The sequence below is a fragment of the Pithys albifrons genome, chromosome 10 (genome assembly GCF_047495875.1).
Source record: "Pithys albifrons albifrons isolate INPA30051 chromosome 10, PitAlb_v1, whole genome shotgun sequence".
Lineage (NCBI taxonomy): Eukaryota > Metazoa > Chordata > Aves > Passeriformes > Thamnophilidae > Pithys > Pithys albifrons.
In genome coordinates, this window is record NC_092467.1 from 9,658,911 (window position 1) to 9,799,315 (window position 140,405).

The 140,405-nt window shown below is 47.3% G+C and overlaps 7 protein-coding genes across 16 annotated transcripts in view; 3 read left to right on the forward strand and 4 right to left on the reverse strand.

Annotated features, from left to right (window-relative positions):
* The first annotated feature begins 3,714 nt into the window (after positions 1-3,714).
* On the forward strand, positions 3,715-17,877 carry OLFML2B (olfactomedin like 2B). 2 transcript variants are annotated; one of them, XM_071565282.1, is made up of 8 exons: positions 3,715-4,159; positions 5,248-5,511; positions 8,944-9,051; positions 12,159-12,335; positions 14,007-14,244; positions 14,916-15,407; positions 15,891-16,067; positions 16,305-17,877. In XM_071565282.1, exons 1-8 carry the CDS (start codon positions 4,016-4,018, stop codon positions 16,904-16,906), a joined length of 2,202 nt encoding a protein of 733 aa, XP_071421383.1. In that variant the 5' UTR covers positions 3,715-4,015; the 3' UTR covers positions 16,907-17,877. The 2 variants fall into 2 exon arrangements, with proteins under 2 accessions (XP_071421383.1, XP_071421384.1); XM_071565283.1 differs by having other exon boundaries at positions 3,717-4,159; positions 14,007-14,235.
* A 395-nt stretch (positions 17,878-18,272) lies between these two features.
* On the reverse strand, positions 18,273-95,559 carry ATF6 (activating transcription factor 6). Of its 3 annotated transcripts, none has more exons than XM_071565449.1 (16): positions 95,444-95,558; positions 95,283-95,347; positions 93,549-93,636; positions 93,114-93,208; positions 92,507-92,636; positions 92,038-92,244; positions 88,946-89,166; positions 83,114-83,299; positions 82,602-82,693; positions 71,265-71,408; positions 69,372-69,491; positions 68,358-68,460; positions 67,119-67,183; positions 63,451-63,562; positions 36,518-36,602; positions 18,273-20,489 (listed from the first exon to the last, which is right to left on the reverse strand). In XM_071565449.1, the coding sequence occupies exons 1-16, from the start codon at positions 95,511-95,513 to the stop codon at positions 20,281-20,283; spliced, it is 1,992 nt and encodes a 663-aa protein (XP_071421550.1). In that variant the 5' UTR covers positions 95,514-95,558; the 3' UTR covers positions 18,273-20,280. The 3 variants fall into 3 exon arrangements, with proteins under 3 accessions (XP_071421550.1, XP_071421549.1, XP_071421551.1); XM_071565448.1 differs by having other exon boundaries at positions 63,451-63,565; XM_071565450.1 differs by lacking the exons at positions 18,273-20,489; positions 36,518-36,602 and adding an exon at positions 59,272-60,478 and having other exon boundaries at positions 63,451-63,565; positions 95,444-95,559.
* Positions 95,560-97,022: 1,463 nt separating this feature from the next.
* On the reverse strand, positions 97,023-107,308 carry LOC139676240 (P-selectin-like). Of its 4 annotated transcripts, none has more exons than XM_071564995.1 (19): positions 107,230-107,308; positions 106,641-106,728; positions 104,085-104,474; positions 103,875-103,982; positions 103,582-103,764; positions 101,344-101,529; positions 101,024-101,209; positions 100,703-100,888; positions 100,388-100,573; positions 100,066-100,251; positions 99,744-99,929; positions 99,417-99,602; positions 99,150-99,284; positions 98,791-98,976; positions 98,438-98,623; positions 98,175-98,294; positions 97,752-97,782; positions 97,505-97,560; positions 97,023-97,361 (listed from the first exon to the last, which is right to left on the reverse strand). In XM_071564995.1, exons 1-18 carry the CDS (start codon positions 107,230-107,232, stop codon positions 97,506-97,508), a joined length of 2,787 nt encoding a protein of 928 aa, XP_071421096.1. In that variant the 5' UTR covers positions 107,233-107,308; the 3' UTR covers positions 97,023-97,361; position 97,505. The 4 variants fall into 4 exon arrangements, with proteins under 4 accessions (XP_071421096.1, XP_071421095.1, XP_071421097.1 ...); XM_071564994.1 differs by having other exon boundaries at positions 99,099-99,284; XM_071564996.1 differs by lacking the exon at positions 103,582-103,764 and having other exon boundaries at positions 99,099-99,284.
* Positions 107,309-110,763: 3,455 nt separating this feature from the next.
* Positions 110,764-113,720, reverse strand: LOC139676344 (1-phosphatidylinositol phosphodiesterase-like). The gene is given in 4 exon segments (XM_071565208.1): positions 110,764-111,514; positions 111,935-112,191; positions 112,194-113,142; positions 113,387-113,720. Coding segments are annotated over 2 exon segments (990 nt in total). The 5' UTR covers positions 113,095-113,142; positions 113,387-113,720; the 3' UTR covers positions 110,764-111,514; positions 111,935-112,102.
* Positions 113,721-114,430: 710 nt separating this feature from the next.
* HTATIP2 (HIV-1 Tat interactive protein 2) lies at positions 114,431-116,934 on the forward strand. The gene is made up of 5 exons (XM_071564968.1): positions 114,431-114,637; positions 114,722-114,829; positions 114,935-115,072; positions 115,816-115,877; positions 116,441-116,934. Exons 1-5 carry the CDS (start codon positions 114,470-114,472, stop codon positions 116,664-116,666), a joined length of 702 nt encoding a protein of 233 aa, XP_071421069.1. The 5' UTR covers positions 114,431-114,469; the 3' UTR covers positions 116,667-116,934.
* A 4,562-nt stretch (positions 116,935-121,496) lies between these two features.
* On the forward strand, positions 121,497-133,453 carry LOC139676391 (regulator of G-protein signaling 5-like). The gene is made up of 5 exons (XM_071565321.1): positions 121,497-121,625; positions 126,626-126,736; positions 128,718-128,779; positions 128,895-129,061; positions 129,575-133,453. Exons 1-5 carry the CDS (start codon positions 121,582-121,584, stop codon positions 129,734-129,736), a joined length of 546 nt encoding a protein of 181 aa, XP_071421422.1. The 5' UTR covers positions 121,497-121,581; the 3' UTR covers positions 129,737-133,453.
* A 741-nt stretch (positions 133,454-134,194) lies between these two features.
* Positions 134,195-140,405, reverse strand: part of RGS4 (regulator of G protein signaling 4) — a 7,860-nt gene continuing 1,649 nt past the window's right edge. For 3 of the 4 annotated variants that reach the window (XM_071565319.1, XM_071565318.1, XM_071565317.1), the window contains 4 exons: positions 138,469-138,573; positions 137,451-137,512; positions 136,534-136,700; positions 134,195-136,019 (listed from right to left, as the gene is read on the reverse strand). In XM_071565319.1, the coding sequence (XP_071421420.1) occupies positions 135,768-136,019; positions 136,534-136,700; positions 137,451-137,512; positions 138,469-138,563 (576 nt within the window). In that variant the 5' untranslated portion in view covers positions 138,564-138,573 and the 3' untranslated portion in view covers positions 134,195-135,767. The remainder of the gene's footprint in view (positions 136,020-136,533; positions 136,701-137,450; positions 137,513-138,468; positions 138,574-140,405) is intronic. The other variant, XM_071565320.1, reaches the window with a different exon arrangement.

Genomic DNA, 140,405 nt, shown 5'->3' on the forward strand with positions numbered 1-140,405 from the left:
TAATGCATTCCATGAGGTGCATTTCCTCCTTCAGTGAATGGAGGTGGGAGGAAGCTTCCCTCACCCTGGGCACGTGCAGCAAAGCCATGTGGTGAAGCTGGTGCACGAGGGACTCTCACCACTTGCTGTGGCCCCTGCGAAGCTGTGCAGCCTCCTGCCATCCAACTCTCCCTTGTGTCCAGGTGAGTGGTGGCTATTGTCCACCTCTCCCTTCAAATGCTCACCCACCTCTCTGCTGGCCCTTGGTGGCTACAGAAGACCCGCCTTCAGGAGACCCTGGTACTGAGCTGCAGAGCCCAGGACCATGGTGACATGCTTCATCGGCCTCTTTCTATATGTGACCTCTGGAAGACACAGCTGGACTAGTTTATAGTGCCCTGCAGAATCCGCGTGGGAATACAAGCAAGGAGACATGCGTCCTGCAGCTTTCATCTCTCTTAAGGATGTGGTGCTGAGACTCAAGGCCATGGGACCAAAAGACACATGAACTGAAGCCACAAGGAGGTGCTGGGAAGAGCTCCAGTACATACCAGGACTGTGCAAGGATCAACCACAACTTCTGGCTTACCTTGCTCATCTCTGGGCCAGATAACAAGGAAGATGATGTGCCCGATCCATGTGGATGCTAGGCATCTCTCAGCCTTGGGCCCTAGGTTAGCTGACACATGTCCCATGGAAATGTGTGTCCTTCTGGACTGGCAGAAGCTCCTGACAAGTCAGAGGGTCAGCCTGCCATCCAGAGACAAGCTGGAGAAATGAGGTGGTGACAAGGACCTCATGCAGTTCAGCACAGGGAAGTGCAGAGTCCTGCACTTGGGGAGGAACAGCCCACCACACCACTGTGCTGGGCCACTCACCTGGAAAGCAACTCGACAGAAAAGGCCCCGAGGTTGCTGGCAGATAACTTGAATGTGAGCCAGTAACATGCCTTTGCAGTAAAGAAGGCAAGTGGTGTTCTGGGTGCATTAGCTGCAGGCAGAGGAGGGGGTCCTTTTCGGCAGTGCTGAGGCCACACCTGCGCGCTGGGCTGTCCAGTACAAAAGAGGGATGTGCACATTGAAATGCTTCCAGGGGAGGGCTACTGGGATGGAAAAAGAACTGGAGCATCTCTCCTTCGAGGAAGGACTGGGCATGCTGGGGCTTGTGTCACCTGGAGGAGTCTCGGGGAGCTGGCGAGCACGGATCGTTGTCCCAAACCGGAAGCGTTTTAATTGCGGAGAACTGTAAGGAGCGGCAGCCCCGGGCGCCCGGGCTCTCCCGGCCGGGCGGTGCGCAGGGCTGCGGTGCCACGGGGGGGAGCTGCGCCCCCGCCAGCGGGACACGGCGGGCACCGACGGCGGCGGCTGCCGGCGGTCCTGCGGGAGGTCTGCCTCGAGTCACTCGCCCTCGGCGCCGAGCATCCCTTGGGGAGCAGTGAGCGCTCGGTTGCCGTAAGCTGGGGACAGCGGTGGTTGTCTCTGAAGGTCAGGATGTGCTGCCGCCTGTTCTGTCTCCCTCGGTCCTGCCAAACCCAGCAGGCCCTGACATCAAAATGAATGGCTCCCTGCATCAAGTGCTGGAGGTATCCCGGATCTTGAGCCTCCCACTGCCATCCTCGTGGCCTGGTTTGACTCACAATGTCATGGTCTCCCCACTGCAGGGGCCCCTCACAAGCCCAAGGAAGTGAGAGGTACCCAGGACATGTTTTGGGGTGCAGGTTTTTGCACCCACAGCTCCTGGCACAGAGATGCTTCATTGCCTGTCTTGAAGCTGTCATGTTCCCTTTTTCCCAGACCTGGTGATGGCACTTGATGGCACTCTTGTGGCACTAGAAAAGAGCATTGTCTGCCTGCATCCTTCGGGTGCTCTGGCTTTGCACAAGTCCTGTCACACAGAATAAGGTCAGGTGTGGGGACACTGGGGCCTCCTGCTTAGGCCAAGGTTTGGGCAGACTCCTTCAACAAGACAGAAAAGGCATAGCCACACTTGCTTTCTCTGCTGTACTCCTTAGTCAGTGGGTTTGTCTTGTTTTTTTCTTGAAGGGGGAATGTTCAGGCCTTAGAGACGACTGCAGTGAACCCCAAGTGCCAGTCACTTTCTCTTCTTGCCCCCAAAAGATAGGTTTAAGCCTGTTTTTAACCCAAACTAAATACTACTGGAAATGCTTTCTTCCCCTTAGAAAAGAAATTAACAAAGGATGTCAGTTAACTCCTTCTTTTTTGTTTTGAAATACAGTGGTTCATTTGTTTTCCTTCTTTTTTTCCAACCTTTAAAGTGATCGTTAGGAAAACGCTTACAAAGTTTCAGGTGGTGTTTGCTGTGAGAGCTCTGTGCACTGCTCTCACTGCCAGACCTGGCAGTACCGTGACTGCAGGGGCTCTGGCACTCTGGACCAGCTGGAGGCCTCACTGGACACAGGCTGAGGGCTCCAGAAGCCTGAGTCCTGCAGCCTCAGCGCAGTCTGTGCAGACAGATGGAGTAGCTGCCCCCAGGGAAGCTCAGCAGTGGAAACAAAAGTGAAGGAGCTGGTGCCCAAGGGATCTATTATCCTTGAGACGGCTGGTGTGGCAAGGCTTTTAGAAATGTTTTTTACCTCCTACTGCTCTCTGGTTGCCCAAAGGTTGGCCGTCGTTGTCCTCCCATCCTCCCTGGCTGTTTCCCCTCCTGCTCTGTTCTGCTCAGCCTTGCTGCAGCAACCTGTACGTTTCTGCCCCTTTTCCACAGGCTTTACTTCTCAAGGAGGCCAGAGGAGAGGGAGGCACAGAGCCATCCCACATGAATCTTGTGGTCCTGGAGTCAGCATCTTCTACCATCCCCTGTGCCACAGCTGCTTCCTCTCTCACACAAAATGTTTTCTTTGTGTCTGTTGGCTCCATCCCCAGACAGTGAAGACTGGAGAGAGTGACCGAGATGAGAGAGCTGGAGCCCCTCTAGTCCCAGGGCTGCAGGCACCAGGTTTGGGGTGATTTTGGGACATGTGTGTGTCAGGGACTGGCAGCACTAGGCTTGTGCACAGTCTTGCTTCATCAAGAGCTCACATGGCCTCTTGTGCTGCCTGCTGTTCTCCCTGTCACCTGTGGGCAGGTTTTGAGGCAAATGTGAGCTTGTGCCATACCTGGGACATGGTGCTAGCCTGTGTTTGATTGTCATTGGTACATTTATGAGGGCATCTCAGGTTTCCTTATGTGTCAGTGAGGCACATACATCCTCGTGGCAGTGCAGACACCTCCGCAGAAGATGCTGTGCCTGTGCTTTCCCTGGGAACAGCATGTCCAGAACATTTCCGTTTGGCAGGAAGTGCAGAGGGATACAGGACTGCCAGAGTGCAGCCGCTTCCTGACGGCATCAGCCTGTATTTCAGTGATCACACAGGACTGCACTCATGGCTATGAGCCTGTCTTGGAAACACGCACTGCTTGTGTGACCCCAGTGCGTGCGGTGTTACTGGAGAGCCACGGTGTGCCGTGCCACGCCATCAGCACCACTTCTCTGTGACTCAAAGGATGGAAAGTGAGAGCCAGGCTGTTCCTGGAGATGGAAAAGGAGCCAGGCAGATCATAAGAATGGCTTTGCGTCCCCCACCAGCTCCCTGGCACACCACAGGGGTGGGACGCTCAGGTTTGGTGGGCGCAGACCGGCAGCGCGGGCACTTTGGGAGGGCATGTCTCAGCCTCCCACAGCAGCCGCCCATCCGGGGGCACCCCGCGGACTCCCTCCGGCAGGAGATGGCCGAGTGCCCCGGAGCAGCGCTCTGGGGCTGCGGGGACCCCCGCCGCAGGTGGGAAGCACCGCCCGGGGCGTCGCCGGTCCCGCCCCTCTGTCCGCTCGGCCCCACGCGGGGCCCGTCCTGTCGCCGAAGGAGGGAGGACCGGGAGAGGACCGCGGAGGAGGAACGAGGGAGGGAAGACCGGGAGAGAGGGAGGAGCGGGGCGGGAGCCCGGTCCGGCCCCGCCCGCCCTGCCGCGCCGCACCTGAGCGAGCAGCGGCGGCTCCGCGCCGGCCCCGGCCCCGGCCCCGGCCCCTCCGCCGCCCGCCCATGGCTCGGCCGCTCCCGCTGCTGCTCTGCCTGGCCGCGCTGGGCGCCGGCTGCCGGGCAGGGACCACCCCCGCCGGCACGGCCGGGCCCTCCGCCGAGCCGCTGCAGGACGAGGCGGACAACCAGGAGAACATTCTCTCCCAGGTACCCGCAGCGGGGTGCAGGCGCTGCCGGGGGGATGCTGTGCGCACCCTGCGGGGTGCTGGGTGATGCTGGATGTACGTGCTCGGCGGTGCTGCGTGATGCAGTCTGCTTGTTGGGTGATGCTGTGTGCACCCTGAGCGATGCTGGGTGTACCCTGGGCGCTGCTGGGTGCTGCTGTACGCACCCTGGGTGCTGCTGGGTATACATGCTCAGCGATGCTGGGTGATGCTGCGCACTCAGCCAGCAGTGCCGCTGAGCACGGAAGAGACTTTCATCACCCGCGGTGCAGTAACTCACTGAAGCCCATCTGGGAGCAGTTCACAGCCTCCATCCTATCATTTCTCCGAGGGAGACTCAGAAAACAGGGAGCTTCTTGGGAGGGGAATTGGTGGAGCCTCTTTGTGTGCAGAGGGGAGGGAATCCAGGCTCTTTCCCTGCCAGTGGGATGCGGTGGAGGTTTCTGTTAGATTTGGCTGATCAGACTGTGTGTGATTATATGCCCTCGGAAATGGCTAATGCAGAGACTATTGGAAACGTACTGCCAAAGTTATTTTTGTGCTTGGTCTTTCAGAAGAGCTGTCTGCAAATCTCTGTAAAGGAAATTCCTGGCATTGTATAGGGCTAATCAGAAATACTGCTTCACCACCAGGTTATGCTGCTTATAGGGTGGCTTTCAGTTGCTCTTCCAGTGTACCCTTACCCTGTTTGCCTGTGTAAAAAAATTTTGCTCTGGGTAGCAGGTGACTTATTTAGTCTTCTGGACATGGAGCATTAAAAGACAGCAGGATGGAGTTTGTATTTAAAATTCTTGTATTTAAGATTCAAATCAGCATTCTGCACGGAGTAGAATAAAAAATACTGTGTTATAAGAAGCCAGTTTTTATTCCTTCTTGTAGACGGAGATCAGAAAGCTTTGTGCTCTCTAGAAAGCTTCTTGGTTGGCAGATTTTGGAAGAGCTGGCCAGTTTCCTCGAGATTCAGTGTATCCTAAGTGTCCTTGTTTGGACCTCAAGGTCTAAGCTGTCCTTGTCCCTTGCTGTGCCACCAGAGGACTGGTCATTTGCTAACTGCTGGTGACTTGTGCTCAGCTGTTAGGTGACTATGACAAGGTGAAGGCGGTGTCCGAAGGCTCCGACTGCCGATGCAAATGCCTGGTCAGACCCTTGGGCCGCGGTGCCTGCCAAAGGATTAACGAAGGCGCTTTCAGAGCCGAGGATTTTTACACAGTGGAAACCATCACGTCAGGACCCAGCTGCAAGTGTGCGTGTGTGGCCCCCCCCTCGGCCCTCAACCCCTGCGAGGGGGACTTCAGGCTGAAGAAGCTGCGGGAGGCAGAGAGCAGTGATCTGAAGGTAGGAGAGCATCTTGAGCTCGGGACTCTTTGGGGAGTGGGAGATCTTCTGAAGCCTTTCTTTTTGAAGCCTTTTCTAAAAAAACTATTCCCAAACTTTTTCCTAAACCATCTCCTACTTATGTGTATGTCTGCATGTTTGATATAAAAATCAAGCTCAGCTTAAGGGATTGATTCGAGCAGCTGCAGTCGATGATTCACTCAGTTCATCCCATGCTGCCTGGGGTCCACCGTGACTGTCTGTGCTGGAAGGCCAGAAGGGACTGGGCTGCTCCCTGCCTTTTGTCCAGCTCCAAATGTCCCTGGGGGACAGCTCTGCTCTGCTCAGCAGCTGCCAGGTCATTTTCCTGTTGCAAAAAGGGACTCCCAAGGACCCATGCAAAAAAGATGTTTTGGCTGCCATGGGCCAAAAGCTGCTGATGCATCAGCATGAGGGTGTGTTGCACAGCTGGCTGATGGCAGGATGGGCTTGTTGTTTTCTCTACTACTTAGTATTTTATCTCTCTAGTAATATATAACTCTTTTCCAAATGTGACAGTGTTTGTTCTAAATACTCCTAACTGTTACTGGATTCCTGGATTTGCTGGTGTAGCAGCTGGCAGCAAACCCTTCTGAGGTTTCCAGTTTGCTACCAGTGTAGGGCAGTGGAAAGCACCACTGGCTTGGTCCAGCCCTGGGGAGTCCCTGGAGCAGAAGGCTGAGTTCTGGTGACACTGGTGTGGGCGATGATGGGATGTACCCTGGGGCAGCCCTGGTTGTCCCAGCCATGGGGAGAAGGCAGGAGGTGTGCAAGGTGCTGTGGGGTGGCCTGCAACCGAGGCCACCACGATGGGCTTGTTCTAATTGATTTGGGGTCTGAGGATGTGTTTCATCTTGTCCAACTGCAGACAGTTAGCAGCTTCTTGTCCAAGTGCCCCCGCAGCTATGGAAGATAAACAGGCACAGGCAGACAATCCATCATTTCAGGGAAAGAGGAGTTCCAGTCTAGAGTTGTTTGGTGGTCCTTCATCTGGGGGAGAAGCCAGGATGTCCCCCATGGCCTTAGATGAGGAGTTGTAAGCTCTCTGCGTTAGGGGAGGGGACACCCTCCAAGGTGACAGAGCCACCCCTGTGGTCCCTTACTGGGAGGCAGGCAGAGCTCCTCCACTAGCAGCTCACACCTCTCTCCCAATCCTCTCTGGGGCCGGTCAGCCTCTAGGAGGAGCAGAGTGGTGTGGCTAGCTGTGCCGTTGGCTCTGGATGCTCTTCCCACCAGGGAGCTGCTCACAGCCAGCTGTGGTGTGAAAGCCTGTCCTCTAGGAACTGGCCCTGGCTCCCCTGCTCTTTTCGCAAGGATTTGCGGCCAAGCGATTTCACAAGGTTTATCCAAACATACACACGCGGGGTTTTTCTTTGCTGTGGGAGTCCATCCCCAGGAGCTGTGAAGCAGGCTTGCTTTTTCAGAGCCCCTCCTGGGGTCAGGCTCACTGGAAACAGCCTCTTCTTTTAGGAGAGGACACAGCTCTCGTTCTTATGCAACTCATGAGGAGCAGCTCCTGTGCTCCTCAGCAAGGGGCCGGGTCAGGTCACCTCACTGCTTCAAGCAGCCCCAGGGGTATTACTGTCTTTGTTGATCTGATGAGCATCACGCTTGCCCAGTCCAGCAGTGGGAGATGCACAGGGTCATATGTTATGTTTTACTAGGCTTTCTTATATTCTGACGCAAAAGCCCTGGGTATTGCATGTGTGGGAGAGCCGTGGGAAGTTCCCTCCCTTATGATGAGTGGGATGGGGGATGCTTCCCTGAGGGAATGGTGAGAAAGAGATAAACTGAGAGAGAGAAATCCAGGCAGCAGGAACATATGTCTGGGCACCACAACTTGGTTGAATGGCTGTGCTGGGCATCCCAGCTGAAGGTTTCAGTCCCATCTGTGTCTTTAATGAGGTCCCACAGGAATTCACTGACCATCAGAGCAGTGAGAGCCAAAGGCCATGGTGGGTGAAGGGAAGGAAGCAGTGAGTTGGTAGGAACATCACTGTGTTCTTTTGGAGAGGGCCAGCATGAAGTTGGCAAGGAGTAGCTTAATCTAAAATCTGTTTTTGTGAAATAGCAACAGCCTGCTCCTTTGCTTACAGGCACGGTGTGTGTTGTGGGGGTCTCAGATACAGAGTCAGTGCAAGGAGTCTGTGTTCAGGATGATTTGGAAGGAGGTTAATAAAGTCTGCAACCTTTGTGCGTTGATGGAAGTTATCCAGCCTGGAGGGAAAGCGCATGTCTCCAGTGGCTGTCTGGCAGGCTGTGTGCATTGTATTGGTCATCTCCATCCAACCCTCAGTGGAAAGTGGATGCATAGCCATAAAACAGCTCTTGTCTCTTAGTGCTGCCATTTTATCTGGCCCAAAAAATCTTTCCTTTGCTGTCAGCTCCACAGGGAGACTGCAGAGGCTGGGGTGGAAACTCCAAGAGCTGCCAGCAGTGCTGCCTGTGATTCTCCCATGTTTACGAAGCTCTGTTGACCAGTTTATGGCTGCTGGGAGAAAATGTCACTGCCCTGTAGTAATTCCCATGCACTGAAAATCCTTCTCAGCCCTTGGGGCTGTGAGGTCTGCAGCACCATGTGGACATGTGGGGACATGTGGAACTGAAGGGAGGAGACGTGTGTGGGAGCTGAGGCAGGGAATGGTCCAGAAGCCCTTCTCACCAGCCTTGCCATGCTCAGCACTGTCCTCTGTGGAGGAGTACCAGGAACTGGACAAAAGGCAAAATGAGGGTATTGCTGTCCAGATCCCCAGGACTGGTGAGCAAGGGCTGATGCTGGGCAGGACTTAAGGACACAACCTTTCCTGCTGTGGGACAGGGGAGAGTTAAATACAGGCTGTCTCCTAAATGGATGGTTGCAGGAGAGGGCACCATCCCTCTGATAAAGTTGTTCTCCAGGAAGCAAACTGTTACCAGGCTGGCACTGAATTTCTGTTTCTTCGTACTTGCATTTGGGAGTATTTTAACATTTTTTTAACAAGTTTCTTCTTGTTCCAGGAAAAAAAGCACAGGATGGCACTAACTCAGAGTCTGATCTCAAACTCACTTTTATTTGAGCTGCCTTGTTGCCTTTTTTACTGGCAGTCATATCACTGGTGGAATAACTAATCCTTTGGGCTTGCAGGAGAGCCTGCCTAGAGCTGGCAAAGAGAGCAATGATTCTCCTTGTTCTGCTACTAATCCCCAGCACCCAAAAAGTGTTCCTGAAGCTCTGCAGAGGTATAGTGTGTTGCTCCTGCATGCTGTGCTCTGACCAGGGCAGCAATGCAGCAGGGCTTTGTAAGAGAAGACTTGCTTTTTAATACACTTGCACTCAGATGGGTGCATCACCTTTGGCTTTTCAGCTGAGGAAACCACGCAGGGCACATTATGGCGAGTGCTGCTGACTGACAGTGTACTCCCTTTGCCTTGCAGCTGTCCTCCATCGTCGAGATGCTGGAAAGTGCCTTTTATGGCTTAGACCTTCTGAAGCTGCACTCAGTCACAACCAAGCTGGTGGGTCGGGTAGAAAAGCTTGAGGAGGTAAGATGAGTCCTGCTCTTCTTTGAGGTCATTGCCTTCAGTGGCAATTGCCTCTACTCAAGTTCCTGGTACCTTTGGTGGATTCAGAGCCTTGCTGCATTTGGAAGAAATGTTAATTAATTATTTGGCTGAAGCTAAACCAGACCAGACTAGGCTGTCTGAACTAGACCGGACTAGATTCCCCACGTCTCCTCTCAGGAAGTTCCCAGCACATCACCACCCCATCAGCCTTGCCTGACCCTTTCCTGCTCCTCCATCCCTCAGGGCCCAAACTGGGTGCGGGATCCCAGCTGTGGTCTCACCAGAAGCAGTACCTCCTTAGGTCTGGAAGGACCTGCTGTCAAGTTTTTCCTCTTCTCAGTTTTACATCTGTGTTAGTTGCTCTCAAAGGCTGCTTTTGTACTGTTTGATGTGGGGGCGAGAGGTTCAAGACTGGTGCTGGGGTACACTCACCAGGACTGCAGGGAGCCAAGGAGCTGAGATTCCTGAAGGACCAAGTTACGTCTTGGCCTGCATTAAAAAAGAGCAGAACCCTCAACCTTCCATTCTTTTCAGAGCAGACTTCCAGTGAAATAATTTGCACTTCCATATAGTTTAATATTTCTTTGGCTAGCACCACGTAGGGTTTGCAGTTTGTTAAGCTGTGCTCAGCTATGTAGCAACAGGTTGCCAGATTAAATACTGGAGTTTTCTCCCGTGGTCTGTATCTGGGACAGTAATTCCACATTTTTGTCAGAGTGGAGCAGTCCCGTTCATCTCCAGCCAGAAGCTGAGAGGTGATGATTTATAAAGCCAAAATTCCACTCCAAAGTGTTTGGGAAGGCACAACGTGCTTCATCCCGGGGTCAGGAAGAAGACAGCTGGGAGGTGCATGCTTGCCTGGGGTACTCTGGGTTTCCAAGCACAGTAATTGACCCAAAAGGGGGAAAAGGGGTTTTGAGGTCTAAAAATAACAAAGCACCAATGTTCCTGTTTGCAATCCCACCCTCTTCCTGTGGTTTAGGGTGTTCTCCAGTGATTACTTGGGTTTGCCAAGGGATTACTTCATGTGGGGTTGTCACTCCTCTCTGCTTCAGTACCAAAGAAGCCCTGCCTACCAGCCAAGTCCTGCAAGGGGGCTTCAGAGCCAGCAGTGCTGGTGGCACTTTGGGCACACAGAGTGACTTTGCAGCCTGGTCAGTCTGCTCACAGCCTGTCACAGGGAGGCAGACAGGCAGAAAGCTCCGTCTGGCTGAAGTAGTTTGGCCAGAAGTGGAGCAGTAAAGGTGTAAAAGCAGAGAATTCACAGGTTGGGGTCTTTAATTTCCCAGAAACAAGGCTGCAGGGTCATGTAAAAGCAGCTGAAGCTGCCTACAGGCACTTATCTGGGATGGAGAAAGACTGGAGAGGTCTGGGTTAGGTGGAGATAGCCCAGTGCTCTGGGGCAGGCTGAGCTGATGCAGGCAGTGCAGGCAGCAGGTGTGAAACGCCTCCTGCTGCTGGCTTAGCGTGGAAATTCCTGTTGAGAGGAGGTGGAGGAGGATCACAGCCTGTATCAGCCATGGGGTCTGACACAACGGGCAGCTGAGACGCTGAACAAGAGCCTGGCAGGGCTTCAAAGCATCATCCTCCCAGGCGGGTGTGCTTTTGGCAGCTGCTCCTCAGCAAAGCAGCTGAGTGGCCTCCAGCAGCATCACAGGCCAGGCTTTGGTGGTGCCTCCCCACTCCCACTCAAGGGGAGGCAGATTTTGTCCCTAAGTAGGTCATAAGCCAAGTATTACACAGAATAAGTGATAAGGGCACAGGGCTGTTGGAATTAGTCATCTTCTCCAAAGGCAAATGGTGTCGAAAGCTCCTCCTGCACTCATCCTAGAAGAGCATCATGAGAACCCCTGCTTACTACAGCAAAACACTTGCTGAAAAGTCCCTGTGTCATTGGACTCAGCCTCAAAATCTGAAACTCACAATTCCTGATTAAAGGCTGGGAATTCAGTTACCTATGGAGGGGATTGGGGGTTAACTGAGCTCAGGACGGTGTTTTTGCAGAGATTAGAAGGTTTTCCAAGTTGTTTCCCGTATAACAAGGTGTTTTAGTCAAGTGGTGCCCATGAAGGGAAGGAACCCCCAAATTCCTGGTCCACAGAACTAGCAAGGCACTAGAGAAGGCCTCTAGCAAGGCCGATCCTTTGCTCACAGCTGTCACATCAGCTGGTGATGTTGAGGTCACAGATGGAGGTCATGGTGGTTTTTAAGAGAAATTAATGACAGAACAGATTGAAAATGAAGGATCATGGTAACCACCCCCAGCCTCTGTGCAAAAGTGCTCTGATTGATGTGCCACCTATTCAAAGCAGTTGCTGTTTGAGATGTAGAAGCCCAAGGACTGATGAGCAGAGACAGCAACAACCCCTTGGGTACAGAGTGTGCCTGTTGTTGAGGAACTGAGAAAGGCAAAGGGGTGTGCCTGCCCCATGAGCTGCAGCCAGCCCCAGCTTCCTTGTGGTCACAGGACAACTCTCTGAAGGTCACTGGCTCTTGTCCTGTCCCCAGATTCTCCCTCTCTTCTGTGGAAGTAGAGTGTGATGAGGAGGAGCAGTCCCTGAGTGCTGGTACTGTGTGGCCAGGCAGCAGGGTAGGACAGGGAGAGCTAAAACCAGATCAGTGGGATGCTGACCTCCAGAACATCCCTTAAAGGTCATGCAGAGAGCAGGCCAGCAAGGATAGCATCCTGGTAGGAGTGTGGGATTAATAAATGGAAGATGAGCTTGCTGCCACAGGCCAAGGACACCAGGCTGAGACTGGGTGGTTTTGCTTATCTTTTCCTCTTCCTTCTATGAACCTGTGAGTGTAGCCGAAGATGAGTGTTGAACCTCATGGCCACACTCCTGTTCTATGGGGACCTGTGTCAAAGAGTGGGTCTGGGATGTGCACACCAGGGATGGGGTTTCTAGTTCCCACTGGGCTCTAAGGCATCTTCTTAGCAGCTAAAGTGCCCTGCTCCACATAGAATCCCAGCTGTGAGCCCAGGATGGTGGCACAGAGCTTCCTGGCTCCTGGGCTGTGGTTTGGGGACCATGGGGCATCCCTGGACTTTAAGCGGAGTAAAGTCTGCTGTCTTGCTTTTCTAGGGCATGTCCAGGAACTTCACGCAGGAGGGCCACCGGGCAGGAGCCAGTGGGGAGGAGAGTCTGCAGGATACCCCTGGCAGGGACAAGGAGAACTGCTCCAGGCTCCTCACCAACAGCCTCGCGGACATTGAGAGCTCACTACAGCGGGACGCGGAGGCTGCCTACACACATGCAGAGGTATGGCTGCCCAAGCACGGCTCAGCGTTGCTGCTGCTGCACCAGCCAGCCCTGGGGGTGTCTCCTGGATGTGGCCCCGGGCCAGTGATTTTCTTCTCAGCTCGGGTGACCCTGTTACCATGCCTCCGACTCCAGCCTGCTTCTCTCGGCATGGCACAGCCCAGCTGCGGCCAGGGTGGGATGTAGGTGGGAGCAGAGGGAGGTTGCTCCCTAGGCCTCCCCTGTTCCCACGGGGTTGTTGGTTTTCGAGGTCAGCAGCGGCTGAACTGCTCGGAAAGTGTGATGTCATTGTGGGGCCGGCTGGGAAGCAGTGGGAAACTCGGAGCCTTTGATTAGCAGGGCTTGGGGCTCAGTGGAGGGACAGCTTGTCGCCTTCCCTCCTTCCTTCCCAGGCAATTACCCCTTCACAGACGGCCCCTGGGCCTGGCAGGCTCCAGGCAGAGGCTTTGGGCATCCCTGGCTCTGGCATCCAACCCCAGACTGTGGGGGTCCCTGTGGGGTCTGCCCAGTGTGGTGACATCCTCTGCATGGGGCAGCACTTTCTGTGCAGTCTCAGGGAGGGACGAGAAGGGTGTTTTGAGAAAAGATCTGCCCAGTGTGTTCTGATGCTCTGGCTGCTTCTGTGGTGCAATCCAGCATGGCTTTGTGCTCCTCTGATGCCTGCTGGGCAGCTCCTGGAGCATCCTGCCCTCACTCCTGCAGGGCAAAAAGTATCTGAGGGGGCAAACATAATTTCCAGCTTAAACAGGGGTGCTCAGTTCCTGAGGATGGCAACAATCTGCACTTGTCCCTCCTGGGTGCTGTGAGTCCTGTGTGGGGGTGGGCTCCCCAAGGCCTGTTGGGAAGAAGGGTGGGCTCCCACACATGCACTGTGTGTTGACAGGTGGGAAAAAGGCACCAACCATACTGTGCCAGCACACTGTGCCCCAGGGAGAGCCGTGCCCCAGACAGGGGGTGTCCAGCTGTGCTCCCAGCCCCGCTCCCCCTGGTCCCCACACCATAAGCTGAGCAGCTGCTGCCCACTGGAGGTGAGCCAGCCCCAGCCAGGCAGGGGAGTTGAGCATGGGGCTTTTATTACCCTGAGTGACCTCATTTCCCAATATTCCCCTTTTCTCGCTGTTAATTGCAGCAGGGCCCATCTTCTCAGCCAAGTGGGCACTGCTTCAACCTTCAGGCTGGCTTTCCGATTTCCTTTAATGAGATGAAGTCCTTAAGACATGAGCTGCAGCAGCTGGTCCCTGCCCCAGGGGTGTTGCTGGTCCCTGCCTTGAGGGGTTCCTGGTCCTACTGGGAAGGTGGCCTCAGTCTTTCTGACTTGTGAAAGCTGGGTGCACATTGCACTCTCTACAGATGAGCTGCCGCACCGCTCCCTGGCATGCAAGGGAGAGTATCCCACTCTGCCCACCTGTCCTGCATCCCACAGCATGTGCCTTACTGAGTGATGAGTCCTGGAATTGCAGGGTGGCACCAGTGATGTGCAGGAGCAGTACTGGTTGGCCACCTCACTGTCTCCTACAGGGCTGCCCTTGTCAGAAGGGACTGAAAGTGACCCTGAAGAAGGAGGGAGCACAGAACCTCCTACCCAGTGCAGGGCTGGCCCACCTGACCTGCCCTGTCCCCAAAACACTGCATTCTGGCCCATCCAGTAACAACATTCTGTGTCTCTTGCAGGGTAAATATGAAGAAAGATTCCTGAAAGAAGAAACCATATCCCAGCAGATCAACTCTGTTGAGTCCCTCCCCGAGCTGCACCTCTCTCTGGAGGACAAGAAGCCTGAGCAGCTCTTGCAGAGGAAGCTGCGGGTGAGGACCCGGCCTCCTTCCAAGCCCACCATTGTCCGAGGGGTCACCTATTACAAAGCCCAGTCCACCGAGTCGGAGAATGACATCGAGGAACAACGTGAGTTGGGTATGCAGCCATGTTTGTGGGATGGATGGCTGCACCCTGTGAAAAAATGGTGTCCACCCCTGAGTCCTGCCTCATCTGCTGGGAATGTGTGGGCAAAGCGTGTGGGAGCAGCAGGGGCAGGAGGACTCAGAGGCAGGAGGAGGTGGGATGACTGTCACTTTACTGCTGTGGAGCCTTTGGGCCCTGTATGCGGAGCAATGCAGCATTGTTATGCCATGGAAAATCCCTGGTAGCTAAAGAAATAGGTCACTGCTTCAGTTTAAAACACTCAACATCAACACCTTTCCTAAAGGACGTCTGGTGACTGGGGAGCCCCAGTGGTCCCTCTGTGCCTTGGGTGATGCATCCACTTTGGCATCATGGGTTAGGTGAATGGGATCTGGCTTGACATGCAGCTGGGTCTCCATCCTGCCCCATTTCTGGAGCTGGCAGGACAGAATTGCTCTCTGTCACCTCCTGCTATGCCCTGCCTGAAGTGGTGGATGTGGCTGTGATGGGGTCTCGTTGACCTAATGTGAGCACTGTCAGCCTCTGTAGTTCATGCAGCCTTTCTCCAACTGGAAATGGGGAGGGAATGCAGTTCGGATTAGTACAAGACAGCTTGCAGAAGGGGGCAGGGGGGCCTGGCTGTGGGGGACTGTGGGGCTGACACCTGTGTCTGTATTTGGCAGCGGATGAGCTGTTCAGTGGGGACAATACGGTGGACCTGCTGATCGAGGACCAGCTCCTGAGGCCCAACAGCAGGGTGGGCGAGGGTGTGAGGAAGCCCTCCCCGGTGGGATGGCCACCCACCCCTGGCAGTGCTCCCATCACCCTTCCAACTGCTGACACTGCTGCGACGGCCACAGTGCCACTGTCACCTGCCACATCCACAGACCCCACGCCAGACCCCAACGTTGTGAGCTGGCTGACCCCCACCCCAGAGACTGTGACTGCTCCGACAGGGCTGACAGAGGAGGGGATCCCACAGCTACCAACAGCCTTGGCCAGCACAATGGTAGCCACAGCCACGGAGAACCTGCCCACAGCCACCACTGTGGGGACCTGGAGCGACATGGAGAGCAGCCCAGGAGCTTGGGGACAGGCAAGCACCCCTGCAATGCCAATCAGCCCTGCCACCCCAAAGGAGGGCCTGGAGGAGGAGGACATCAGGAACATCATTGGTGAGAGCCTGCAGGTCCTGCATTGATCCAGCTGTGCACGTGGGTGCTGGCTTGTGCCCACATGTCCAGCTAAGCACAGCACACCTGGATTTAGTCACAGGTGGGAAGAGTCATGGAGATGGTGGCTGGACAGAATTTCATTAGGGTGACAGTTTTACTTGCTTATTAATTCTGAAACCTACTGTAGTCTCCTCCCAGTTTGGGGGCTGGGCTGGGCAGAGCAGAAAGAGGCTTCCCTGGACATGGACCCAAGACAGGCAGCAGCCTCAGTTTGGGGCAGGGACATGGCTGAGGCTGTGGGGAGATGTTTCCAAGATCTAACCAGTGCTACTGGGCCTTGTGGGGCTGCAACTGGGCAGATGTAGCAGGGGGTAGCTGCTGAGTGAGCAAGAGACTGGAGGAGGGTGATGCCTGCCCCAACAGGAGCAGGGAGAGTGCAGCCTCCCTGCCTCAGGCCTCACAAGCCCTTCTCTGCCCATGCAGGGCGCTGCAAGGACACACTCTCCACCATCTCAGGGCCCACCACCCAGAACACCTATGGGCGCAATGAGGGAGCCTGGATGAAGGACCCTCTGGCCCCGGAAGAGCGGATCTACGTCACCAACTACTACTATGGGAACACACTGGTGGAGTTCAGGAACCTCGACAATTTCAAGCAAGGTGGGTTTTGTTCCATCTCCAATGCCATGCTGGCTGCTGCTTGGCTGATCCAAGTAGTATCCTTGGGTTGCTGGATCATGGGGGATGATCTGCCTGTTAACCCTCCCCTACCTGGGTTCAGAGCAGGTCAGGCTGGGGCTGATGGCTGGGGAGAGAGCACAGGCAGAGCTGGGGGCAGAGGCCACCCACCCCAAAGCAGAGGGAGGATCTCACCAGCAAGGTGTCTCTGCCCCGCAGGTCGCTGGAGCAACTCCTACAAGCTCCCGTACAGCTGGATTGGGACAGGACATGTTGTCTACAATGGCTCCTTCTATTACAACCGAGCCTTCACACGCAACATCATCAAGTACGACCTGAAGCAGCGGTACGTGGCCGCCTGGGCCATGCTGCATGATGTAGCCTACGAGGAGTCCACCCCCTGGCGGTGGCGAGGCCACTCAGATGTGGACTTTGCTGTGGATGAGAATGGCCTGTGGGTCATCTACCCGGCCATCAGCTACGAGGGCTTCAACCAGGAGGTGATTGTGCTGAGCAAGCTGAATGCAGCTGACCTCAGCACCCAGAAGGAGACCACGTGGCGGACGGGGCTGCGGAAGAACTTCTATGGAAACTGCTTTGTCATCTGTGGGGTCCTGTATGCGGTTGACAGCTACAACAAGAGGAATGCCAACATCTCCTATGCCTTTGACACACACACCAACACACAGATTATCCCCAGGCTGCTCTTCGAGAACGAGTATGCCTACACCACGCAGATAGACTATAACCCCAAGGACCGCCTGCTCTACGCCTGGGACAATGGCCACCAAGTCACCTACCATGTCATCTTTGCCTACTGAGACCCCCCACCACAGTGGGGCACTGCAAGCCAGGGGCCACCAGCACCTTTTATTGTTATTTTTATTATTATTGTTATTTTGTACAAATCGAAGAGTAAATGATGGTTTTTGTTTCAAGCTGGTTTTTTATGGCGGATTGTAGATCGATCCCCAGGCCAGAGCCACCCCATTTGTTTTTGCTGTATCCCTGCTTCTGATTTTCCTTCCTAGGGGAAGGTTCTCCTTCAGAAGGGCAGCCTGGGCTCTCCTGCCCAGGGAAGAGGAGGTGACCCAGACATACTCATAATGATGTTTTTAGCTAAAGATGAATCAGCAAGACACCTCAAACCAGTACAAAGCTGGCCTCTCTGCTGTGGGCACCAGGTCCCAGCGGGATGCTGATGTCTGCCTGCCCTGGTGGAGGACCTGTGTGTCCTATGGGAATGTCCCATCTCTCAGGACCATCTTCCCAGCTGACGGCCAGCAGACCCTTTGGAGATCCTGCTGTACAATGGGGCTCTGAGTGCAGCTCCAGCAGCCCCTGGTGCTGGCACTTACACTGAGGACTGTCCCCTCCAGCTGGGGCTCTGCCTTTTGCAACGTGCTCAAGGAGTCCAAGCACATCCTGAGCCCTGATTTGCACCTGGAGTGAGCTTGTAGCAGGAGGGGGATGCTGTAAATACGTGTAGATGGCTTTTGTTTGTTCATTTTGTAACCCAAAGTAGTCCCCCTTGGCACTTGCTGGGTGAAGGCTCTGCTCAGCTGGGCTCTGGGATGCCTGGGTAGGGGGCTGTGGGGCTGGGGGAGCCCTGGAGCATGGGGAGCCCTTGTTCTGGTGCTCCATCTCCTACATTCCTTCCTGCTGCTGTGCTCGCCCTGGTCCTGGCTGTTGACCATTGGGATCCCCTCACAGAGGCACAGCCCTTACCCTCCTGCCCACCAGCATCTTGTATTTACCTGCTGTCAGTAATAAAGGATCCAGTACCTTTGCAGCTGTTTGAGGCTTTCTTTGGCTCTGGCTCACCCTCTGGGTGCGTGGAAATGCACAGAGGTATTTTGGTGGGGGTTTGGTTGGTTTAGGGAGACCCAACTTACACACCAAATGGGGAGAGACTCCAGGAGGCTCTAGGCCACTTGGGACTGGCACACTGGGGCAAGGTGACATGGTCACGTCCAGCCCTGAGAAGAGCTTGTCTCTGCAATGCCAGTTGCTGCAGGGAGACCCTCATGGCTTCCCCTTTGCCATGCTCTGGGTGCATGTGCCATGGGCAGTGCTAACGCTGTGCTGAGCAGTCACACTGCAGTCCAGGAGACAGCAGACACAGCACTGGCCTCCTAGTCTTTTACCTAAGGAAAACAGTATTAACAAACACAGTAACAATGAATATTAACAATAAATAAAAGAAGGATTTTATTGCCTTCAGTGCTACAGAGAACAGAACTACACAGGATGAGAGATGCTCTCCACCACTGGAGCCCATGGGTGCTGGCTAAGAACACAGTGCCACCCCAGCTCCTCAGCAGCAAATGCCCACCCCCCCCCCCCCCCCGCCACCCCCAGCAGCTGGCCACCCTTTCCTGGGGCTGTGGAAGAGCTCTGTACCCCTGGCTGGGGCACTGTCAGGGGTTTTATTTTTGACTATTGTGTGAGCTGGCCCACAGTCAGGTGGGGCCGAGGCCAGGAAAATGAACTGGTGCAAGGAGTGCAGCCAAACCCCTGGCCGAGCCCGGCTGCTTCCCAGCAGTGGAGTACTGAGAGGACGGGGGGCCTGCGCAGCTTGCACCGAGTACGTGGCAAAGGGCAAAGCTTTTCCATAGTGTTGCAAGGCACATACTTCACAGGGGTGTATTGCTCCTCATCATCCTCCTCACTGCCCCTGGAGCTGTTTGCCTTGCTGCTGGATGGATCAGTCTTTATTTCCTAACAGCCACACACACAGGCAAATACTAATAGTCAGAATTAAAAACGCCTCACAAGCCAGTCAGCACTCAGACCACGAAGGAAAGGCAGCTGGCTGGCAAACTGAAGCCCATCATCTTCTGTGCGAACTGCAAAGGGGAAAAAAAATACTGTAACATGCTGAAGTCATTACACAAGGCCAATGCTCTGCTGGCGTCTCATCTCAGATGAGCACCACGGTACACTGGAGCTCCTCATCCCAGCTCCAGCCTGGGGCTGACAAACATGGGACCAGGGAACAGAGCTCCACAGTGGCTTTGGAACGGCAGCAGTTGGCTGCAGCTCAGTGTTTGGGGCAAATGGCACAATCCCCCACTGCCTGGTGGGTGGCTGTCAGTGCTGGCAAGGCAGGGGTGTGTGGGGCTGAGCACACGTGTACATGTGTGTGGCTTCAGGAGGAAGGTGCTGTGGCTGTGTCCCTCTGAACTGCCCCAGCAGGGCCAGTGCTGGTCCATGGGCTGTTGTTAGCAGTGAAAAGTATTAAATAGCACACACAAAAACCAACCCAAACAAAAAACAGGAAAAGGGAACCAAATCCAAGAAACCAAAAACTTTACAAATGCATCTGCTGCATTAAATCACCTCCCTTGGGCCAAGCCCCAGCCTTTTGCCAAGAAGCCACGTGGGCTAGGGAAGACAGCAGCAGTGTGCAGGGGAGAGTATGTAGGTGGGGTGTGGGGGTTATGAACTGTTCTATCAGTGCAGGCTGTTCCGCCTGTAGTTCTTTAGTTGTACATGCAGGGTCCCACCACCCTCCTGGGTGGTTGGGGCTGGGCTGCCTCAGCCCCCGTGGCACTGCTGAAACCCTGGGAAGCATCCCAGGGCTCCCTGGCAAGGCAGGCTGCACAGGCAGGGAGATGGGCAGGTGTGTGGGTTTGACAGGCACGGGGCTGTCTGGTCAGGCCCACAACAGCCATTCTGGCAGAAGAGGTATATTCCTGCTCTTGGGGTGCAGGGCCAGGGCTGGGTGGCAGCATGGGGTGTAGGGCTGCAGCAATCCCTGCACTTGCAGCTGGGAGCTGGACACTGCTGCTTCCTGCTGCCCTGCACTCACCACAGCCTGATCTCAAGAATGGGTGTCCACTGCAATGTCTCTGGGGCAGGACACCAGGGTCCTCAGACTCCCATCTCAGGAGGCAGCCTAATAGGAACAAAAAGAAAAAACAGCCCACAATTTTGGACAGTGCACAAGTAGCAAAGATGGGCTGTGTCCCCTCTGCACCAGTCCTGGGTGGCACAGCTGCTCATGCCGACATCAGAACTGAGCTGTGTAATCTCTGGACAGGATGAGGCCATTGGGTAGGGCACAGGAATGGGCTAAGGGGGACTGTGCCGATGTGCCAGGAGCCCCAGGGACCTGCCAGGGAAGGGGCTCAGCCTGGAGGCAGGACTGGCTGCATGCTGGGTGCACTGGCTGTGTGCTAAACCCCAGGAGCTACTGCAAGGATTTGACAATGGCCCTCAGGGCATGGGGCATCTCTGGGACGGAGGGGGACGAGCTGTAGAAGGTGTCGGTGTGATTTCTGCGTTGCTCTCGAAGGTATGGAGGGACAGATGAACTTTTGATGTGGAGGATCCTTGTGTCCATCACTTCACAGTCAATCTGCATCATCACCTCATAGTCCTGCCCATTGATCACATTCTCTGCAAAAGAATAAAAAAAAGGTTAGAATTAGCCCTGCAAGCTAGTGACCCAACGGTACCAAAGGCAGAGCTTTCTGGACCATTTTTTCTGTCTGGAGCAGGCGCTGGAAGAGGGGAACTCCCTTTTTTACAGCTCCACACACAGAGCTCCATTTCGCACAGCATGGCCCCAGCCTGTTTGTGACACCTCAAAGGGCCCAGGCCACACTTAGCATGTGCAGCCACACTTAGAAACTAATATAGGTCTTTTATTTTCCCCTCCTTCATCTGCACATAATTACCGATGGAATTTGCACTGTATAACATTTATTACAGAACTGTTGCTCTTGAGCCACTAAAGTGTGGGGTGATTGAAGATAAGGTTTATTTAAGAAAGCTGAATGTTTCACTTTCTGTAACCCTCTTGACACTGAGGATCTAGAGGAATTTCTTCACCAGATTATTAATAAAAAAAGCTAAAATGTGATCTCTCAAAAGAATTAACTGTGCCTCATTACTGTCCTGACCTGCCTGTTGTACTTGCATGATGTGGTGACACTGGGCAAGGCCATTACTCTGAGAGACCTCCGGACACAGGGAGACCCAGACCAGCACATGGGACCCTGGCTGCATCACCCCATTGCAGCCCCAGGCCCAGCACATCTGCTGCCACAGAAGCTCCTGGGCTTACAGGCTGAGGCTGTGCACATGGCTAGCATCTGCTGCCTGGATTTAAAGGTGGGAGACTACTCCCTGCATAGACAGTGTGTCCAGGAATGCAAGAGCTGAGATCGGATTTCCAGGCACGACCAATCCTTGCCTTTCAGAGTCAGAAGACTGCCACTGGCAGGGTTTTCCTTCTGTGCTAAGGATGGAAGATCACCTAATGGAAAGCATATGGATTGGAGGAATGCAATATACATTACTAATTTTTACTGTTTTCCTGGATTAACTCTGACTCTGGATGACAGCTGACAACCATGGTCGGACCCTCTTGTACCCCACGCCACCTGTAGAAGCCATCAAATCAAGTATGTCTGGTACAGTAATGAAAAGCAGGAGCAAACCCTTGCTAAGGGGGCTGAGAGCCTGCAAGGAAAATCAAAGCTCCCACCTGCAAGAAATGAAATGGAAAAAGCTCTGTATGTGCCACTGAGATACTGAAGCAAGGAGCAGATGTGCATGTCTGTGCCACTGACCCAACCTGACAAGCTCCTCATCCCTCCCAGATGCTGTGCTGCTGATAAAAGTCTTGCTATGGCTTCAGGTGCTGTGTCCCCACCTGGTCCTCTCATGGGATCATTTTAGAGGCCATTCCTCCAGGTCACTCTTTCTCTTAGCCTTTGGATATGCTCTTGGTTCTCACCCAGCAAGCTCAGGACCAGATAGCAGAGAGGGCTGGGCTGGTGGTGCTGCTCAGGACATGGATCTGCACAGGGGAGCAGAGGGCATGAGGGGAAGCAAAGAGCCTGGAGACAGCAAATGGGAACAGTTGGGCTCTCTGTGACACAGCAAGCTGGAGACACAGTTCTTCAGCTCTCATGCTGCAGTCAGTAGGATCTCAGCTATGTGGGAAACAGTGCTTCAAAGCCACAAGTGGGTGAGGTGGGATGGGACAGCAGCCAGGGCCAGGAAAACCTGTCAGTAAAGCCGGAAGAGTTTCCCGTGTCTGCCCACACCAGCCAGCATAGCAGGCTATCATTAGGATCCCCAGCATTGAAGCAGGCAGAGGAGAACAGCAATGCCAGGAGCAGTCCTTGCAAGGGAGGAAGCTGTGCTGTGTGGGTGGCAGTGGGGAGGATGGGAACCCCATCAGCCCATTCTGGACAGCTGGGATCCCACTTCTCTCGGCACTGACACAGGCTCCCTTGTGACTACGTGTCCCATGATTAAGTAAGTCACAGTCCTGCTACCCTGTGGCAGGAGGTGCTGTGTCTTCTTAGGCCACTACAGTTGGGAGGAATCACACTCATGACAAGCCCCTCAGGCCAGCAGGCATGGAGGGGACACACTCCCCCACCCAAGACATGCACAAAGTGCCTAAATCCTGCCCTGGGCCTGCAAATTAGCCCAGGAGCTACAAGCAGGTTTAAAGAAGGCATCTGATTCTTTCGTTTTTTGGGGTCAAGGTATTGTTGATGACAGACTGCTGCAGGGAGCCTCTGCAAAGGGTTTAATATCATAGGGATGAGGGCAGTAGTGTGAATGGCTCAATTCCCACTTCAGGCATTTCCAGCAGCATTTCTCATTACCATTAGCTTCAAACTGACTTGGAAGAAGAGGTGGGATGTTCTTCAAAGACAGCAGTTATTGCTTGGTGCGGCTGCTGAGCACCTGCACCAGCTGTATTGCAAGGAGTGGTCTGGAAGTCGAGCCAGCCTGGGGATGCCTGGCGTCCATCGGAGAGCCCTGTCTGACCCACCCCAGCCCAGAGGGTGGAGAGGCTGATGCTCTGTGAACACCCATGTGATGGTCTCGGCAAAACAACAGGCAAACGTAACCTAAATGCAGCACAAGCCCATGTTTGGGAAGACTAGCTCACTGTCATCACAAAAAATGATTCCACATGGCTCCATCCTGAGCTCAATGCCATCAAATTGTTTCATGATCTGGATGAGGAATAGAGAGCATACTTGTAAGATTTCTGGAAGATGCTAAATTGGAGAGATTTCAACCACCTTGGAGTGGCTGGATTGGATGAGACTGCAGTTTTGATAAAAGAGAGAAGCTGTCCAAAATCTTCAGAATGCATTTAAACCATGGCCAGACCAAAGTACAATGCTCTGGAGAACTGAAAAACATGAGTAAAAATGGGGCAGAGCAGAAGCACTGCAGAAAAAGCTTGAGGACTGCAGAGGATCACTGACATAAGCCAACAGCATGACAGGACTAGAACTGATCAGCTCTGCTTCAAGAGAAACAGATTTAACTTTGACCTAGTTTCTAATGATAATAAAATACAAGCCCTGGATGAAAGCCCCTTGGGAGACCAGAGGATCCCTGTGACAGGTAGTTTTTAAGGAAAGACTGGATGACTGCCTGCCCATCAAGACCTGGAGTACCTGACCCTTGCTCTGCACAGACACTTGCAGTTGCTCCTGGTCTCTCTGACCCTGCCTTTCTATGAGCTGCATGTGCCTGCTCATGACTGGAGCCGTGCTGTTCCTAATCCCTTGTCAGCAAGAGGGCAATATCTGGAGTTGTGACCTCTCCACTAAATCCCAAAGTCTGACCTGATCCACAGAACAGGCCAACAATTTTGCCTGGTGATCCTTTGTCAGATCTTTTAAAAACAGCCTGGTCAGGTTTTCTTTCCTTCCTCCCCCCCCCCCCCCCTCCATGGGGCAGTACCAACATTTGGGAGACACCACAGGAGCAGAATGTGGGTTTTCCAGAGTGGTCACATGGGTGCTGAGCTCTCTAGCTGTGTGTGGCTGATCTCAGGAGGGGTCAGCGTACGTAACCAGTGCTCAGGTCAGTGGGTACTGCCCTGCCTGAGCATGCACCCATCACACCTCCTGGGGAGGCTCAGGCACAGGGGTGTCTGTGCAGCAGGACTGACAGCCCCAGGCTGCAGCCTGCTGCTCTTTGCTGGCTGGAAGGTCAGCACTGCCAATGTGCATTACACAGGGCTGCCTAATAGCCCAGAGCAATGCTGACACTGAGTGATTTCTAAAGTTTATTGTCTTGAATTACCTATGACTGATGTTTTGTGGGATTACGTAAGTGAAAACACAGGAACGGATCTCCTGTAGAGGTGTCTGGATTTATAAATAGATTTATTGCTCCTCTTTGAAGTCCAGAACATACAGTTTCTCACACGGTACAGCCTCAGGCTTAAGAAGCTATCCTTGCTGGGCCAAGAGACCACATTGCAGTTAAGTATTTGTTAACAGGTTTAAAAGCCATGCTTCAGATGATTGACTATTTCAAATTAACAGCAAAGGTAACTGTGCCAAGCATTGCTGTTCTGGCTGCACCTTCCCAAAGAGCCTCACTGGCTCTCACAGGCTGTACCAAACTCCCAGCATGCGCTTGGTCTAGGGAACAGAAACCTAATTCCCAGTGCTGCTTTCCAGGGTCTAGGGCAAGTCCCCTTATAAAATTCCATGTTGTAAGATCCCACAGATGAAAGCTGAAGTTTGTGGTCCAAACCAAAACCAAAAAATAAGGCTGACAGTATTAATTACTGTTACAAATTACTGAAGATGAAGGAAGATTGCCTTCGTATTTGAAGCAATACATTTTTAAAACTATCTTATTAGAAAGGCCACAGAACTGAAGTCCTCCTCCCCTCGGTAAGCACTGACATGTATCAATCAGTTGACTGTTCAAATGTCCATCTGTGAGATCAGGCATCTATTTCTACAACAGATACTGTCTTAGAGAAAGGCAGAAGACAGGCACAGAGCTTGAAAGGCAGGTAATGCAGGAAGTCAGAAAAAATGGTGATGTCAACTGTCTCTCTAGACTTCAACTTTACACATACTATTGGGCTGTTTGGCCCTAGGGATACAGTCATAGGACAGAAGATGTAATTCTGGTTATCTACCCTTTCCCACTTAAACACATCTTCCTGAAAAAAAGCTTTGCTGCAGGAAAACATTTGGTTTGAAAACTGCAGTTTGCAGAGAGGCTGGAACAGAGCTCCCTTAATAGGCCACCTAAGCTTGCTGGAGTGTTTCAAGGCTGTAATCAAACACCATGAAAAGCTTTACAGCTTTTTGAAGGTGCACTCAAGCCTTAGGTACATTTATAGAGCCTTATTCTACCACAACAACTACGAATTTTACATTATTCTGGGCAGTGCCACAGTGGATTACAAAAAATATTCCATGGGACCAATATTCAGGGCCTGACACCCCCAATCCTCAGACTTTTCTAAGGCCTACTGGCTGGTTTCTTAGTTGGCAACTTGTAAAGGTGGTCAGAACCTGCCTAGCACTGTACCTACTGTGCTTACCAAATACACACTTAAGGGTATTGTCAACCACACGGATCTGGGCTACACGTCCTCCGTCTTCTGGTAAGGTACAGGAAGGGAAATCACTTGCCTCATCTTTAACTACCTGTCTTTGTCAGTCAGGCTAAAGAATCATCCCCTCCTTGTGGACAATAGCATACAGTGAATTTGCTACCCATGGAATCAGGTTAGTTGATATCAAAATAGGTGCCATGGAATCACGTCTGCTTAAAACAACCATCAACTCTCTTAAAATCTTTGCTGAACAGCTACTCACACCCTTTACACTTTCCATGTTTACTGCTAATGAGAAAGTTTGCTTTGCCACATCAGGTTCCACAGACAGTTTGTGTCAGTGTTAATTTACACTTGGACCCCCTTCTGCAGCCCCATCTATCACACCAGCAGGAAACAAGGCAGCTTTCAAAGAGCCACCAGACGTGTTCCAGTACCTTGGAGCTTTGTGCTATCTGTGCTAAGCCGATGATGGTGGTTTTAAGAATGATTCAGCACCAAATTACCCAAATAATTTATACTGTAACCTGCCCTAGCCCAAACAACAGCTTATGACTAGGGCAGCACAGAGTTCAGAAGATGAGGGCACTGGCAGCTCTGGTGCTGGCCTGTTGAAGGGCTGCAGCTGTTCCCAGACATAATTCAGGGGGCTTTCTCCACACTGTCACTTCTGCAATCTTCCATCTCATCTCTGCTGAGCAGCCCTGAATGTCCTACCCAGCACATCTGGACAACGTTTCCATCTGAAGGGTTGGTATACACTACCAAATAAGTATATAAATGAAGCAGTGTTATGGACTAAAAATACGCTCACTGCAACAAGGCAGCAGGATTCCTAAAACATTTACAGATTTGCTTGTTAGACAGGATTGTTTGAGGCAAGGGAGAAAGTTCTATTGTGACTCAAATAACTTCTCTTTTTAAAAGCAAATTCCCAGTTGGAACTATTTCTAAACAAAGCAGTTGCAATGATCTCACCTCTGTGGACTCGGTTGTCTTCAGTCCCTGACACAGGTTAAGGGAGATCCTGGGCATTTCAGGGTGTCCTACCTCTCAGACTGAGAGCCAGGCTGCAGTGTCTATAGGTGTATAGTAACAGGGGCCATGGTCTGAAACACTGGATCCACATGATCAGTCACCTTGAGAAGCCATGAGCTGACAGTAAGGAGACAGGGTCTCTCTCCATGTCTAAGCTGTTGGAGCATTGGTGCCAGGGGATATCCAGGGGAGATACATGTAAGCGAGAAAACTGGAAGAAACAACCTCTGTGTAGCCTCCTAAATAAATAATGGAGCCAGAGGAGAGTTTGCCTCTGGCTGTGGCTGAGGGCCATCACATGGCCTTAGCTTACACCACTATGTGATTTTGGAAAATTGCCTCTGGGCAGTGCGGTCAGTGGCCAGACTGTGCCAGACAGTGTTTTGCAGTACCTGGTCCAGAATGGGAGGTCTCAAGGAGAAGGAAGGAAAGTTGGCTCTTCCCAGGGACCATTTCCCATCTGATAACCCACCATCCCTTCCAATCTTCTTTCATGCTGCACTCACTTCCCTCTAAGAGAAAGAACATGAGCTACAGAGGAGAAGACCCAGTGTGGATATAGTGTGATTGCTCTTGTTTTGGAGAGGAAACCGATGGTCATGTGAGGAAGAGAATATCACAATCTCCAGTGCTGACCCTTGCAAGTAGTTTATTTAAAGCTCCCTCAGACAGAGTATTTCTCAGAAGAACTGAGACATTTTAGACAGCTTTGGCTGTGCAATATGTGTGTTATTTGCAGGGTATCATTGCTGCAGGATGACCATATTTGAAATCTAACCAGCTGTGGCAATGCTAATGACAAGAGGTAAAAAAAAGAAGAGAAAACAAAGACAAGGGTCAAAGGAGTCTTTCTGCACAGAAAACTCTTGGGATTGAAGGAGAGAGGCTGCACAAAAAGCAATGCTTACCCAGAACCAACCCATGCCCACTTGGGAGGCACAAAAAGAATAAGCAAACTTCCCACATTGCCTTGATATCCCAACATACCCACCAACAAGACAAAAGATTGCACACAGGAGAGTAGCCTAGAAAGGCATTCCAGTAAAGGCTTCTTTCAAGAACTAGGGCTGGAGGGCTTGTCCCATGACAAGCAGACTGCTCCCACTGAGTGCAGCAGGGAGGGATTGGGAGCCATGGCATCTCCCCAGCACAGCCCTGTGTGTCAATCTACTGCGAACAACCCCTTCATTGCAAAATGTGACCATCTGTTTCCACCTTTTCTTTCCAACTTTTTGAAACATACTCATCCACAAGTGAGCCTTCCCTCTTGCCACACAGAAGTATCTTTTACCAGGTTTTTTGAACAGTCAGTGTATGTTATAGTGCTGAAGAGACCATCCTTATCCTCACTCATTGTCCCTCTGAGGCCTCCAATGGAGCACTAAGGAGGACTTCCCTCTGCAGGAGCTGTGTTCTCTTCCCAATCTCTTGCATGTACCAGGACACACTCGGCTCACAGATTTTGACAGCTTCAGTTCTTGAAGACATTTTTTAAAATGTCACCTGCCATACTCCTGATATTTATATAGCCTCAGTGGTTAACACCAGCACAAGAACTTTTTGCTCCTCCCTTCAGCAGTGCTGACTTCCACTTTAAGTGCTGTTTTACACCTTGGTCCTTCACAGGCCGTAGTGATTCCTGGGCAGACTTCCTCTGAAAAATGTTTTTACTATTTTTTTATGCCTCAGGCATGCTGTTCCTCAGTATCTTTTCCTGGCTTGACTTCTTATGGTTTGACATTTAGTATGCCAGAAATTATTCTTTTTTTTCCCTATTCCCTCATTTGGCTACAATGTCTATTGTTTAAAAGATATCTTCTTACTTCTATGAATCAACTTTTAACATGTTACCTAAGCCTTTTGGATATTTTAGGGTTCTTTTAAAGATTTTTGCAGTGAGCTTTTAATATGTTTTCCTATTAATATGTTTTCCTATTCTTATTTAGCCCTTACCTTTGAACTGTAGCCTGTACTTCACCATTTCAATTTGTAGGCACTTACTGATGAAATTAATTTAACTGTGGGACATAATATTTTTTTCAAGAGCCAGTATCACATTTTCATTGACATGCACCTTCTCTATCACCCAATATCACAGTGTTAAAACCTCTCACTGATTTAAGAGTGAAGGCTGGTAAGAGCCTGTATTCACTTACAGTTAAAATGTCTTTATAGTTTGGACCATATCCAAAGAGTGAGCTGAATTTTCCACCTGTCTCACTTGGATACATAAAGTTACCTCATTTATTTAGATACTGCCATCAGCTCTTGCTCATAGAAGAGCATTTTTAACATCATCTCTGTGAAGCTTCTGTCTGTGTGGGGCTCCATGTGAGCTTCTCTGATTCAATGCATTTGGCAGTTAATTATAAAGCTGTGGCAGTGCCTGTCTGAACATAGCATGCTAATCAAGTGAGACGTCCCTTTCAAAGATTTCTGACTCCCAGCTACAGCAACAGGAGATTTACAGCTTTAATGTACAAGTCCTGCTCTGAAACTGAGGTGCCTCCTTTATAACAGTGAGGGACAGCTTGCTTAGCAGTCAGTTCTTCATCCACGTTCACCCAGATGGCACTTTTGCCAGGGTCTCTTCCTCTGGAGCTACTAAAGAATAAGACAGGATGGAGGCAGATGATTTACAATGAAGTGGTCAATGACAAAAAACATTCTTTAGATGCTCAGGATGCATTTTTCAAGTACTTTCCGAGCCCTGAGGGTGACCAGGACGCACCAGAGGTAAGGCTGCAGTGTGGAGGACAGACCCAGGATATGAGGAGCAGGCAGAAGGCTCCCAGCCCTGCCGGCAGCAACCTCCTTAGAGACTGTAACCCAAACACTAAAACAGACAGTCCAGGACTGCTGTGTTTTCACTAATCTCTAGGTTTTCTCCAGTGATGTTCTCAAGACAGAACTCATAAATGTGAACCCCCTCTACCAGCTCCGTTGCAGCTTTTCATGTTTTTACAGGGTGAGCTCATTATGGATAATTATGTTTCAGATCACTGCAGAAATAAAGAGCTACCAGAGTTGGCTTGCATATCACAAACATAAAACTGTTTACCACCTGTATTTTCATATTAAGAGGAATTATATAACCTTGAATTTACAACATTTGAAAATATATTAAGGCAGACTGGCTGGACTCAAGGCTAGAATTAGGATATCACAAACACAGTATGATGTAGCCGAGACGGTGACGGTAACCTCACGGATTGGGAGGAAAATTTCCTCTTTGCTCTGCAGCACAGCTCTTAGCACAGTGCCCTCTGTGAAGCCTGGTGAGAGCGTATCTCTGTGGCACCATCAGCATTCTGGAATAATGAACACCTAGGACACAGGGTGTCTGCAGAGAGGAACATACACTCTCAGTTCAAATCAACTTAGTTCCATCTGCAACTCCGTACTGGCACCTGTGCTGTCAGCCTGTGTCATGAGTTTCTTTTTAAGGATACTTTTAATGATACTTTGTAAATTTTATAGAAGTATGTCATTTATATGGAAAAACCAATCTGGCGTAAGAACTCAACACTAGCATTGGAAATACTAAGTATGAAGCCCAATTAATTTATGACTAACTCTCTACCCCCTATATAAACAGTGCATTCCCAAGAAAATGCCATCCGTAGCAGTTTTATCCTGTCTATACAGGGTGGACCAGTTGCACGGGGGATTGGCCTGCTCTATGAAAACCATGAGATACTCTTTTTCATATTAATGAAGGGGCAAAAAGGCAGTGAAAATCCTCTGAAATAACCTTCCTGTTATTTTGAATGCATAAAAATAGATTACTCATTTAGCAATTTAGGTAAACAGCTCGTTATGAAAAGTCTTTAGGGAATAAGCTTTTATGATTTCATTTCTTGATCGTTTCCTGTCTAACTAAATAAACATGAACTCAAGTGACACAGATTCCATTACTTTTGTGCACAGATTCTTGAATGATTTCTTTCATACTTTTTTGAATAATTTAATCTTCTCCTTCCTGTCAAAGACAACATATATAAACAGACAATGGCTGGGGAGAGCAAAGTTTCTCAGAGACAACAAATGCTGTTCAAAACTTCTATTTAAGGTTCAGTCTAGTCAATGATCAACTCTGATGTTCAAAGAATTGTAGGCAAGTTTGAGGGAGTATTATGTTTTCACAAACTGCACTGTTACATCACTTTGAAAAGAGAACAGAAGTGAGAATAGCAGCGTCTTACAAGATGACTAAAATACGTTGTTAAAATTCCTGATTAAATATGTTCTGCCATCATTTAAATCCTGACCTCTGCAGCACAGCTTAACAAAAGCATCAGAGCAGAAGTACATCTGTGACATCAGCAAATCATCCTCATTACAGGAGAACAACAGCAACCTGACAGGCTGTCTGTTCATGGCTGCACACAGGATGCAGCAGACTCGCTCTCTTTCTCAGTCCAGGCTCAGTAACTGGCTCTTGCAGTGAGGTCTAACCAAGAGCTAACTATGGCTCTGATTCTTCCATGGTCAGGCTTCACCAAATTATGTTTATTTCTCAACTGGCAGCTCAAGAATTAGAAGAGTGGCAGTTTCAAAACATTTCAAAACTACTTAAGCATTGGAGACATTCCCTGATGTATTTTCCTACATCCTGGTTTAGAAAGTTGATCCTTTGAAGGACTCTCAGTGACTTTCCTACAAAACCTTAACAGTCACCCTTCTTTCATCTCACAGATAGGTTGTAATCCCACATACACAACTTCCAGAGATTTCTGCTCATACAGTGCTCATACACTATAGTTTGTCAGTCTGTGCTGAGTTCTAAGCACTCTGCTAAATCCAGACATAAAAGTAGAAACAATGAGGGCAGTATCTCTGTAGATCATGCTTTTATAGCCAAGAGATGTGTCCTCTGTGCCTGCTAGAGTGGCATGTGCTTCTCAGTCTGGGGCCAAGGACAGCAGCTGTGAAAGGGAGCCACAGGCAACTAAGCCTTGGATTTCAAGCACAAGAAGAATGAACCAACAACAGCTAGAGATAGGTGGGGCCATTACCCGCCTGGAAACTATTCTGAAGCTATTCAAAGTGAGAGAGAGGGCTACTCAAAATGTCAAACAGTAACCTTCAGGGAAGTCAGCTGCTGTTCAGTTGGTTGATATATATTGTTTTAGACCTTCCTCAATGACTGACTGGCAATTCTGCTCCATGCTCTGAAAACCGGAAATGGCATCTTTTGTTTGCTTGACCCTGAAAGGCAGAGGAAGTTAAAGGCTTTATTTATTCAACCCCAAGACATGGGAACTGACAGAACATTGTCACTTCCCAAAGTGCTTTTGTTTTTGTTTTCCTTCTCAGTCTGTGTGGGTTCTGTTTGCCTTATGGATTTTTCACAGACAGTTCTCTACCAGCCTTGGACATCTGTGATCTGTGAGTTGCTTGCACATGGCTGTCAGTTGAAAGAACGTTCTTTGTAGCTGCATGCAAATAATCATGCTGCTTGATGTCAGAAATTGCTGCAGTTTTGATCAAAAAGCCTTACCACTAGACCTGTTTTTCACCTTTTTAATTAGAATGTATTTTATTTTAGAGCATTTTTTAAGTCTATTACATCAGTATGATGATGGACACTAAGAAGGGAAGCTGAGGGAAGTGGCCATGATCAGAAGTTGGCCAACATAACAGAGTACATGGACTTTGCAAAACTTGCCATCCCATTCCATTTCTTCCTTTAGGAGATTATTTTGCTATTGTGTTTCATGACAAAAAGTAACCCTTAAGAGAGCAGGGCTCCTTAAGAACCCAGAAACATACAGGTGATAGAAGAAGGTCAGGCACACAGACAACAAAGGCAGATTGAAGACAAGCCCTGGTGTGTTACATTAGACCAAGGACCTACCCAGAATATTTGCAAAAAATTCAAAACTCTCTCTGTCATGGTTGCCAATTCAAAAAAAAAAATGAGCCTCATTTTCACCAGGGGCTTTCTGATAAGGTCTCTCACTTGGTCTCTCACTTTTGTTTGGCTGAGAGTATAGACACTCAATTTAGAGAGAGCAAGTGATCAAAAGCCTTTCATGCTCCGGGAACACTTCTGCACAGGGATCCTAAGAAGAAAAAAGGCCTTTTTGATCTTTCTGCTGATGCTAAGGCCACCAGTACTCCTGGTGAGTACACACCTGCACAGACAATTATGGCTGCTCCTACCAAGAGGAAGAGCAAGCTGAGAGAGCACCTCACCTAATGCTAGGGGTAGGTGAGCTCATGGAAGGGGCTCTTGGGCCAAACCCTGAATGGAATCTCCAACACTGACTGAGTGTATGCGTGTTCTCACTTCTATGTGCTAGAGAGAGGAGTGCAGGGTGTGCTGTGCTGCAAAGCACAAGGCATTCTGCAGGGAAAAAAGGCTTGTGTTTGGGGTAGGGTTAGGGACTTAGCTATGCTGTACTCTGTAGATTATTTGGATCCAAGGATCAATGTTGTAACCCACTGCATTTTTTACAGCAGTTAAATAAATAGAAGGCTAATGGCAGATGGTTTCACTTAAACTTCAAGAAAGGCACCGCCTATATGTCAAGTTGGAATTGGTATAATGAGCCAACAAGATTCTGAATTACAATAAAAGCAAATTTAGGAATGAAACCTACTGGAGACTTAACTGGTCTCTAGTGCATAGTTAGATTTCTAGAATAATAGTTGCAATCCAGCATAACAAACATGACTGCTTCAAAACAAAAGCTGGAGTTTAACTGTAAATTGCAGTTGGTTTTCATTCCCATGAGAAACTGCAAGATATTTCTTCTTGAAATAACTTCTCAGAAAGGCACACCAATGGTGCCTCTAATACCACGTAGAGTGGGATTAGGATTCCCCAGTTTGCTTCTTTCCCTCCAGACTTACCAACACTAAGGTCCTTGGGTACCATCAGGCAGATTTTCTGTGAGTATTACATGTGTCCACAAATGCTGAGGCTTTGATGTTGGGATGAGACAGGTCAAAACCGGGCATGGCTGGCTGTCGGGTCAAGGGGAGAGCTGTACCATGGGACAGCAGCCAGCAGGGAAATGGGAGAAGGGTAAAGGGATGCAAGAGCTGCTGGGAAGGCAGAAATGGAGGAGCTGATAGCAAGTACTGACTGTGAATCAGGGGATGGCCCAGCAAGCTTGAAAGGGGTTACAAACAGGGCAGGAAGAAGGAAAAAAGAGTAGGAGGGAGAAAATAAACATGTACCAAGTGTAACAAGTTCCTACACTTAAAAAAATACATTTGAACATATTTAACATATGTTAACATACTAAATGTATTTAAATATTCAAATATATGTCTATGCACCTGCACAGATGCCCTCAGTGAGGATCTGACTGCTTTATCCTCATGTTTGCAGAGTGGCATGGGCAATTGAGGCTGACAGGGAGAAGGAGCACGAGGCAGAAAGTTACAAGGTAAAGACCAATTTTTACTGTTTTCCAACATACAGCAACTGAATACTTTAAATGGAATTTTTATGTTAAAAATTAATAATGTACTGTTATAGCTTTGTAGAATATCATTCTCCTAGACTTCCATCTTACTGACTGTACACATGTACAAGTCTACTACAAAATTTTCTGTAGAGATTTGGCACTACCTGCACAGCAGGATTGCCACTGGTCTGACTTACCCCAACTCTTCCCTCACATTAAAACTCTTCAGACTGTAAATTTGACTCTGCTTTGTACATTGGTGAAAACTGTCAGACCAGTCTTGCAGAACCATGTAATGAACCTCCATGCAGAGCCATGTAGGACAGGAGTTGACAACTCATTCTGTTTTCTAATCTTTGTCTGTACCTGTTCTCTGTTCTTGCAGCTGGCAGTGGGAATGGCTCAAGCCAACTAAAGGCAGAGTCTCTAGTGATGCTCAGAAGGCACCAGAGCAATCAAAGTGTGATCAGAAAAGGATCTGTCCTGATGGAAAAAGACTGTCCAATTAGTTTAAAGGGTTGCTTCCCAACTGCACTGTCAGCTGTTTCATGTTTGGAAACAGTGCCATGGGTAAACTTTAGTATGCAGAAAAAGACCCTGTAGAAGAAAGCAAGTGACGAAGTTCCTAAAAAGTTTCAAAACAAAGACCACTTCACTTGCATTCCTGCCATCAGCTCTGCCAGGGCTGTGGCAGCAAAAAAGAAGGGCAAGTAAGTGGCACTATAAAAGGTTTCCCTTCTTGCACAGAGATGTGGCTGAGGCACGTGAAAAGGCAGGAGGGGACAAGTTCTTCCACTGAAAGTTTTACCAATTCCTCCCAAGAAGACTCATCCTTTTCTAGCAGCCAACTCTCTGCAGGTGCACAAAGAATTAAGGTGGGCTCAAAAGAACAGCAGACAGCTGGGAGGAAAGCCTTGTTGTCAGCTAACTTCCAGATGCTTATTCAGAACACGCTTGGTCCCCACAGAGAGAGAATAGGGTGGAGAAGCAATGTTCTCAGAGGAGACAAATGAGTTCTTCTCCAGGCAGAACACTTCAGGAAATTGTTTCCTTCAGGTTATCTACCAAAAGTCAAATGAAAAACCAAGCCAAGTTACCTACTGGTTCTTGTATATCTTGCAATTTTGTTCCTCATACCTGGCCAAATGTCACAGAGGAATCAATGTTTGATGCTGTTGTTTACTTAATGCTATCCTTGTGTCTCATCTGTTTCGACATCTCTGCCCAAATCCCTGGACATTTTTTTATTTCCTGGATTATGCTGATGTTCCAAAGAAAAATCCCAAAGAACTCAAGAAAAATAATTTCACAATGTTTCATTATTAATGAAGGATAAGATTTGTCACTGGATTCTGATGCATATTTTCCAAATTTTATGTACTCTAACAATTGAAAAATGATTTCAAGTAAAACAGGACTCAGTAAAATGTTAAGAAGAAATACTTTGATATTTAGAAATAGTGTTTGTACTTCAAGTGATAAAGTACCCATTTACACGTGATAATTCAGCTCAGCCAGAAAAAGATTTTTGTAATAGACATAAAAAGGGAGTTTCAGCGGATAAATGCCAAAAATAATTCTGATACATCTAATAAAAATTCCCCTAAGACAAGATGTACAGATTATCACACTTGACTGTGCTGCATGGGAAAGTGTAATTATCAAAATGCTGAAATCCTGAACTGATTTTTTTCCCTTGTTTATGGAAATTCACATAATCAGATAATGGTTTTGGCATGCTCCAATTCAGCAACACTTGAGTTTATGATTCACAAGTAAAGCACAGACATTCTAAAAAGCATTATGTGCACAGTTATTTAGAAAGTGAAGTTTACACTGTTACAGGGTTCACAACGCATTTGATGGCAGCAACCCCAAGCTCCAAACATGTTCTAACTCAGCAGTTCCTCACCATATGAAATAATGATATATTTGTACAGGTCACGTCCTGTCTCTCATGTGGGACTGAAATGCAGATCAAGAACATTTCTGTGTGCTAATAAGCCTGTGCCCCCATGCAAAGCTGTTTTCCCTGCTGTCCTGCAGCACTGTAACATGATGTTTATTAATCTTGACCATGCAGTGCTGAGAGGTCCTGCTCACACTGAGTGTTGTATAACAGTGGTAAACAGCTAAGGAAGCCGATGGAAGCCAGTCAGCATCCTAACAAACCAGCAAGGCCAAGGAATTTGCCCTGCTAAGCAGGCGTAGGAGGAACCCAAATGAGAGGATGAGGACAGTCTCCACTGGAGATCTCTGGAGCCATCAAGTTAGAGAAGTTAAATTGCATTCATGTACCCCTTAATCAGCTGTGTACAAAGCACCAGGACCGGATGGCACACTCTCTATTCTTAAAAGAGCCAGAATGAGACACTGCAGCACTGCTGGCCAGGTCCCACAGCCTCTCTTTACAGTCTGGATGACCAGGCACTGGTGATTTGCCAGTATTCCAGCTCCAGTGGAGACCCTGGCAACTAAGGCCCACTAATTACCAGTTCCTTTTGAAAAGCTATAATGACAGGCATTTGGTCTAAGTTTGCTTTCCACGTGCACTTCAGGCACATCTCTTTGAAATTGTTCTCTTATCATCTTTCATGTTTTGGACTTACCATTGATGTTTACAGCTGGCAGCACTATAGACATCTTTGGTCTTCTGGTCTTATTATGTGTGGTGGCTGGCAGTAACAGGTGGTCCTGAAAAACAGCAGAAAAGATGTGTTAAATCTACTATGAAAGTACAGAGATGGGGAAAATAGTTGTAACGGAGGGAGACGGGTTTGTGACCTGCTGAGACGACTTCACAGAAGTTACTGCAACAGGCAACTTTATTCATCCGCTCACAAAACTCTTATACACTTCAAAAGCTGAATTCCTCCGCAGCTCTGCCACCTTGGCACTGATAATTGGTTAACAATGCTGTTTACATGACAATGCCTGCTCTAATTGGCCGATTACACACATCTGTTGAGAGGGTGGCAGGAGCTGCTGACCTCATTAACTAGTCCTTGAAGCTACAACACGCTAAGTACAGAAACAAGTTCAATACACAACTCACACTTTAGATCTAAGGGCATATGAAATCCCAACAGAAAATTCCTTTCCATTCTGTGTTACAGGCATTCCACACAGAAGTATTTATGACAGCTTAGAAAATTCACGTTGTTGTGGGAGCCTTCCAAAAGTCACAGCAATTGCTCACACTGTGTAACCAAGAAGCAATCCCTATTGCATGCAGCAAAATATGAAAAAGCCTTGATCATGCGGAAAGAGATGGAAACTACTGTTAAGCCGTCATTCAATTGAGTAGTTATGTACATGATTAAAGTAATTTAACTTGACTTCAATGATATTTAAACATGTGGTTAAGGATCTTGCCGAATTGGAGCTTTTACTTGCAACATTGTTTACTTTGTATATGCCATCTTGCTGTCTCTATCAAGCACTGCAAACACATGTTGTGCAGTAGGACTGTACCGGTCAGAGCTGAGAGAGGGTGTGAAATGTGAGCTCTGCAGACAGGACCTACCCGGGAAGTTTGATGGTAAAGCTGTGCTTTAGTGCCTTATCTCAGCTGTGAGGTGCCTGTGTGCTGCTGCAAGACAGCAGTGCTCAAACTAATTACCCTGGGTTGGAGCAGTGGAAGCTGCATCTGCAGGAAACACTCTGGATATGGACCTGACCTGCAAGGAGAAGTGCAGCCTGTCTTCAGGTTGTTTATTTGCTGTTGCTGAACTCAAATTGCTCAAGGGGAAATACAGTTCCTCACTTATCAACAGAACCTAAAAGCTCCAGTCCAGGTATCTCCCATATTATTGAGCTTTGCTCGTTTCGATGGACCAAAGAAAGACTATGAGGGATGAGGGAAGCTTCCTAAGCCTTTCAAGGTCTACCCTCCCTGACAGAACTTTGCTTCGCTGCCCTGTCTCAGCACACAGTGGGCATTGTGAGGAAGTATATTTGCTCTCTGTTAGTAATTAGGAACCAAAGACTGTTTATATAATGGTCGAACTGAATTTAAATTTCTAACTCAGGCTCTAAGTGAAAGAAAAACCTGTCAATCACTAAGCACCTTTTCCAGGTCTCAGTTAATGGAAAGGTTTATTTTCCCAGCCTCTGTGTTTACCCTTCTCCCTGTCGCAGCAATGCCAAAATCATTCCCAGGGTCCTTGAGAAGAATGAAAGCTGGCAGGTGCCCACTCATTAAGAGGTTTTTGCAATTGTCCTAAAACCAGACCCGAACATCTGCCTTTTGCTTCCCAAGAGACAGACACATTGTTAAAAGGCAAAAGCAAGTTTGATGGGCCCGTCTCATTTCATGGCTTCTCATGTAAGAACAGGCATACACACACCTCATACTTTTGGCCACGGTTATCTTTTTGGCACACTGAATCAGACTTCCTTTAGGGCACAGCTATTAACTTATTAATGTCAGGGTAACTGTATTTTTGCCATTTTAATATCTAAACATTACACTGTTATGTGTAAAATTCAAGAAGCTGAGTTACACACAGCTAGGTGTAAATAGATCAAGACATTCTGTAGAAACAGAATTGCAGAAATACCACTCTCTTTTTTCCCATCAAAAATTCCCCCCCAAAAAACCCAAATGACTGACCATGAGAAGAAAACATTACTTAAACGAATGTCGGTAAAAGACATCTTGGTACTAAAATTATAAAACCACTCTGGTATAAATCTCAGATCACACATGTAATTCCCATTTCACTTTTGAACCACTAAGATTACGACAACATTCAGCAAGACAATGAACTTTACATAAAAACTGTTCTTGAAATCTAATATTCCCAAGGGAACAGGCCAGCGATAAGATGTCCAAAAGGACGATTTTTAACAATGCCCTTGTCATAATTTGACAACTATTTTTAGAATCACTTTAAAAATGCTTATATGGTTTTATTTTTGTTTTTGAATGTTTCTGAGAGTCCACACCATCATTACTTAGCAAAACACCAGTGCTGCACACCTGAGACTCATTACAAGTTACAACTACTTTTTGCTAACCTCTCTGAAGTTTGGTGCATTAATTTATCCTGGCTTAGCTTTGCTTATAATGGCACCTTGATTTACTGTACGTAAAAACTGTACTAAGAACTAGCATAAGGACTTCATAGTTGCATTCAAATGTGCTTTGGAGTAGCTGCACAACCCCTCAGTGACTCAGCACCATCTCTGGAGAAGACAGATACAAAAAGCCAGTCAGCTCTAAAAGCAAACGGCTACCAGGAGCTACTGGGCAAGAAGCACAGATTGTCAAGAAGCTGCCCATCTACAAAGAGCCATTTCTTAAAATCTGAAATCAGGGAAATTTATCCACCTCCCTAATAACCTTTATCTTTTATAAACAGGAGTGTCCCTCTGACAATCAGGCCAAACATGCAAAGTTTTATAACAACCCTCATTCTACATTGAAAGCAAAGTGTATGCTGCAGATTGTCACAGGTATTTTGACTACAGTCAGCCACCCACAACATTCTCAAGCTCCAAAAGTCTTCAAAGAGTCCAACACTTTTATTTGAAAGCAATACCTAATTAGAATCATAGAATCAGTTGGGTTGGAAGAGACCTCTGAGATCATCAAGTCCAACCCTTCATCCAACCCCACTTTGAATACTAGATCATGGCACTGAATGCCATGTCCAGTCTCACCTTAAAAACCTTCAGGGTCAGAGAATCCACCACCTTCCTGGGCAGGCTATTCCAATGCCTGACCACTCTTTCAGTAAAGAACTTCTATTTATATGCAACAGAAATGAGTGTACAGATTAGTGATTAGGAAGAAAGTAGATGTTTAGAAACATTGTTTGAATGCATTTCTAAAATGTCTATCCTGTTCTGAAGTATGTTGAATTGCATCCCAGAGGGGAGCATGATGCTATTAGTCATCCTTAATTTTAAACACTAATCAAAAAAAAATCTAAAATTAAAATGCTATTTTGCTACTAACACATGGTATAAAACTGAAAATTAATAAAATCAAATTTTGCAAGTCAGCATCTGGCCCAGGAACATGAGTGTCAACCAGAGGCAGAATAAATCACAACTATTACCCAACAACAGATGGCCTTGGCTTGGGCCAAGAGTTGCACTCAGACGACAATTTAAATAGACGACGGAGAGTGCTGGCAAAAGGACTGGAAAAATATCAGCCTGGAAAGACAATATTTCAAGTGAGACCCCAGCTTCAGTATTCTCATTTTGCTTTTGATCATCTCTAGAGTTCAGTGATACAGAATCCAGATGAGACAGACAGATAGATAAATATAGACACAGATATTAAAAATCCAGTCACAAATACATTAGTGTAATTAAATAAGTTGGAATACTGAAGCACATTTTTTCCTGGAGATAAATTCTGAAGATGCTACTTGCTAAACTTCTGATTAATAATACAATCCAATAATGTTATTACAATATAGTTAACTAGAGCTGTAAACATTTAGAAATTAGACATCCCTACCGAATTAATTTCTTGGCTAAATCTTTACTCTGCTAATTCAATGTCTGCTGATCAGCTTCTGGACTCAACAACATATGGAACATATGCAATAAGGATTTTGAGGCTTCTTACATGTAAGATCAGTGTTATCAGTGCTCTATCAGGGATTAAGCTTTGGAGCCTCAAGTATCTCTAACCCCTAGAGCCAAAAGGCAATGGAAATCCTGTTCCACTGTGCTAGAATATTCCAAAACTGGCTGCTCCTGTAGCTTCAGCTTAAGCCTCATGATGTGGTTTGGTACTGAAAGTCCCTCCTAGCTAGATGCATGAAAATATGTAGGCATTTCAGCTTTCATTTGAAAAACATAAAATAATTGTTTCTAACTCTCATAGTTAAAAGGACATAAACAAAACATCATCAGTGAAGTTGAATTAAACGGAGAGAAAAAATACTAATCATGGGTCTTTTTGATTTCATTTCTTAAATTATCATAATTTCAAAAGCTGGACTCTTGGTTTTTAAATGAACAGAATTGGGAATATTGCTGGTTTTGGCTTTTGCCATGCATATCCCATCAGCTACAGGCACCTCCCTGGGAGCAGCACTGCACCTCGCTGTAGGCAATCTGCTGAGCTCCTCCTCCATTCCTGTTCCTTTGTGTGTTTCAAAGAAACATGAAGGAACTAATCCTCCCAGTATGACCATGATGGAGGAAAATATTACCAGAGCTATGGGGAATGTTTAGAGGGGATGTGCATGCATTTGAGGGATACACAAGTGACATGAGATACAAAAGGAACGGATTTCCAGCCCTGCAAGGCTCTGCACTCCCAGCATGAGCTGTCTTTCCTCCTGTCCCAGAGGTTACTATCTGTCAAATCAATTCTGCTAGATTTTTCTTACCTTCTTAGTTGTTGTGCTTAGGTATGGATAAGTATTTTTCAAAAGCCTTTTCTAGGGACTTGAGCAAAAGCATTGAAAGACCAGAAAATAATTAACGTAACTTGATTTAGATGTGCTTTGTTACAGTGCATTTAGCACATCTGCCAATGTGAACACTGCTTGTCATGCAATGGCAGGGCAAGCCAAGCCTGACCCTTCCCAGTGGTTTGGAGCGTGTACCCTGCAAAGTACAGATGTGATCCACGTGGGAGCCGGCTCCTGTAAGACAGCCCCTACCTCACTTCCCATAAAGACTTTGTGAAGATGCCTGAATGAGCCCTGCTCTTTGTTAAGAGACCCATCTCTGACCAACTCAGGACAACCTTTGCAAAAACAATTTACATTTGTTCCTTTGCAGGAATAAAAGCTCCAAGGAAACTGGAGTAAAATACCAAAGGAAAAGTTTAATGTGTTGTTCTTGTAATTTGCCTTGCTGGGGAGATTTGATCTTTACCATTGCCTTGGAGACCAGCTACGTGCTAGAATATTGCAACCAAAAGAGGCAGTTGCCAGAGTAGAGGGGGCAGATAGAGCCAGGCGTGTTGGCACGCCAAAGGGCACCCTGTCCAGCAGCTTCACAGGACTTCTTACAGTAAACAAACACTGTAGCTGGGCATTTTTTCATCTCTGCTTATGACTAAGAGATCTCCCAGGGAATCATGCCTCAATCTCTTCCAGCCTGAATCTTCACGCTGTGATTTTAGGACCACATTATAACAACAGCCAGTACTGGCTGAGGATCTTCCCATATCCCACTGAACTGCTGGCAGCTTCACAAAGCTGTTGAGGGTGCCATTTTGCTTTACTTGTACTACTTCTGGTAGTGTTCAACACCTCCTGACAGCTTAACAGTTTGTTTATTTATTAACTATCTGACCACTCCAAGATGAAGCAGATAGGAAGCAAGTGCTTTTTTGATCATAAAAAACTGTACATCAAATCCATGTATTGTCTTTCAAGCCTATTTTTCCTGAACCTCTTCAGAGATTTCAAGTCAATGAGATGACACCAGACCTTCTACAGAGGTCTGGTTTTGGCCATACAAAAAATGTGAAACAAAAATGTGCCTTCCCAGGCTCAGAAAGTTGCATGTCACTTCAGAGACTGATTCAGAGTATAGATCCTCTGAGGAGCTGGACTTTTTAAATCCCTGGAATGATGGAGTCCATGAGCCAGCTTTTTTCCACAAACCACAGGTTTCGCACCTTTTAAAATTTTCAAAATGATTGTTTCAGGGTGCCAGCTGTTGTGAGAAATGGTATGTGTCTGTACTGATCTCCTACACAGGCGACTGACCCTGCCCTGAGCAGCACTGCAGCCTTTGGCACCCGACTCCTAACCGAGAAATGGTGGCTTCATTCTCAGGACAGCCAGAGCTGGATTTCAACTGCTCTCCAGACACAAAAGAACGCTGTTCTCCAGAGAAGAGAACTTGCAATGCACACAGCACAGATCAGGGTGTAAAGGGGAATCTGGTCTTGGTGTATCTGTTTCTGGTTACCTCTGTCAGTTCAAAGAGGACCCATATTTAAAGTTTACAAATTTGCAGAGGAAATGGTTGTATAATTTCACTATTGATTCATTTGGGGGATGGCAACCATATGGTGTCCTGAGGTTACACCACACTGGATACAGCACTGGTCCATCTGAAAATGCCACAAGTTCCTGCAACATTGTCTTCACTATCAGTGGACGTTAAACTGGGCAGAAACTGCAGAGAGGAGGGTGCCTCTGAAACCATTTCAATCTGAAATATCTGAAAAGCATAGGGATGGTTTTTAAGCGCAGAAAAAAAGAGAGGAAACAAGCTAAAACCTTTACACAAACTGTGACTCAGCCACCACACTTGCTCATTACAGCATAAACTTTGTAAATCTGCCTTGTTGAAGTATTGGCTTTTTGTTTGGTTGGGTTTTGTTTTTTTAAGGTAGACCTTACAAATCCAAGTAGACTCACCTCATCACAGATCCTTAGAGGGAATCCATGACATGCAAAGATGAGTGTGGGAGCAGGTGAAAGATGGGATAACGACAGCAAGGAATCCACAGAAAACCCGCAATAAAATTTCACAAGGTCTCAGCCTCTGCACCAGCTCTTGACAGTGCACCCAGTAGCTGTATTACTTTGGGTTTCATAATAACCATTTAACTTAATTTGAAAATGTACCAGTTTTACATATATTAAACTTGAAGTTAGGTGGCATATATTAGCAGTTTGATTTTGCAGTATACTCAAAGAACAGTCTGTATTTGAGAATGCAACTCCCAGCCCCTAATCATCTACGTTTTAAGCCTGTTTTGAGGGATTGAAGGGGAAGATTGTCCTACAAGAAGAAACCTCCAAAAAGCGGTGGGAATTGAGATTCTTTTTCTGCTTTTATTTTTGCCAAAAGTGCTCTTTTTCACTCCACTGCTGTTCCAATCCCACTATTTCTGTGCACAGGTGGTTTTTACAGCCTATACTTTGCACACAGCAATGAAGTGATGAGATATGCTTTTTATTTAAGTATTTTACCAGAAATAGTCAATCCCACATTCAATAAAATGTCCTGTAGTGTAAGATTACACCTTTCTGCCATTCCCAGATAAATTTTTATAAATAGCACATAACTGAACTCTGGAACACTTTCTGGTCACTGTCCCTGCAGAAGAGGGAGTTGCTATGCAGTTTAGTTCCCACATAAGAGGCCTTTTAATGAAGAAGTCTTTGGTGCCTTTTATTGTAAATTGTGCTACTGCCAGATGTGATATGGTCTGGGCTTCAAAACTAAACTAACTGGAAAGAACCTCACTGTGAGTCAGAGAGACTTGTGAAAATCCCAGAGACCTCAGAGAAATGGAAAACTCACTCTGTCACAAGCTTCCTTTGGAGGAGGCTTCTCCACACTCTGCAATAGCAGCACTGATGCCTGTCCATGAGCAGGGCTCAGCTTTGGAGTGTTTTCTCAGTGTAAAGGAGAACCAGCAGCAAAGGACCTCTCCTGGATTAAGAACTAAAAAGGTTATGGAGACTATTAAGTATACAGAGACCTGCTGAGAACTGTGTCTTTCTCTGCAGGTCACAAAGGGAGACAGCAAACATCTGTAAAGCAAGAACTACTTTTTGTTCCTTCTCCTTTGGTACTGAATTTACATGACAATGCCTTAGAGGTTAGCAGGAACCTAAATAGCAGAGATCAGATTAAAGTGACTTAGTTTAGATTTTTAAATGGACTGCAAGTGTCTCAGGCTTAGACATCTATTCATATCATCTCTCTGGTAGGTCTTGACTCCAGAAAGATGCAAAACATAACAACCACCACATGATTCGACTTTAGAACAAAAAAGTATCTCCAGGTGTAAAAGCAGAGGTCCCTGTTTCACAATGACTTGAGGCAAATTAAGCTTTCTTGCTGCTGTAGTTGCTCCTGATTTCCTCTTCCTGCCTGTCCTGGGCTGAGCATCCCTGCTGTTTCCTGAGAGCCGATGCTGTGCTCCTCTGATTCCAAGGAAAGCCAATTCATCTTGCTAAGATGGAAACAAGCTCTGTGTAAAGATATGACACTTTCCCCCACCTCTCTTCCAGACATTGTCAGTTGTTGTATTACAGAATTTCTAACAAAGAGGTGACTTTTGTATATTTAGTAGGTATATATAGAGTTCTCTTTCCTAGTCCTACCCTGAATAATGGAAGCATCTATAATGCTTTCTGGCAAAAAGTTCCGCAAGTCTACTTCTACTGTATGAATCCCTTTCCCTGTTTTGAACTCACATCCTCCAAGCTTAATTTACCACTCCCTTCCCTCAAGGAGGAACATCAGTTATAACTGAGAAAGTAAGAATAAAAATGCAAGAGAACCTCATGACATCACCAAGGTTTGAGAACACCAACACAGCTTTCTAATACACAACAGTCTATAATGCAGAGTATCATGAAGGTGCACAAAAGGCAGCTGTAAAGCAGACAAATATTATTATACTCTTCAGTTTTTCAATTTTCATGGTTTACAATCCCTGTATTCAAAATATGAGACCAAAGAGGAGAAATTACACCTCAAGCTGATGATAATTAGGTATTGACTAACCCAACACTAGACTCTACCCAATGTCCTCTGAGAAGGCACCGTGTTCTGCCTTCAGGAATGGGAACACGAACATGCTTCCAGAAAACAGGCCCATTAACCTTCTCTCCTACTGAAACATCTATCTTCATCCTGTTAACAAAGAGACACCAGAGCTGCAAAATTACCAGGTTTTCTCAAGCTCCCCATTCCTCTGTAAATCTCTCATTCTGGAATCACCCAAGATGAACCTGCCTCATTTCTACCCAAGCTTTCTGAATATCACTTTTGACTTGCAACACATCCTAAATAAGAGGCACAAAATAGCATCATCTTTCTCCTGTGGATAGGAAATGGTCCGGGAAAGCACAATTAGGAGAAGCTTGCATGTACTTATGTTACTGAGGCATAGCAAAGCCAGTTTGATTGCAAGGGAGGATGAGGCGAAGGTGCCCCATTTGGACTTTATTTCTATCATAAAGGTACTCTTCCTTGTAGTTCTGTCTTTTCTGATTCGTATAGGAAAGAAGAAGAAAGGCCATGTAAACAAGGAGGGCACCAGACAGAGACTGGACAGAAATCCAGCCAATTAAGCTTGTCTGCAGAACTGCTTTGCAGGCCTGAAAGTAAAGAACAATGCATGCATTTGCTATGATGTAATTTTGGTTTGGCAGAAGAATAAAAAAAAGATTCCTAAATGTGAAGTAAGAGGATGTGAAGAACAGAATTCTATGTTTAAGTAAACAGTTTTGGTTAAAATCGTATAGGAAGGTTTTTAAGGACTTGAAAACACTTTGATAATTTGTGTGTGTGTGTGATTTGTGGAAATTAGCTGAGTTTCAAAACAAACTGGAAAAGGTATGTCTACATGAATAGTAGACTCAGTTCTGAGCATCTGTGAAGGGAAAAAAACTCTCAGCTTGTACTGTTATAAAAGTTCCTCCTGTTACGTTTGGTAAGAATCAGATTTTCTTCTAAAGGGTCTCTCAATCAAACGAGCATCGTAAAATTAAAAAAAGTTTGCTCCAAATTATTTGAAAATTATGTTTCTCTGCCATTTTCTGTCCTTCCCAGGGGCTATATAAGCACAGAAATGCAATTCATCTGTAACTCCAAGCTGAGTCTGTCAATTATCTTTGCAGATTTTACAAAGTTGTAAGACCCAAAAGGAATTGATTGTTTTATTACTACTACCCATAAAAAGAAATTCCCCTCCTCTATAACTCACTGCAGCAGAGCTCTGGTTTTGCATAGCATCTGCAGGCTATTAGTTTTGCAACTGCAATCTGTAATTGCAAAACCATGTAATTTAGGTAGGGCATGTGAATATGGCACAGTAAAACCAAAAAGGATATAATCCAGATTCTTTGCTTCTCTCACAAAACATTAACCCAAAGTTTCTGTATTTGCCTGCAAGACCTCAGGTCTTCCACAGAAGACAAAACCTGGATTCCCAGAATTACTGCCCAGCTGGAGACTGCCCCAAAAGGGCACACACAACACAAACTGGAGTGTGGAATGTTACCACCAGCAAACACTGTTTTTTCTGCCATTCTGCCTTTTGCAGCCCTGTCATACGAGCACAGAGCCAACCATGGCACAAAAATGAGGCAGCTTCACAGGCGTGCTCCTTACAGTGGATCATGATTTCTCTAGATCAGATTCCCCATGAAACAGAAGCTGGATGGGCAAAAATAAATTTATGCCAGGTTTTCTCCAAATGCTGGATCAACATAACATTGCAGTTCAAAATCCATTTGTTAATACAGCTGTCGTCTGCTTTCTCTTCCAACTGAGTTCAAAGGACAGCAAAGCACTAGAACACTTTGATCTCACTTTGCGGTGAGATCTCCATCCTTAGAGGTCTTCAGAGCCCACTTGACAATGCCAAAGCCAACCTCACACAGTGCCAGCAACAGCCTTCCTTCACACAGGAGGCTGGACCAGAGGGCTCTTCTAACCAGCATTTCCAAGACCTGTAAGGACCTGGTCTCACATCTGGAAGTCTGTCAAGATTATACTTCTAACTTACCTTTGCCCTGTCTTACTAATTTAACCTCTCACGAAAAGACCGTATGGGAAAGACGTTGATAGCAATCAGAGCTACATACACTTGAGAAACATTTAGGAATAGCTACACAAGTCCATGAAAGGTCACACAGTCTGCGACTGAACAGTCTCCCGGCAGAACAATTTAATTTCAAAGCTAAAGAAAGCATCCTTTCTTGCAGAGCAAAAATGCTCACACATGTGGGTAGTCAGGAACACGAGAGAACTTCAAAATCCTAACCAGAAACAACTGTTAAGTAGAGTCAAGACTTCAAACTCTTTCAAATCAAGGCAATTAATCTGATCCCTATGTGTTGAATCCTACAACACATATGGCACAAGATTCAGACGTGCTCTGAAATTACTGTCATCTTGTCTTCTGCAGCAACAGAAATAATTTGTTTAAATCCCCCATTCAATCTCCACACTATGTAAGACAGCTGCAAGCCAAGAAATAGATCACCTGCAGTTGTCAATGCAGCGGACTCATCATCTTGGACAGCTCAGCCAAAAAGCCAAACGGTCAGAACTGGGACACGATGCAGGATTCAGTCTGAATGGCAGCTTTTATTAAGTGGATCCAAAACATGTTTCCATGCAAAGAACAATTCTATTTATCACTGGTGCACAGGTAAATATACATTTAAAGTTTTGGATCAAAATACTACCAGATCACAAAACTCCATTTCACAGAAACTGTTAATTATTTGCAAAAGTAATTATTTGCACCTGGTCCATCGTACTGCACAATGAGACCAGATGGTTCATTAGCACAAATACTGACCATTCTTGACTTGAACACCTAGCATGGGATTTATCTTAAAACATATTTTAGTGTCTGCAAAAAACATACATGCCCTCTGCAGCCAGGACTTCAGGTACTGGATTTCGATCTCATTTGAGGGGATAAAATGCAGCTTACATCTCAAAATCACTGTGACCTTCTCCCTTTCCTGATCCATCCACTGATCTGTGATTACTGCCAACCTGCTGGCAATATATTCACTGGGGAGAGTCAACAAATAAATTGAAAGCAAGGCTAATGACAGGAGAGAATAAATTAACAGTCTGAATTAAATTCTAGGCCAAAACCAGCAAAAGCCAAACTCAGGGTGCTCCTCTCTATTCTCCCTGCTGGGACAGCCACAGTTTGCTGCTGTTTGCCCTTGACTGGCCTGTCCTGGTTTCAGCTGGGATACAGTTAATTTTCTTCTTAGTAGCTGGTACAGTTCTCTGTTTCCAATCTTTATGAGAATAATGTGGGTAACACTCCGATGTTTTGGCTGTTGCTAAGTAGTGCTTACCCTAAATCAAGGGCTTTTCAGTTTTCCATGCTATGCCAGTGAGCAGGTGTGCAAGAACTGGGAGCCTGCACAGCAGACCCGAACTGGCCAAAGGGATATTCTGTACCACAGGATGTCATGCTCAGTATATAAACTCTGCAGAGTTGGCCGAGTAAACCACTGATCACTGCTTGGGGACAGGCTGGGCATCAATCAGGTGAGAAATTATGCTGTGCATCACATGGTTCTCTCCTCTCTCCCTCCTTTTCATTACAATTATTACTATTTTCATTATCATCTTTATTTTATTCCAGTTATTAAACTGTTCTTATCTTAACCAGTTTGCTTTTTTTCCCACTTCTCCACCCCACTGGTGGGGAGTCAGGGGGTGATCAAGTGGCTGCGTGGTACTTAGTTACTGGATGGGGTTAAACCATGGTCCTGCCCAAGAGCAGACAGTGGTAGCTTGATTTTCATCTGCAGCCAGAGAGATGCTGCTTCTGAGAGCACAGCAGATGTACAGGAAATTAGCAACAAATTTTTCCTAATTGTGGAAGTTGAATCAGTTACACAGACATACATCAGAGAAGTGGAAAGTCTGTGTTAAAAATATTTGCTGTTCCTCAACTTCTTGGAAAAAGCAGATGACCCTGAATACAGTTTCTGGGGATCTTCTCTTGCCCCCCATCCTTCAGCCTGATATGCTCAAGATGCCTGAATATACCTCTTAACCTCTATGAGGTTAATTCCTTTTAAATGAGATGGACGCAATCAGTAACATCCCAAGTAGCAGCCATCAATGATGCTTTAAGTCACAGGCAGAAAGGTCTTACATAAATACAGGCAGTACTTTTAGCAAACTGCCTTTGATCCCATTTTAAAAATTTAGGTCTCATTTGCATTGTCAGTACTTGCTGGGTAAAGCAGCTTTAAAAACACCTTTCCATGGAACATAAAGAAATGGGTGCTCTTCCTTCTCTACTGACCTGCCATTTTCCCTCCTCTGATTTTACTACAGAAAACGGTTTCCCCCTCCTTCCACATTATGTCAAAGTTGAATAAAAGCCCACCTTTATATAAATATATTTTCCATAACACAAATACCATTATTAAACCCACAAGAATAAAGCAACATGAGAATGATAAGAAAAGAAACACAACCAGGTAACATGTAAATAAACACTCTTCTCTGCCAGCAGTGGGGTTACATTTTTGCCATAATCTCTCAGATTTACCTAAACTCTGCAATGAGTTCAGCTCAGACCTGGGTGGGTCTCTGTACATCTTGGCAGCAGGGACAGGCAAAGTTCCTGGACTGCCGATGGCTGGACAGTGCTCTGGCACACTCAGGCCATGGCTGGGGCTCCAAATCCAAGCTGCCTTCTGTTTTCCCCAAAATGTCCGTTCACAGACTATGAGAATTTAACATCTAGATGCAGTCGGATGAATCCAAATTTGACAGCACCATTTTAATCTGTGCAATGTGTATTGCATTACAGATGCTCGTTGGAAAGATGTTTCTCATTCTGCAGATCCCAGGACATCTGTATGGCTAAGGATACATCAACTATTAATAGTTTCTTCTAATTAAAGAGATATTCAGTATAATAATGTTAAAGAAGTTATTGCTTCTGTTACTAATTATCTCAGTTAAGAGAGCGTGAAGATGAAGTTTCCTTTCATTTTTTTGCCTGCTGCTTTGCACAACTCATATTTACCCCAGCCTGATGAACTTCCTTCTCCATATTTGTAGCTAAGTTTCACTTCTAAATCTCAGTTCTGAGTCCAGGTTTTTTGCCAAACGTCTGCTCTGTTTTAATTTCTAGTGTTGCTGCAGAAGATGTAAATCGATTTTAGAAACAGACTTCATTTTATAAAAGAGCCATAAACATTTTACATTTTCCCCTAAAAATATACCCCTTAAGCCAAAGCAAGAAAACAATCTGATAGAAAATGATCTTAGAAGCATACATAAGTTATGTGATTAACTCATGCTTGGTAGCAAAAAGGATCCTGGATGCCTGACTGTGAGGATTCTTCCTTAATCACACCCAACCTACCTTAAGTGCACTTTGGAATGGCTGGGTACAGCCTACAGGTGGCTGAGCAATCTGACCCCCAAGGCCACCTGAAACAGGAGGGTTCCTTCTCCTTCCCTTAGCCCTGGAACCCTCTGTGCCAGCCTTTGGCAATTGTCAGACTCTCTTGAGAGTCCCCTGAAGGGCTATTTTCCCACCAACGTGATAAAATGGCTCAGGGAGGGATCTGACAAGAGTACGAACAACCAAGGAACTGACAGGAACCCTCCTTTCTGGTGGTGGTAACCATTTAAATGACTCACTGGTCTTTACCCTTAAAAAACCCTGGAATCTGCTCACGTATCTAAGGAAGACAAAGAATCATCCAGTTCTGAGCACTGTGAGAGTACTACAGTGCTATGGAAACTCATACAAGCCAGCAAAACTTATAGCAACTGTGATGGAGGCAAAGAACTATCCACTTATCATCGTCAAAACTGCAGTTTTGTTAGAAAAATCTGTCTTTTATGACAATAGATTATCTGGTATGAAGCCTGACTGATAAAGGATAAACAGGGATATAAGCTGGTGCAAGAACATCACACTCCTTGTCCATCTCATGACTGCATGTGAGTAACTGCCTGTCTGCCACAGCAATTGAATTAGCAAGATCACAGGCACCAGATTCGATTAAAGAGAGTGAGAGGTCAGCTTTGGGATGATAAAAATGTAGAGAGATGCTTGCTTGCATGCTACTCAAAAGACACATCAAGCTATAGCTCTCGGGCAGGGCCTGTCTCTCTTCCTGGGGAGGAATGTTTTCTTCTATCAGTACCTGCCAGTGCTCAACTACATTTAAACATAACTGCTCGAGCAAATAAAAGCCTTTCATCTCCCCACTTAGGGTGAGATTAATTCTTTCCAGCTTTAGCTGTCTGACAGAGTTGTCTAGGCCCCCTTTAAAACCTACAGAAGGAGAGGCACCTCTGGAAGGAAATTCACTCCATGCAAAGGTAGGTGTTTGGGATAGGTGGGAAAAATTGAGAAGAGCTTTTCTGCCCCCATTAAGCAGAGCCTGATGTGGTGCTTGAGAATTTGTGGTGCCTGGTGTTCCATAAAGCAGCAACAATAATCTGTGAAATGATTTAAGAACAAAACCCAGATGCAAAGAAGTTAAGGAAGAAAAACAGAAGTACAAGAGGAACACTGCAAATTAAACAAACCTAGGCCAAGTTTGGGGAGTGTGAGCAGGCCACTGAGGAAAGTTTTATCACCTCCTTCCAGCATTGGTGAGGCTTAACTAGAATATCATGTGAAGGTTTGGGTCCCCTTCTCTTCTACTGGGGAAAAAATGGATGTGTGGATACTGGAAAGAGGCCAGCAAGACCTACTAGGATGGTCAGGGCTTGGGGCATGTGGTCTATGAAGGGAGGTAAAGGGCACTGGGCTGGTTCAGTCTGCTGAAGAGGAGACAAGGAGGCCAATGTAGGAGCAACCTACAAGCACCAGAAGGGAGTTACAGAGACGATGGACCAACTTCTGCAGCTCAGGATGACATGCCAAAGTGCCACAGCAATGTGGGGTGGATTGGGACATTTGGATTCTTCCCCTGGCCAGTGGTGCAGCCTTGATGTGGGTCACCACAAAGGTACAGGGTATCCCTATGCTAGACCAAGCCATAGCCAGCAAAAATCCTTTTCATTAAAGATTATTTAGAAAATCTGGTGCTAGTGAAACCAAACAGTAATGAATGGGTGCAGCTGTCTGACTTTATCTGAGCACTTCTCACTTGACATGTGCCACTGACATCTAGAACTATAGCAAATGCTTTTGCCTCCAAGTATTCTTATTATGTGTGTTTTTCTTGTGAAACAAGAAGTCCCAAGCTAATTTCAACATTTTCTGCAAATATCCTGCAAAGTATGATGCAACCATATCAGAGAACCTCAGAAACTGTTTTCATAAATGTGAGTCTTAAAATTGAAATGCCCCACTGACAACATTTCACCATGCTACTGGAGTTTCCAGCTTTTCTGTTTCAAATTACGGAGGACTTTCAGGTCAAAGAAAGGCTCTAATGGAATTCTAATCCTAGAATAAAGATATGAAGAATGATGCATGGAAGTTTATAGATGAGTAAGTACATCAGTGTACTCTTAGACACTGAGGGTACAAATAACATGGCGAAAGAACTGATTCTACTATGTGGATAAGAATCAATTGCATGGGCACTTTTTTAATCACCTGAACTATGCTCCCATATGACCCTTCTCCTCTTTTCTTACTACTATACTGGTTTTAATTCTACACAAAAAGAATTGAACATTTTGGACTCACCATAATTTCTGCAAAATGTAAGAGACACTGAAAGCACCAATCCTAATCCTCTCCTCCAACACAGCTAGAGGCACCAATCACTTTGCTTTTAGCCAGGTTAATATGTGTAGTCACTACTCTATTACCCCAACTCATCAAGGAAAATACCTCATTGGGTCCTCAATGTTCAGGTTTACAGAAGAGCAAGAGCCTGAGGCTACTGCATTCTGGTGGATGTGCTCCCTTTCATTTCCATTCCCTCTTGCCCTCTGAACCTCTCCTGGCTCTGCAGAGCTACTCCTGTCCTGCACAAGGGCAATGTGAAATCCAGGCAGTCCCTGAGCTCCAGATCATTTCCCCCTCTCCCTCTGACCCGACAGAAATCTGTTTGTAAGCACACACAGCCCTCTAACAACTGCACATGCCTTTACTGGGAAGAAATGTAGACAAGGACTACAGCAAGATGTCGTTTGATGGGCCAGATTCAGCTCTGTAACTTCATACAACCAAAGCAGCTGCATCAAGGCTTTGTCAGGACATTTTCAAACAGAAAAAAAGCACTACGAGCAGATAGAGGTGATTTGTAACAGAATTGGACAGAAGGTGCCACAGGCAGGGTACAAACTTCTGTGTTTATTTTCCTTCTTTTAATCCACACCAGTTAGGTGTTTATTTCCTATGAGAATCAAGGTACTGGAAGTGACTTTTATAAGCAAACAGGTACATTCTTAAATCACCCATCAAGATTTGGAGAGACTATGTAAGGCATAAGGGCTGCCAGTTTTGATCCATGTGAAGACCTTCTACTCAGCAGGATGGTGATGGTTATAACTGCCAGGAGAGCAGAGGAGGGAAGGAAGTGCTGTAGAGAATTAAATGCTAAGTATTGGAGAACTTACAGGACATCAGGTTGTTCTCTCTGGCAAAGTCTGCAGCTGTACTCTCCTGATTGCAGACACACATGTGCAAGTTAATGAGACTGAAGTACATATACACTTTTTACTTTGCATTTGTTACATCCTTTTGACAAGTCACATGCTGTGGGTAATATCCTCTTCCTGGACTGCCATACCAAACTGACACTAACTCTACACTGAAATGGAAATACCCTGTCACCACATTGCAGTTTACTCAGCTGGCTTCACACTCTTTTTTTAGCATTTCTAGCATCACACCTGTGTTTAGCATGAATCCAAAGAGTTTCTTTCTGCTTTGTTTAAATGTAGTTCTTTAGACTTTTTCTTACTCTCCCAGAGCTGCAGTTAACTGCTTTTGTCAAAATTTTACACCAAGAAAACTGCTGCATCTGTTCCTTTTCTCCAAATGACAGCATGTTTATGTCCCACTTCATTTTTGTACATGTTTCTCTATGCTGGCACTTTGGAAATTGAGAAGTTAGGAAACTCCATGCCTAGAATTGCATGCGGCACCTCTGTTGCCTGCTGGAGAGTTACAGCTTACAGCTGGTTAGCAAATACCAAACAGATGGGTTAGCAAAAGCAAAGAGAAACCCACAGTGTTCTTTCCCTGATGTTAAGGAGATGCCCTTCTGGAGATGCTGGTCCCAGACTACCTGCAAAATGACTCCTTTTCAGTCTTGTTTTCCAGTAATCCCCTGCCCAGTGAATACCTACTGAGTTCCTGATCCTGATGAAAAACTGTAGGTCTGAGTGCTCAGGACTGTTCTTAGAAAGGAAAATACTCCATGCTGGTTTCCTGGGAAGGAAATAAGTGCCTTCCAGATGTTGACAAGTTCTTCAAGCCAGGAATCTCCACACTGAGGAACAGCTTAGGAATGTCCCCTTCTAGAGTCTCAGAGGTAAGCATTGTTTAAGACATAGGAGCCTGGCGGGACTTAGATCAAGAGCACAGAGCAAGCTCTCTGAGTACAGCCTAGACAGCTTTGCTTATATTGGATACAACACCTCTTGAGGTGGCTGACATCTCAAACCTTATTTTGGACAGTCACGACACCAAGAAACAGTAACAATTACTGATACAATGCAACCCTTAGTGGCGCTTTGCCAAGCCAACTCCAAGGCCCATGTGATTTAACAGACAGGCCATTTCCACTTCACACCCTGACGTTGCACATGCTGCACGAGTTGTGCTCATGTCCCTCCTGCATAGCTTTGCCTTGCCCTGGTGAGAAGTATTTTCAAATGTCATAATTATTCACATGCATATTTTAACATTTGCAATCAAAACACAAAAAGGATTTCCTGAACAGTGGTTTCCACCATGAAAGATCTCTCTGCTTAGCTCATGATACTCCAGATTCTTAACCACTAACCCAAAGCTAGGTAGTTTCTATCAACTACTTTGGTGAACCTGGACTTTATCCAAGTATATGGTGAGGAACAAGCCATAACAGGTATGAAGCAAAATGACCTCATTCTCCACTTTAATTATCAGAAACAAAAGGCCACCCTACTGGGAGCTGGTATGGAAGTATATTTTAAAATAATGAAGTGGTGAGAAGCTGCTATGGACACAGGTAGAGCACACCTACATGGGACTCTCTAGAAGAGTGTTTAGCCACAGAACATACACTTCTGCAACAGACCCACCCCCATACGGCAATAAAATGCAGGGAAGAAATAAAAACTGCATTCTGAGACAAAGGCCTTTCTGCTTTGTAGCATTCACAGAGAGGAGATTTACATGCCCAAGTGTCTCCTAACGTTTCTTAGCCCTTTATGAGAAGTGAGTGAATTTTTGCAGCTGCTACTCTGCCTTTCCATTAGCCATCACAGTAGACAGGCCACAAGCAACCAGGAGTCCCAAAAGTAGAAAACAAGTTTTATGTTCCACTTTCGAGCAGTCTGAAAGCCAGTTACAAGATTCAAAGCCAGTTTAAAGATAAAAATGTACTGTTAATTCTATCACACTTCTTGTCCTAGGAGTGTAAGTGATTTAAAAATAAAACCTGGAAGCTACAAGTGTTCTGTCCAGTCCAGTGGGAGGTGATGATAATCTGCACACACTCATAGTAACACCTGGACTCTTACTTCATAAAATAAGCTTTGTGTGCTGTCCAGATAAAAATCTGGCAAAGGGATTAATTCAAACTGGAAGCAAATAATTTAATCTTACCAGAATCAACTAAAAGTATGCCTAAGATTTTAAATAATGGTCTCAAATGTAATACTATAATAATTACCATTGGCTAAAAGGTAGGATTTCTCTAGTGGACAAAACCACTACCTAATGAAACCAAGAACATCTCAAATTTGCACAGTTTATTTCTGAAGCTGTGAAAGTTTGAAGTCCAACTGAGAAAGCAAGCACAGGCGTTTCAAAGTGTTCTCTGCGTACTGTCATTCAAGGCAAATTAAATTTTTTTCATGCAGCTCATTCCTACTACACGCAAATCAATGCCTTACTGGCCACTGCAGTTCCAGAGCTGAAGATATCATTTATATCTTTATACAGCTAGGGCTTGGTCAGCATCAATCCCATAATTAAATATTTTTACAGATCATAAGCAAGAGTCCATCATTCCCTTTTGGGAACTGTTCAGGATAATCTGTGCAAAATTTTCTTCCCTGAATACCACGCTATCGCTAAAGAAAGATGCACTATTATCTGGCATAATTAAAGTATTATTAATGCATCACTGAACTTGGGTTATTTCCTGGAGAAAGGGAATTACTTCAGAGCTGTATTTCCACAATCTGCTCTAACTGAACACACATTATTATGGATAAACTTGTGTTCCTGCTCACTTTGTTGTCAGCAATTGTCTGTTCTGTAGTCTTATTAAGTGAGATACTGCTGTCACTTCCTTACTGAGACAATTCCCACTTTATAATTACATCTTCCTCCCATACTTCCCAATTATACTTCTCTAGCCCATGTCCACACCAATTTCATAAGCAGTGGGTCTTTTACAGAGACTTTTCAAAACCAACAATTCTCCTCTACTTCATGCCCACAACTCTTTGTCTGTAAGCATGCAGCACATTTTAAATACATGTATACTATTACTGGTCACGTCTGTCTGCAACCACTTTGGGGTTTGGAGACATTTTTTGCAGTATGTTTTATTTTCACTATAATTATCTGCAGTGTATGTTGTCCTTCCAAATACTAGTTTAAAAATAACAAAGTATTAGTTAGGTCTGGGACATGTAAGGCTGAAAGAAGTTCAGTGACAGCATTAATATGATTCATGAAGTTCCAGCAACCATACAGAAGACAAATGAATCAAGACTATACACAAAAAACCCAAGAATATCTTTTGCTCCATGCCAAACACATTCAAGTGACTTTTCTGTCTCTGCTTATACATCTGTCCTCAACACCACATTCATTCTCAATTTTATTTGGAGGACAGTGGGGTTCAAAGCAACCCAGGGTGATAAAAATTGGAGTGACTACAACTTTGCTTCCAAGATGGCTTGGAGTAGCTCTCCAAATAGAAGGCAGGAACAGAACAGACATATCCAAAGGAAACAAAACACCACTTGATGTGACAGGTATTACCTCCCTTCTCAGAGGCATTCTTTTTCTGGACCCTCCTAACCACTGTTTGCATCTGGCTGAGCTGGTACTTGCTGGATGCTCCTCCTTGGCTTCCACTCTTACACATCCAAGGTATCTCACTGGTATCACTATCCTCCTTCACTCAGCCTGCTTGCTCTCTACAGCACACAACACAGCCCTTCATGCCCAAGAGTATGTCCTAACAGTGAGAAATAATGACACAGTCAGAGGTTTTGCTGGAAAATACCAGAAGGTGTTGACAGAAACACTTTTTAAATTGCTGTCCTTTAGCTGTAAACCTAAATTAACTTCTTTTGAGCTTCCTTTTACTTAAACTTGCAGTTCTGTTGTTCTCATACATTTTTTAGTATCTTGAGAATCTCAGGATTGAGGTAAGGCCATTTGTGCTAAATCAACATGCATTTTTAGACTTAATTTTAGATTATTAAATTTCTCTCTGGAAGTTTTTAGACTAAGTTCTAAGATGCTACCAGAAGCCACATCTTCTCCAGCTGAGTAACCAGAAGACTGCAGAGAACACTTCTCCCCACCACCTCTCAGTCCCTTTGAGTCATCTCTCCCTGCTCCCCTTCCACACCAGCCAGAGAAAGACCAAAAAGAAAGCTTGCTTCACTGTTTTCATATGGACACCAGGGATTTGGGAGGAGAAACTTATCTCTGACATGGAGAGAATCCACAGTTTAGTCAAAAAATAGGGAATTTGTAACAAAGAACACAGCAGGCCAGCCTTCATTTTCACTATCGACACTTGGATAGAAACAGGAGGTTTTCATAATGGATTTTCAAATTTGCAAGCCAAATGCAGCTGTAATTTGACAGAGGGTGGCTCACTGAGCTTCAGGGCATGCCAAAGCACAATCCCATGCACTGTTTGCTTTCTCAAATCTTCCCAGACAGGGAAGGGTAGGCCTCACAGAGAAGACAGGCTAAAAAGGTGGGTGACCTCTGCTTTGAAAAGGACAGGCAATTTTATCATGGATACCATGCCCTGAGCCTCAGTTCTTTCAACACATATTATTCTCAGCATCTGTATACAATATAGGACAAGATCTTAAAATCTTAGGATCCTGGGACAAAGTCATTTTTATCTCTCTCAACAGCTAAGGTCAGGCTCCCCAGGTCTAAGGGGAGTCTTCCAAAAATCTGCATGTTAACTTGCAGCAATTGCAAACATATAAAAGAGCTGGAGTATCTTTAGGAGTAGCAGGACTAAGTGGGCTCAGTCAAGGCATTTTATCTGAATGAAAGACCAAACAACGCAACCCAGGCCACAGAAATCTGCAAACAAAGTCAACAGCAGAAAACTTCATGTTCAGTAAAAAACACCCATTGTCTAGTGCAACAAAGTAGGAGAAAAGTATATGTTAGAACCAAATTTCTGGCTATAAAACATCATCTGAAGCCAACTTCTTATACAGCAGTTTTGCCTGCAGGATGTAGATGGCATCAGGAGTGCAGTGAATTGGAACCTGTCTCATGCTCTCTGAATACATTCAAATCATTGTTGCCAGAAGTGTGTGCAGCACAGCAACCTACTGCTACACAAGCATGTCAAAGCCAGGCTTCATAATCTTTTGCTTCCTGACAGTAATAAATAATTCCAAATACAATTATATCATCCCAAATACAATTAGCACAGCACGGGCTCATTACCCAACAGAAGCAGAACACAACCAAGACATTTTTACTCCCAGCACACAAAGAAAGAACAAAAGTTCTGATTTAAATTTGGCTTAATCACTTCAGTGAAAAATTGTTTGCAGAACTTCAGAAACACTTAAATGCTCATTGCAGATGTTGGCTTTCAGGACCAGAAATTCACAGTCATAATAAGAGGTTTTCCTGAAGCTCTGAGTTTGTGGCACTGAGGCAGAAATTTACAAAGTGAAATTCTGGTCCTACTGAAATTGGTAAAGGCTTTGCTATTGATTTCCATAGGGCCAGCATCACTCTCATGCTAATAAATAATAACCAGAAGCATCTTTTAATATCTATTTTTTACTGCAATGTACTGTAAGATACTGTATACACAATGCATTATATGCAAGTGGCAAACTTTGGTTATCAGGAGACACTTGATAAAGTAGTGAGAGGAAATTCCAGTAGTCCTCTGAACTTCCCAATCAAAACAAATCAAACTTTAAACCATGCTTTCCTTAAGAACAGTAATTACCTTCTTACCCTAAAACATGTTACTGTCCTTAAATAAGCCTGCAGACATGTCATCAAAGGGTCACTGACTGAACCTTCCAGCATGGGGAAATCTACTGCTTGATCATTCCAAGTTGCGGGGACTCTGATCCTAACCACAGAAGAGTGGAATGATCTGGAGTGGCATTTACAGGCCAAAGTAAATTGGAAGGGATTTATTTTCTCCAATGATTTACTTAATTACTTTTCAAACTAAGCTAGCTATTCAGGTAATTCTAGAAACAACCTCAAGGTCTGAGTACTCTATGGCAAAACAGATGTGAGTTCTGAGAGAGAGCTGTGTGGGTGCCAGGCTTACAGAGAGCTGCAGCAGCAGCCAGGTGTCTATTCCCTGCTGACAGAGCACCTTGGATCAACTGACTTGAGTTTTGTATCTGTGCTCCACTGGGCGTTTGTAACAGGTCAAGCAGACTTGGCATCACAGATTTTACAGCGCAGAAATCAAAGGTTCTGGTGGAGTAACAGTCTCTCCATTCTGCCTCTCAGAAATGCAAGGAAGGTTCAATGCCAACTGGAGACTCCAATGTGTTTTAGCAGAGCTCAAACTGCCGTCCCCTTTCCAAGGAAGCAGGAACTTGTTCTTGGTACCCGCTGCACAGACCTCCCGGTTCTGGACATGCTCTCAAAGCCATCGCAAACCAGTGCAACTTAGAGGTACAGCGCAGACATCACTTCGGAGTGCTGGAGCACCTGGGGAGAGCAGAGTGCCCTGCAATGCTAAATGACTGCTGAAAACCATGGCTTCCTGAAAGTCAGTTAGAGAGAAAAAGTAAAATTACCAAGTTACTATCTTAAGAAATAAATGGTGAAGAGCCCTGCCTAGAAGGGATGTTGGCTGCTGACGCCTGGCAGAGCTGGGGGACAGCACTGCTTCAGTTCAAGAATTCTTTACTCACTGTTAATTACGTATTTCTTCTTGTTTAAAAATTACATTACTGATTCCCCTGGCAATAGGAGAAAATTAATTTCTCTAGATTCCCAGACTGAAAGTCCTGCTTCTTGTATGGACTCAGCTGATCCAAATACTAGTAGTATTTATTTTCCTCTCTCCTCCTTAAAAAAGAAAAAAACACTCAAACTTCAACTGTAAATATGCAGACCTGCAAGCCTTCCAAGGCAAGAAAAGAAAATTTATGAGATCATGGGAAATTCAATCTTAGAGGTAACAAGCATCACCAAAAAAAGACACAGTGCATAAGAGCTTTGGTCCCCAAACCTGCACCTTCAGAAGCCCTGGCTGAGTGCTACCGTATCAAAAGCTCAGGTAGCCATAGCAAATGTGATTTTCTTGCAAATCCAAGGAACTCAACGCACAGATCCTGGAATCCAGGTAAGAACATACAAAAAATCTGTTGCATTTTAGCAGATGCAAGCAGAGGAAATGCTAGGTTATCTGATGCTGCACATAGAGCAGAAAATGTGAAAAGAGGATCCAGGGACACCAGGTAGAAGTGATCTCTGGAGATCCACAGTCCCACCTCCTGCTGGAAGCAGGACAATCACTAATACCAGAACCATTCACTCCCTGGAACCTTTAACTGGATGATTCTTGTTCTTATGTTATGTTATATGGCAGCTTATTATGTGTTTGGGAGTGCCTGCATGGCAAACAGCCAGAGAGGGGAACAAAACCTGTCATCTTCAGGCCTTGGTTCCTACGCTGGACAAGAGCAAGCAACTAAAGTGAACTGTCGGACAACACCGTGGAGGAAATCAGTCCCCTCTCAGATCCTAATCATCAGTGAAAAGGGAATTGTGGTCCAAAGAAAATTAAGTCAGCAGTCCTCAGGAGGAGGTGAAAGGGCACCTCCCTTGCTGGGGCCCTGTTGATGGCACCCCTCGGGCTGTGCAGGAGTCTTTTCTTCTGCACTCACAAAAGAATCCAAGCAAGTCATTTAAAAGTGCCTCAGGGCAGAGCTTGCCACCAGATCAGGTTTGCCCTGTTAAAATAATAAATGAGGTAATGCATAAAACTGCCTTCAATTTGAGGACATTTCATTCATAAAACAGAAATACCAACAGCTTTGTTATCAAATAAACTTCATAGATGGGTTTAAAAAGTCTCTGCACCTCTCCCTGCAACAGAGCAGAGCCAAACTGCAGTGGTTCCGTGGTGCAAGACACACTGTTTCCAAGGACAGTTCTGCAAGTTGAAATGAGAGCTGACAACTTCCAGACCATTAACCTGACAGCATAAACAGGACCTATGTGCAAGAACATGCATTCAGGTGGACTGGAGCAATGGCCCCAAGTGCAGAACTAGACAAACACTATTCTGCTTTTCCTTCTGAGTTTCCAGAAAAACTTATTCTCCTTTTCCCTCTCCTCATCCTCAGGATATGTGGAGCCTGGTGCTGGCTTATATTTGTGTTGTTAGCTGAAAGAACAGCAGAACATGCCAAGCATTTAATAACAAAATTCCAGCCTTGTGACACAACCCAGTAATCCCAAGACTGGAAACCAACCTCGTATTTCTACTCAGCATAAAACCCTAATCCTAACAGAGCACCACTACTTTTATTTTGCCTGAACCTTTTCTAAAGACTTGCACCTCACAAATTACAAAAGTTACCACATACCAGGTGGGACAGAGCTGTACTAGCTATGTACCCATGGCATCTGCAGATGACAACATAGACACTACTAAAACTAGTTAGGCTTATCTGTGTGCTCTTACACAGAACAGGCTATAGCTGAATGAGCTGTTGTTGTGGCCACTACTAGTCCCCCACTACCTTGGGCCCCTCTCAGGATGGTCCTATGACAAGGAAATTGAGATTTTCAGGGCCCCAGGAGGACCATGGCTAGGTGTGAACATGCATATAACAGTGTTCATACAACACCCCAACTGCAAATCAGCAGAGCAGGAGACTCAGTAAGCGAAGATCCCAAGTTCAGTCCAGGGACAAATGCGCATTATAGACATTATTTAGTGACTCATCAAGACCTCTACAAAAAGGAGGGAATAAACCTCTCCAGCCTCAGGTTGGTGTTTCAAGCACTGTTTGCCTTGATCACTTCCATCACCACATCCCAAGAGACTTCTCCCTACTGCAGCTGTCCTGGCTTCAACATCAGCTAGGCCTGCAGTGCAGAAAATGACATCAAACACCTGGAATTACATTCTATAACAGCTTTACTGTCACTAGCTGCACTGCAAGTGTCAGGATGTGCCTGACAAAGCTGCAGCACAAGCCTATGCTGTACCCCAGCACAGACAGCAGAACTGCTCATCTGTCTCAACTTACAAGTCACAAAACAACAGAAAAATTGTGTCACTCCACACAGTCCTGTACAGCTGCAAGATGAAACTGCAAATGCAGGAGTTCTACAGGAAGACAGAAACAAGGTTTCTATGGTAAGCTAAGAGAAAGAATTTGTGCACAAGGTACATTTATTCCTATGCCCAGCAGTGCAAAAGGTTTATACACCTATTAAATAGCTATAATGTGTGTTTAACTAAAGGTTTCATGCATTCATATTCTGTCTTGCCCTGGCACTATGATATTTTCTGCAAAGTTTTGACGGGCATATTTTGTAAAGACCATGATCTGGCCATGTTACTGTAAAGGATACACAGAAGCATCACTTCAGAAGAAACAAATTTAGCTTCAACCTTGCCCATGTCATTTTTTGTATTACAAGGAAAGACACTTTGTTAGAAACAGTCCCGTGGACACAAATGAAAGGACAGGGTTACACAACTACTACACTTACTCTGCGAAATGACACCACATAGAAAGTGTCTTCCCTTCGGCGAATCGCTTCAAAGAAGTCTTGATAGCTCCTCGGAGAGGCATAATACACTTGCAGCTCATTCCCTGAGTTCCTGCTGAAATAAAGAAGGGCGGAAGGTAATGATTTTAGACAAGAAAAGTTAATTTCAGTGAGACAATGACTTTAAAGACTTGCTTTTCAAAGGAACAGCAGCAGCTCTTCATCCATTGAGAGAAGCCTGAGAAACATTAAACACAGGTGAAGACTGAAACTACTGTGCACTTTCTGGAAGTCCAGGGTGCTTTAAAGGTCTTATTTTAGGAATGTTTTCCACACTTGTTTTGATTCATGGTTCTGAGGCTGGCAAAAACCCATTTGCTAGCTTGACAGGGAAAGAAAGTTTCAACCTAAAGTATCTGAAAAATTGTGATGACTTCTGAAAATAAATTTTAGAACAGAATGTCCTCCTGAAACAAAATATCAAAATATTTAATAATTTTCTTTTACTACTAAGACTCCAAACCCCTGAGATTGAAAATAGTGCTAAGTTAAGCACAAACAGAGCTTTTAATTCACTGTCAAATGACAACTCCACCTTCTGTCTCACTCACCTTTTATTTTTTTTCTCCTATGTCCTTGGTCAACTCAAAGATTTGCTCTTGATTTTCAATTTAGATACTGGAGCAAAAATAAAATTCTCATATAATTCTGGCTTATCATTTCCACAGTTCTCATCTTAAATACATCAGAAGGAAGGAAAAAAATGCTCTAAACCATTCTAAGCAAAAATACTGGGAAGTCCTACAATTATGGTACTGATCCACTGTTTATCTTGGAAAGGTGAGAAATTCCTGGCACATACCGCTATCATGTATTACTTCCCCAATGCCATTCCAAAATAACGTATTTAAACAAATTGGAAAGCTATACTTACACAAACCATTATCTGGACATTCAACTAGTCATTTTAATTTTCCCCCACTTTAATAGCACTGTGTTTATGCAGTGTTTGTGGCAAGCACACTGATCAGACTGTCCCTCCCCTCCCAAGTCATCTTCTGCTGACCCAGGTTTTAAACTATGGTGAGTACTTTAGACTATTTTGATATGTTTCTAAAATATAACTATGCACCCAAAACAAGGCACAAATCTATCATCAACTGATTTTCTTAAGCAGCAGTAATAGTAAACTGTCATTATCGTCTCTTCTACTGTTTAAAGAGTCCTGTTGCAACCAAAGGACTGCAGCTGCCAAAGCCAGTTGCTCTTTTAACAGGATTGGGGGTGTAAATCCTGGGGGATCAAGAGCAGGCAGCTCCACACTACATATCCTCTTCTGCAGAACTGTGCAAGCGAGAAATCAGATCACATCCTTCACACACAGGAAACAAAGACTGGAGCTAATTTGAGCTTGATTACTCATTCATGAAAACATGTAGGCCCACCAAACCACCCCTGAGATTCAGCATTGAAGTTGTACTGTGATAAAAGGCATCACGCCCACGCGTTGCTCAGTACAACACATCCTGAAAGCTGAAATGGATCTCACAGATCCGTTTGCTCGCCCACACTCCAGAAGATACAGATAGACCCCAAAACAAGCCTTTAATAACTAAATCCAGCCACGGGAGAAAATTATTCCAAAGCACTTGGAAAACTCTAGGCCTTTACAAAGCTCTCCTGGTCATGGAACAAATCTAATGCTAGTCCCAATTTCCAAGTGACACCAAGGGATGACAGGCATTACATCGCATGTTCCTTTGAACACCTATGGGTAATTGCAATGGACCTCTCCATGAAAGGAAGGGAGGAACTTTGGAGCCAAAACAGATGCAAAAGTATCAGTTGTTTTAGTAACACTTTCACATATTACAAGAAAGCATTATATTTATTGTGTATCCAAAACAGCAGTGCTGAGCCTGGGTATTTGTTGGGAGATTTGAATCTTTGTTTTAAAAGTTTGAAGGGCATTGTTGCCCATAGGCTTGTTTTGGAAAGAAATGTGCACACACAGTGCTTTATGCATCAACAACCATAATTTTAATAGTGAAACAGGAAAATAACTTGAGAGTTTGATATCTAAACCCTCAACAAGTGAGCTGTAGTGCTCACAGGGCTGCAGAATGTGAGCCAGCAGGGATCTGGGGGGAAACCGTGTATGGGGCTGCATTACGGACAAGGACTGGAGCACGAGATGTACAAGGAGAAACAGAAGACAGAAGGAATAGGGCTTATTCATCCCAAACAGGAGGCTGAAGGTGCTCTAAGTGCAATTCTCAGCTTCCTGATGGAGAACACAACAGAGATGGAGACCACATCTTCTATGAGAGACATACAGTAAACCTGAAGTTAAACCTACTTCAAGTCAGAGATTGGAATAGAGATTTCCAGAGGTCCTTTACAACCTAAACTACTCTGTGATTCTATGATTTCATGGAGCACCTAATAGCTGATGGCTCTGGGAGGAACTGGAAATCTGTTCTATGTTCTTAGCAGCTCCAGGACAGTCATAGCATGCAGCTGCCATGACTCACTGGTCCTGTTCATATAAACATCATTAATCTAAAAAAAAAAAAATCTCACTTCCTTCTATGCACAACAGATTATTCCATGCAGAGCTACATGATGCTGCACACTGTTTCCAGTAATCCAGACAATTTTTTTTCAAGAGTAATGCAAGCATATATATTAAACTGCTTTATGCCATGAGGTTTGTTCATCAGTGTTCAATTAAAACATATATTCTTCATCTGCCTGTAGAACTCAAAAAGCTTTTTCTTTTCTTGTAAGTCAAAACACATCAAAATCTGATGGCCTGGTTTCCAGAACTTTTGCCTGCAGCTTTGCTCTTTTCCCTCTGGCTGATCCTGCTTTCAAAGCAGGAATGCAAAAGGAAGGTCCACAGCTGTCTAACTCTCAACAGCAAGACTTCAGGTGGTGTTCTCAACAAAAACTCCTCTTTATACTTCATTCTGCTCTTGCACTCCTCTTTGGCACTTCAGAGTAGAAGAATCTTGTAAACAGTCTCCTCCAGCGTTCAGGAGAGAGAAATTTTGTTTCCTCAAGTTTTACTCTTCAGTACTCCCCCATCACCAGTGAAGAGGGATAGGATAGTTACGTGGAGGAGGGGGCAGGGGACATTAGAAATCTCTGGACTAGTGTGCTCCAATAATCAGCATGGAAGAATCAGGAGATGGAGACAAACCATGCAAACAAGGCACAATGGTACTTCAACTTCACCATAATAATTTGGTCCTACCTATAATGGCTCTGCTCTTGCAGATAGTGAGAGAAGTTTTCTCTTACCAGACTCGTGGCCCTTTGAAATCTGCTTATTAACTAATGATGTTCTCACAGACAGCCCCAAGGCAAGTCCCCCTTTTTTCCCTCTGAATATTCAAATCTGATTAGAAAGGGATTCTGCAGAGCAAAATAAAGATTTTCTTAAAACTTATTAGTAGAAAGACTCCAGAAGAATGGAGCTGTGATATAAGTGTAGTTTAAATCACTAAAATCAATTATTTGATAAGGAACAGAAATTAGGCCAAGAAAAGTAGCTGTATATGGCTTAAGAATCCTGACAAGGTGAAAACTGGCCTTTTTTACCAACTGTTGGTGAAAAGTTAGGTTAAGTAGAAAGCAATAACAAATGAGCTGTTCTGCCTTACCTGAGACTGGTGTCTGTGTAAGGCATGGCCATTAGCTGGGAATCTGACTTCTCACTCAGGGAGCTCTGAAAAAGGGGGGAAATGAAAAGATGCCAAAAAGCATAAACAATAAGCATTTTCTTGGTTATCCATGATAAAATATGATGCACATCTGTAGCAGAGAGAGAACCTATATTGGGGTGCAGGGTTAATCAGTGCCCCGCACCAGAAATGTGCATTTTTCCACTGGTGAAACATGAATAACTGAAATGGCCAGCAATCAAGCTGCAACAGCAACAAAAAAAGGGCAAGATTTTAATACAGCCAAATTTGAAGGCACACATTCAGCGACAAAGAAGAAAGCCTGGCACCAAACACAACAGTTGAACATACTGTGTCAGCCAACTGCAGAATTCTCTACCACTGACATCAGATGTGCAGAATTCTGAGGTCACACCCACGTTGTACCTCTGCTAAAATAACACTATCCACAACACACTTCTGGTGTTTGAATCACTAAAAGCACCTGAATTTTCCCTCCTTAACTGTTCTACCATTTTCCTTTGGGCACCAGTGAGAAGAATATGAAGTTTAGTACATAATACCTTTTGCATAGAAAAGTATTTCCAACATTGTTAAAATCAATTCCTTTTCAAGCTGTTACTATCTCTAATCAAATAAAACACTTCGAAAACTCATTGTCTCAATTTCAGCCTTGATATCACTATGTAGATAGGATTTATGTAGATAAAAGGATTTATGTAGATAAAAGGGATTTTAAAAAGTGGGAAATATGAACGCAAGTCTCATTATTCTGTAGTCTTACTGGAAATGAAACCCTCTAGCAAACATCTGAAGAATGAACTAGAAATATTTCAACAAAATCGATTAGCTGTGCCCCTTAACAGTGAGGCAGATGAATGTGCTGTAGGCTGCAATCAAGTGCTTATCTTTACAGAGAAGGCATAAAAAGGCTCACTATTGCTTTCATTTTAGAAAATGCTGAACCGACCTTGATGACTGCTAAAAAAATTCAAAACTTGCAGCCTGAATCCAAGAGTAGGAATGGAAGAACAACTTTGACAACATAATAACAAACCAAACCTGGCAATTTAAAATGGGAAGTGTTGGGTACCCTAATTACAGGCACCGTTGCTACTTTTGTCTATAATGAGAAGTGCAAACAAGTAAGAGAGAGTATTTCATGTTGACTGAAATTATCTTGTCATGCTATTTAGTCATGACGATAAACCTGCACACCTGCATAACTCGTGCTTTCTGCTGCTGGTTATTTGATAACCTTCTAGATCTTGTTCGTTCCACTTCATGTCTATGAACCCATCCTCGAAGTTCATGATTCAACCTAAAAAAAACCACAGCATTCACAGATGTTTCAAAGAACAGAGGCAGAATTTTTTAGTTTTATATAACAGTTTAGCCACTATAACAACACTGCAGTTTACTGTTCTTTTATCTTATGATAATTCACATTCAATAAAAGAGTAATAAAATAAAACTGTAAGTTGAAACATATGAGGAAGTTTGCAAGGAAGTATCTATAAAGTATTGGATCCATGGATGTTTCAACATAAAGTTGATACAATAATTCCTTTTGCCCAATGAACAGTAATTTTGAAGTTACTGGAAGGACCATGGAAATTTAAAATCAAAAGTTGATCAATACAAGACAAATTATTGGTTAAGGAGACTAAATTATTGCAAATAAATCTGAGAAAAAGAATGGACAAAGGAAAGGGAGATAAGGTTAGTGACATACTGTTATCTATGGAAAGAGTGGACGTAGATATTTTCTAACAGTGAATAAAGCACATCTGCAATGTCAGGTTGTTTGCTTGTATCAGAAGCTGAGGAAGAGAAGCCCATCTCTTATGTAATTCAGATGGAAAAGGCTTTTAGCTGGACTTGATTTCCATATTATGAACATTCCCACATAGGAAACAATTTCTCTTTTGAGTCATGAAAGGCCTCCAGATAATCAAAAAATTTTTATTCAGTTATTGCAGTGTGAAAATGGAGTGAAAATCATTACTAAAACCATCAAAAGATTACAAAGATCCAAGTCAATCTGCCCTTATGGCAGCAGACATTGGAAAGTGCAGACACTTAGAGAGACACTGGTCACATACTGGATGAACTCTATGAGTGTACAATAACATCATTCACAGCTGTCTGTCCAGCAACACTCAGCCAACAGAGAATTTATATTTCAACTCCTAATAAAACTTAAATGCTCAGAAAAGGTTGTTTGCTCACCTCAGTGACTCTGTGCGGTTGATCAGAGGCCGACAGGGTGGTGGTGGTGGTGAAATATATAAAAGTGGTTCTTCTGAGACTATCATTAGTGCTTTATTATCAGATACAGAACTATCATACCTGGGAAAATAAAGAAACAGGCATCAAGAAATCCCTTAAAATACTTTTTCATGAACCTTTGACCAAATAGAAAGAATGAGCACTAACATCAGCAGAACCACAAATGTCACAGTTGCTCCCATGAGACCTTTGAAACAGGTGAATAAAAATTTCTATCAAACAACCAGTGTTCTCAGTCAATTGCTCAAAGAGGTCTGACAGCACTCAACACAGGGAAGACAGATGAGCGTTAGCAGATGTTGGATTTCTTCCCAAAAAGGCCAGATATTGAAAGAAAATGTAGTCTGTAAAATATTCCTCATAGTATGTAAACTATGTGATCTCTGCAGAGACAACTTTCTTTTTTATTCCAGAACTGTGCTACAGAAATACTAAATTTATTATCCACTAAAACAATGCAGATATAAAGACCATGAGCTGTATGACAATGGAGCAGCCACAAACTATATTACAACTGAGTAGAGAGGATTTACATCTCCAGTTGCCTCCAGAATCCAGATTGGTTTTCAGAAAAAGTGAAAAGGAGCATCTATTTCTCAGTACAAAAGTCTGTAACACTCTCAGCACCTCCTGAGGGGTTAACTACTTGTCACAATACCTACTGTAAGTTTCCCCTTGATAAGTTATCAATATAACAGCCTTGGTCCCCTTGGTTTTGACAGACTTGTAGCTCCTAAACTTTAACTTCTCTCTGAAAAACCAGGTACAAGTGCTTATGAAAGCCTCCATTTTCATTTCATTCTCTCTCCCAGCTTTCTCTCCATCTTCATGTCTGCTTCTCCTGCCTACTGCATCTAGGGCTGATAAAGGAAAATATGCAGTAAAAAGCTCACAGCTTGCCAAAACCAGGGTGAAACAGTGAAAGAAAAGGAGGAGATACAGGCACGAGCAAATCCTCCTAAGAGAATCGCTCTGCTCTTATACCACCTAAGTCATAGTCTGAAACGTACCACATAGGACACAAAGACCTCACCATGGCTACAGCCTTAAAATGCACTTGATTTATTGCCTTCTTTCTGCATGGCAGAATACATTAGGGCTTTCTGCACATCTGTGCCTGGCTTTGTTCAACCAGCCAAAACACTCTACTGGAAAGGGACAGTCTAATAGGATAAATCTTGTAAGGGGAAAACATGAGCTGTATTAGCCAGACTTCAATCTGGAGGCAATTATATGTTCACTTATTCACTACATCCTAGAGATCTACGAAGACTGAAAGCTGGTATTTAATTAAATAATGCATAAACACAAGGATGGACTCAAAGTTTTATAAAAATGTACAGTGCTAACTAAGTTCAGACTGTGTTCTTAATCGTGAACTTACTTGCCCAGTCTTCTCTTGAGCAACTAAGAAAATAAATACTCCTGCTTGAAGAGAGAGATAATATGACAAATATCACAACTATGCAAGCTAAAATGTAGATCAGAGGCAAAAAGCAGACAGATGAAGAACTAAAGAAAGTCCTTAAAGTCTCCATGACATACACCGGTTTACATGCTCTCTTCCCTAACACCGCACAGCACAGCCACGTGTACACTTCTGAAGCTCTTTGTATTGAGTAATCTTGGAGATAAAACACTCTATTTATTTGAAAAGCAACCTGGCAAACTCTGTCAAATAATAAAAGATCAGCTTTAAAAACACCGTGTTTAGAAACTCAGCTGCTCTATAGAAGCAGCAATAGCACTGGTCAGAAAGGACAGTAAGGCAGTGAGAGCTAAAAGGACCACTGCCCTCTGGCACTCAAAATACATTAAAGGTTTTCATCTCACCTATTACTCTTCTCGGGAATGATGCCCTCAGGTATTTTCTGAGCTGTGCTGGACTCCTGGCTGGCTGAGAACTCCAGAAGATTTCTGGTCCGGTGGTTAGAACTCGCAGTGGAATCAGCTCCATTGGGATCCTTTTCAAATATACTGGAAACCATAATAAACAGAGCAAAATGTATGACATGCATAAAGGGTCTGCAAGGCACTTGACTGTAAAGTGCTAAATACTCGGGTGGAGAAGTTTCTGGTTGTTATGTTACATGGATAAGGTTCATGGCATTATCTAACCTAAAAAATGTGGTATCTTGTGTCATTATAATACTGTCAATCAAAGCATTAACAGACAGAAAAGCAGTTCTGTTCTCTTCTTCAGTTTTAGTTTTGATGTTCTGGTTTTCATGTTCCCCCACATAAGCTTCACCTGATGAAACAAAGATCAATTCTGTTTGCAACCCAGATCTGTAAGCATAATAAAATTATCTATATTCAAATCAAAGCACTCAAACTTTTAACTTTCATCAGCCTCAAAGTACAATTGACACAGTTTATATGAATACGTTATGTAAGGAAAACTTAGCTACCAAATTCCATGCAGCTGCAAGCCTGGAATGTTATACCAGACATCTAACAGAACTGTACACAGACATAAATGCTCAATTCTACTTGGATTGAGAACAACTGGCAGGGCTCACAGCCCCATCTACAAAGCAGCAGCAGGCCCAGACACCCTGTTGTTCTGGTTTGTGCCTGCAGGGATGGAAGGATCCTTCCCTGGGGGCTGCTCATCCAGCCAGCCATGCAGCACAGGAACCTCCGTGCTGCTTTCTGTGCAAAGCAAGGCAGCAGCACTGCACATGTGAGCTGGAAAAATGACCAGACAGCTGCTGCATGAGATCCACTGTACCCTGGTTCAGAAGGATGATATACAAGTGAGAAATCTTGAGAGCATAAAACCAATCATTCAATTTCTCCTCTCCTGAGGTTGCCTTTACACCATTGCTTCCTGAAATACATATATTTACAAATCCAAGTCCTAACCTTCTGGGCTGGCAACAGCAGAGCATCACCAGCAGCAACACGGGAAAAACACAGAAATACAAGCCCCCAGCACACAAATCAGATCTTTGCCATACATGCTGACCACTGCCCACAGAGTACATTTTAATTCATGTCCCACCTCTCCTGTGCAGCAAAGCATAAACTCTGGAGGGAAGTATCTCATTCTCCTGCTCTGACATGGCATCACTTTGCAACAGGCAACAAATACAATTAACAGAGACAGGCAAAAACTAGCAAGGAGGGCAGATTAAATACTCCACAACTAAGTAGAAGGCACACAGAGTTGCCTATCAATTCCATGTCATTTGCCAACGCATTTGCAATCCTGTTAGTAGTAACCCAGGTGTCCCTGTGAACAATTGTGTCATGTTCTGAACCACAGGAGTCAGAGCAATCCTAGACTCTGGCTGATGTCAGTTGGACTGCATCCTTCTTCAGGTTTCTAGGCAGCATTTGGGAATCAGGGCAGCAGATATGTTACAGGCTCTGTTTTCGCTAGTGTCAATGGGCAGAAATATACTTACAGTTTCTTTACTGCCTCTGTGCACTGATATACAAATGTCCCATTGCTTCTACTGTGCAGTATGGAAAGCTGGATGGTTTATTCACTATCTCGTACCAGGCAACACCAGGCCATCCAATTTTACAGAAACAATCTCCCCTGTCTACTGGATTTTATGAGATCATGTTTCTTCTCTTACAGTGAAAGCATCGGCACACCTGGCAGCCTCTCAAGCTCAGAACCAGAGCTCAAAACTAAGGCTGATGCTTAAATGGATGCCACACATTCCTGCTGCAAGTCGCTCATCGGTGAAATGCCCCTCCTCTACCTAATCTGAAGTCACAATAGTTAAAAGGACATGGTAGTTTATTCATCAAACCAAGAATATCCATCAGAAGATCTCAAAGTTGTAACTCTCCTGCCAACTATTTCTCCACAGCCTGAAGTCTATCAGCCATCCAGTGTGTTGCTGGACCTACCGGTTCTGGCATTTTAGCTTGTCCTAATTATCTTCTTTCCTATTCAAAATGACACATTGAACCAGAAAAACTTTCCATGTAATTATTTAGTTAAAGCTGACAAAAATCTAAGCAGAAGAACTGTAACAGATCTGTTTTTTTCCATGATGGTTCTTCCTTCCTATTTGCCTCATTTTGGAAAGGCGATTCCTGTTATTTCAGGTTCCAGCTTGGTGAGGTGGCAGTTTGAGGTGCTGTGTCACATGCAATACATTCCTACTCCAATTCACCCTGAGCTCTGAACAACAGTAAAGAAATCCAAACCAAATCCATCAAGGATAAAGATACACACTGTCTACAATCAGAGCTAATCTTCAGTTTTGGTAGTTTAGTTGTTTTAGCTGTACAGCCATTCAAAACCACACACGCTTCATTTTATTGCACCAGCTTTAAAAGAGAGGAAATGTTTATTTTTACTCTTCTCAGGCTTAAAACACCTTAATCTTTTCATCAAAGTTAAAATTTCACTTTTGGCAGCAGCTAACTATGGGATGTTTCAACCTGAGAGACGATATTTTCAGCATCAAAAGACAAAGGAAGAGGTGAACTAAGTATGTTTACCATCCTTACAGGCATAAACCACAGCTCTCACTTCTGGCAACATAGGCACCAAATTGAGAACAAAACATGGTATTATTTATTCCAATGCCCTTTCCTTTATCAGGATTGTTATCTTCCACAAAACACTTAATTTGAAGCAGGGCTAACAGCAATTTCTGCCATAAGCTATACAGGCCCTATTTGTCTACGCTTTCTCATTCTATTTAAGGATCTTGATGATGATCAAAAGCTTTCTTCTCAAAGTCAAGTATGTCTAAAACATAAAAAGAAAATCCCCTTTCTTGCTCCTTTGGTTTGTTGCAAAATAACCTTCATTTTGAATAAGGAAAAGCCCCACAACTTGAAGCACTGCCCCACTTCCACCTTCTAGTTAACACAGGGTAAAAAGCATAACTTAGGACCAAGGAATCCCTTCAAGTAGCTGGGAAGGGATGGTCCTCTCCTGCAGAGCTGCATCTGGGAACACCTGTCCACCTGAGGCACACCGAGCTTTATGAGTGTCAGGCAGAACAGCAACAACACAAGTGGGAACAGGAAGGGTCTATAGAGCAGATCTCAACACCATGACACAGATGATGAAGTCAATATTGGACATTTTAAAACATCAGGCAGACAAGGATAGAAACCACGAAAAAGGAAGGTAGAAGACCTTATTCAGAGGAAAAAAAATTCAGAAAAACAGTATTTTCAACTAAGATATCAATAGCTGGTTTAAGAACTGCTTTAACATGACAGATGGCAAAAGTATGGGCAGTTTTTTCATTCTGTTGGGCTCCAAGATGAGAATTTGGAAAAGGAAGAGTGCTTTGGCATTGCTGCCCTGAGCAAGTCCTACTATTTGCAGTAACTGAGTTACTGTCCCACATTAAAAGTCAAAAAAGACTGAAGCTGAGAAATGGCTTTACTGGACAAGACAGTCAATTAGAAGTTGGAATCTTTCCTGTTTGGCCACACTCACACACATGGGATGCCAACCAAGGCTTTAGAGCCTGCATTTGGACATTCCAGATACCACGAGCATGAAAAGGTTTTCACAAGCCACCAACACCCTGTCCAAGCTGGCTGAGCTATCTGCTTGTTTAAGATGCAAAACCAGATCCAAGGGAAAAAAGAAAGAATCACTGAATACTTCATGCAGATATTTATTCAGAAGTGTAGATAAATTTGATTATAGGAGGAAAAGAAAAGAAACAGTCCTGCCATGGCTTCTCCAGGCATTCAATGGCACCTGATATTTTAGCTGTATTTTTACTTCTTTGGTTTGAATGTCAGTTTGATAAATGTGAAAGCAAGTCTTGCCAGGAGCACAAACTAAATTTTGCTTGTGCTTCTGGCTGTGCACTTCAAGTTTTGAATACTGACATTTAAACTGTACAGTAATTTGTAGACAAAAGCCAACAGTGATATCATAACAAAGAGTTTTCTGGGGACAGAACCACTTCTGAGTATGAGCTGGGATGTTTCCAACAAGCTAAAGTTGACTTTGCAAGGAGACACCAACCAAAGACCTTGTCCTCTTCCTAACTGACTCCAGACAAGGCTGCCACAGTGCCAGACACTCTCTGGAAAGTATTTCTCCTTTCTTATTCCCGACGAGTGCACCATCTGCCAACAGCAAGGCTCTACCTTCCCCTGACAGGCTGCTCCAGACCTACCCTCTCCAAGTGCTGGGCTGGAAAAAGGAGCTCTGCCTCCTGCCTCTGCAGAGGAAGATGAGGAAAGCAACCCAAAGTGGAGGGATGATCTCTGCAGCTTTTATTGTGTTTTGCATGCTTTAAAAAGCGATTTATTTTTAATAAAACTCTTGGAAAAGAAAGGAAGAAAGCAAATATTGACACCCAGCGCACTTTTTTTTCTGTCTGGAAAGTTCTATACCATATCTGGAAGAGGGCTGGCCTTTACTGCCAAAGTTTGGGGCTGTGATCAGCAAAGGAAGGAGGAATGAATCACTTCCTGCTCCTGCAGCTGCAGTAAGAAAATCAAAGGTATCCAGTTTTACCCAAGCATCAACCCACCATGAGAGGTACTGAAAGGTCTGAAACCTGGATCCAAGTCCAATTTACTCAGCCTGCCTTTTTCCTCTCAATTCCTTTCTCTCTCTTCATAGAGAAACTACAAGACCAAAGGTGAGCTACAGAAGCAGTTTTCTAACTTTGGGCCATCTCCAACAGAACACAGCTCAGAACTGAAACGTATTCTTTCAGTGTCACAAACATTAAACTAAGTTTCCTGTATTAAAAGTGTCAAGAGCCACAAATGCCTTCCAACGCTTCTGCTGTTCTTGCTAAAACACTCCAAGGGCTCCATATTTCCTTGGCAGCCAGAAGACATGGAACAGGCTAACATGGCACTCTTGCCTCTTGCACTCACTAAGAGTTTTCACATTTCACCTGTTCCTCTCTACTAGAGTGAAAGAAATTAATAGCTCTTTGCCTGGCATCATTTGTATGTAGGTTTGTTAACATACTTCAGAAATACATCACATTTAAGCCTCTCAGCCTCCTGAAGAGATACAGAAGGCTATTAAGGCCTGAAAAAAAGGAGAGAAACAATCCTTTTCTATCCCTCACAAAGCACAAAAAATCCCAGGACTGGATGAACTGAGAATAAGAAACTGACCCTGTTGTACAGCCCATGATCTGTGGTTCTCTGCTCTCAGAACATCTTTCAAAGATGCTTCAAGCAGTTAGTAAAAATTTAGACACCACCATCCAATCTGCAGCTGAAGGAAATCATGGGCCACTGGTACAATGTTTAATGGTCACAAGTTCAGGCTTGGCTGGAAAGCAGCAAAGGACAAGCAAGGAGCTTGGCTGGGAAGTTCCTTCTCCATTATGCTGCAAGCCATTGGTGGTTGCAACTAATCTGCCCCACCTGACACTGGAATAGAGGGAGGAAGCAGCACACATACAATTAGGAGAGAATTGGTAAGGCAACAAAATAATACCAGGTAAAAAAAATAGTGCATTTCAGTTGCTAGTCATTGCCCTTCATTTGGGGAAGGTGCCACACAGTGTACTTAGCCCATGTTTTTCAAGAGGACATTTGGGTTGTTTTCAAGCCCACTGCTTGATCTCACCTGCCAGGGCAGCACAGGAATGACCTTCAGACCACACTGAGATCTTGGCCCAGGACCAGCTGCTGTGGGTAGGACCTGCACTGACAAACGTGAGCACACAACATTCAGCTCCAACACCTCTGTGGCAACACAACTTTTGCTGCAAGTGATATTATGGTAATGAGATTAGCTCCTTAGCCCATACAGCAAATGTTCCCTTTAAGGGAACTACTGCATGATTTCTCTAACTTTCCAATATCCCATAGCTAGGCTCCTGCTTGCCTTAAGATGTTTCTTTAATCCAGGAGTCCAGCATAAAGGCTCAAACAAGAGAAAGCTTGCACCAAAACACTTCTGAATGCACCAGACCTAAGAATAATCCTGCTCTCCCACACACCAACTCAAGATTGCTCAGCTTGTGTAAGAGCACTTACACTTAAGACCACAGTGACACCAAAACAGGTGTGCTCAATTGATGATACTGTGGGCAGCCCAAACTGCTCATGGTCGAAAAGCTCAGCAGGCTATATTAGTACTGACTAGCAGCCTGCAGACTAGGATGCTAACCTGGGTGTTGGTGAAAGGCTTGTGTTTTGATTACTTCATCCTTAGAAGCAGCAGATTGTGTAGCATGCAGATAAACAATCCTTGGGCAATTCCCTCATTTTTAGTAAAAGATGATTAATCTTACCACCTCTGATTTTTTTTCCTGTTTGTGCTACCAATTTAAGGAATGAGACACACTCCTAAGTCTTTCACAAATCAAAAATCACTGCTTCTTCATTTGGTGTAGCCTATGACAATAGCAGGCAAATCAAACTTCTCAGCTGGCCAGGCCAGTGTCTTTTATTTGCAGATTACTCAGTGGACCTAAATTTTTAATAGATTGCTCATTTTCCAGAATAGTCCTGGAAAGCAGAGGAAAACCCATGAGGACACCCCAGAGAGGAACTGCAATGAAGTCTCTGTAAAAGGTCAGCCATTCTAGAGCAGCTGCTTTAGGTCAGCAGGACACAAGAGGTTTTGGAGCAGCAGCAGCTTTACTGAGCTCCATCAATCACCACCTCAGTCATCCTCCACCACAAATACAGCCTAAGAAATTTTCTTTACACTATCAAGTCCGTTTTCCAGTTTGAAAGAGGTTCCAGCCATACAGAGTAGTCAACTTGTAAGAAAACACAAAAGTAATAAAAATAAATAAATAAACAAAATATTAACACCACCTTCTCAAACCTCCTGTTCCAATCTTTTTGCAAATTTCCCTATCCTCTCTCCAGCTTTGTACTTTTCTTTATTTTCTGTCCACTAAATATCTGAAATGGTATTTAGGACATATTCTGGCTGGCTGACATCTTAAAAAAGTGTTGTAAGACTGCTGCTAGATGACAGCCACCATCTAAGTTTGAGCAGACTAATCATGGGGAAAAAATAACTAATTGAACATTTTTCATAGCCAAAAAACAATGCTAAGGTCACTAGCAAATAACTGGCTTACATGCTTTGCTGCTACTGTCCCAAGAAGAAGAGAAGTAGAAAATTTAATTTTTGCATCTTCTGTGATTGTTCTCCTTTCCCTGTTTTTTGTTACATTAGTTGGGTTATTTTCCTGCAAATATGTTATTATCACATTTAGGATTTGCATTAAAAATAAACACACAAGACAATTTATATTCAAATGAGAATAGAGAAGAGAATCAAAATAAAAATATTCCCAAAATACATAGTTTAGACTAGAATACGTGCTTGGTTTCCATCTTTTTCAGCCTTGATTGTGCTTATTGAACACATTTTCAGATCTGGTTACTAAACAGACACAGTCCACCACAAATGTGGAAATTAAACAAGAAAAAAAAAGGCATCTAAGAATTGTAACAATTTGAAAAGTTTCAGATTTCACGTAGTGAGTGGTAAACAAAACATGCACAGCTAACCAGATGGTTCTCAATGGCAGAAGCCAGCAGACTTCCAGGGGTGCCGTGCCAGTCGGAACACGTTGTGCCGACCCGCGCCACCTCTCACAGAGGGCACATGTGAAGGCAGGAGATCCTGGCGCCCACAGGTATCTCCCTCCAGGTGCTGGGGTTCCAGCTCCCAAACCTGCTGCATGCCAAGGTCTGTGTGCTCACTGCCTTTTGTGCAAACATGGTGGGCTGCCAATTCCTGTCTTGCTCCTCGCAGCTTGTAAGACTGGGGCAAAGGAGTGACCTCTGAAAGGAACTGAATCAAAACATACCTTTTCCCTTCACACACCTCACCAATCATTGTCAAATAATAATAAAAGGAAGATTTTGTACATGTTAAATCCAAACCCAAATAATTCACAAAGATTATAGAATAGTTTACTGACACACAGATGAGAAATACCTGGGCACCTTTGCTTTAGTATAAAACAAACAGATAACATAGAAACTCACAGGAATAGAATTTCTGCTCTATTACTTCTGCTTTTACTAACTGAAAGTTTCAGTTTTCTATACAAAGTATCAACAAACCCAAAAGAGCCTAGTAACACAGCACAACCTAATGCAGAGTTACCACTAACACCACACAAGCCACTTTCACATCCTCAATTCACACTGATACTCAATTTATATTTAATTAGACTTACATTCATTTCTTAGAGATAACATGGTGCTGTTGTGTCCAAGACTGAAGGATGTTCTGAAAAGCTTGCTGGCAATTAAGCATACTCGACTAGACCCTCCATCCAGCATTTTCAAACGGATTTCTCATGTCAGCAGGCCAGCTTCCCTACCAGACTTTTAGCCCCACTCTCATATTCTCAAATTCAACATTACAGATTACCCATACACTTATTTGTCAGCATGAAATAATGTGGCAGTAGAATAATTTTATCTGCTAAACTTGTTTGCCAAGGACTGCCACATCCTGGACTGCTTCCCATAACCCAAACAGCAGAACAGTAGTCTGAGTCCTCCATGAAACATCACAAGCACCTCACCACTCACATACACAGTCAACAAGACTTAATAGTAATTTTAAGAAATTATGTGTGAGGCAGTATTAGTGCAACACACATTCACTAATGCAGAGGAAAACAAGAACTATCCACACAGCCAACTACCCAGATGGGATTCTTTTGTGGAACGCTGAGTGTCCAAGCACTGCACCTCCACTGACATGCTGCAGGCCATGGAAGGTTTGCAGGACTGCCTGTTCTTCAGCTTCACATCCCCATCCCAAAACAATTCAACTGCTTCCCTGCTTTTTCTGATTTGATGGAAATTGGTAACTAAAGAGAATACCTATACATCTGACCTTTTGTTTTCCCTCTAGTCTTCAAAGAATCCTATCACTTCCAACTAAGAAGCTGAGAAGCATCTTACCATACTAAGGGAATGTCAAAGTCTGCTACAGAATTTAGGGGGTGAATTTCCTATGACTTTGCTTTTTTTGGATGTCACCCTTCCTTTGCAATGGTTCACTGCGTTTAAATAATTAAATATTCACTGCTAATATGCTTGAATCAAAACATCCTGAGCCTGAATGCTGGCACACCTCCATACAGGTGTGCAAGTGAAATGATTTCCTACACAGAAGAAATGGCAACAGTCACAAGGTTTCAAAACATATTTATCTCCAGTTGACCACTGCATAGAAATTAGGTATTCCACAGTTAGCTAACTTGGGGGAACTTTTGCTGAACTATAAGCTGGCATGGATATTATAACAAAAAATTACTTATTTCTGTAAGAAGTTGCAGGGACTGAATAACAGCACATACACTGGAAGCCCCTATTGTTAAAGGCTAAGCAGAACAGCAATCCTGACTATGATGTTCGTGGAGGACCATTCAGTGACATCTTTATAACAGAAAAAAAATATGTGAAATCTAAAGAAATGGATTGTATATCCCACTTTCTGGATCTTCCAAGAGTTCCAAATCAACATTCACACCACCTTGACACAGGCTATGATTTTAAATTGCAGTGCAAGCATTTATTCTGCTAGGGAGAAAAAGAAAAGCAGAAAAGAGTAATTCCTTGCAAACTTGCAATTAGATTTCTCTTCACTGCTTAAATCCAGTACTGATGCAAACCACCTGGTTCAGGCACAGCAGTTACACTGGCATGCTCAGCTACTGCACTGGCCAGGAACAGCCAGACACCCAAGGTTTTCTTTTTGCTTTATCTACTTTATTAAACATCAAACATGTCAAGAAGTTAACCCTGTTATATTTCTATAGTTACTGACTTGCAAAGATTTGAACACAAGCTGACCTTTCAGCCTACTTTGACAGCAGTGCCTTGCTATCAAACTCAACACCTCACTCATTCCCAGGGGTAGAGAAGCTGCTGTGGGAACTTAGAGCATTGTGGTAAAAGACTTCCCATTCATCTCTCTATATTTCCAAGTCTTTTATCACTAACAAGAGTTTCATGCATTCCATCACCTCACTGTAATGCAGAGACAACTAAAATTTCCCCAGCTTCAGAAAGATGACTGGTTCTAGTAGTTCTCACCAAGTGTCTCTCTCAAGTGAGTGGTAAGATTTGAAATGCAGATGGCAGTACAAAACAATCACTCAGTATGAAGAAGCTGATTTTTTCACCTGATAGTCAAAAATCACAATACAAACCCTAAATGCACTAAGAAATGCCATCTAACACCATCCATATCAAAGTAAAAATAATCACTGTCTGAGATAAACAGTGTTTGCAGTAAGTGCAGATACTTAAAAAGTAATTTCAGCTTTAGTGAATTTGCTGGTATTATTAAAATACAAACATCAACATTCTAAAACTTTAACACAATCAGAAACAAAGTCTTCTTCCATATTTATGCCATTCCATTCCTTCAGTTTGACTGGGGTTTTGGGGATAAACAGAGGCACTGCTGAGTACTGAAACATTATCTCCTTTTGAAAAAGTAAACGGCTTCATATAAAAAGTCTTTATGTTCCAAAATCAACTTAAGTAAACAAGTATGTGCAAGAAGTATTGCTTTTTATTCTTTCTTCCAAATATTTCTTTATAAAGTGTCTGGAAAGTAATGCGGCATTTCCCTTCTGCTTTCTGGTTCCTATGCCCCACTGATAGCAGTTCAAATGAAAGGTTTTTGATTATCACTTCAACTAGTCAAGAACAGGGAACACCCTGTTCACCAGATGTAGAAGACAAGTAACAAAGGGCTTAGACTAATGAGGAAGATTGCAGTTAGACCTATTTAAGGGTCAGGATTGCAAAGCACTGGAACATACAGCGAGATTTTCTCACTGGATACTAAAGCACCTTCAACTCATACCTACTCAAATCAGCCCAGGTAAAAAAAAGCAGAAGAGCTCTGAAAATCTGTGACATTTTTCCTAAAAGGATTCTAAACACAGTTCTTTATGTCTTCAGGTATAAATCAAGCAGATAAACTGCTGCCTGCTACACTGATTAACCAAATGCCAAGCCAAGAGAAATTAAAGTACAAGATCTAGCTCTTTTGTCCAGAAGGATTCCAAAAGAGGAACCATTATACAGACGCATCTTTCCTTAAGCAGGAGAAAAATAAAGGACAGAAGTCACACTTTAAGCTCCAATTTTTAAAACACAATACTGCCTGTATTAATGATTCAAACAAAAATTGCAGGACTGAAAACCTGCTATGCAAACAGGAATTTCTGGCCAGCTTACCTCAATGGACCATAATTCAACATTATAAAAGCCAGTATCACCATCACACACAGGGTCCTTCTCTTTGGAGATGATACTTTGAGCTTCTGGTTCTAGACAGGGAAAAAATCAGAAGACATGCAATGAAAGAAGGGCACAGATATGCAAAGGTATGTCAGAAGCTAAATACACCAAATCACGCTTGCTTTTTAGATTTATATTTGCTTAATTATGTATGCATACATGCCAGGACTGCTTTAAAATAAAACTTTCGCTTGTACATTATACTGAACTTCTATCCAGTCTATCGTCTCAGTGAAATCTTCAGAAGCACCACAGAGCAGAGAATTAAAAGTCAGTTAGATAATGTGACAGCTGCCCTGCCCCAGAGTTGGTGAAAGTCATGTCTGGAGTGGGAGGCTGGGCTAGAAACCCCCCAAGGTCTTCCAGTCAAAATTTCCATGATTCTGTTCTCCTGCCTTCCACCTGAACAACTGTCTTGATATCAAGTCAGACTTTCACCACAATCTTACCTCTAATACTACTTCATCCAGCTGCCTCTTTAGCGTGCTGTTTTCTTTCTTGAGTTTCTCATTCTCCAGTAAGGCTGCCTCCAGCCTTGCCTCCAGTCCCAACATGTATTCTTTCTTTTTCTTGCGTGACTGAAAGGCTGACTCACGGTTTTTGATCATGCGCTGCTGCCGTCTCAAGACATTGACCTGAACACACAATACACAGGCCTGTTAACAATTCACAACTTAAAAGTGCCTCTATTGCATGCATAATTTCTGCTTCTCTGCTTTGTCAAAAGTCTGCACAGATAAGTGTCTCACACTCTGCCTCAAATGAGTGGAAATGGTCAGCACAGAGGAACCTCAGGATCACGGTACACCTCCCAGTCACAGCTCATGGATAAAGAAATACAGGTCCTGCACCTGTATTCTCCTGGTTTTCTCCTGCATTCTCAACCTTCTATGTGTAGGGGACACAAAATGTATACTCGAGTAGCAGTTTGATTTGATCAATCAAATCACAAAGTCAGAAAATACGTACCTTCAGGTCTGCAAGGTAGCAAGAATGTCTTTCACCTTCCCTTTACCATGCACCAATTTATAGGCTACAATCGCTCATCTCCTTTCTTAACAGGACAGTTCTATGGTTTTGCAGTCTGTTCTGTATAGAAACCATTCCCACACTGATTCCACCTGCTTCTGTACCTTTTCCAGCTATGCTGTACAGTTCTTGAGATTTTGAAATACTGTTGCTGGCCTCAGATTGCACATTCTATGTGGATCAAGCACTTACAAGGCAGTTTAAATGCAGTCTCGGGGTGCATCTATACTAACATTTTAATACAGGTCAGGAGTGTGGCTTTGATGCACATTTCCTGATTGTCCCACTTAATGTGCTCTGGTTCACATCACAGAACAGTCTCCAAAAGAGCACACAAACTGCATTCCTTCGGGATGAAGCTCAACCAACAAATATACTCCAGGAGAGCACATAATTCCCTCTAACCACTAGCAGGCATCCAGTCTCCAAGACCAGATCAGGACAGTTCAAAGTAACCATTCGCCATCCTCCAACAGTCCTGATGACTGATTTTTATCCCAAGCAGGAACACTGTCATCTTTTACCACTTACTCATTTTGTGGTTTGCACTGAGTGGGACGACCCAGACCAAAAGCATCTTGCTGCTGACAAGGATAACGACGATGGATACTGCAGAACTATACAGAACTACTTGAAACCCTAAGTTTAAACACCAGTCTGTTGATTTCCTTTCCCTCACAGATTAGCAAAAGCAATTCTGTTTTCATTAAGAATAGAAGTCTTCCATCCCATTATTAAGCTACAACTGGATGTGCTTTAATGACAAGTACATTGAAAGACAACAAAATGCTCTATCTTACACAGACCTGAATATTCTCCAGTAGCTGCCAACACATGCACTGGAGTAATGTGTATCTATCAGAGGAGGAAATTTAAAAAGAGCCAGATGAGAACTATTCCAGAAGTATTATTCTAGGAAAAAATAAAAAGTCACAGAATAGTAACATTAACTTAACTCAGACAGGCTAAGGCCTGGCTTTGTAAAGAATCTTAACCACATTTTTCCAACTCTTTCCTTGTATATACCTGCACTCAGACAGTATGTTGCTCTAGGGCTTTGGAGTCTGCAAAACAGAGTGGCTACAGGCTGTTTGAAGACATTCTTCTTCATGATGCTGCAGGCTGCTGACAAAGACTAGGAAAACGTGTTACAGTGCATTAACATTCTGGGTTGCCTTCATGTTGGTCTAATTGCATTTTAGAAAGATCATTTATTATATGTCTAGTCTGCTGCCACCAACAATAGTCTGTGCAAGTGAAGCTGTTTGTACTTACTCCAGTTTCCCTCTTTAACAGAGTGGAGAACGAAAAGATTTTAACATATTTTCACTAACACTAAGCTTTGTCTTGAATTTTTTAAGTACTACAACATTTAACATACAAAAAAAACTTCAGCAGACACACAAAAACTGGACCAAAAAAAAGATTCAGGCTAGCCAAGAACTGCAGTGTATAGAACACACCAGTTTGGGGCCAGGATCACTTAAACTGCTCAGAGACGAAATAATAAGGAATGAGTTCATGCAGCAGCTTTGGCTCGAGTTGTGAGATATTCCAAACAAGTAGTTACATTCCTCTTTTTAAACAGTCATGAAGTCAAAAGAGAAGACCAAACTGTTTATATCCATTCTTGTTTGCAGAACAGTTTAGGATTATTCATTATTGGATAGGTTTTAATTAAGCATCTGGAACCTCTGGCAAATCTACAGGCTTCCCTGGAGAAAAGATGGTGCTAAAGCACCAGTGCAGTGCCTGTACACAAAGAGTACATCTAAGGTACATCTGTCACTGTATCAGACACTACCACCTACATTCCACATGGTATTTATCTAGACTGCCCTCCTTTGCTCACTGTTCTCCAGACACCATGAAGAACAGCAGCTCTGCCCAGCCCAGTTCACGGTGCTCTGAGCAATAACTGCATTTCTGTCTATGCCACACCAGTTTCATTTTGACTAATTTCCTAAGCTTGCTTAAATCCAAGCCAGTATTTGTGTCCTTGAGTTCTTTTAATTTACAATTCCTAAAAGATTTAAGATCTTTAGTCAACCTTCTAGCTCTTGCCTGGCTTTTCTTGGGCAATAAGCCACAACCACACACCCAATCCCACCTATATCTGATGCAGGAAATGGAAAGAGTTGTGTGAGTGAAATGGTGCAAGAATGCTTGATCATGGGAGCAGTATGGCAATAACCATTATACAGCTGGCCTGACATCAAGATAAACATGCTCCCTGCTTGAAACTTTTATAATCAGAAGAGAGAGGAACTAATTTATAATGCCAGCCTGCTTGAGCAACATTGCTTTGCACAAGTGCTGAACCAAGATTAAACACAGCAACACCTCTGCTAACTTCTTTTGCAGCCTTCTACTTTTTAAGTTGTATTGTGTGAACTTTCCACTCAAGATAGTAACTTCTGGTTCTCAGGAAACACAGACCATAGATGGAAAATATTTTTCTAACATCAAACAGTAATCAGTGATGCAATTTCTGCTTCCTAGCTTTAAAAACTACACCACCACTAGCACACAAAAATGTTGCAAATGTGGAAAACTGAAAGGTTCACTGCAAACCCTTGCTTTGATCAGGTATGACTAGATTCAGACTGTCCTCTGCCATCACACACTTTACAAATAAACACTACCTCAATTTACTTCCAAAGAAAACTCAATTATGAGCAAAATTTAACCTCCATTTGAATGCAAGCTGTCCTTCCAGCACGAGGCAGAAAGAATGTCTCTCTCATGCTCCACAGAGTTTTCTGTACAAACACTGGGAAATGTAACAAAGAGATGAGAGTATAAACCGCTTCAACTTTGTATTGTCTGGCTTCTTAACTCGACTTACAAAAGCTGCTGTCTTTGAAGATGCATCTTAAATGCAGGAATACAAAACTTACATAAGTTTTTTCTCTGTTCTTATGAAGTTCTGGGTTTTCCTGTCTCTAACTCCACAGAAAACAACTTGCCTGATGAGTTTATTTCCTATGAATATTGCACAATGTAGAGCACAGGAAAACATTTCAACAGAAATCCACACTTGTGCTGAAGTAATTTTTCATAATCTACTTTTTTCTAGATTTTCAATGTTTATCAAGATAACTGGGAGGCAGAATTTAATCCTTTCTCACTACATGAGTAGAAACATGAGAGAAAGGTCCTACAGGAACACAAACTGAATTCTTTCACACACCTACTGTTAATGCCCTTATATCATTTAACTGCAAAGGGAAAGGCAATTATTTCTTTTGGTTAAGAGGCTCTTTCCTTCAACCGGAAGAGTGGCTTGCTTAGGCAGCATTTCTTTTGTTCAATTTCCCAGTGGAAAGTTGTTTCCCAGTGATGAGTGACCACAAGGAAAGTCTGGCACTTCCCCACGGCTGGCAGGCTGCACAAAGATGTGCCACCAGGGCACTCACCACGCAGACAGCTCGCAATCCACCCATCTCAGCGTAACCCACTGGAAGGGCTGAGTGTTAAGCCCTCAGTTTATCCCTCCTAAGCCCAAAAGAAAGTCCTGTGGTGTTTCCTTTTAGCCTGCAACATCTGCTCAGATTAGCAAACAAAAACACGTGTTACAGAGCTCAAATGACAGCTACATCTGTGCAGCTCTGAGCACCACATATGGTGTCCAAGGCAGTCGAGAGATGTTTTAACCCTGCTGGCGCCAGCTGGATCCCAAAACATTTGTCCCTTCTCAAAGCACTTTTTGTGCCAAAGACCAGTTGCAACTGTTTCTTCATGTTTCAACAAACACAGGTAAGATGTGCAGTATTTCACAAGTCTTAAAACTGCCTCCCTAAAACAGCTTTGGGTAGAAATACCCACACAACCATCCTTCAAAACAAACAGCTGTTCATTATCCCAGCTACACACTGACTACTGACTGTCACGGGTGTGTATAATGATAATCAGGGGGTTTGTCAATTAACCCTTATATTCTGACAATGGCAAGATGCCAAGTTAGTCCTGGTTAGAGGGAATCATAAATCCAGTGACTGCTGGCAGGTTTCTTCAGTTTCTCTTTGCATGGCAGGCAATTACCATTTAAAAATGCAGTACTCTTAACTGTCTACTGACAGACCTCTCTGAACTTCTCGTGAATTCAGTATCAGGTTTTTACTGTACTCTGGTTCCTGAATTATTTGTAGCACGTTATTGTTCTTTATAAAATGCAGCCTCCACACAAACACAATTAGTGAGGGACATTTAACATCAAGCATGAGTGCCCATTCTCAGACATGAGGAAACTGTATAGCAACATCCCCCCAAAGAAGCTGAAGGCACATGCCTGTGAGAAACAGTGACCTGTACTGCTCATAAGCAGATGACTATACAGTAAAATTCCATGTGGATGGACACCAGTGTTTTCTCTCTTACACTGTGATAGGACCCTCAGCTTGCAACTGCTTTTGGAATTCTACACTGGAGAATGACATTCTGAGTTTAAAAGCCACAAACAAGAAGCTTTGGTACTTTTCACAACCGTGCCTTCTTTGGACAACAAAATGTAGCCAAAACAGGTCCAAATTACTAGGAACAAAATCAAGTTAACACTTAGCTTGCCAGATAGTTAAGATATCAAAGCTGAAGGGGGAAGAAAATCCCTCACATATCTCAAAAGCTATTTGTGTTTACACCTGCTTACTGTGAGCTACTATGGAAAAATGTACTTATTTGTAAGAGATTGTTGAGAGCTTACATATTTTTCACTCATACAGTATATGATTCAAAGGGAGCCTGAAGAGATTAGGATCATATAAAACTCAATACCTGAAGTTTGTAAAAATCATGAGTAAAATCTCAGGAGATAAAAGAGGATGGAAAAAGAATTAAGCATTGACATTTACAATGCAACCTCTTCCAAAGTGGTGTTTTATTATATGGATTAGAAAAATGGTTTAGCACTAATCAAAAATCAGATATATCAAATCATTCCTGTATGTAAGAGACCTCAGCCCATTGAGAGCTTGCACTTGAGAAGACAAGTGATGGAAAAAAATATATCAGCACCATCTTCTGCCACTATGCTTGCATACCTGGTCCACAACTCCAGGCAGGTCAACAGATACTAAGCTGCTCCTCCCTGTTCTGTGCCAAACTGCCGAGTTCCCTGTTAACTAGTAGAAATCCCATTAGAGTTTTCCTGGGAATATGAAGGGACCTGGTTGTTCCATTAGATCCCACATGCAGGTAACTGAAAGCTGTTTCCATGCTTTGGTTATCAGCTATTACACACAGTCAGAACTTACATCCAGCCCCATTGTTGGTGTCGTGCTCTGAAGCAAGGGCTTAGTCACTGGTACTTTCCCACTTGTTGAGCCATTTCCAGCAGCTGGAGGCAACGCATTCACCGTGTGGTTTTGAAGTGGTGTGGTTCCTCCAGTGACAGCAATGACTGGCTGAGAGGCAGGAAGCACCCCAGAAGCCTGGAGCTGCACCACAGCAGGCTGGGGGAGCACCACTGATTGACCTGGAACAGAACAAACAGCTGAGCTCAGCACCTATGGCATGGATTTGCACAGCACCACTTTGTAGGGGCAAACTGATACACAAAGCAGAAAGCCTTTCTTCCCCTCCTGCTCTCCACAATTTATCTCAAATTCTCTAGTATATGCCACAGAATAGGAATGGAAAAAAAAGTTCAAAAGTTTTCAGGACTCTTAATCCGTCCTGCAAACCAAAACTATATATATTAAAGGGATCCAATAAATCAAGCTCTCTCCCAAAAGCTCTTCAAAGTTAATAAAATTCAACACTTGGTTATAAACATTTCTCATTTCAGTATTCCTAACTATTGAAGGACCCTGGACAACTTTTTCAAAGAACTTAGCCAGCTTGCCTCAATCCTCCTTCTCCCTTTTGTCCATACCTACTTTATTGCTGTATTCAATGGAAAACTTACTACAGAGAAGTGACTCATACCATACAGACTGACACAAAATAGCATAGAGATAGAAGGTGAACAAAAGAGAGCAATGCAAATTACACTTTCAAAACTTCTGTTAAAGCTTTAATCCACACTAAGACCATTTTTTTAAAACAGTCTTATGCAAGAAAGTTTATGCACAAGCTGAACAGAGCTTAAAGAAAAGTAGGCAGAAAAAAATGAGGTAATTTTGACAGAATTGGAAGCGGAATTAAAAACACTCACTTCCAAGAAATTTCAGTCCAACAACTACATTTAACTCAAGCAGGTGCTTGAGTAATATTTTGTTGTCTGAAAACACATTAACGTCTCTCTAATCCTTTGTAACAGGATGACCTTGCCAGCTTTCAGAAACAGCACATTCCAGCAGAGCGTTCCAACCAAAATGCACGACAATGCATTACAGCACTTACCCAGCCTTCTGGAAGGTGAAAAATGGAGTAATTTACCTAGTGCCAAGATCTTTTATGTATGGGGTGCAGGATTAGATCCTTTTTTTGGAGACATAATAAGTTAATACTACCCTATTTAAGAACCTTAAATGGTGAATTTGAGACTATTTCAACATTTTTTTAATGTATAAAGGATGTGATGCTCTAAGACCATGCTTTCTCCTTTAAGGTTTTATAAAAGGGACTGTAAAAATAAGATTTCTCATGCTCCTTTGAAGATAATGGGATATTTCAAACTAGTAGCTCTGACTTGTCATATGCAGAGGATTTTGACTTATGTAAAAAGATCCTTATGGTTTTCATTATGGAAGCAGCACAACAGAATTTTTAAACATATCATCAGATAAATTAAATACATTGCTTGGAAATACTTTCCCAAAAGTATTTCCTCTATATTGTCTCACAGAAACTACTGCTCTGACTTTTCTTCAGGGAAAAGGAGAAGCTGATTTCACAGTACTATACTTATATCCAAAAAATCCATATCACCCACATTCCTTATTCCAGATGGTATTTTATCAGCTGGAACATCAGAAGGAATAAGAATTAGGTCACGCTGACTGTGCTGACCTGTGTTTTAAGAAGTCTAACAATCTTAGGCATTTTGTAACAAATGTCACTGTCTCCAGATTTGGCTGAACTCATGATAGAAGAGCAATTAGTAATGAAGACAAATTTTTTACTACTGCACGAATTTCTAGATACATGCCTTTAAGAATTTGTCTCCTTTTCCTTCCACGCCTCAGTGCCTGTGCAGTCAACCGCAAGGGACTGCGGCCATCAGCTGGTGAAACAAGCAACTGCATCTGACAATTCCTGCAATGCAAGCAATGTCCTCACTGCCTCAGCTGGAGACTGAAATAAGGCTTTGGAGTCAGAAATGAAGGCTCAAGCTACTTTAAAAATCGGTTCCAGGGCAACTGTAGTAATGAAGAATTATCAAGGGATAGGAAATCACTTGCCTCTCGTTTGCATCAGCTTGCAGCTGTAAGTAACTTCTAACCTCTGACATAGCTCTCAATTTTTAGCAGATTTCACAACATTCTACTTGATGCTGTTTAGAGAGATCAAAAGCCATAAACTCAAGTTCCCACAATCCTGTGGCAGTTTCATGCAGGCAAAAAAAAGCTTTCACCACTTCTCCCAAGCTTTCCAGCTTCATTCAAGCCACTCTAATTCTGTGTGATCTTCCTTTGGTTATGACAACAGAGCGCTGTAATCACCTTACTCACCACCAGACACCACAAGCAGAGTACAGCAGAGGGTCCCTACAGATCTTGCCAAATCAGCAGTTTTATCATCACAGCTACCAATACTCGGCAGCCTCTGTCTTCCATTCCAAATAATGAAATTACTATAATCCACTGTCTTCCACTCCAAATGTATGTATGTATGGCCAGACTTCACGAACGAAGGTTTGGGAAGGGCTCTCCCCACGTAGGTGTGCCCTTCCAGCCTGCGCAGTGGATTTTTCAGGTGAGGCTCAGAGTGCACAGAACTGGCCCCACCGTTTAAGGTCCATTTGCCACAGCCGAGCAAGCTTGGACAGTGACAGTGAATTCCTTGGGACTATCACAGCACCCAGTACTGACCGGGGCTGACCCTGCTGAGCATCCAAGATCAGACGGGATGGAATGGCAGGGAGGCTTTAACTGCCAGGGGATGGTCCCACTGACACTCGAACTCAGGTCCTTGGGATTCAGAGTCCAAAGTGCTCTCCTTCACACCACAGGACCAGCCCTCCACTCCAAATACCACCCAGGTAAGAGCTGTTTCTCACAGGAGCCTATGAGAGGACTAAGGCCATCTTCTTAGCATAAAGCTTTTTCATGCAAGCATATAGGACCTCTTCTTCTCCTACCCCTCCCCTTTCATGCACCAAACCTCACTTCATCCTAACAGCCAACCCAAACAGACTTAATATGACTCCCAAGACCTAGCTCAGTCAAGACAATTCACCTACCTTTAGGAGGTGCTGGCTGGATGTTAACAACTGGCTGATTCTTTGGCAGTGGTACAAGTGTGGGAAGAGTCTGAATAATGATGGTTTTAGCTGGGATGCCAATGTTAGCCTGAGCTTCAGGCACAGCAGGTAAAAGGGGTTTGGGTTGTATCAATGGCCTGGACACTGTCTGACCACATCTCTTCAGGTTCCTTGCAGAATTATTTCCTAGAAAAAGAGTCAGATCACAACACCTAAAATAAAGAATTCAAGCAGTAATAAAATGGCTTTTGGTATGGGTTTAAAATAAACATATCTGATCAAAAATCCAAGTCAGAAATGACAGAGTATCTAGTGTCTGTTAGTTAATCATTCATACGCAAGACAACACACCTACCAGTTGTATGACCAAAGTACATCACACACTATCTACAGGATCAAAATAAAGCACATACTAGCTATGGGATCAAAGTAACCTTCTCTCTCATACCAGATCGAGAAGGGGTGCTGACAGCAGGCTTCTTCTCCCTGTCTCCTTCAGGGGATGCAGGGCTCCTGCAGCTCTTGCCGTAGAGAGAGATGGGAGACATCTGGGAGCTGCAGCTGAAGTCCACATCATCCTGCAGACAGAAAGTACATGAGATTAATGCTTCAGAAACACAGAGAAGTGCCCACTAGCAGTCCAGAGTATATCTGCTTTTCATCACATCTGTGTTGCTGCTGCAGCAAACAGGAGAAAGGTTTCGTTCTGCAGTTTTATTCTGGTCATTATCAAGTATCTCTAAAAAACCCAACAAGTACTTCTCCCCATCAGCAGAGCAATGGGAGGCAGAGGCCAGCAACTGCTAGACTCAGAAACCCTTAGAAGGCATTTTGGTTGACAACCAGGCTAGTAAACATAGCTGAGGAAACAGAACTGAACATCCTCTTAATTCAAATGGGTCACAGAGGAGAGGTAAGGAAACATCAGCGAAGGGAAGTTGCTTTTGCAAAGGTTGGAAAACTAAGCTGTTTCCTCTTATGCCATGAATTTGGTCAGAGAAGTAGATCACTGGGCTTTTTGTTGCTATCTGTATCACATGGAGGTTTCTGCATACAGGCACATTCTGCACTGGAGAGTCCACAGACGACGGAGAAGGGACGGAACAATTTGAAGCAGCTGGTGATAAGGGTTCTGTCTTCACATTTGCATCTGCAAGAGGGAGATAAAGAAATTTTACTGCACAAGTTTTTAGCAATGAGACATCAGTAAAGAACACACTGCCCTACACCAGCTATTTAATTCCTGAAGCAAGGCCCAGCAGAAAACATAGCGAGGTTAAAGGTACTTTTAAACAGTTTAGCTTGTAGGGCAGTCCCTGTCACCTGTACCCATCCTACAGACTCACAGCACAACTTCTCATCACAGAGCTAAAGGCTGTAGGGCATTGAATCATTCTACATAAACTACAACTTCACTTAAGCTGTAACAGCTCACCCTTGTGGGACACAGGGGGAAGAGGCACACCTGCAAAATGCAGAAGATTAATTACCTGTATAAGCATGGCCTGTAATATTCCAAAGGTCCGAGTCCCAAGACATCAAATCCAAATCAAAATGAAAGTTACAAAGATCATTTTCCTGAAATGACAGTTCAGAAAAAGAGACAAGACCAAAAGAATGATATATTGACACCACCAGCCATCATGTTCTTATTCGTACTGCTCCAGAAAACAAAATAAAACAATACAACAATCACTTCAGTTGCCTTTAGGCATGCAGAGATAAAAGTCCTCAGAGGAGAAATTCTCAACTGGAACACTCAAGACAAGGCTTATTTTAAACCTCAGACCTGTAAGAAAGGATAAGGTCAGTTCAAGACCATCACTAATTATCATATCTTCTAAAGCAAAAATTCTAAGTGCACTGATTGAACCACCTCATATAAAACACAAGTTTTAGCAACTTGGTGTTATCCTCCCCCTCATCTGCCTTGAAAACATTTAATGCCCTTCCATTGTTACATCTTAAAGCACTTTATAACAAAAGCAGCATCAGGGACATTTTAGCAGCAGGAAAAGAGTCACAAGGATTGATTTGCTCAAGACCCGATGAACAGTATGTATCAGATCTCCCTATATTTGTATAAACTGACATCATCATCTAAAGCCAGGGACACCAATGTCCTTTTCCAACAAAAATAAAAACAAACACAAAAAAAAGGTTAAAATCACTTCATACATATGATTTATCATGTGACCTTTAAAACAACTGGGGTTTTTGCTCAATTTTTTTCTGCTTGTGCACCTATAAGTCTCTGTTCCCTATGCAAGTGTGCCATTTTATGAGCACTCGCATGAAACATACAAACATCACATACCCAAACTCATACAAACACACAGCAAGATTTTCTTATTTAAAACTATCCTGCAAGTGTACCTGGCCTTACATTCTCAACTTGCCTCGTAAACGGAGGCTCAGAAAGTCAGTAGACTGCATAGATGTTCTACTTAGAATGAAGAGAAAGCACATTGATAGGAAGAATGACAAAACCTCACAGCCCAAGCTGTGCAATAAGAGCCTCCACACAGGCCACTAATGCCAACCTGCTGACGGGCAGTACCTTTCCCTTATACAATCAAGCAGTTCCCACATTTTCTCCAGTGACTGGTTCTACGTCACCTGTAGGAATGCTCTTAGTACCTGTCGCTTACATCACTTGCATTGGATAACGTAGGGGTTGTGCTGGAGATGCGTCAGGACACGGTAAGCACAGAGAAGACAAGGGGATAACACACAACAGAGAATCCACGAGGCAGATGCCCCAGGACGGAAAGAGCAGTGTGTACAGTTGGGCAGTGAAATACATGGGGAATGCATAAGGTTGCAAGCAAAGGTTTTGGAGAAAATCCTACAGTACAGAAGAAAACACGAAGCCATCTAACAGGCCAGGGCCCGTGGACGCAGGTGTAACACCTTCCTCCTTTTCCTCCTCTCCCGAGCACTGCCCCGTGCCGGGTTCATTTCGCTGGGGCAGCGACAACACGGCCCCTCCCGGACACGGCACCAACAAGCGTCACCCTGGACTCTCTCCTTTACACTCGCCGTCCAATCTCCGTCCCTGACACCCAGTTTGTTAAGCGATCGATATCCCAGGGGCCCACGCCGGGTGAAGGCCGGGAAACCACGCGGGCGGCGCCGGGGGATCCCCAGGCCGGCCCGCGGGTCACACCGCCGGCAGAGCGGGCAGCCCGACCCCCGCCGCCCCGTCCCCTCCCGGTACTCACGTCGGGCTCGTCCTTCGGGGCCGCAGCGCCCAGCAGCTCGCTCAGCTCCTCACCCAACACCGCCTCTGCGGGAGAGACAGCGGGCTCAGCGCCAGCTCAGCCCCGCCTGGGGACTCTGTGCCGGCCCGACCCCGGCCCCGGCCCCCCGTAGCCCGACTCACCCCAGTCCAGGCCGCCCCCCGCGGCCGGCAACAGCCCCGCCGGCTCCCACTCGGCCTCGGCGGCCGCCATGACTTTCCCTTCCTCCCGAAACACACGTCTGCTTCCGGGCAGCGCCGCCCCGACGGCGGCCGCGGGCGGACATTCGGCAGCGCGGGCGGGGTCACCCGGCGGGGCGGGCAGAGGTCGGAGCGGGGCCCGAACCCACAGACAGGGTCACAGAAGTCATTAGGATCTGAGTCCCGACGCCGCCATGGCACCAGTGCTACACCCAGTCCTTTAGGGTCCTTTAACACCTCCAGCGACGGTGACTCTACCACCTCCCTGGGCAGTCCGTTCCAATGTTTAATACCTTTTTGTTCCAATGTGTAATACCTCCTAACGTCTAACCTAAACCTCCCCATGTGCAGTTCAAGACTGTGTCCTTTGGTCCTGTTACTGGTTGCCCGGGACAAGAGACCATCCCCACCTGGCTACACCCTCCTCTCCTCTCAGGTGTGATAAGGGCTGCCCCGAGCCTCCTCTTCTCCAGGCTGAACACGCCGCTCCCTCATCTGCCCCTCATCAGACTTGTGTTCCAGCTCCTTCACCAGTCTTGTTGCTCTTCTCCAGACCTGCTCCAGCACCTGAATGTCTTTTCTGAATTAGGGGCCCAGAACTGGGCACAGTACTCAAGGTGTGGCCTCACCAGTGCCAAGTACAGGGGAAGAATCACTTCCCTGGTCCTGCTGGCCACACTATTTGATGGACACCTTCCCCCCTGGGAGGTACTGAGACTGTACAATACCTGTCTGCCAAGGGAGAATCAAGGAGTTCTGCTGCTTGAAGCCAAAAACCATGGCAAACCCCTCCTCAGCTGCCACCCCACAACCACTCCTCTCCCATTAGCTATGGTGAGATAACTTTGCACTGATCAGAAATAGAAGGTATTTATGACTAGAGTCACTCACTCAAACTCCAGCCAAACATAAAGAAATAGTATAAAAGTAAGTTGAGGATATGGGGAAAGTTGGAGAAGACCTCCCCTGAACTGCTGGGGTCAGTTGATGGGCCGAGCCCATCTTCTCCCCATACAGGGATGCCTTGGGTGAGAATTATATTCTACATGTGTTCATTGCTGCTTTTAGTACTAGACCTTACTCCATTGTATATTAGTAGATTGCTTCATATTAGAGCTTGTGCTTTCTTAATGTATGTATCAGTAGATTGCTTTAAAACATAATTTTGCAGTTAAAAACTATCACCCACAACCTTCAAACCTTAATAATCCATCACAATTTGTATTAATAAAGAGTGTTATTCTGTGAACTGTTAAAGTGAGTCCTCGCAGTTGCCGGCAGTGGGTAACACCTTGGCAGGACTCATTGAGGGGTCTTTACTCTATTGAGTCCTCCCTAATAGGGGTGGTCAAAGTACTGACCAACCTTGTGAATCTGTTAGTGAAGGGTCTTATTATGAGATGCTGACAGACTGTCGGACACCAAGTTCTTGACTTTCCTGGGGGTACCGACAGACAAAAATCCAAACTCCCACCTTTCACATGACACCCCTCTCCCAAGCACACAGAACCCTCAGTTAGACATGGGTGTTTATTTGGGCCTGCTGACACAAGCCTATCCTGGAAGCATAAGTGGGGCACCCACGGGGGAATGTCAAAATTCCCCACAGAGAATGTCCATGGGCTGGGCACCAGGCTGCCCCCAGGGCACAAGACATCAGCCTGCTGCCCCAGAGCAGTTTCCAGCTGCCTTCTCGGAAGGCAGCTTCCCTTCCCAGGGGCACAAGCAACATGGGCACAGTCTTCACAGGCAGCACTGGTCCGGGCTGCAACTACAGGCGTGGAGTCCCTCTGGACCCCAGCTGCAGGTCCTGCTGGGCTTGCAACACTGGGGGACAGAGTGGGGTTCAGTCACAGGCAGGCTGGAAGCACAAGAGAAACAGAGCTGATGTTACCCACTTTGGTCCCAAAGGGTGTCTCCACCTGGGAGCACTCCAGCCAGGAAGATGGCTGCCCAGGTGAATTTTGAACAGTGTGTGCTGTGAAGTGTCCTGACAGCACTCACCTCACAGGTTGGCATCATATGCTGCATTGGTGAACACGCCCGGCGATCCTAGGTCACTGGAGAGCAAACACAAGGGTGTCACCTTGGCCAGTGCAGTAGAGTAAAGGGCAGGGGTTAACACAGCCCTGTCAGCCCCAACTGCATATAAAAGCAGCCTGAGACAGGCAGATTTGAACGTCAGTAGGGGGATCACAGGACTGTGACAGTCACAGGGCAGAGCTGCCCTCCTGCAGAGCATGGCTCTCACCTGGTGGGGTTCAGGAGCTTCTTCTTCTCCTCTGATAACAGTGTTGAATGTCCACGGGGAAAGAGCAGATAAAAAAGAAATAACCAGATCTATTTAGTGAAGGTCATGAGAAGCTGGGGCAGCATTATCTGAAATCGAAGTTTGTCAAGTATGGGATGGAGCGGGGAGAGGACAGAAGAATTTTCTGCCTTCTTCACAGTGAAGGTATTTATCTGGCTCTGCCTTCCAAAGCTGGGTGCTGACACTTTCATCTTGACAAACTGCTAAGGAGCCGTGCAACTTGCAGCAAATAAGACACTTGGATTGAGGCAGCCACACTGTTAAATTCTTCTGATCATCCCACCCTTCCCTGGAACTCTGTAACCACCTTGCCTGAGAGCCCCTGGCCAAAGCTGTGGTGGGTTGTGGGAGGTGTTTTCATACCTCTGTCACTGAGCCGCTTGGCAAGGAGGGCAATAAGCCCCCCAGAGAGCACAAGACCAGCTACCGTCAGGGCTGAGCTGCTGCTGTAAGCCAGGACTTGCTTTAAGAAGGCACCATCCTCTGAAACAGATCCACAGACCCCCAAGTTAGAGAGTTGTCAGGATTTCACAGCCCCTGGAGTGTCCCTCACCACATTCAAGATATATTTGCAAGAAAGCTGGACCCCCTGAAGTGCTTGAGAAGAAGGAGGGGTCCCACTGTACCTGTACAGACAGGAGGAGGCCTGGTCCAGTTTCCTGTGGCCTCACACTGCAGCACCTCTGCTCCCATCCGAACAAAGCCCTCCTCACAGGAAAAGGTGCATGTGGAGTTGTAGGTGAAGTTCCCATGCATGTGAGAGCAGGTCAGCTGGCCTCTGCTGGGGGCGTCCAGCACTGGGCAGCTGATGGCTGGAGATAAAAGCACAGCAGTAGCATCAAGAGGACAGAACTGATGGTAGTGGGACAGGGACATGTGGGCTGGGAAGCCAGGAGATGGACTGATGTAGGTTGGGGTGCTGAGGAAAGCAGTCTGCTACAACAGAGCACTCCTAGACACATGAGATCATGAGATTTACCTTTGCATTGTGGGCTGTCCCCAGTCCAGGTGCCCATGGCCGTGCACTTGCGGCTTTCTGGTCCCATCAGCAGAAACCCCCTCTGGCAGGAGAAGGTGCATGTGGAGCCAAAGGTGAAATTCCCAATGGGGTGGGAGCAGGCAGCCTGGCCCATCTTGGGGGTGGTCAGTGCTGAGCATTTGATGGCTGCAAGGGTAAAGTGGCATGCCTCAGAATGGAGCCTGGGACACTATACTGTCTCCCAGGGGGCTGGGGAACATCCTTGTGCCACCCCAACCAAGTCCAGTGACACACTGAGCTCTGACAACCTTCACAGTGGGGGACATGCCCTGTCCAGGTCCCCGTGGCCATGCACTCACTGCTCTTCGGCCCCATCAGCACAAACCCCATCTGGCAGGAGAAGGCACATGTGGAGCCAAAGGTGAAATTGCCATGAAGATGGGAGCAGTTCATTTCTCCCCGTTCTGGAGCACTGAGCACTGGGCAGGTGATGGCTGCAGAGTGAAGAGGTACACTTCAGGCAGGAGTTTGGGAACTGGGAGACTAAAATTCTGGGACCAAGGGGCTGGGGAAAATCAGTTGTCACCCCAAGGCAAATGACAGCCGGCATCTGGCAGCAGCTCTACCTTCACAAAGTGGGGCATCCCCTGTCCACATCCCCGTGGCTGTGCATTTGCGGCTCTCTGACCCCATCAGTGCAAACCCCATCTGGCAGGAGAAGGTACATGTGGAGCCAAAGGCAAAGTCTCTATGGAGGTGGGAGCAGTTCATCTCTCCCCGTTCTGGAGCACTGAGCACTGGGCAGGCAATAGCTGCAGGGACAGAGATACACTTTGAAGCACAAGCCTGGGTACTATGAGGGTAAACTGTTGGAACAAGAGGACCAAGAGAGCCCTCTGGGGAACATCCCATGGTCAACCCAAGGCCTGTGACACTTTGAGCAGCAGCAATACCTTTGCATTGCTGTGTGCCCCCAGTCCAGACTCCTGTGGCCATGCACTCACGGCTCTCTGGCCCAACCAGTGCAAACCCGGTCTGGCAGGAGAAGACACATGTGGAGCCAAAGGTGAAGTTGCCATGTTGGTGGGAGCAGTTCAGCTCTCCCTGGTCTGGAGCACTGAGCACTGGGCAGGTGATGGCTGCAGGGCAAAAAAGCACACTTCAGGAAGGAGCTTGAGGACTACAAGGCTAAACATTTAGGATGAGAGGACCAAAACACTGGAGAATATTTCAGGGTCAACCCAAGGCCTGAGACACCTTGAGCAGCAGCTCTACCTTCACATTGTGTTGTATTCCCTGTCCATGTCCCGGTGGTCATGCACTCACGTCTCTCTGACCCAATCAGTGCAAACCCCATCTGACAGGAGAAGGCACACGTGGAGCCGAAGGCAAAGTCTTCATGGAGGTGGGAGCAGTTCAGTTCTCCCCAGTCTGGAGCACTGAGCACTGGGCAGGTGATGGCTGCAGGGTAAAGAAGGACACTTGAAGTATGACTCTTTGGACGATGTGGCTCAGCAGTTGGAATGAGAGGACCGAGACACCCAAGGGCATCCCATGGTCACTCCAAGGCCTGTGATACCTTGAGAAGCAACTCTACCTTTGCACTGTGGGGTGTCACCAGTCCAGGTCCTTGTGGCCATGCACTCACGGGTTTCTGATCCCTTCAGCACAAACCCCATCTGGCAGGAGAAGGTACATGTGGATCCAAACGTGAAGTTCCCATGGAGATGGGAGCAGTTCAGCTCTCCCTGGTCTGGAGCACTGAGAATTGGACAGGCAATGGCTGCAGAGATAGAGAAACACTTCAAGCGGGAGCTTGGGTATGAGGCTAAACTGTTCAGTCTGGAAGGCTGGGGAAAACCCTAGTGTCATCCCAAGGCCAGGGGCACCCTGAGCTTTAGTAGTACGCTACCTTCACAATGTGGGGTGTCTTCAGACCAGGTCCCTGTGGCCATGCACTCACGGCTGTCTGGTCCGATCATAAGAAACCCTTTCTGGCAGGAGAAGGCACATGTAGAACCAAAGGTGAAGTTCCCATGGAGATGGGAGCAGTTCAGCTCTCCTTTGTCTGGTGCGTTGAGCACAGGGCAGGTGATGGCTGCAAGGACAGAGAGACACTTCAAGCAGGAATCTGGGGACTACAAGGCTAAACTGCTGGAATGAAAGGATCAAGGTGCTGGAGAACATTCCAGGGTCAACCAGAGGCCTGTGACACCTTGAGTAGCAACTCTACCTTCACAGTGTGGGATGTCTCCAGTCCAGGTCCCCGTGGCCACGCACTCACTGCTCTTCGGCCCCATCAGCACAAACCCCATCTGGCAGAAGAAGGCACATGTGGAGCCAAAGGTGAAATTGCCATGGAGATGGGAGCAGTTCATTTCTCCCCGTTCTGGAGCACTGAGCACTGGGCAGGTGATGGCTGCAGAGTGAAGAGGTACACTTCAGGCAGGAGTTTGGGAACTGGGAGACTAAAATTCTGGGACCAAGGGGCTGGGGAAAATCATAGTTGTCACCCCAAGGCAAATGACAGCCGGCATCTGGCAGCAGCTCTACCTTCACAACGTGGGGCATCCCCTGTCCACGTCCCTATGGCTGTGCACTTGAGACTGTTGGACCCCATCAGTGCAAACCCCATCTGGCAGGAGAAGGTACACGTGGAGCCAAAGGTGAAGTCTCCATGGAGGTGGGAACAGTTCATTTCTCCCCATTCTGGAGCACTGAGCACTGGGCAGGTGATGGCTGCAACGGAAGAGCAGGTCTCAGACACAGGATAGATGAGGTTAAATCTATGGTTGAATCCAAGTCAAAGGAAGCCAAATCCATGGTGATATGTCTTTGACTTACCTTTCTCATCCAGACTCACCTTTTCAAAAACAGTAGTTGGTACAGTGATTTTTCTGACCTATGAGTGATTTGCTGGGGAGCATACAGTTTCTGCTCTGCCAGAGCCCTGTTTATCCCTTGCACTACTCTGGGTCAAAGTCCCTGGGATGAAGAACCACAGCTGCTGCAGTCTACTTGCCTCCATCCCTTAACTGGAGCAGATACCTGCATCCATCCTTGTCACAGTGGCAGGGGCATGGAATTGGGGCTGTAGAGGACCAGGATGGGATGACTACAATGGCTATAGGGGTTGTGTGCCAGCCTCCCCAGGCTGTGGGCAGGGTGTGCTTTGCTGTATGCCAGGGCAGCACCCAACATTTGCTGGGGTAAGTGGCTCTGCTGCTGGTGGGACCAGCGCAGGTTTGTGCCAGGAGGACATCTAACACCTCCACCATTCAGCCCAGCTGAGACACACCCCATCGACTGCACCTCTGGCTTTCAGACCAACCCCAAACACTTTCCTAGGCAGACTTTTTATAGCTGTTTTACATGCAAGTCTGGCTTCCCACAGAATCCCCAGAGGTGTCTATTGGTGAATGTGCCATGCAGGTGGGAGCAATTGGCCCAGGCCCTTTTGGAGCCAGGCAACAATGGGCACACATCTGCAGGCAGGCACAGCACGGTTTGAGACAGGCCAAGCAGCCTTGTCCTTCACAACCCTCACAGCACCATCAACCTTGCTACAGCAGCAACCTCTGCCCATTTTTGGAGTAAGCCCAACTGGCAATGCTTGCTAGTACTGCTTTGTTATCAGCACAGGCAACCAACTGACTCATCAGATTCTTTGCAAAAACCAAAAAATCAATCATACATACAACCAGCAGAAAAAACCGCAATGAGCTAGGAAAACAAGCCTCTGGGAACTTGAAAAGCCCAGACCAGGCAGGCACAGCCCAGCTTGCTTGAGGGGACTTCCACGAAACTGGGAACCAGCTCCTGCCCTTGTAGGAGATGCTGGCTACAGAATAGTCACAGGGGAATGTTCCCCTTAACTGTAGGAAGCTTTGCTGGTCCAGCTGCCTAAAGCAAGACTTGGGTTGAACCACAGGCACACCTTGCACAGATGTCACTGGCAACACTAACTTAAAGGCAGGTTTTCTTTTTAAAGAATTTATGTACAGAGATGCTACTTGGGCCCTGACAGTTTCTGCTGGGTCTCCCAATACAGAGGATCCCCAATTGTGTCCTGTCTGCTCCAGTCCTTGACTCATCCCATCCTTGTGCAAGGCTGCAACACAGGAAAGGTGGAGCAAGGCTCTCACACCCTCAGAAGAAGCCCAGCCCTTCCCTAGAACGCCTGGTGCCTGGCTGCAAGCCCTCAAGCCACTGACGGGAAGACTTTCCCTGCCCCTGCTGCATAACTTACCACAGCTTTCTCTTCTTTGCGGCTTCCTGCCACACTTTGTCCCTTGCAGCTTATATCTAACCTCATTTTATGGCTCCTTGTCCCCACTCAAGGTGGCCCAGCCCTGCCAGGATACTCCTTTCTCCTGGCTGCAGGACAACAGCCCCTCTTTTTCCTGAGGGTCCCCAAGATGCCAAGCACCTTCCCAAGGCAGATCAGGGTGTGTTTGGGGAGATGAAGACAGTGCTACTGGGTTGACAGAGGTGTTAAGACAATATTCTGATCCCTTGCTTGGTGCACATAGGGTGCTGAAATCCTTGTGGGATTCAGGACAGCAAGCAAGGGCACTGGGGCAGCCAGGAAGAGCAGGGGGCTTATCCAGAGCTCACAGCTGCTCTGCCTACTGCAGCCTCAGGAAGGAATCACTTCCCTCATGCAGCACCAGAAGATGCTTACATAAAGGGTAGGGGCATGGCAAAGACTTGCCTGAGCAGCACTGGGCACATACTGCTGGTCCCCTCTAAGCATCAATGCCACATCCCTGAGTCCCTGTCATGTCCTACCTGTGCAGATGGGAGCGTCTCCTGACCACTGCCGGGAAGGCAGGCACCACAGCATGCCCACCCCTTGCCGCTTGAACCCCTCTTGGCACCCAAACATGCAGGTGGAGTTGTAGCTGAAGTTTCCGTAGGGATGGCTGCAATTTATATGTACTCCCTTGGGCTCCAGCTCAGCACACTGCACAACTGGGAGAGACGGTATTGCCAGCCCATTGGGAGCACAGAGAACTTGCCCACTTTGCCACCAAGGCTCAGGCTCTCCAGCAGTGAGGGAGGGATGGGAGTGGATGGCTTACCATGCTGGCACTCAGGGCCATGGAAGCCAGAGTAGCACTCGCAGCGGTAGCTCCCGATGGTCTCCACACACTCGCCACGCTGGCTGCATGAGGAGGGCTGGCAGGAGGCTGCACACAGAGAGGATGGTCATCAGGAGCTGCTGCCCATCCTGGTGGTCCTCAGCCCACCCAATCCATGTTCCAGTCAGGGACCACAGTCCCCCTACTCACCCTTGTAACACAGCGCCTTTTTCTTTCGGCTGCAGGGCTCATCATTCCACTTGCCCGACTGCTTCGTCCGCTTGATGTAGATCTCCACGCAGTCCTGGTTGGAGCGGCGGTTGTTGGGCTCCCCAACTGCCCAGTTCTCCGCCTCCTTTGTCAGCACCTTCTTGGTGCCCACCCACGTCCAGACACCTCCCAGCTTGCGGATACCGATCCAGTAGTAGCGCTCATGGCGGGGCAGATTCTCATTGAGGTACTCAATCTCCTCCTTGTTCTGGATTGCCACCAGGTCAGTAAAGAAGGTCTGGCAGTAATTCCTGGCCTGCTCCCACGTGTAGTCCCCTTGGTCACTGTAGTAGTACTTCCAGGCACCCGCCTCCTCCCACAACACTATGCCTGTGAGAGAAGAGGAAGTCTGGGATCAATGCAGAAAAGTTGGAGCCAGGTCAGAGATGGGATCCCTTGGGACATGAGGATGGGCTAAGCCTGGCTTCAGGGCCAAGAAATGTCAGTGATCAGCTGAGTGAGGGGATGGGATGAAGGGACAAGTGTGGATGACAATGGGGCTCTAAGGGTACATGGAGACCTGGGTGGATTAGGCATGGCAGAAGGAGCTGAAAACTGAGGAAGATGGCACAGTGATGAGGCAGATGGGGGAGACAGGATGAAGGATGAGACAGAGGGCAGCATGGGATGGGGTAGGCAGAGTGCAGGTGGCAGAAGAGCCCCAAGTGGTGATGCCAATCCCTCCTCCAGCACAAGTATTGAAAGCCCAGCCCCACAGCTGCCCACAAAAGTTTCCCAAAGGGGAAAAACCCCACTTCAAGATGGTTCTTTAAACATTGTTCCTGTCTTGAGCACAGAAGTGTACCACTTCAGTTTTCTTCCTTTACACTGTTACATGAGAGTCAGATTGGAGCAAGGCAGAGGAACAAGTGTGGCCTCATCCCCAAAAGCATTTGGATCCAAATCCACTCATCTGAGCTAGAGATGGTCTGAGGAGTCTTTTAAAATTCAGTGTTGCATAACAAGATCTTACAAAAGTCGAGCTCACATCCTGGTCATGCCCACCAGGCAGGGCAAGGCCAGAGATTAACTGGGACCCACACTGAGAAGTGAGGAGCACTTAGCTGAAACCCTGCTCTTATTTACTGCATTTCACACCACAACTTTATGCAATCAAAAGGTTTTAGCCACAAAAAGCAGCTTTCTCCCTTCTGCCCAGAAGTAGGTATCTCTACAACAGCAGAAAGTGATATGGGGATCATGTCTTCATTTGTGCAGAAACTGAGATGGGAATCAAGTTTGCTCCAAAACAAGCCTGAGGTATCCTGTGTCTCACAAGAGCATATCACACTGTGGTTATGCAGACAAAGGTCTGGGCATCACAGATTAGATGCAAATTTAAGGCCCTTTAAGTCTAATTAGAGCTGTAGTTTGGCCAATAATTACATATTTTTCTAAGTAAATTCCCATAATTTGTCTGGTTTTCCTTATGAAAGAGCAAACTATCCACTGTTCAACAAAATTGAAACTGAGGAAAATGTGGTTCCCCACAACAGCCCTCACTTTACCCTTTGGGAATTTGGGGCTGCAGGACAGGACCTCAGAATGCCTTTAGGGAGCCTGCCCCATCCTCAGTTCCCACCACCCTCCTCCTAGTCCTCATTGCCTCCCCAGCATGGCTCAGGGCAGCTGCCTGCTACCCTCACACACCCATCACCAAACTGAGGAGGACCAAAGAAGTTCATCCACTATGTCCCTGGTGCTGACTGAACAGGTGGGTGCTGTTTTCCTGTTTCAACCCCTTGGCTCCCTTGGAAGTCCTGATACCTCTTTGCAGGGTGATGCTTAGCATCCTCCACACTCAGGCTGCCTTTGCATCTTTGTTTTCCCCTCAGAACTAAATCTCAGGTTCCTCCTAACACTTCTGCATTTGCCTCATTTCTGTTCCTTAACTCAGTCACAGAAGGTCCTTTGGAAAATAGCTCACAGAGGTTTTCCAGGGACAGAAAAAGCACCAGTAGGTTTTGCTCTGTGCAGTGCCAGCATGTGAAGGAAATATCCTACAGGCAGCAACGCCAAATTATTTTCTACTTTGGTTTCTTATGCTGATGTCAATTAGCAGCTCTAACTCTGTGTGGTGCTGCCCCAGCTGTGCTCCCAACCCTTGCACCTGTGGGTCCTGTGCCTAAGTCCATGCCCAACTCTGCAGCACTGGCATGGGTGTAGCCACTGGATAGAGCATCTGCTGCCTTTCTCCAGTTCACAGTACAGTGCACCAGCTGCCATGCTGCATGTGGGGAACCAGACACCCTGCAGGGCCCCCACGTGTGACCGAGCCCTCCCTGGGGGAGTGTGGACTGCCTGGAGGAGACTGGGCCGAGCAGACACAGACCCCCTCCCAGCCCAGGCGAATCTAACCCTGAAGCTGGCAGTCACAAGGGTTATGACTGATGCCCTCCAAAACAACACTGCTGCCCTCCTCCAGTTTGCTGGACCTGCAGACTCCTTGGCAACAGAGTCATGCTGGATTTACTGAGTGGGCTGCAGGTGACTTACCCCACGTGACGGCAGCAATGCCCAGGTAGATGCCACGAGAGCTCAGAGTCCACGTCCTCCCAGAAGACTGCAGTCCCACAGCAGTGCCCTGATGGAGGAAGATGTGAGCATGCACATCCCAAGGGGCTCATGCATGCACCCACACTGCTGCCAAACAGTCCTGGTAGACACGAGGGCACGTTTCTTGTGCCAATTCACACACAGGCACAGATGGTGCTACCAGCCAGGTAGAGCTCTGCTGCAGAAAGGGCCCCCCCTAGTGAGGCACTCTGGGGGGCTATGCCTGAAGCACAGCTGGGCAGTGGGGGAGACACTGCTAGCAATGCCATTCACTCCTGGGAAGCCCCTAAATCCAGGGCATGTCCTGAGGCTCCCCACCCCTTCCTTCCCAGCCAGGGCTGGCATCTGCCTCTGCAGTGGCAGTTCCCTGTGCACCTGGGGGTCACCTGGGCAGGGTGTCTCCAGAGCACTCTCCCACAACCCCCAACATTGGCACTGGTTCCTCTCAGTGACTGCCCACAGCCCTGCCCTCCTCTAATCCCCTTTTCCAGGCAGACTGAGTCACTCCAAGGAAAGGAGCAGGACCTACCATGTTGTCACCGCAGATGCACCTTACTCAGCCAGCGGCAGTGCCAGGCGTGTATGGCCCTTGGTGGGCAGTGTCGTTCACACTTCCTCTGAGCTTGCAGAGCATTGCTCCCTGCCCTTGTCCTCTTCCCCTCCCACCCCAGTCCTGCTGCCAGCCCACATCCTTCCCCACACAGCCGCCTCCCCTGCCACAGGGGTCTCCCACCCTAAAAACCCCTTCTCTCGGCCCGGAGCTGGAGTGGAACAGCGGGGTCAACACTCACCATGGCCCTGGTGGGACTCAGCTCAGCACCAACCCCATGGCATGGGAGCTGGGTGCAGTCCTGCACTACCATGGCCATGTGACAACCACAGGAGCTGACCCACATCCAGCCAGGACTGCCTGAACCCCCCAGGAGGTGAAGGGCTCCCCAGGAACAGTCCAGCTGCTGCCTGTGGTGCCCAGGGTACCAAGACCTCTCTGACCCACCATGTCCATGTGGCAGTGCCCACGCTGCTGCTCGGGAGACAGAAAAGGGATGAGATGTGATGGAGTCCCACGGGAGCCGAGTGGGAGCGTGGCTCGCAGCCTCCCAGCTCCTGTGCTTGGTGCTTTCCTTGCATGCAGGCTGTGAATCCTCCTTTACCACTTACAAACAGTTACTTACACTATGTATTTTCCTGTCTTCATGAGAAAGGTCCAAGAATATGCCAGAGGAACTTCCCCTGACTTGTTTGCATCCATTAGAAACTTCCACCAGAGTTTCAGGAATATGCCTAATTGTGTCCACCTCCCCTTGGATCATTCTTAAATCATCATAAATCTTTCCTTATCCCATTCTGCTCATAAGTAAAATTGTTTTGGCAGGGTTTTCTCCAGAAATTACTCTGCTCACTTCCAGCTAAAGCCAAGCAGGAGCCATGCAGGTCACATGCATTTTCCAGTTCCAAGGAAATTGATGCTGCTCCACTGGGACTCATTCTAAACAAAAGGAGGAACCCATCCCACTAAAGTCATAACGCAGTACAATTACTTTATACTTGGCCAATACAAATGAAACTCAGCTCCTGTCTCTATATATCTTCCTTGCAACATGTTTTACTGCAGTCTTCTATTTTTATGGAATTGCTGAGGATAAGTCTGTATGTCCAGTAATTTGGGAGCAGCCAGGCAGGCAGGCAGAGAGGGTGAGGGGCAGCTGCTGAGACAGGAGAGAATCTTCAAATGCTGAGGGTCACCTGGCCAGGGTGGGCGCTGCCTCTGCCAGTGATAAAGACACCTGTTGGGACTCAGAGAGGTGTTTATGGGTGCACAGCCCTAGGAGAGAGTAGTTGTGCCCTTGCCAGTTTCACTTCTGCTGAAACCCAACATGGTAGGGTAGAGTACTAGAAAAAAATACTCCCACCTTTGTTTTTGTAACTAGAAATAGTTTCTGGCATTGCTTTAAAAATGGAATCAAGGTGGCTGAGACTCAGAGACTGCTGCTGCTGCAACGGGCAGTATGTGTCCAAGTTCAAAGCTTTTTAGGGGGGCTGATACCCCATGCCCACAGGTACCTGGGCTCAGAAAGGGGGTCCTACATGGTAGGACAGATACTGAGGGTTGCTTTGCAGGCAGTGGTAAAAGGTACATGTGGTAGGAGGGAGAGAAGACTCAAATTAAGTCTACTGGGACCTGGTTAATCGCTGGGAGCCCTCTTACACCTTGCAAGGCTGGCTTCCCTGGAAGGGATTCAGGATGCTTCAGGACACATGCTCCCACTGGGTTCCTGCTGCCTTGCTTACCAAGAAAGGGCCTGTCCCTGCCTGAGTAGCACAGGGATTTCCCAGGTGGCAAGATGGTGAATCTTGTGTCCCCAGCCACCTCTCTGAGGGCAGAGCGCATGCTGCAAGCCAGGGCTTTGCTCAGCATGGGGTCAAGGGAGCAGGTACAAAGAAACTTTCTTGTGTCACCTCCTTACTGTCTCTCTGGACCCAGGGATCTGGAATGGACATGTGCCTCCTTTGCTGTGCCCCAGTGCTGAGCAACAGACAGAGGTGATGCTCTCTCTTCCCTGAGATCCCTGCCACAGGCTCTGTCTCTGGGGAAGGGGCAAGGGTGTGTGTTGTTTACAGCAGACACTCCTGCCCCATGGTGGCACAGCCTGTTCCCCTCCTTGTGCAATGTCCCTGGGCAAACCGCAGAGGAACCGAGTCACCCTGACACAGCCCGTCTGGCTCAGCTGCTGCTGGCGATATAGGGAGCACCTTCCTGGGGAGCCCCTCTTGACCCTAGGGAGGGCTCAGCAGCCCACTGAAGCAAGGAGGCACCCAAAGGCACCCCTTTGGGAGCATACCATGGTCCTGGGTGAGGACCTACTCCTCTCAGGTACAACCCTGCTGCTGCCATCCCTCCATTCCTCCTTGGGGACTTGGGCAGCTCCCTCTGAAAATTTAGAGGCATCTCCTGAACACAGGAAGGGGATGATTCCCCCCACCACAGGTCTCTAGGTAGCGTTTGACCCAAAAGCTGTCCCTGAGCTGCAGGGTGCCTTTGGACAAGTCTCCCAGCATAATACCTGGCACACAACCCCAGCAGCTGTACCCTCCTCGGATGGTCCTGCAGGAGAGCAGCACCCAATAAAAGCTTTCTCACAATTTGAAAGTGTTTGGACACAGGGAGACACATTGTGAGTGCCACCCTGGATTGGAGGGGTGAGATGGTTGCAAGGATTAGTCAGGACCAGAACAAAAGGGATGCTTCCAAGACAGTGTAGGAACAGTGGTACCCTGCAGCCCCCACTCACACAGATCTTTCAGCACTGGGACAGCCCAAGCTCTGAAATACAGGGGTAGTTTTGGGCAAATCACTCATGCCCACTGCACCCAGTCCCTCTGAGAGATGTTTCTTTGATCTCAGCTGTAGGACAGCTCTCTGCCTACCACCCTTCACTGCCAAGCCAGTTATGCCTTTTCACTGGGCCTCATGGCCACTTGGGTAGCCCTGCCCATGCGGCCTGCTGGCTCCCTGGCACCTGGCAGCAGCCACGTGTGGGTGGCATAGATAAGAGTTTGCCAAACAGGATGCCAAGGGCGTAGGTAACATTCATGTTATCTCACTGCTTGTGTGGTAGAGCATAAACAAGTGACTCTGCCCATCTGGGGAATCCCAGCACCTCTGCCCTGCCAGCGAGCTGGGGCACAGGGTGGGTATGGGGTGCTGGAGTACAGCTCCAGGGATGTATCACATCCAGGGGCAGCCCTTCAGCCATGTAGGCAGTCCTTGCCCTGAGTGACAGCAGAACAACCCAGACTGCAGAGCTGTTCCTGGGAACAGTGATTGCTCTTCTTGTGCTCTGCCTGGCCCCCCATGGCACTGTGTATCCCTGGAATGCCAAGCCAGCCACTGACCTGCCTGGCACCCATCTTCTTGGTATGACGGCACTACCTAAAGCTGTCATGCTGGCTTGGTGCAGAGGCAACCCAAGTGGTGAAGTCATTGGCAGCCACCAATGGAGCAGGCCACCACCACCCCAAACATCACCAGTGCTTTTGTCACATTTCTGGTTTAATGCACAGATTTCAATGTCCTGTCTCACAGCGCAAGCCCAGAGACAGATTCCTCTGTCTGCCACCTCTGTCACCCACTGTGTACTATTGCCTGCTCCCCTCCCTGGCCCAGCTGATGAACACACTCAGCACCAAGAGCTGTATCTCCAGCCAGGGCCAGCCTCTGTGGTGCAAAAAACATCCTCTCCTCTGGCCAGGAAATCCTGCGGCTTCGCCTCTGGCAGGCACTGTGCCCAGTTGTGTTTTCCTCTGAGACAGAAGCATCCTTGAGGACATTCTTCACCTTCTGGCAGGCCAGGGCTGACCTTTCCTCTTTTAAAAGAGTTCTTCTTCTCTTTCCCACCTCCCTGCTTCAGCACACAGCAGTTTGATAATTTCTCCACCAGGATCTTGGTTATCCTTCTGTTCCAAGGAACTAGTCTGTCATTTGACTTGCCAGTCTATTCAAATTGCTGATTTATTACCTGCAGGTAGGGCAGGCACTAGTACTGGTTTTAAACTCTTTTTGATGTCTCAACCACTTTACTTTTGTGGATCTACAAACTGCCTTCTCCATGCTGCCCATGCCCATGCCCATGCCCATGTTGCAAACCACTGGGCTTTGCCCTGTACAGCATTTCCTGGGTGTGTGACCCTGGTGATGGGGTAGCCCCCTCTGAATCGCTGCTGCTGTGGCCATCCAGCTCTCCATGTACAGGGTCGACAGCACTTGTTGAAGTTGAAATCTCCCTAATCGTCCTGACTTTTGGGGCAAGCCACTGCAAGAAAAAACAAAAGCTAAAATAACAAGGGAAATGATGTTCCTAACTATTTGTTTCACCTTTGAAATTAACTCCTCCTCCTCTGACCTCTTGCAGGTCTGCTTTAAAGAGCAAGATGGTCAAAAACACCAATTTAACTGTGCTTTGGCCATGAGCAAAGCGGTACAGGCTCCTGCACATCTGAGCAGCAAAAGCAAAAGGTCTTTTCTGCAGTTTTCTGATAGGAAATTGTAAGGCAACATAGGGAGTGCTTTCCTAGCTTATTTTTATTTTTATTTACCCTTGAAAGGAAAGGGTGTCTTTTTTGCACAGAGATATTTTGGGAGGACTCACTGGCCCAAAAGCAGGCAAGGCAGGACCTGCTCCCCCCACCCATCCCTGCTGAGCTGTGGGGATTCAGCTGGCCCAGCACCGTACCTGGCTCCTCCGGGCAGAGCGGTGTGCAGGGGGCAGCTCCCCGGGCTGCTCAGCTGCAGCCACAGCTGTCAGCCCTCCTCTGCCGCCTCTGCTGCTGTCACACCATCGTCACACGAAGGCTTTCTAGTGCTCTGCAAGCCCTAGAAACCCGCTTTAGCTCTACGGGCACTATTTCGGCAGAGGCGCGGGGCTGGGAGCAGCGTCCGTCCCGATGGGCATCGGCGCGGGCAGCGAGCGGAGCTGTGCCGGCTGCGCCGTCTGTTCGCTGTGCCGCGGCGGTGCCGCGAGGGTACCGTGGGTGTGCCGGGCACTGCTGTGCTGTGTCCACTGGCCTGCAGCCCGTTGCTCTCCATGATAACCCGGAGAAGCCCTGCGCCGGGGAAGTCCATGATGACCACCCCCCAGCGCACGGGCTGCCCGCCCCGGCGCCGAAGGTGCTGATAGCAGCGGGGGTTCACAATGCGGGCCACCTCCTCGGGGCAGGTGAAGAGCCCATTGCCGGAGCAGAAGGTGAGGTACATAGTGGCGGGGTCTCCGTCAGCCGCCTTCTCCAGGTGCCGCCGCACCCGGGCCCACTTGTGCTCCAGGGACAGCACGTTCCAGGCGTCGCTGATGCTCAGCTGCTCATAGGGGATGCCCAGCACCTCCCGCCTGAGTGCCTCCAGCACCACAATCTTCCCGCGCACCTGGCCCAGTGTTGGCACCTCCTCCTGGCACCACACACAGTCCTGTCCCTCCTCCAGCAGGCAGCGATGCAGCTGGGCAGCGAAGCCAGGCCGGGAGAAGATGGGCAGCTCCTCCTTGATGCGCATGAGCACGGCCTCGCCCGGGTGGGCGCGGAGGAAGCGCAGGGTGCGGCGCAGGACACCGCGCAGGCTGGCCCGCTGGAAGGTGCAGAGGTGGTAGACACGGAGCTCGCCCCGCGACAGCTTGCAGCGCACGTCCAAGAAGCGGATTCCAGCCTTCAGCTGGGCCTCCAGGCCCCAGCTCTGGCACCGAAGGCGCCGGCCGCCGAACAGGCTGAGGGAGTCGTGTGTGCCAGGGATGGAGAGGCGGGAGAGGGGCAGGGCGTCAGGGAGCTCTGCCATCCAGTCGGGGCAGTAGGCTGCCGGCTGGGGCACGCAGTCGAATGCTGCGCTGCGCCGGCACCATGTCTCCATGCCACCAGGACAGCGGGCACCCCAGTGCCTGGCTGGTCCCCCTGAACCCTGCCACAGAGAAGCAGACCGTGAGCAGTGGGAGTGTCACATGGCCCCCATGCATCCCGATTCCACCCTTCCCCAGTGGTATCCCCATCACCCCATGAAACCCTATGACATACCACATGCCCTGTACACATTGCTGCCCATACTTCACTGTACTGTCACACTGTACTGTCCTCTCCCACTCTCAAGCACTTACCCCAGTACACCCGAGACCCGGAGTGTCCCAGCCTCCCCCTCCTGCACCCACCTGGGTTTGCCTGTGGCTGCAGAGCAGAGCCCGACGGACGGGGCGCACGGCCGCGGGTGCCAGTGGCACACTGGCAGGTAGAGCGGGATGCCAGCCATTAACCCGGTGACATTCATGACGCGCGTCCTGCCTCGCAAATGACACGTGCACCAGGGATTCATCCTCAGACCTCAGCCAGGGGCAGCGCTTGACAGACACACCAGGCTGGAAAACCACCTGGCTGATCCCGAAAGCAGCCACTCAGGCCTCAGCACCTCCCTCCCCAGGAATCAGGACAAACGGGATCGAGGTGCCGCAGGGCGCCTTGATGCTCCCACGGCAGCGGCTGCACAGAGCCCGGGGTGCCCACACGGCTGCTCCAGAACCATGTCCTGGTGGGACCTGGACTGCCCTGCCGATGATCGTCCTCATCCCTGTTAGAGGGACAATGTCCAGGCACGGACACAGTGTACGGGGTCTGTGCTTGTCAGCACATCCCTGGGCCTGCTCAGCGAGAGTTCCCTGGGAAGTGGGCTTCATCCCCTTGTTTCTCACGCACCAGTAGCTGCTTCACACTGGAGTCACTGCAAGGCTGCCCGGGGGCTTCACCACCTCCTGCCCAGGGGACAAACAGCTGCCGAGCACCTCGGTAGGCAGCAGACAGTGAGCCCACTGGGTTTTGAAGAGGCGCCGGCCGACAGGTCACAGACCCCCTCCGAGCATCCTTCCACCTGGGTAGGGCGGACACAGCGATCCTCAGGGGTCGCCTGGGCAGGGCGGACACAGCGATCCTCAGGGGTCGCTTTCAGCGCCGGGCTCCGCCACTGCAGGCACGCCCGGCGGGGGCACATCAGCCGACACCCCCCGTGCGGGCTGGGCGCAGCAGTGGGGCTGGCCGGGGGCCCCCGGCTCGGGGAACAGACACCCTCCCCAGGCACCCGCCCAGTCCCTGGGAACGGCCTATGTGTTTGGCTGCGACTTGCTCGACCCCGCCGGAGCAAAGCGGCTCCCCGGGTGCCGATCCCCGGCCAGGCGGCGGCCCCACCGCGGCGGCGCAGCCGCCCCCGTCCAGGCCCGCCCCGGCCCCGCCCGGCGCTCCTCGGAATGGCGGCGGCGGGAGGTGGCGGCGGCGGCCGGGCTTGCTTCGTGCTGGGCGCCTCGGGAGAGACGGGCCGGGCGCTGCTGCGGGAGCTGCTGTCCCGGCGGCTCTTCACCCGGGTGACGCTGATCGGGCGGCGCCGGCTGAGCCTGGGCGAGGAAGCGGCGGGCGTGGTGCGCAGGGCCGGGGGCGGCGCGGGGGGCGGCCGTGGTGCGCGGTACCGGGGCGGCGGCGCTTGACCCTCGGCCTCCCTGCAGGAGCAGGCGGTCGTGGACTTCGAGCGGCTGGGCGAGCACGCCGCCGCCTTCCAGGGACACGACGTGGGCTTCTGCTGCCTGGGCACCACCAGGGCCAAGGCTGGCGCAGTGAGTGGGCCCCCCTTGCCCCTGGCAGAGCAGGGGGCCTGTGTGCCCCCTCCCCTGCCGGCGCGTTCCCTGCCCTGCTGACCCTCCTCTCCCCTTTACCTGCAGGACGGCTTTGTCCGTGTGGATCGGGACTATGTGGCGCAGGCAGCAGAACTGGCACGGGCAGGGGGCTGCAAACACTTTGTCCTGCAGTCCTCACAGGGGGCAAATGCGCAGAGTCGCTTCCTCTACCTCCGCGTGAAGGTGAGGACGCGGCTGGGCTGGGCTCCTGGTGCTCGTGCAGGAGTCACAGAATGCTGGGATGCGAAGAAAGGAGTAGCTTAGGTCTCAAGAGGTGCAAAGGGCTCTTGGAGTCCTCCTGGGTGCTGTGGGATGAGGGAAGGGCTGGTGGACAGCTGCACGACTGGCTTCTGAGCAGCACAACACCTGCGTGCAGTGTCAAACCCAGAAAGACTTGCTGGGGTCTCTAACCCAACCCCAGCTCCCCAGCCTCAAGCTGCTTCACAGCTAGGTGGGAAGGCTCAGGCCTATGTCCAAGTGAAACGTGAACTATCCAGGGCTGGAGAGCCCACAGGCTCCCTCCCCAGGTGGGACAATGCCTGTCGCAAAAGCTTTTTCCCCTGTATGTTGTGTGCTGCAGCTCCCAACACCTGCTGGAATCACAGCTGTCTATCAGTGTCCTGTGCTGGCTGGATCCATCCCCAGTGTGGATGTTAAAAGTCCAGATGCTCTCAGGAGCAGCCCATTGCAGTTAACATGATGGTTGCAAGGGCGCGCTGCTCACCCACGGTCTGTGTCCACCGCCGGCACTCGCCCCATGTTGCCTGTCCTGGAGAGCTGCTCCCTGCCTGGCCTGTTGCAGCTTTGCCCTGCCGTTAGTGCAGTCCTGCCCATGGCTCAGCAACTCTCTCCTGCCCGTTCCTGGGGTGGCAGGGATGGTGCTTGCAGTCATTTGTCTCCTTTCATCCTGTCAACTGCTCTGACAGGGAGAAGTGGAGAACCTGGTCCAGGCTGTTGGTTTTGATCGCTGTACCATTCTCCGGCCAGCGTGAGTAGCCTTGGAGGAGGGAAGGCAGAGGGCTTGGGCAGGGTGAAGGATTGCCAGGACAGCAGGCTGGGAGATAAAGAGAACAGATGCATAAAGAGGAGGGAAGTGGAGAAAGCCATCAGCTGCAAATGTAGCTCATGGATGAACAGACTGCTTCCCAGTGCTGCATTAAGGAAGCTGAGTTCCCCAGGGCCCATCCCAATACTAGTGCCATGTGACATGCAAGGACAAGAAGTCTGGACTGAAAGCAGAGATTGGGGCTCATAGGTCAGAGCTTATCTCTGCATGGACCTTACGGAGGGGTATACTCACCTGTGTCCTTTGAGCTGCACTGTGCTCTTGCTGCCTAGGAGAACTGGCATCCTGCTTTTGGCAGCACAGTGGGGAAAGGAGTTTAGGGTTCAAGGGCTCAGCTCAGTCGTGTTTTGTGACCCTGCCAAAGCCCCAAAGCCCATGTAGGTTTAGGGAACTAATCTGCATCCTAGTGCAGCTATTGAACCCAGTCTCTAGCCTTTCCCTGGGGATGGTTTCAGGCTGACCCACCTTACCTCCTTGCTCTGCAGGGTGCTGCTGTGCAAGCGCCAGGAGTCCCGGCCCGTGGAGTGGATAACTCAGCAGTTCTTGGGTGTTGTGGCTCAGGTCTGCCCTACTGCTTACTCAGTGCCTGTGGAAACAGTGGCCAGGGCTATGGTGGCCAGTGTGCTGCAGCCAGGCACGGGGAAGGTGGATGTGCTGGAGAACAGGGCCATCCATGAATTGGGAAAGGCAATGCCACAGCAGGGCACGTAGAGCAAAAGGGATGGCAGGAAAGAGCTTAATTCACCACCCAGATGCTCTTTTGGGCTGAGGATGAACTCATGCATGGAAAGGTGCAGGGTGCTTGCATGGCTGATGTGGAGCCAAAGGTGCACTTCTTTGCACAGTGGATCATTTTGTCCAGGGATGAAAAACACAGGTGGTGGGTGAGGAGAAACAATGTGCTCTGCTGCCTGGATCCAACATGCAAATGCGGTTGAAGTGGTATAGTCTAGGCCTTGAATAAAACTCGTATTACTGATCTGTTTGTGGCAGCTTTGTGTTGAAATTGCCTGTCACCTGCACATCAACAATCAAGCCTCATCTGTCCAGATTGTCATTTAGTGCCCCTTCAGGGAATTCACACAGGCAAGTGGCCCTACAATAGATGTACATGGGAAAGCAGAAACAGCTCTCAGCTGTCTGTGCGGAGGCTGCACCTCACAAAGCACATGGTGGCACCAGTGCTGCTTGGATAGCAGAGCTCATGGATGCTCAGCAGCAGCTGCCAAGGCACCCAGGGGGATGGCTTTGCCCACAGCAGGTCTCTGCAAACAAACAGCCTGTTCTTACTGATCTGCTCAGGGTGCAGAGGGCCTGCTGCAGGATGCAGCTGTTCAGACCTGGGCTGTTGCTTGGTACCTGTAGTCAAAAGAACATCACGCAGTTGCTTGTGTTGACTTGAAAACACCTCCCTGCATGTCCCTCTGGGCTTTCCTTATGCACACAAATGAATCAGAGCTCGGCCTCACATTCCTGAGGGTGCTCTGCATGTGCAAGAGCTGAGGGCAGCCACATACACATCTTGGAGTAGGCTTGCCCCTGGCCCACAGTGCCCAGGTACCAGAAAGGGAGCAGGTTCCTTCTGTGGGCATGGAGCTGGCATGACAAGCAGTGCATTGTCCCAGCTGCAGCCCCAACAGTCTCAGGCCTCCTGCTCGGGGCCGAGGAACTTGGGGGCTCCACAGCTGGGATGCAGGACTTACGTGACTCCCAAATTCCCAGCTGGCCAGAGTCCCAGTGCTCCGGGTAATGCTGCTTTCCAGGATTTTCTCTGACCTCACCCATGACTCCTGTGTCAGTGACTTGGATGTGGCAAATGGAGGGAGCCTGGATCTCGTCTCCATGCTCTTCACAAGCATTTTAAGGATTGGGCAGGACTTCAGAAAGTTGGCGGAGGCAGTGAGATGGTGCAAGGCCAGCACCTGTGTAAATCCTCAACCATGTTCAGAGGGACCACAGAGCCACAGTTACTGCTCAGACTGTCCCAGTGAAAGTAAAAGTGGTACCTATAGAGTAGCATTTCATTTCCAAAGGGAAATGAGAGGCAGGCTGGTCAGACACATCACACAAGTCTCAGAGAGGTGTTGAGTTTATGAAGCAGGAAAGCTGTGCAAGCATGCAGCACTGGGTTACACAGGCATAATGCACTCCAGCACTTAAAGAGATTTTTTAAAAAGAGGATGTGTTTATCCAGGGAGCGGAAATGAACACCTGAAGTGGTAAGAACTTGAAAGAAATGAAAATTGCATACAGATGGGAGAATGAAAAAGGAACGCAAGCTCTGGAAAGTTACAGATGAAAGGCATAAAAATGAATTGCTACTCATTGAGAAGCTGAAAGGGAGTCTCAGGGACAGGATGTGATCAGGCTCTATAAGAAGAAAAGTCATCACAGAAAGGCTCAGTAGGTTACTTGCATTGCCCTTTGATGCAAAGGAGCTCACACTAGTGTCATTCCATAGGGGACACACATTTGCATGACTGCCCCAAAGTACGCAGGGGAAGAAAAAAATTTTAACCCCATTTTTAGAATACATGGTTAAAATTCTGCCAGAAGGAGCACTCAGATGAACTGCCAGATGCTCTCCAGGGTGAGAATTGCAGTGATCCCTTTACCAAAAAGTCAACATTGTTAAATATGATACTAGTTTTTAAAAAGTTCCAGTGGGAACCAGGAAACAGCAAAGCAGCTAGGCTGCCTTCTATAAAAGGCACGTTGTTAGAAAGGATAATAAAAGTCTGAAAATAACAGGGCCCAGGATAAATCGGGTGTAATGGGAGATTCCACATGGCTTTTGAGGGGGCAGTTGCAAGACACAAGCCTAAAGCACTCTTGGAGGAAACCAGCCATTGTGTACACAAGACAATCTGGGTTGTCAGAGTGCACTCGGATCTCCAAAAAGCTCTCCCAGAAGGGCTCTTAAAGAAATTAAGCTGTCGTGGGAAGAAAAGGAAGGTCTGTGTAGTTTCTTATGGAAATGTTTTCTTAGCACTCTAAAGCCTTGAAACACACAAAACAAACATTTCTTGCTGGACACAAAGGTCTGCGGAAAATGCAATTTCTGTGTTGCCCTTGTTTCTGTTCAGTGGTACAAAGTTTCTTCTTCAGTGTTTCAGATATGTCTCTGTTAAAATGCACAACTGGAATCCCAGTACACCTTATCATCCTTATCACATCTTTATCAACCTTTTGCGTGGAGTTTCTTCACACATTTTGGACCTCAGTTCCCCAGTTTACTCTGTGCACTCATTAAACCCCCACTCCAGAGCTGTGGAAGAGATCATAGAGCATCAGCCACTGAACTATAGCAGAGCCACAGGAGCAGGCGATTTGCCCCCCTAGGGCTGAAAGAGGTAAAGAAGATAAAAGTTTTTAGGGGACAGACCCAGTTCCTCCATGGTGTCTCAGTGGGCTCCTGCAAGCAACAGAAGGTCTGCAGAGATGGAGCCATGCCCCTGGCATGCCTGGCATGTCTCTCTGCTTTCCAGGGGCATGCAGCCCTGGCTGCAGCTGGGAGGAGAGCATGGAAGGTGCTCCGTGTCTGCTGGACAGCATTCGCACAAAACGCCTGGTCCCACAGACCCAAGGCCTCCTGGGATTCCGATGTTGACTTTATTAGTGAAGATTAATGAGAAAAAAATAACTTCATTCCCAGTGGCTCAGCAGCGATCACAGGGCTGTGGGGATTTCCTCTGTGGTCCCATAGCCCCGCTGTCCTCCCTGAGCTGTGAGAACTGCTGGCACCTCTCGCCCAGCTCACACCACCACCCACTCCTCTCTGAGCCAGGGGGTGTCTGGACAGCTGGCAAAGCATCCTGCAAATAGCATCATGTTCAAAGGAGATTTTCAAAGCAGCCTCTGAGCTGGTAGGCACTGACCTGGCACTCAGTGACACCCTGGTGATGTCCCTGCTAGCAATTGTATGGTCCTGACATGCTTTCTTACCCCAGGGGCAGTGGTACAGTCCAACAAGGGTGCAGAGCTTGCAAGAGCGCTTTCCTTTGGAAAGCAGGGGCTGCACCCCAGCTTCTGGGAGCTGGGGCCACTGGGTGCCCTGCAATTCAGGTGAGGTGCCTTCATGCTAATAAAAGAGCCTCCTTCTAACTCCGCTGGGTTAAGGGCAGAATGATGGCAGCCTGGAAAGAAGAACCTCCACCCTCTGCAGCTACCACTGTTTCTTTTCCCCACTCTGCAAGACATGAGGGAGGCTGGAGGGCACCTCAGTGCCAGCAGTGGGAAGGGGCAGCCCACCAGACCCCAGGTCTAGTCCTCCTGCCTGAGTTCATCTGGGGAGTTCTAATCAGCCCAAGCTCAGGCAAACATCATTCAAGCATCTCATCCCTTGCTCTCCAGGGAGGCATGGTTTCCAACAGACTTCCAGCTTTCGCTTACTGCACTCACACACTGAAATGCAGGTAGTGTCTTACCATATAGTCCCAGAACAGGTCCAAAATCCAGTTGTAAGCCAGAGGCAGGCATAGTTCTGACATAGCTCAAAGAGTAAAGTGGGGCCCAGGGCTAAGCTTAAATGTAGCCCTGGGCTGGGGGTCAGGTGGAGCTGGTCAGGGCAATGATGATGGTTGGTGTTCCAGGGTGTGGACAACCAGGTTGGGAGCAAGGTTCCTATTCTCAGCTCTGAGTGTTAAACAAGGCACTCAGATGTACATTTTTATAGTTACCCATACAGCCAAGGTTGGGACCAGGCACATGGCAGATTTTCAGGACTAATTGAGGTCACCCTCTCCACTCCCAGTGCTGCTAAGCTGTGTTAGAAGTGACTCCATTGCAGCCGCTGGCTGTAGCTCAGCCTCCCCCTGAGCAGCCATGAGGGGGGCCAGCAAACCAGGGCTTTGGCTGCAGGACGCCTGAGAGCCAGGCTGGTCCCTGTGTTTGTCATGAGGTGCCCCTAAGCAGGCAGCCTCACTTGGTGTTGCAACTATACTGTGCCCGGGTCCCTGGCTGAGGCTGGGAGAAACTCGTACTGCAGATGTTTTTAGACTTACCAAAGTGTCACTGTTAGATAAAAGGACAATATTTGCTATGATGAAAAGACTTATTTTTTTCAAGCTTACATGAAAGTGAACTTGTTCTGGAACAAAAGTCACTGTTACCCACCAGCTGATATCCACTCTTGAAGCTGTGGATGCTTTGACAGTAGTCACAGCCTTTAAATTAAAAGCAAGACTTCTTGTAAGAACTTTTGTTTTCCTGAAAGTACTACTTTGCATTGGAGAAAACCTCACTTGAATGAAGCATTTCTACCTGGGTCTTCGAAACACTGACCCGGAGCCTGATATGTCATTAAAAGAAGTGCTGTGGGCTTCCTGAAGCCCCCCAGACAGCAGCTTGACCTTTCCAATTTGATTACCTGATCTCACCCCAGAAAACGCACATTTTTTCCCCCTCCGTGTGAGTTTAGAGAGGAGAAAACAAAATCCAGAAGCTGCTGGGGCCGGGGCCAGCTGCAGCAGGCTGGCCGGCATTGGTTACAGGGCTGGCAGGGGTCCAGCTCCCGGCGCTATATAGGAACGAGACGGGGGAGCTGGGCTGCAGACGGAGCCACTGCTGCCTGCTTTAGCCATCATTCACACTCTTCTCACGGCCGAGGAAACTACAGACTGCCAAGATGTGCAAAGGATTAGCAGCGCTGCCCCACACGTGCCTGGAGAGGTGAGAGTGGTTAGGATGTGTGGAATGCCAGGGGGCTGCCTCCCCGCAGGGCTCTGCCGGGGAGATGGAAGGCGCAGGGGCTCTTCCTACAGCACATCCTCTTGGTGGCCATCTCTTATGGGGACTGGGATTATGCAGCTCTGAACTGGGAGGGATGGGAGGCTTTCTGGAGGTGGCTCATTGGGTGCTGCAAGTGGCTGGTACCTTTAGTGGGGTGAGCACTGATTCAGTTCCAAATGACCCACTCTGACTTGAGAATTTCTCTGCTGGGTGAATTTGGGCTGCCTCAAAACCACCTCTCCACCTCTGCTGCTCCAAGCAGAAGTGCATTATTGTCAGATCTTAATAATTGCAAAACATGGAGGGGAGAAGGAAAAAAAGCAGGAAAGAGGTTTTGCCTTTTTGAGGCAAAACCAGCCCTGGCTCAAAGGTGCTTCAAAACTCTCTTTAACTGCCTCCATCTTAATCACGCATGGATTAGCCAGACCTGGCCCCTCTCATGAGGCTCAGTTCCACACAGAGCACTAGCTCTGACTGGCTTGTGGCACCGATCCTCATCTTCATCCCTATCCACCCTGGTGCTTGCTGCTGATGGTGTTGGCGCTGCTTCTCAGGCTGCTCTCAACCCCTTGGGAACCCAAGCAAGCTCCAGCCCCCAGCCATTTTCATGATGGTTGGAAACTGGGGTCTCCCTGCAGCATCAGGGCATTTGATGCTTCACCTGAGGAGGAAGCATGGGAAAAGACTATACATGTGAATCCCCCAGTGAGGATACCTTCATGGTTGAAAATGCCTTAGTGGTGGTTTTTGGATGAGACTGAGGGGACATTCACTGTCCTTGGGGGGGAGCTCCAGAGAAGTCCCAGCTGAAGTTGAGGCACTGGGGGCTGATGCCACTTGTCCAAAAGCAAGACAAATTCCCATCATGGGCACAAACAGGAATGTGGGCCAATGACAGTTTCTTTGTTGGAAATGTGCCTTTGGGCCATCCTTATGACTCCATGCTCACCTTGCCTGCTCCCCTGCAGTGACCTGCGCTATAGGCAGCCAAGCAGCACTCTTCCAGGTGTGGGTGATCCACATGTTTCTGTTCTGCTATGCCCTTTAATGTCACTCTTCTGACACTTTCTAATACTAAATTTTCTTAATAAAATTTTCTCCCCCTGTTGCTATGCTGGTGCTTTCATCTGTTGAGCCCTCAAATCCTCACTCCTGAAGGCAGCCTTACACTTTTACACATGGAGTTAGGACTGCGTTTGTCCCATGCATATCACTTTGCATTGTTCTACAAGGCATTCCAACAGCTGCTTCATTGCCTGTCTCACGAGACCTTGCCACAGATCCTCACAACTTGTCCCTGAGTGCCATACCCAAAGACTGAAGTATCTGCTCCTCTGCGACTAACCCCCTTCTCCCCACATGTGTGATGTTTAACACCACAGTCCCAGCCTGTGGTCCCGTAGCACCATCCCCACAGTTGTGTGCTACCTTTCCCACGCTGTCATCCATGAGATGACCTTCCCCTCTGCAGCTTCCTGGTGTCTGGAAAGCCCACCTAAGATCCCCTGCAGACCCAAGGAGCTGGTGCGCACTGAATCCCCACAGCACGTGCTTGCTGGCCTCTTCAGAGAGGAATGATATGTTGGAAGGAATCTCTTCCTACAGCCAGAGCTGCCCTGACTCCTCTCCAATAAACCATATTTGTCCACGTGTCCATTACAGATCTGACAGAGCTGCTGCTGACATGCCCATACAGCATCACACTTGAAGATTTTTGCATCCTTGAATCCCCCTCTGGAGCCTTTTTCCCCTCAAAGGGCATTTCCTCTGGCGCCTCCCTGCCCTCAGGCACAGCAGCAGCACCTTTAGCTTGCAGCTATAGCTTTAACTCCTTTGAGCTTCTATTTTTGTTTTGTTTTTAAAGCTGGAGTCTCTCCTGGCCCTCTGCAGCAGCCTTCTTGCTCTTGATGTGTTTGACAGAGCCCATATTTTCTATTAATGCTTCTTGGAAGCTGTTTCTCAGACTTTTTCTTGGCATTCTCCCATCTATTCTCACACTTAACCTTCCACCGTTTACGGTCCCCTTGCTCTTTCTCACTCAGCCACAGCTGCGTTTTTTTGAAGGATGCCTTTTTGTTTATAGCTGCCTTTTCTACCCAGCTGTTTAGCCTTCACTGAAGCCCTGCTTGAAACTTGTAATCCATCTACTGGAGGATGCCAAGATGGTATCTTTAAATAGCCCTTTCCTCCCTCAGACTGCAGGCTCCCAGCCCCACTCCTGTCCTCCCTTTAAGCAACCTTCCTCACATCTGCCTGCAATATAGATCTAACACAACAGCACAGCCTGAGGAAAGGGGGTCCCAGGGCTGAATTTAAATGGAGCCCTATTACTGTGCAGGGCGTGGGGCTCAGCTGGGGCTGCTTAGGAGCATTAAGACCTGTCAGTGCCCTTTGAGCCTGAGAGATGGCTAAGTCAGTGTCAGAGAATGGGAATCAGAGAGAAGGATTTTGAACCAGGTCTGAGCATTACCCAGGAGAGCACATGGTGCTGTGTGAAACTGCCATCAATTGCATCCAAACCTTGTGTGGGTGTTGGCTCATCCACACCAGGACAGGGGAGTCTCCAGGTCCTGCTCAAACAGCAGGAGTCCTGATCCTGTCTTCCCACCTCCTTAGGTCATCATGGACTAGATTTGACTCTTGGTGTCCCTGCTCCCATCATACATCATGTTATCTCCCTGCTTGCTTGGAACACCCTTGCATACACTACCCTTGTTTCAGAGGTGGGCAACCCCTTCCTCTTTCTCTTCCCCACTTCTGCCAGATGAACCTCCCATGATCAGGCACTTGGTCTAGTTTCCTGAAGGGTGCACAGCACCCAGCACTGGCAGCAGGTTGGCCATGGCAGTATCCCCAGCTCTACCCTCCCAAGTGCTGAGCTATGGCAGGGAGAGACACAAGGTGGCAGCCACCATTTCTGCTCAGCCTCTCCTTGAGAGATTCTCCCTGAGCCCATGTGGCCCCTTCCCTGCAGGGACCTGTAGCCACAGGCACTGATGTCTGGGAAAGCAGAGCCAAGGGAGAGGCCATATTGCCCCATCAGCTTCCCTGGTGCACCCTCTGCACCCACCCAAGGCTTTGGTGCTAATGAGGCTGCAGCTCCTGCACACTTCACCTGCTCCCCATTGCTGCAGCTGTGCCATCCCCTTGGGTCAGGGCCAGACCATGGGTATCCCAACATGATGGTGCCAGCCAGTAAGGTGCGAAAGGGCACCTGATGCTTGCAGGAGAGCCAGCCCCAGGCACGGGGCATCAGGAGCCAGCTCCAACTCCAAGCATTTATCTACATTTTATTTATTTGTTAGAGGGAGCAGGACAAATGGTGCATGGCAGCATCTCCCTCTCCCAGACACCTCAGTGTGGGAGCACAGTGACCTCATCACCCTTTGCCTGATGTCCTGGTCTTTCCAAGATTCAAGTTTTCTCAGAAGCACTAGCAGTAGAAACTGTCCCTGTAGCTGCTGATGTTTTCCATGAAAACAGTTGGGTTTCTGGGTGTGTGCCGCCCCGTGCTGTACACCCCCGACGGGCGGTCTGTGCAGGCCCAAATTGAGCTGCTTGGCCCTGCTGTCTTCTTTCATGTAAGAGTGGCTGTTTAGAGGCAGGTTTCTGCAGCTAAAGTGGGGGACAGCTGGCGAGGAGCAGAGCAGACAACCCTGCAACAGGTTCAAAAAGTCATCCATGGGGACTGACGAATGGAAACCAAAACACAGAGAGAGTTTTACAAGGAGGGAAAAAAAATTAAAGGAATTGAAATAAAATAGCAGACATAGCAAGGGAGCGATCATCCACAGAGGGCTTGTGAAAATGAACAGCAGAGAGTAAAATTGCAGGGAGCCCTGAAGCCAGGGGCTGTAGACTGACTTTATCAGCCATCCCAAAAGCTGGCCTGTGAGGAGCAGCCTGTCCTCTTGCTCTCCTTCACCTCCTGTACCAGCAAGACGACCTTGAAGTTACCAAATTCTTGCCAGGGAAAAGTCCTACCCTACAAAGATGGGGCCTGGGGGGGTCTGTTTTCACCCCTTTATTTCTTCACTCTTATGCAGCACATCTCACTGTTCCCTGCAAAAGCTCAGCTTGCTCCTGCTACCACCACTGAGCTGCAGTGGAGGGAGCCTCCTTGGCAGTTTTAGATGCTCAGAACCTCATGGCAAATTGTTTTGCACAAAAAGGAACATTTTGGGAGATGTCCAGGCCTGCTGAAAAGCCCCAGGACCCCTCTTGTCTCTGCATCCTCCAGAGGTCTGAGGTGTGGCCCTGGGGCAATGGGAGCTGGCACTCAGCCTTTGGCAGTCAGAGTACTTCAACTCCTTGTGGAAACCCTTCTTCCCCCTCTGCTCTGGGGAAGGCAGCACCCAGGAAATGTCTATTTGCAGGACCTTTCCCATTGCAGATATAAGGCTTGTATATTACTCATATATACACTACATATATATATATAAGGGTGCCCTGGTGTGAGTGCCATTGGCAATGCAGGGCTGGCGGGCACAGAGTGGGACAGGGCTCAGTGGGGCAGGCACTGCTGTGCAGCCCAGCACAGCGCCCGCACAGCCTCCTCCTCAGAGGTGACTCCTTCACCTCTTCACCAGCACTTCTTCAGGCTCATTGCTATAGAGACCGAGTGCTGCACACACATCCCTAATTCACCATCAGAGCTGCCTGCCAGCTCTGCTGATATAATTATCCCAGCCATAGATGGGGACAGAGCGAAGAGATCAAGATCAAGAGCTGCCGCTAATGCAGAGCACTGGGTTTGAAAAGCCACAGCCAGGCGCAGCTTTTACAGCATTAGCTTTCATTTGTTCTTCTGAAATTAATTACAGAGATTTGTAACTACCAGAGGCTGTGTCGGGGTCCACATGGGCACAGGGCCAGGACTGTGAATGTCCCCACTGCCCTGTTCCTCTGCCTGACCTGGCTCTGTTCTTCCCCTTCCACAGGGCCAAGGAGATCAAGACAAAACTGGGCACACTGCTCCAGAAGCCGGACTCGACCATTGACTTCATTATCCCATACCCTGAGAAGCCAGAGAAGCCACCCAAGGCCCAGAAGTAAGTACTGTGCTGGGGTGGGCTGTGCTGGCACCTGTGGTGTGGATACAGACCCTTTTGGGATGCAGAGGAGCTAAAGCCCTGCTGTGGGAGGGCACAACAGGCTCTAGGTGGCAGGCAGCTCACAGCAAGCTCCTCATGGCCCGCCCGGCTCAGGAAGTTATCAGGGCAGCATAAGACATAACAGGCAATAAAGCTCAATGGAAACTAGATTTCCCATGGAAACTTAATTTATTTTTTATGAGATTTCATGTTATTGGATAAAGGTTTTCTCAGAGGCACATGGCACTTGGACTTCTCTGAGTCACCTGCCTCAGCCCAGAGGTGCCAGCCTTCACAGCCATCTGGCTTTGGGATGAAAGTGTGTCCCTGAGCTGGGTGTATGGTGTGATGCCTGGCTCTGGCCAGCTTCGGGGTGATGGCACCTCCTCACCTTATTGCCTTTGGTCTGAGCCACTGCTCTCCAGCACTGAGCTGGTATATAATATTGGCTCTGTTTTATCAACATTACTTGAAGCACATGAAACATTAGTTATTTTGCCTGCTAATCCAGGCCATGGTGGGGTGATACACAGGGGGACGCTTGCCAGCATGGTGCCTGCTCACCTCAGTGATGCCTGGCAAGACCTGCCTTGGTCAGGGCAGGGCAGACAGAGCCCCAGTGGATGGTGCAGTTTGCACTCTGTGTCTGCCATGCCCCAGATGCCTGTGTGACAGAACACAATTGTCCCCATTAGCTGACCCCACAGAAACCCAGAGAACATCCTCACTCCCCACCGCCTGGAGGACTTATTTTCTCCTGCACTGCAATGCTGTGCAGCCTCATCATCACTCAGCTGTCAGCATCTCACTTGCTGTTAATATCGTCCCTGGGACATTCAGATAATGGGAAAGTGAATTTAGTAGTTTCCAGGAAATCTGGATTGTGTTGGGTTGCTGCAGTGATGCTTTTCCTCACGGGGGTAAGAAGTCACCTGATAGGAACACGGGGCCTGGCACTCACCCTGAGCAAGCCTTGCTTTCCCGCTGTTCCCCTCTCCTTGGTGGAGCCATATGGGCAGCATGGCTGGCAAGGAGCACCTGGGCACCAGCACCTGTACTTCTTTCAGACCTACCGCTGAAGCACCAGACTTTCCTGCCCATGCTCCCTGGGATGCTCTGCTCACCCACAGAGCTTCAGCCTGACAAGTGGCCCCTGTGGCAGCAAAACAAGTTCCATAGGATCTTCCCTTGCCTTCCAGCCAACACTGGGCATTGCCCTGGTGGGACATGGGGCAGGAGCCGTGAGCCCAGGGCAACTTGGCCAAACTCCCTGGGGCTTAAATAAAACAAGAAAAAAATGCTCAAAACCCTTTAGTCACATTGCAAGCATTGCACTGAAAAATATATTTAAAAAAAAAAGTAAAAACCACACAGCTGGAAAACACTGGAGGTTTCCACTGGGAAGGCTGCCGAGGCCATTGTCCTGCTCTGCCTAGGGGCGTGGGAACGGGGCAGGAAGGCTGTGGGAGTGGAGGATGCTGACCCCAGACCCAGCAGCACAGGCCTGGAATTACCAAACCCCTGTGCCCCCTGACAGCAGGGAGCATCCTTCCTCACCCCAGGAGGAAAGTATAGAGATGGATCTCAGCTGCCTGCAGAGCTCCTGCTCCACCCTCTCATGCACAGGCAGTGAGGTGAGGAGGAGACCTGTGGCTGCAGAGGGGACTTACTTTGCAGGTCATCCATATCTCTGCTCTAACATGGGGGATTCACCTGCCCAGCCCCATTCTTACCTTCCCAGCACTTGGCTCTCCCCAGGAGCAGGACACTTGTGCTGTGACGCAGCAGCATCCCCATTCTATCCGCAGATCATCACCTTCACTCTGCAGCTTGTTACTCCATTTGTCCCCATTTTTAAAAGAACTGTTTAAAAACCTGGAGCCTAAACTGAGCCTGTAGGGTAAGCATGGACCACCTGGGCTTTCTTTACTCTCTTCAGGCCATCACCAGAGGAGGCTCTGCAGTGGCGTGATTCCTTGGAGAAGCTCCTGCAAAACCCCTGTAAGTTCACATCCCCCTGTGGTCAGTCACCTCCCCTCTTTCCACATCTCCCCTGTTGCTTGGCTCCCTTGGCACCACCAGTGCTCAGCAAGAGCTTGCCCCCCTCCCCCGCCAGATGGGCTTGCCAGCTTCCTCAGCTTCCTGCGCTCTGAGTTCAGTGAGGAGAATGCTGAGTTTTGGGTGGCTTGTGAGGACTACAAGAAAACTAAGTCCCCTGTGAAGATGGCAGAGAAGGCCAAGAAGATCTATGAGGAGTTCATCCAGACAGAGGCACCCAAAGAGGTCAGTGTCCATAGGGCAGCAGATGGTATTGGGAGGTGTAAGGCTGCTGCATAGTTGGCCTGTATCCCAAAGGGATGGCTGTAGGGCACCTTATACTCTGGCTGAAGAGCTCAGAGGTCTGTACTCTTGGCAAGGGCCAGCCCCATCCCCATGTGCTGCATTCCCACTCTTCACAGCCCTGTTGCCCCTGTTTGCATGCTCAGCATCTGCTGGGCTATTTCCTGCTGTAGGCACCTCCAACACATGCCTGTTCCCCTCTTTCCCACAGAGGGTTGACAGTAATTATAAGGGATAATAATGTACAGAAATCCTTCTCCACAAATTAGCTTTGCAGCAGGACAGACTTCATCCTTACAGCTTTGTCACTAGTTAATTCTTCCAGAGAAGTGAACCTGCTTCAGTCCCTCCCCACACCCTTTGTGTGGTTGTTGGGGGAAAGAGGAGGCAAGGGGAAATGCCATCACCCACCCCTCCAAAGACATGGTCCCCATCCCTCTTACACTCCCATCACAGGTGAACATCGACCACTTCACCAAGGCTGTGACCATGAAGAACCTGGTGGAGCCGTCATCAACCAGCTTTGACATGGCCCAGAAGAGGATCTTTGCCTTGATGGAAAAAGACTCCCTGCCCAGATTTGTGCGGTCGGGGTTTTATCAGGAGTTAATCAAGTAGCAATGTGGCAGGGCTGTGCAAGGCGTCCCCTCTGCTTCTGTCTAAACACGCGCCCCTTCTCCTACAGCTGCTTTGCTTTCTTCATACCACCGTAGAAGAGTACCCAGGGGTGTTGCTGAACATCTTTCCCTATGCTTTGGATTGTCAGATGTCCTGGTGTTTCCTCTCTTGCCGTCTCTTTCCTCTCCCACAAAAGACCAATTTGCAGAAATTCCCTGGAGTGGGGACCCAGAAGGGTGTCAGAGCAGCCTCAGCTTCACAGTGACTGGAAGCCACTTGGGCAGCTGGCACTGGTGCTGTGGAGCTTGGCATTAGCTGGAGGCTCTGAGGTACCAACTCTGCCTTCATAGGACTCCTTAGGACGTGACAATTTTTCTCACAGTTTTGCCCATATCTCTGTTTTGGCCCAGACTTGCTCCCTCCTCCCATCTTGCCAGGGTGCTGCTGAGACTGTGCAGGTACCCTATAGGTTCTTTCCTCCCTGGCCAAGGCACAGGGTGAGACATGTCCACTGCCTGATGGGCATCATCTTGTCTTCAGAAAGCAGCCGACCAGCAGGCACAGTGACAGCTGTACAGGGATGGGGGCATGGCAAGGACAGTGTGACAGCTGTACAGCAGGGATGGCAGGATGGCAGGGATTGCAGAACCTGGAGTCACATGGCCATGTGCTGCAGGGTGCACTTGGCTGGCACCAGGGGCAAGAAGAGCGAACCTGCAGCACCTCTCTCCCAGCAGCTCTGCTTGGAGTCTGCTGTGAGACAGCTTGTTTGCTTCACACTCAGGACAGTAAAGAGGCTAAACCAAGACCCGTTTGTCCAAAACACCAGGACAGTTTAGCAACCCAGAACTCCTGCTCTCTCCAACCTTTGCATGACTTCCTGAGCTCCCAGTCCACAGCCTGTGCCATGTCTCAGTGCCGGTATGCAGCCCTCTCAGGGCTGCCATCTGCAGTGTGCTGGGATGGCAGCTCTGGGGATTGCTGCAGGGATTTCTTGCTCCAGTTGCTTCTCTCTGCAGTAGGCACGCCAAAGTGATACTTCTGCACAAACCCAACCGAGGGGCATCGATCAGAGGAGGGAGGAAAGCCATCTTGGAGGGAAAAAAAGCTGCCATTGCAGCTGTTGAGATCGAATTTGAAAAATCCAACCCCCAAAAAACCAAATCCAAACTCAAAACCATCATTGGAAATATGAAAAATAAACCCCTGGATTCTTGAACAGATGCAAATTGCTGAGTTTGTGTAGCCTGCATCTCTCTCTCCTGTCTCCTCCCATCTGCCAAGGACATGTGTTTTCATAGGCTGTTTCTAAAAAGATCAGCTCTTTTCTATTGATTCAAAGCTGAAAGAATAAATCATACCTGAGGATGGGGCAAGGGCATACATGAAAAGCAGCTGAGATCTCATTTCAGCCTGAAGGCAAATGCATTGAACCCCTGCTCAGTGAAGCTTCTGTTTCATCCCCTGATAGTTTCCTGGTGCAGCATCCACAGGGTGATGGCTTGCAAGGAGCCACTTCAGCCAGCAACCTGACACATAACCCAGCAAAATAATCCATGTTCGTGCTGCCTCCATGGTCGGACCAGCCCCTTTGCTCAGGCTGCTCAGCCTCACTGCAAGTCATGGGACTCCTTGCAAAATGCAGTAACATAAACAACGAGTTTGCCAGCCTCTTTAAGACTTTCAAAATCTGATCAAAACCCCACCAGCCCCAAATATTTACACGTTGTCACTATGGTGATGAAAAAATACATCCCGAGTTGCAGGAAGTAAGCTATGTTTTCCAGGCAGTAGTGGGGAGGCAGGGAAAGGGTGGAGGCAGCCACAAATTTGACTTTTTTTAAAAAAAACACTGGAGCAAAAGGTCTGGGAAAGTTGGTGCTGGAGCAGCTGGGGTGAATGCAGGGGGTGGCTTGGGTGGCCCCAAAGAGCCCACAGTAGCCCATGAGCAGCAGTAGGATGCCATCAAAAGGGTGCAGGATCTCCCAGCAGTGCCCACTACTCCAAGCTGGAGAGGCCAGGAGCAGGGCTGGGCCCAGGATGGGGGGCTTGGCCAGCCCCTCTGCTGCAGAGTGCTCCCCCCACCTCTGTCTGCACATGCTCCCTGCACTCTCCCAACATCTCCATGAACTGGTGTCAATACAAGCAGGTTTAGCACGTTCAAGCTCCTTATTTACAGCGTGACTCAGAAATGCAAAACTGAAAAGGCTTCCCTGCAGAAAGACCTAGATCTTTCACTTCTACTTAATCCTTTGGCAGCTGTTTCCAGATTCCCTCACATGTTTCACAGTTAAATGCCACCACCAACGCTGTAAGGGCAGGATGCTGCTGGAGGCTATCTGGCTATGCACCACCAAACCCTGAGACATCAGTAGCTGCAACAGTGATGCATGGGGCAGGGAGAAGGTGTCTAGGTATGTATGTGCTGAAAAGAAAGGTGGAGGCTGGACTCAGGAGAGACGAAACAGCTCTAGTGGTAATGCCTCCCTGGCTCAATTTCTGCTAAAATGCTGGAAGTCTACTTGGGGGCTGCCAGTGGTTTACTGGGTGGCCATAAAATGTAGCCCCTGAAGCATTTTGGAGCTCTTGGGAAGTTGTATTTGTGTAGAAGGGTCACTTGGCTAATTATTTGGGTAGGCTCTCCCAGAAAGGTGGCAATGCCTGTACTCAGCCCATGGTCCAGCTTTCCACAGGCCCAGAGGTATTTACAGTTGGGCTGATACCAACCATCATATTTCTAGTAGGAAATACTTCATATATTTTATCATTTTTGCTCTCTTGAAATATGCCATATATACCACTATATTCGCAATATGTACATCTGTATTCCTGTAGTCATATATCAGTATACACATACATACATACTTGCAGTGTGGGCATCTGGATCCCCCATGAGTCAGAGAGTCAAAAAGCACAGTTTCTGGATATTATGCTTGGAATCCATCACAGAGATGAGAGTGTGTGGGTTTAGTGTGGTCTGAGATGCTCTTGAAGAAAAAACCTTGGCCTTCAACCTGGGCGAACATGAAGATTTATCCTCCAAAACATTCTCTGGAATCAACCTGTGCCCACAGCCCCAGTGCATCCTGGTGCCTGAGCTGGTGCAGGAGGCAGGTCTCGTGCTCTCTAAAGGACTCCAACCCCTGCCGTGAGGCAAGGCAACCCCACGCTGCAGCCATGGTCCCCAGGCACCAGACACTGCCTCCACACCTCCCAGGCACCCACTCTCTGCCACTGGGGTATGTGGAAAAGGACTCTCTGCAGCTGTATCCGTAGGATTAGCACTGAAATGGTTTGCTGTGTGTTTTATGGTGACTTCAGCGATTAGGACCCTCACATGGTGTGAACAGGCAGCTCTTGCCCTGGGTGCTGAGGCAGGGCTCTGCCAGTGCTGCCCAGTCTCGGCCTTGGGGACTGCTGAAGACAGCAAGGCAGTAGCAGCCATGGGGCTGAGGGTGTCCCTGGGCTCATCTAGGCTCCCCCAGCCCCTGGTCACTCCCTGGAGGGTGCTGCATGCTGTGGCCATGGTCAGGAAGCGGGAACAGCTGCTCACACCCATGAAGAGGCTTTAGATCTGAAGTTCTCTGTGTGATTTCAACTAGAGATCTTCATGTGGGGAAGATGTGAGGTGCTGGTGTGCATAGGAACTGGTTGTGTTAACTCATATTTTTGTACTGCTCAGTAATCCACACATAAACATGTATTTCTGCTACTGTCTCAATGGACTCTTCATTTTTTCTCTCTGCACTGAGGGTGCAGTGTTTCCTTAGCCTCTACAGGGCACTCTCAAAGCTTGTGCCCAAAAGTCCTGGCAAGACTAAAGGCCTCTGGGAACTTCTGCTGCAATGATGTGGCAGTTTCTCAGTAAACTGAAAGGGTTATAAAATTATCACCCCAGGAGGCTGATCCAGCAGAAACTGCCCAGGGCCAGTGCAGCACAGACACTCCCAGCCCCACTGCCTGGATGCTGCCTCAGGCTTTGGCTCGCAGGGTCAGCTCACACTCCAGTAGTAGCACCTGTGAAGCCACAGGAGCTGAGCAAGGGCCAGCTGTGCTCCCCCCACTCACAGTGTTTGTGCCCAGGGGCATATTCAGCTCTGAGCTAAAATGTGTTTTCCTCAGCAGCCCTGTTGGGAACACATCTGCAGCAAGGAGGTGCTCCTTGATGTTCCCCACTCCAAAGCTGTTAAGGAGTGCCTCATGCTCACCCTGGACCCTTGGAAGGGATGGGTGGTCCCAGTGCTGAGCTGGTGGTCAGACACAGCATGGATCCCTAAAAGCTCCACATCCCCCAGGCTCATGGTGCCAAGGGTATCTGAAGGATATAGTGGCTGTTTCATTTTTCTGTGACTTAAAACAAACTCTGAGTAAACCCACATGTAAAATGACTCTTTAGAAGCCAGTGGATTGGATCTTCATGCATTTTCTTTGGTTCACCAATGGCATTTTAGAAGGGACTAACGCAAACATTTTTATTTAGAATGTATTCATCATTATTTAAATATCAATACAGTTTTTGCAATAGTTATCAAGAGTTCCCAGTACCAGGGTAAAATAAAACATAGCCACATGCTTGGCTATGTTCAGCACTTTAGCAAGCCTCTCCATCTCTTAGCTGAACATGCAGGGCAATATGTATTAATACATCGAATAAATAAAGCAAATGTTAAAAAAGAAGTTTCTCCATGGGCCTGGAGAACCACAGCCTCCTCCTGCCATGCCAAAACTCCGGTGTGAGAACTGCTGTCTGGACTGGGAAGCAGAGTGCAGAATACAGAGTTGCCAGAGCATCAGTGCTTAATTAAGGAGAGACAAGGGCTGGGGGGAGAGTGAGATACCTGGTGCTGCAGCCCAAGGCAGCAACTCCTGCAGCTTCTTCTTGTGCTTCCAACTGCAGGTCAGTGCCACTCCCAAAGCCCGCAGCAAAGGCCATGTCTAACTACAGCGATTAAAAAGTAGGCTGCCTTCTGGCAGAGCCCAGGAGCAGTAGTGAGATAGACACAATCCTCCTATCTTCAGGAAAAGCGAGCCATGCTACTGCTGAAATGCAGACTCACATAAATATCACTGTAAAAAACCCCAACATTTTCAAGTACTCCCAAGCAGGGCCTTTCCTCCCCAGCTATTGTAGCTCTTTTCTGTCACAAACTGCTCCATACAGGCCAGGACACACAAACCTGAATCCAAATGGCACTCCCAGAGTCAGTCTGTCAAGGCTAGGAGAGAAGGAACGTGTTTCTGTTCTGCTCAGCTAACGTATTTAACCTGGGAGCATGAAGGTCATAATTAATAATATATGAAAAAATGAACCTCCCCCAAAATAATAGCTCTGTATAGCCTTAGTAAAAGTCCTTGGCCCGCATAAACATGATGCTACAGAGGGAGCAGCAGCCAGAGGGAAGAACTTCCCCGTGATGGTGGCTGTCATGATTGAGGGAGGCTGGCTGAGAACTTTTGGTCTCCCTTTGAGAAAGAGCAGGAGTTTGACCTATGCCTGATTACTGCAATGCAGCCCAGCCTGAGCTCTGAGCAAATACTCCTGACAGCCTAGACATTTGGGAGCTATATGAAGAGCTAAGGACCAGAGCAAGTCCTTTCCACCTAAGCTTTTGCACACAACAAAGGGGAGATCGCAGTCCCCAGTGCTTCCCCTGGCTTCCCTCTGTCCTGCTCCTTGCTGGGTGTCACAGGGTGACACCACAAGGCTGGTTCCTCAGCAGGCAGTGCTGGGGCTGAGCATGAGCTCCCCAGCACCTTCCTGAGCTTGCAGGGCTCGCCAGACCTGCAGTGACTGCACCCAGCCTTCCTGTCAGACACAGACCCCAGCACTCCTACACCAGTAGAGTCAGAGGAGGGTTTGCTACACAAACTGAGCCTGGATTGGGTTACAAATGCTGGCTGTTGCATGACATGGGATACAACTGGGACATTAGACAGCTATTGGAGACAGCTCTGTTGCTTCATGCCAATGAATGCTTTTGCTGCCATATATTCTTGCGAGAGCCCGGCCCGCACCTGCCTTGCTGCAGGTTCAGGCACACTGAGAGATGATGTTAGAGTTGCAGTCTAAGGTGTGAGTGTGGTTTCTTTTGCAGTTTTCGGGCCCACAGCCAGCCCCAGGTGGGCTGACCAAGTCCAGGTAGTATGGGGACTTGAGAAAACGGCGGTAAGAATCCTTTTCCATGAGGGTGAATATTTTTCTCTGAGCCTCATCAAAGCAGGACAGTGTAGGCTCCAGCACATTGTGGCTCGTCTTCTCCCGTGTGCATGAATCCAAGTTCACCTGTGGGCCAAAGGGACGGTGTAAGTAAAATCTGTCCCAGAAGTGGCTGGCATAGGAAAGGGAAAATCCCAGTGTCTCTCTACCAAGTGTGCTTGGTGAGCAGATGTCTGAAATGTCTGTTTTGACACCCTGTAGCCTTGACAGAATCTGTGCAGCTGGATACCAAAGCATCCCTGCTGCCAGAAGAACTGTTGTGGAGACTGACACACATCCCTCTGGGATGCAGCCAGCCAGGAAACTCGAACTGCATGGGAGCAGCCGGAACACTGGGAATCACAGTCCTCTTGGGCTTCTCACATTTGAGTGTGCACATGGAATGGCCATGTTGTTGTAAAGAAACACTTTCTCTCTATCCAAGTTAACACAAAAGCAATAAAAATGACACCATTTCCTTGCTAAGAAGCAGAGAAGCAGAACTCTTCCTCTCTTGTGAAACTGCCAATCTCCACTTCCAGTACTACTGGTTCAGAATTTAGGGTGATACCTTTGTCCAAGAGATGTTCTGTTCACATACCTCTTTTGTGGCCTGCACTGAGATGAACTCATCATAGATCTTCCTGGCCTTGGGGCTGAGCTTGGCTGGTGACTTGGTTTTCTTGTAGTCCTCACAACTGACCCAGAACTCGATGTTTTCCTCACTGTACTCAGATTTGAGAAAAGCACGAAAAGCAGCCAGTCCTCCTATGGATCATTTAGAGGAAAACCAGGTCAGGTAAGAGTGTTGGTTCCTGGACAGTAATACCCATGAACCCCAGCAAACAGTGATTCCGGGTTCTCCTTGCCAGAGATGAATGAGGAGCTCCCCTGGGTCTAGCAGCAGGGACAGCTGCTGCCTCCACAGCAGTCACTCGTGCGTGCTGAGGGAGGCCGGAATTCATAGTCTTATGGGGATATCACACGTGGGTTCTCAGCTGCTGCTCCCCCACTGTGACCTTCAGTGTCTCAGCCAGGAGAACAAAAGCAACTCGTGTGTTCCCATGAGGCCCCGAGGAGACAACCAACATGCTCCACAAGGTCTCAGGCCATGGGAACCATGTAAAGGAAACCTCAAGGACATCAGTGATGCCCAGAACTGATGGGAAGAAAAAGTCTCCCATGGGCTCAGCTGCAAACAGTATCTCCACTTTTTGACTCTTGTTTAATGCATCATAAACTGTGTGCTCCAGTCTTGCCCTCCACCTACATAGAAACTAAGCCAGTTGCCTTTACAAATGAGACAGCTCAGCAGGAGGTCAAAGCCTTGCTAATAATTCTTTGGGATTGAGCCTTGGACCTGAGCAAGACCCTTCATGAACCCTTCCAGAGGTCTGCATGGCCAAATGAGATTCTGTGTGCTCCTAAAAGGCATAAAATAACATCCCATATCCCCTCCCAGAACTGCTCACAGCACAGATGCTCTGCAGGCATTGTATAAGGGCCCTCTTTACTTACTCTCATGATGGATCAAGTTTTCCAAAGAGTCTGCCCACTTTCTGACTTCCTCTTGGCTAAGCCTAAAAGGAGACAAATGGAGAAACACACGGAAAAGTTGAGGGGAGTACAGAACGGACAAATATGGGTTTTTTTGCTCAGTACCATTAGAAAATCCTTTTCCCTGATTGTTTTAAGATTGTTTTAAGAGCATACACAAGAGACCAAGAATGAAAGATACCCCTGAGTATGCCAGATCTAACCTACAGTAATTTTAGTTTCCAATTCCCATCACCAGACATGGATTGGAAAGGAATTTTCCTGGAAAAAATGTTGTGGAATTTATGTTTACTTGGTGTGAGGGTGCATCTCTTCATGGAGCACAGAGTCTTACAGGTCATATCAGTGAACTCCAAAGGGCTGGTTTCCTTAATATGTCAGGGGAACAGCAGTTATGTGGAAGAGAGGAGAATGTGGGAACTAGAAACATATGGGTTATGTGTGAACACATCCCACATTCTTTTCCCCTACCATACTAGAACATCTAGGGCTCATCTATTCCAGGAGCATACTGTGGCCTTTGTAGTCCTCTTTGGAGAGAATATCAACTCCTTGCACCAGTGATACCCTGACAGGCTGCTCACTTCATTTTCTGTGTCAGCACCTCTGTGCAGTTGCGTGGACCATTGCACAAATCCAGCTCCAAGAGACAGTGATGCTGATTCTGCAATGTGTCCAGTCGCATTGGGTCTGGGATGGTGTTATTCACCTGCCCTGGAGATGGCACACGCCTTACCACCTATACATGCATATTGAATCACAGAAGTGTTGGCAGAAAGGAATCTCTAGTTCAGTCTTCTTCATGTAAAGGGACTGTTAACTCTTGAGGACTATTGCCACACCAGACTCAAACAGAGGTTTTCAAGAGGAACTGGGAAGCAGTAGCAGAAACTCTAATGTTAGAGTCCAGCTTGATGAAGGAGTAAACAACATGCTGCAGCCAGCCTGGGCTTAACTACATGACACCATCTGATCTTACCTCTGGCTTGAAGATATCTTCTCCTTCTTGCCCTGGGAAGAGCTGTAGTCACAGGAGTCTGACTTCTGCAGCAAGAAGCCCAGACGGTGCTTCATGTCTTTGGCACTGAAAGAAACAAATCAAGGAGGAGATGAAGATAATGCATTACATTTCCTCTGCAGCCTCCTCACCACACAAGCTCCTTCAGCACTACTCAGTGACACAAATGCAGGTCACTGCTAGTGACTCCACTGCTGACTTTACACTTCTCATATAATGCACATTTCTGTTTCTAGACTAATAGAACAATGTCAAAGAAATAATTTTTCATGTTCAACAGCACCATTTTCTTTCTGAGAAGGTTATCAGCCCAGAGGCAGGGCTGGCAATGCTGTTTTCCTCCTGTTTACAGTTAAAATGTTGTGATAGAAAGGCATCCCCATGCTGCATGTGTCACTTCTCCTTGAGCTCATTTGCCCAGCTACCGGTGTCTGCTTCTCACATGCTTACTAATCCTTTCTTGCCATCTCCCCACCTCATCACCCAGCTACAGGAAAAACAGGGCCATGCCAGGCCACCCCACCAAAAGGCTGCCCATGACACAGAGGGAAGGGAGGAAGTCAAGGTCTTGGAGCAGGATTGTGGGGTGAGATCAGGGGATGAGCCAAAGGCTTCACCATGACCAGTCCACACTGACTGCAAGCTACTCCCTTGCTCCACAGCAAGCTCCTCTGAGGGTGTATCCTTAATTTTGTTTCACCTTCCAGTGTGCTCAGGACAATCATTTCCTGACAGCATCATCTAAATAAGCATTTGGTATTGACCTTCACATCTCTCTGGGTTTCCTTCCAGCTTAAGAATGAGGGGTGGGTAAATCAGTCCTGCTTGCTCAGGCATGCAAGGCCTGGCCTGTCGCAGGGTGCCACGACAGTGTAGGCAGAAAATTCTTCTCCTGCTCCTCAGATCTGAGCCTGGAAAAAGGCATGAGGCGGTGCCAGAGGGCTAAGCTCTGGTAGCTGCTCAGCCTGCCAGCACTGCTCTCTGCTGAAGCTGCAGCACCCTGTCAGCCATATCTTATCTGCTTGCTCAAATTCAGCACTCTGCTGAGAGCAAAGAAAACTCACAGCTGCTTTAGAGCACAGGGTGCATGTGGCCAGGGCCAACATCCAGGCTCTGCCCTAGCAGACGCGGGGACTCTGTGCTGCCGGGCTCGAGCTGTCATGCTCCTTTGCCCCCAGGAGAAGGATACCACTCAGGTCCGCAGGAAGGCGGCAGCAGAAGTAAACATTGCTGCTTGCTTCAAGTTCCACAGCTTTCTGGGAGAGAGGAGATTTTTTTAGGAATCCTGGACAGAGGTGGCTAAAAGATATGAACTATTTTTCTTTTCATATGTTTTTTTTTCATCTGCATCAAATGTTCCTGCAAATACTTTTGGAGGGGATACTTTTTCCTTTCATTTTCAGCACTTGTTTTCATATCCAGTCATGAACAGGGAGTTTTTTCCCCAGATGGGAACCAGCTGAGTCTCTGCATTTTCCCAACCCATTGCACAGCTGCTGGGAAGCAGCTTCAGGAGAGCTGCGGAAGGTACGAGTGGGCAGAAAGGCAGCGCTGCACCATCAGAGACCTGTGCAAGTTTAGGTGAGCAAGGAGTATTGTGGATCTCCAGGACCCACTGCACCTGAAAGGGAGTAACATCCCTTGCAGGCATAGAGACACCTCACGCTGGGCAGTGGGGCAGTCCACGCAGCCGAGGGCATGCTTGGGGTGCGCAGCCTCTGCCACTGCAGCAATGCCTGGACGATCTCTGCAGACAGATCCTGCACCCATGGCAGGGGTACAGCTCAGCACTACCCTATTGGGTGTACGATGAGCCCCTCAGTGCACAGCACTGAGGGCACAGCCTGACCTGGCCCTTCACCATCAGTGCACACTCGGGCAACTCGGGCTGACCCCAC

Excerpts from the sequence above, each read along its gene's own strand:
- ATF6 (XM_071565448.1), bottom strand. The coding sequence starts at position 95,513 with ATGGCGGCCGCCGAGGCCGAGTGGGAGCCGGCGGGGCTGTTGCCGGCC. Across the intron at positions 67,184-68,357 it reads AGAAAGCACGAGTTATGCAG|AGCTCCCTGAGTGAGAAGTC; the intron begins GTGTGCAGGTTT and ends CCCCTTTTTCAG. Across the intron at positions 63,566-67,118 it reads TACACAGACACCAGTCTCAG|CAGGAACTCAGGGAATGAGC; the intron begins GTAAGGCAGAAC and ends TCTTTATTTCAG.
- LOC139676391 (XM_071565321.1), top strand. The coding sequence starts at position 121,582 with ATGTGCAAAGGATTAGCAGCGCTGCCCCACACGTGCCTGGAGAG. Across the intron at positions 126,737-128,717 it reads AAGCCACCCAAGGCCCAGAA|GCCATCACCAGAGGAGGCTC; the intron begins GTAAGTACTGTG and ends TACTCTCTTCAG. Across the intron at positions 129,062-129,574 it reads AGACAGAGGCACCCAAAGAG|GTGAACATCGACCACTTCAC; the intron begins GTCAGTGTCCAT and ends CTCCCATCACAG.
- LOC139676240 (XM_071564994.1), bottom strand. Across the intron at positions 99,603-99,743 it reads GGGCACACAGCAATGCAAAG|CTATTGCCTGCCCAGTGCTC; the intron begins GTATTGCTGCTG and ends CTGTCCCTGCAG. Across the intron at positions 98,624-98,790 it reads GGACAGCCCACAATGCAAAG|CCATCAGCTGCCCAGTGCTG; the intron begins GTAAATCTCATG and ends TTTTATCTCCAG.
- OLFML2B (XM_071565282.1), top strand. The coding sequence starts at position 4,016 with ATGGCTCGGCCGCTCCCGCTGCTGCTCTGCCTGGCCGCGCTGGGCGCC. Across the intron at positions 4,160-5,247 it reads AGGAGAACATTCTCTCCCAG|CTGTTAGGTGACTATGACAA; the intron begins GTACCCGCAGCG and ends ACTTGTGCTCAG. Across the intron at positions 14,245-14,915 it reads CGAGGAACAACGTGAGTTGG|CGGATGAGCTGTTCAGTGGG; the intron begins GTATGCAGCCAT and ends TGTATTTGGCAG.
- HTATIP2 (XM_071564968.1), top strand. The coding sequence starts at position 114,470 with ATGGCGGCGGCGGGAGGTGGCGGCGGCGGCCGGGCTTGCTTCGTGCTG. Across the intron at positions 114,638-114,721 it reads GCGAGGAAGCGGCGGGCGTG|GAGCAGGCGGTCGTGGACTT; the intron begins GTGCGCAGGGCC and ends GCCTCCCTGCAG. Across the intron at positions 115,878-116,440 it reads TGTACCATTCTCCGGCCAGC|GGTGCTGCTGTGCAAGCGCC; the intron begins GTGAGTAGCCTT and ends CTTGCTCTGCAG.